Genomic DNA, 130,221 nt, shown 5'->3' with positions numbered 1-130,221 from the left:
CAGACCTGAGTGAAATGCCATCTCAAGACACCCCTGTTCTTCCTGGGAAGGATTTTGGTGTCTGCTTCAGCTTGTTCCTAGCACAAAACATCTCACTGTGCTGTTTTATCTCACAGAAACAGAATCACAGAGTGCTCTGGCTGGAAAGGGACCTTGAAAATCACCTTGTTCCCACCCCTCTGCCGTGGGCAGAGCCCTGCCATATAGGAACGGGTGAATTTATTGGAGGTGACACATTTGCAGCAGTATTTCTGCTACTTAGAGAAGTTCCCTCAGCCGCTTGGAGGAGTTCAATTGTGTGGAGCAACTTAGCAGGGACCTGCCAAATTCCCACCGAATGCCAGCACCTTGCACCCAGCCAGGTGAAACCGGGGAGATCTGGGAGCAGGTTTCTGTCACCTCCCGGCTGTCCCTGCCCGTGCTGCGGGAGGTGACAAAAGCCACCCGGTGCCTGCCGGAGCGGGTCCGGGCACGGGAGGATGGGCGCACCTGCAGCGCTCACCTGGGCACAGCCCTGACCTGGGCACAGCCCTGACCTGGGCACAGCCCTGGGGCACCTCCCGCTCTCTGCACGGCCCCAGGGACCCCATCTCCCACCCGGGCATCCCCACCATCCCCCGGAGCCGCCCGGCTGCCATCCGGGGACACTGTCGCCTGTCGCTGGGCTCCCCCAGGCTCTGGAGCTGTTATTTAAAGGACGAGCCTTTAGCAAAGCCAGCAGAGGCTGCACGCATTTTTGTGACGTAGCGTCAGGAGAAGGGCATGCAAATTCCAGGGCAGGATGGATGGCCCTTTCCTCCCAACAGCCAGCTTGGGAAAACTCCCAAAACTTCCCTTTGAGAACTGTCCCTCATCCCAGCACACCTGGAGACATCCAGAGGTGCAGCAGCGTAAATAGGAACAGCAGCAATGTCCTGACCCCCCTCCAAACATTCCCACCGCACTCCCTGAGCAGGATGTTCCTTTGGAGGATATTCCCCTGTCCCGCTGTCCCCAGGGTGGCACCGAGCAGAGGGATTACCGTGGTGTCCCGAAGAGCCCCTGTCCCCGCTGTGCCCCGAGCAGAAGGCGCTGCTGGCTGCTCACGCCGCTCCCATGGGGCTGGAGCTGCCTCTGCTCCCGATTCGGGAGATTCGGGAGCCGCCACTCCCTCTGGTCCCTCCTCCTGCCGAGCTGGAATGCACCTCAGGCTGCTGGGCTGCCCTGGCAGTGTTTCCTCGGCGCTGGGAAGAGCTGAGAGCTGTGACAAATGGCTTGGTTCCAGCTGATGGAGCCACCTGGCGTGGCTGGGACCGCTGTGAACCCCGGGGTGGGCGCTGTGGGCTCTGCACCTGCGCTGGGGCTGGTTTGGTGCAGGGGGATGCTGCTGGTGCCCTGGGGGACGAGTGGGACCAGCCCAGCTCATCCCACCAAACTGCACTGGGAAAGCTCCTTTTGGCTCTTCCTGCTGCCTCCTGGCACGGAATGAGCCTGAAAATGCAGAACCTCCCAGTCCCAGCGGTTCTTGGGGTCTCTGCTGGTCACAGTGACCCCTGGGATGGGTTACAGAGTCTCTTTTCCCAGCCCAGCGGTCAAAGAAGGAGTCAGGGCTCTTCTGTTCTTGGTCTCAAGGTTGTTTATTGTTTCTTATCTATAAAATTCTTTCTCCTGGCCTGCTGAGGTCTGTTCAGACAGAGGCACACTGGCCACCCTCAGGGTGGTGTTATAATTTTATACTAAAAACCACGTGTACATTATTTACCATAACTTCCCAATACCCATCACCTGTGTTAGACAGTGAGCTCCTACTCTAAACCAATCCAAAAGTGCCAACATCACAGCAGAAGATGGAGGCCAAGAAGAAGAAGGAGAAAGGCTGGACAGGCCCAGATTCCTCCATCTTGTCCCCTGAACCCCCATTCAAAAAACCCCAGAAAATCTGTTTTTCCACCCTGTGATGACTTCACTGTCATTCTACTTAAACTTTCATGGCTTGTAATCCTTCATATAAAGGTTGGTAATTGTTTTTTCCAAGGGCTCAATCAAAGGCACAGGGGTCTTGGGCTCTGTGCCAAGGTCTCTGAGCCCCCTGGGCAGGGGCTCGAGTCCTCCAGAGCAGCCAGAGGAATTTCTTGGGTTCTGACAAACAGTGACTTCAGGGGTGCTCTGACAAAAAAAAAAAGGAAAAAAAAGAAAAAGAAATCCATCCCCGAGGAGAGAAAGAGCTTGGATGGAGATTTCACATCTTGCCAGGCTTCCCCTCTTGCCAGCTGGTGATGCCTTTGGCCAGGAGCTGCCTGCTGCCTGCCCTGCAGGGATGGTGACAGGTCACAGGAGCTCTGGGTGTCGTTTTTGTCACCTCTGCCTCGGTGGCCACCTCTCCACTCCTTGCTGCAGGGCCCTGGTGCTGAGTGTGGGATCCTGCATCCCTCCTGCAGCCAGCACCTGCCAGGTCTGGCCCAGCCACGCTTGCTCAAATGCAGGCAAGGCTTTGGAAATCCTCGATGGCTCCACCTCTGCCTGGAGCTCTGGTGGCTGCTCTTTACCAAGGACCAGCTGCAGGCAGTGCCAGAAGCCCTCCCAGCTGCCTCACCCTCAAATAAGCAGTGGCTCAGAGAAGAATCTGATTTTTCCCCTGCAGGGAGAGGAGGAAAGGTGGAAGAACAGGATCAGGTATGCCCAGCTGAGAAAAAAGCCACTCCCTCTTCCTCCCAGCACCGACAGAGTTTGCCTTTCTTTGGGGGACAGGACATCAGAAAGGCTCCTGTGGCCACTCCTGGTCCTGGCATCGAGTTCAGGCTCACATCAGTGGGCAGCCCCCCAGGGTGAACCACTGCACAGCCTATTAAGGCATGAGAAAATCAGAAAAAATAAAAATCAGGATAAAAATTAAGAGTTCTGAGCCAAGCTCATTCCATAGGTTTGAACAGTTATTTCATTTCTCTCCAACAAGCACCCCCTGAAAGGCATGGGGAGAGGGGGGGTTTACTGCAAAGCAACCAGAGGGTGAACACTGGGCTGCTTCCCACCAGTGCTGCTGCCAGGACAGGGCTGGTGTGACCATGGTGGGAGCCCTGGCAGGGAGCATCCCCCACACACACGGGCAGAGAGGGACCTGAGACCCCCTGACATGTGCTGGGGAAAAAATTAAGCTTTTCTTAAATTTCCTTGCTCTTCAGCTTGCTGCTGGCTGGCCATGGGGGCACTGAGGTCTTGTGTTGGTTGCTGAGAATTTCAGACTTTCTGTGCTGACAGGCACTGACCCCCAAGAGAACACTGCATTGACCTGAGGCCATGGAAAAGCTTCCAAAATGGAATAATAGAATTCAATACTATCTGAATGAATGGTAGAACTCAATTCTTGCCATAATCTGGGATTGTGGGTGTGGAGTTTGAATAGAAGTGTGTGATATCACATGGTGGGAAACTCAGAGTTTTAGGGTTTAGAATACAGCAATATATATAAACAAAATTGAGGTTTTAGGGCAGAGGTTGGTCCCTCTTCCTCACCTCCTTCTTCACCTTCTTCTTCACCCTCTTCTCCATGGTTTGGGTGGTTTTGTGTAATTGGATAAGAAAATCCACATTGCAGGCCATGGGTGGTTGGTTATTGGGTTAAAAGTAAAAATAATTCAGGTGTCATTTCTTAATTAGACAGTTTATCCTTAAAAGGCCTTGTAGAGAGAGAGATAGGGCTCCATTTTGGTTTGTTGGAGGGAAGTGCTGTAGAACTCATGGTTTGTGAGACTGTAACTGAGATAAGAACTAACAAACATCTGAGTCCCAATAAGAAATACCATCTCACACATTTAATCCTGACCCTGGCAAAGAGAAGTTGAGACTTGGCAGTCTTGGAGCACTCCCTGTCCATGGGATGATGCTCTCCAAAGGAAACGGGACAGCCTGGGCAGCAGAGGGTGCTGTGAAAGTGCTGGTGAGGCAGAGGAGCTCCTGCCCAGCCCCTCATGGAACGTGGGGAGGTTTGGTGTGTGGAGAAACCCCAAACCCTCCAAACCATGGTTATCCACCTCTCCTTGAGCATGGGGTGGTTGTGTGGCCTGGCCATGGCCACCTGGGGCTCTGTGGGGATGGAGCTCTCTCCTGGGAGAGGATGGGAATCACTTTCAGCTGATTATAAATGTTTTTGTTGTTCCTTCTGTTGCAGAGCAGGTGGGATGTTCCTTTCTGTGTGTGCCATCAGTGCTGTTGAGTTTAATTTAGAGAGAAACTTGGGCTCAGGTTTCCCTGCTTTGTCAGTAACAGAATGTAAAATCTGCTGGTGAAAACCCAATCTGAAAGCCCCAGGCCACCCCTGCCTCTGGTTTGCTTTTGATGCCTTGAGAAGGCTGGCCTGGAACAGAGACCAGACAGGGTTAAAGAATAAAGCAGGGATTTATTAAAAGGCCTCCATGGATCCACCTTGGGCAGCACAAGAGCCCAGCCAGGGCTGCACCAAAAATGGTCACAAAAATGGATGCCTGGTTATGGGGTCTCTCACTTTGATCAGTTCTGCTCCATTTGCATCTTGCAGTTCATTGTCCCATTCCAGCTTTAGCCCATGCAGTCCCATCCTTGTTTTTCTCTCTCCAGCCCACGTTGTTTGTGCTCTTGGGGCTGAGATTTGGATCATTTGTCCTTGGTCCCCAGCTGGAGCAGGAATTGTTTTGTCTCCCTGCTCTGTGCACAGAGCTCACCATCCCTTAATGTGAAGCTCAGACCCACACACTAAAGCAGCACAGAATGTGAAAAATAGAAAAGCTGAAACCTGAGGCATCACTTTGCTCCTTTGTCACCAGAGGGCCAAGCAGGGCTCTGTGCTGAGCTCCTTTCCTACCTGATCTTTTTACTCCTCCTGTCCCCTCCCTCCCTCTGGAGCTATTTTGCAAACCACCACAGCTCAGGGCTGGAAACACCTCGTGGGCTTCAAGGAGAGGCAAATTGTCCCTTGGCTGCTGGGCTGAGAGTGGCAGAGCAGGGAGGGGTGGCTGTGCCATTGCTGCTCCCAGCCCTGGACAAGGATCTGCCCAGGCTCCCTTCCCACCCCTGTGTCCCCTCAGTGCCCCTCAGCTCCTTTTAGCAGGGAAAACCTGGCCTGGCTCCAGCTGTGGATGTCCTGGCTGCTGGTGAGGAGCTCACAAGTGCCATTTGTGCTGAGAGGGATTTGTGCCAACAAAATTTGTGCTGCCCTGGCTGAGGGGAAAAGCAGAGGGCTTGATGTTTTCTGGATCTGTCAGTGGACATCTGGAGCTGGGGGATCCCAGCCTGGCCCCAGGGCTGCCCTGCTCACACTTTCAGGCTGTTTCCTTGAGGACAGCCAGGCTTTCTGTGCTGCTCCTGTGCCTCTGGGACCCCTTTGGGCAAGGGCAATCAGCCTTTGGCTCTGGTTGAGCCAACCCAGCCTCTCCTTGCACCTTGGCCTTGGCCTCCACCCACCATCTCTGGGCTCACCCCAGTGTGGGGGTGTCCCAGTAGTCCCTGGGAACCCAAATCTGGGCTCTGCATGGGGATGCAGCCTCCCCAGTGCCAAGCAGAGGGGATTATCCCCTCTCCCAGGCCTTGCATGTGCAACACATCTCCTGTGTCCTGGGTGCAGCCCGAGGGCCAGGTGTGGAGTCACCCTTCCCAAAAGTGGCCCAGCCTGCCCAGGAGGAGAGGAGAGGCTCAGGAGGTGGGGCAGGGGCTGGGGAAATAAGGGGAGAAGGCCTGGGGAGGGCTGTGAGCTCGGCTTGTCCAGAGAGGCACGGAGGGGAACGGGGATTCTGGGAGAGGAAGGACCTCTGAAGGACCAAGAAAGGCTCCTCAGGCTTCCTGCAAGCCCAGGAGGGAGATGAAGGTGAGCCTGGAGGCCAGAAACTGCTTGTGAGGATGTGGGGACCAAAGGCAGACCTGGCCTAGCCCCTGCTCCCTGTGGGCATTCCTACCCACACCCTGGTGGGGTCTGGCTTTGGGGCATTCTGGGGACAAGGAGAAGCTCTGTGCATCTCACAGCCTGTCCCTGCTCTGGTGGCAGCAGGGGACACTGGGGACAGGGTGAGCACTGCAGGCAACCACGGCCTGAAGGTGGTGAGCGGGGCTAGGGAGGGGTTTTGGGGAGCATCCCCCCATCATCACCCTTCAGGGTGGTGGGAAGGAGCAGGTGACCTCAGAGGGTCACTGGAATGATGTTAAAGGCCCAGGGTGCAGTAGCAGGGAAGCTGAGGGAGAAGACTGTCATCATTCCTGCTCATCTCTCCCATCATTCCTGCTCATCTCTCTCATCATTCCTGCTCATCTCTCTCATCCTTCCTTCTCATCTCTCCCATCATTCCTGCTCATCTCTCTCATCATTTCTGCTGGCTCCTCATTTTCTTCCTAGGTCAGCTTGAAGATTAAGCCCACTTTGCTCTCTGGCACTTCTCAGCAGGGTTTTTGCTCTCTTTCCTTAAAGGAATGCCCAGCTTTGCCTCATCATGTCCGTGCCTGGTGCTGCCTGAAGGGTCAGCCAGGGCAGGGAACTCCTCACCCAGCATTTTGTCACCCCTCTGTAGCTGTTACCAGACCCCCTCCTTCCTCCAGGACCTGGGCTGGGTGTGGGGAACAGCACCCTAAGGCCCCATAATTAAATAGAGCTCTTGCAAAGTGCCTCATCCTGCTCTTTATGCCAGCATTCAAACCCAGGAAAAAGCCCAAACAATGATTCTGCTGGTGAAAACAACAACAAATGTGTGTCTGTCCAAGGCAGAGGTGCTTTCAACTGACAGAGGGAATATTTTGCTCAAACCACCCCAAACCAGGGTGAGCAGGAGGCTGGGGTGGAGATGGAGACCCAAAGGTCCCTTCCCACCACCACTGCTCTCCTGGCAGGAGGAGAGGTGGAGGGGCTGGAAAATCTGCTGAAAGGGGCCCATGGACTCGTGGGGGGCTGATTGTCCCCCTGCCACAGGAGATTTGCTGTGCACCCTTTGGATTTCCCCTTTTGGGATGCCCACACTGACAAAATCCAGCCAGTGTCACATGCAAGTGGCATTTGTTCCTCCTCTCCTGAGATTTGTCCCCTTCTTTTCAACCCAGCCCTGGTGCTGACATGCAGAGCTGACACTTTACCAACAGGCACCTACACCTGGAAATCCAGGATGAGCAGCCTGCCTGGCACCCCCAGAGCAGGGACAAAGAATCTGGAACCCCTCTGCCAAGGAATGGCCAAAAATGCTGTCCCAGCTGGACAGGACACCACAGGACCTGTGTGTTCCCTGTGATGGGGACACATCCCAAAACTTTGGGATGTGGTTTTTGGGGGGCAGTGTCTGAAACCCTGGGCTGTGTGGCTGGGGAGGGACAGGCAGGTGTTGGTGGACAAGCCCCAGCCCCTCTGGGTGTCTTTATAAGCCAAGGACTGGTTCCCTCAGTGCCACCAACCCCACTGACTGCACGGAGCACACAAAGCAGAGGGTCAGGTTGGTGTTCTCCTATTATCCTGTTCTCCTATTATCCTGTTCTCCTGTTCCCCTGTTCTCCTGATCTCCTGTTCTCCTATCCTCCTTCTGTTCTCCTGTTCCCCTGATCTCCTATCCTCCTGTTCTCCTATTATCCTGCTCTCCTGTTCTCCTATTATCCTGTTCTCCTGCTCTCCTGTTCTCCTGTTCTCCTGTTCCCCTGTTCTCCTGTTCTCCTATCCTCCTGTTCTCCTGTTCTCCTGTTCCCCTGTTCTCCTGTTCTCCTATCCTCCTGTTCTCCTGTTCTCTTGTTCTCTTGTTCTCCTGCTCTCCTGTTCTCCTGTTCTCCTATCCTCCTGTTCTCCTGTTCCCCTGTTCTCCTGTCCTCCTATCCTCCTGTTCTTCTGCTCTCCCGTTCTCCTATCCTCCTGTTCTCCTGTTCTCCTATTCTCCTGTTCCCCTGTTCTCCTGTTCCCCTGTTCTCCTATCCTCCTATCCTCCTGTTCCCCTGTTCTCCTATCCTCCTATCCTCCTGTTCCCCTGTTCTCCTGTCCTCCTATCCTCCTGTTCCCCTGTTCTCCTGTCCTCCTATCCTCCTGTTCCCCTGTTCTCCTATCCTCCTATCCTCCTGTTCTCCTGTTCTCCTGTTCCCCTGTTCTCCTGTTCCCCTGTTCTCCTATCCTCCTGATCTCCTGTTCTCCTGTTCCCCTGTTCTCCTGTCCTCCTATCCTCCTGTTCTCCTGCTCTCCTATTCTTCTGTTCTCCTTCTAGCCCAAGCTATTGCTGAAAGGAAGGATCCCAGCTGAATTGAGAGGCCATTTATTATAACTTATAACTAATAACTTAGTTATTGCCACTCCAGCTGTGCATTTGATGCATGGAGAACTTGGTGGTTAGACATTTTCCTGGGTTTTCATCCTTTTTGGCTCTGTGAAAGGGATGGGGAAGGGGCTGGGTTGCTTTACCCAGGCTGGTGCCTGGGGAGCAGCAGCTTTGAGGATGAGCTCTGCTCTCCCCCATCCTGGCTGTCCATGCCCAGGGACTCGTCCTTCCCTCTCTGCCACATCTTGGGATACCAAGAGGAGTTGCTTCTGTCACTGTATTTCCATTTTAAGATATTGATGAAATCAATACCTTACCTTTGAAAGCTGCTTCTACCTCTGAGCAGAATAAAACTGCTAAAGAATAGAGAGTGTATAACGTTTATATTGCAGGTATAAGACAGAATGCTTGAGGTTTTTTGTCTAGATGGATTTTCATCCTTCCCAACTGACTTAGAAAATACTTTCTTTTTCCTGTAGAGCTGGCTGGATGTGTAGATATCTCATTTTCCAGACTAAACATCAGTAAAAACGTGAAGGCTGTTGCTGGCCATGGAGCAGGGGAAGGTCCCCTTGCAGGTGGTGAAGGGCAGATCTAAGGGAGATGGAGAATTGTGGGGGTCCCAGTTGTGGGTTCCTCTGGGTCTGGATTGAAGGCACTTCAGACAGTAGTTCATGTTCAGACTCAGGTGTTTATTATTTCTTATCAGTAAAACAGTCTCACTGCTGTGAGTTGGGCATCAAGGCACAAAATGGCAACAATCTCTTGTTCCAAGGCCTTTTAAGACTAAACTGTCCAACTAAGAGCTGACACCTGGATTATTTTCCCTTTTAACCCAATAACTGATCCCAAAGAACTGCAATGGGGACTTTTCTGCCCAATTACAAAATGCCACCCAAACCCATGGAGAAGGAGGAAGAAGCAGCATGAAGAAGAAACCCAGGGTGACACCCTGTGCCCTCCATCTTGCTGCCATCCACAGCACACTAAAAATCCCAAACCTCAATTTCTTACCAATTCTTCAATTTCTTATTTCTGACTCTCTATAATCTATTTCACACTTTTGTGGGTTCCAGTCTATCTTGAAGTCTGGGAAACTTTCTCCATGGATGAGGGTCCAAGTCAGTGCTTCCCTGGGGGTCAGGGCACCCCAGAGCAGACAGAGAAATATTCTTGGTGTCCTGGGTTTCCACAGACCATGGGGACAGAATCAGGCAGGGATTTGAAACCTCTCTGGACAGCCCCAAGGGAAAGAAGCTCTTTCCTAAGTGACCAGCTCAACCAGGGGGTGCAATTGGTGTGAAACTCCTGTGGGTTTAGCAACAAGAAAACAGCACTGAGGATCACATTGTTCTACCTGGCATCTCCTGATTCCTGAGCAGGCCTGGCTTCTCCATCCCCTGTAAGCCCCACTGCTCACTGAAATGGTTATTTCAGCAATTGCCCAGGCTCTCATGTCCCCTGCAATGTGTCTGTGGGCAACTAAGCTGGGTGAGGAGCTGGCCACTGCAGCTCCTGCCTTCCTGCTCTCCTTTCCATCTTCATTCCACACTCAGGTTGGGGGCTACAGGACTGAAAGCCCCAAAAAGAGGTGATTTGCACTGAGTCCAGCCTGCAGCTGTGGTGTTTGGCAGCTGGGCAGGACAAAGGGAGATCAGGTTTAGTGATGTGGTTTGCCTAGGGGATCAAAGAGCCATCCAACCTCTCCTTCCCTCAGCCATCACAGCAGTTTAACCCCAGGACATCCCTTCTCACCTGCATGTGGAGATGGAGGCACGGAGGTGCTGGTGGTGGGCTTGGGCTGGCACTTTGTGTTTGAGGGAGAGGGAGTTTTTGCTGTGGCCCACACGGAGCTCTGCAGTTTTCCTGAGCAGCCCAGGAAAGCTTTGTGTGCAATAAGGCTGCTGGGAAAACACCCTCTGGGAGGCAGAGAGCCATCTTTAGCTCCTGCAGCAGGATCAGCAGGGAATTGGGCTTTGCTGGATGTGCACTTGAGTCTGGAATGCCTTGGGCTGGGCACTCCAGCAGCACCTGGCAAGGAGCTGTAAAGCATCCATGGCAGGGATGGAGCTCTGGCATGACCCCTCCTGTCTGGGGGAGCATTCTTCCCCTGAAATGCTTTTCCAGAAAGCTCCAGGATTTCCCTGAGGGCACCCTGATGCTTTTCCCAGGCAGGGGGTGGTGGGAGGCTGCTTGTCCCACACCTACAGCTGGACTAGATGAGAATGGCCACCAAGAGGGGCTTGGGGAGGGCTCCAAACTGCACAAGGGGTTGCAGACACCTGCTCCCTGTGGCAGCATCAGGCTTTGGCTGTTCCAAAGGGTTCCTGTGGCCCTGGAGCACCCACAGCCCTGCTCATCCAGCCCCGTTATCCCCAGGTGCTGCAGGTGGGTGAGATGTGGCTGCTGCTGGTGGCCCTGTGCCTGGCCCAGGGGCTGGAAGATGCCACCCCAGATGCTGAATTGTTCCACAACCCCGAGAGGTCCATGAACATTGTAAGTGCTGGGGGAGCACCTCACTTCTCCATGGTCATTCCCAAAGTCCTTCCTGAGGCACCAGCTGGGCTCACCCCTTCCCTGCATCTGCACCTGGCCTCTCTGGGGGGTTTGGGGCATCAAAAACCTCCCATATTCGCATTGCTGGCACTCACTCCATGCCCCCAGCTTGAGCTCGGCCTCTCCCTGCTCTCCCTGTGATTCCTTCAGGCGCCGGTGACACTGGGGACACCACATGGGTGGCAGCAGTGGGTGAAGCTGAGGCAGGCCCAGGGCTCTGGGTCACCCTCTGCCCTCACCCCCCTGTCCCTGCAGAGCCAGAAGATCCTTTTCCATGGCTATCCCAGCGAGGAGTACGAGGTGATGACAGAGGATGGCTACTTCCTGAGCCTCAACAGGATTCCCCACGGCAAGGGGGGCGCCAGGCTCTCAGGTGGGCTCAGCCTCGCCCAGGGGGGCACCAGCTGTGACCCTGGCCCTCCTGACAACAAGAGGAATGGTTTGGGCAGATGGGAGACGGATGAGGAGTTTCTTCCTGGCTGCCTTCAGGGGCTCAGCATTGTGTTGTGGCCCAGCAGAGCCCCCAAAGTGGCTCTTTCCCTGCAGCAAAACCCTGCTCCAAGGTCCAGGCTCAGGGCTTGGGGTGGAAAAAGCTCCCCAAACACAAAAAAGCACCAGCATATCCAGGGAAATAATGGGAGAAGGGAACTTTTAATGTGCAGCTTGCATGAAACTGTACCAAGATGTTACAGTGGTGTTTTATTTCCATATGGGAAAGGTGTCTTTGAAATAGGGGTCTCCTCAAGCCAGGTCTCATAAGCTCTTGGAGATCTATTTCACACCCAAGATAGCTCAGCTACCTCAGAAGGCATAAAATCAGCAGGATGGCTTCTGTGGCAGTGTTGGAAACAAAAAAGTTGTAATAAAAGGCAAAATCACAAAACTCTTTACAGAGAAAAACCGAGCCAGGTGCAAGGGACCTTGCTCCTGGTGAAACACCTCACAAAAGCCATTTGTTTCTTTGTTCTCTTCTTTTTCTAGTGAGTTGCTCAGGTGGGACTTTTTGGCTCCTGCCCAATTAGCTGTCCTTAAGTTTGAGGTGAAGCCCCCCAGATCCTATGAGCTGTCTTTTCACCTAATTGAGGAGAGAAACTTCTGGGCTTCTTTCCTTTTTGAGGGGACAAAGGACAGTTTCGTCACTCCATCAACAAGGGGCCACATTCCTATACCTCTTCTTCTGCCAACCACCTCCCATCTCCTCCTTCAGGACCCAGGACCCCTGTGCTGATAATGCATGGGTTTTGTCTGGATGGTGGTGACTGGGTGGACAATTTCCCCGAGAACAGCCTGGCCTTCATCCTGGCGGACGCGGGACACGACGTCTGGATCGGGAACAACCGCGGCAGCAGCTGGTCCCGCCGGCACCGCAGCCTCTCCGTGGCTTCTGAGGAGTTCTGGGACTTCAGGTCAGGGGGCCACTGTGGTGGTGTTCACAGGGGTCCCAGGACGAGGGAAGAGATGAGAATCTCGACTCCATGTTTCAGAAGGCTTGATTTATTATTTTATGATATTTATTATATTAGAACTATACTAAAAGAATAGAAGAAAGGATTTCCTGATGAAAGGCTTGCAAGGAATGGAATGATAATAAAATCTTGTGACTGACCAGAGAGTCCCAGACAGCTGGATTGTGATTGGCCATTAATTAGAAACAACCACATGAGACCAATCCCAGATGCACCTGTTGCATTCCACAGCAGCAGATAACCATTGTTTGCATTTTGTTTCCGAGGCCTCTCGGCTTTTCAGGAGAAAAGATCCTAACGAAAGGCTTTCTCATAAACTATGTCTGTGACAGGCCACCAAGGGCAGATGGGCTGCAGGGCTGCCAGCACTGAGCCCCTGCTGTCCCTGGGAGGCTGGGAGGTGGCAATCTCCTCCAGGCTCTCCCTTTGCCACGCAGCTTCCACGAGATGGCCATGTACGACCTGCCGGCCATGGTGGGCTTCATCCTGATGCAAACGGAGCAGGAGCAGCTGTTCTACGTTGGCCACGCTCAGGGCAGCTCCCTGGGTGAGTGATATCAATGTCCATCCCAAACTGGACGCTGCTGGGAGCTGCTGTCCCCTCCTGCCTTCCCAGCCTTCTCCATGGGAGGGGTTTGCCACGTCCTGCCCGTCCATCCCAGGCTGTGCTGGCATCCAGGAGCGTTTTTTGTTCAAAAAACCCCTCAAACACAGGGTCTGGGGTGAGCTGGGGTTTGTGTTGTGCTCTCATGCTGCTTTTCAGGTTTCATAGCGTTTTCCAGCTTGCCACATCTGGCCAAGAAAATCAAACTCTTCTTTGCCCTGGCTCCTGTGTACACCTTCCGCCACGTCCGGAGCCCTGTGTTAAAGTTGGTCTTCCTACCAGACCGGCTGCTCAAGGTACAGGAGGTGTTTCTGGGTGGTTACTGCCAAAATCCAGGGATTTCTGGCAATTCCTGCCCTGTGTTAAAGCTAGCCTTCCTGTCAGACCTGCTGCTCAAGGTACAGGAGGTGTTTCTGGGTGGTTACTGCCAAAATCCAGGGATTTCTGTCAATTCCTGTCCCCTGCATTACCACTGTGTGCTGCTCCTGCACCTGCAGTGGGTGTTGGAGTTCCTAGCACCATTCCTGACATTCCCTCGTGCTCCTGCAGGACATGTTTGGAACCAGAGAGCTGGTTCTGGTGCCAAGGAAGGACAAGCTGCTCCTGGCTGACAAGTGCAGCAATCCACCGGAAGCTGAAGTGTGTGCCAACAGCATCTTCGTGGTTGGAGGCTTCGACAGCAACAACTTGAACATGGTGGGTGCACCAGGCTCTCAGTCCAGGTCACAGCCCTCTCTGGTTTTCCTAGACACCTGGAGATAGCTAATGGGGCACAACAGTGAGTATAAACCCCCAAAATAAGGTGTGAGAGGCACTGGTTATTTGGAGATTCCCTGCAGTGGTGTGAGGGGGTCAAACCTAACGGAGTCTTCGGTAAGAGAAAATCACTTGTGGTCCCATCTCTTAGGAAAGGAAACTCCTGCCTCATTTTGGGCTGGCACACAACAAGTTTACAGAAGAAAATAACCAAAGAATGACTGGACCAGTTGTGTTTTTCCATTTTAGGTGTATTTCCATTGGTTAAGTGGCTTACCTTTGAAAGCTGCTTCTACCTCTGAGCAGAATAAAACTGCTAAAGAATAAAGAGTGTATAACAATTATATTGCACTTATAAGACAGAATGCTTGAGGTTTTTTGTCTAGATGGATTTTCATCCTTCCCAACTGACTTAGAAAATACTTTCTTTTTCCTGTAGAGCCGACTGGACGTGTACCTATCTCATTTTCCAGACTACACATCAGTAAAAAATCTCCTGCACTGGGGACAGGTAGAGATTCTGATTTTATAACTGTTTTAACTTTCTTTTAATCTGTGAATGTGGTATTTTCAAATGCTGCTGGAAACAGGTAAAGGAGGTGGAATCAAAGAGATAAAACGGGGCTGATCCAGAGTATTACCTGGATTAACCCTTTGCCTTCTGCCTTCCAGACTGCAAAAACCGCCGAGTTCAAGCAGTTTGACTACGGGCTGAGAAACATAGAGAAGTACAACCAGGTGAAGGGGCTGGCTGGGATGGGGTTGGGGGAGCACACCCCACTCACCAGAGCCCCAAGTAACAGGAGTGCTTTCCCCCTTGCCAGCTGAGGCCTCCCTTTTACGAGATCGAGGCCATGCGGGTGCCGGTGGCCGTGTGGAGCGGGGGACATGACTCTGTGACCCCCCGTAGGGAGACCCAGCGCTTGCTCTCCCGCCTCACCCACGTCGTGCACCACGAGCACTTCCCCGACTGGAACCACTTCGACCACCACTGGGGCCTGAACGCCCCCCAGCGCATGTACCAGCGGATGGTGGCCATGATGGAGGAGAATCCATGAACCCATCCATGCATCCGTCCATGGATCCATCCATCAATCCATCCATCAATCAGTTCATGGATCCATCCATGAATTCATCCATGAATCCATCCATCAATCCATCTATGAATCCAGCCATCAGTCAATCCATCCATTAAACCATCCATGAATCCATTGATGAACCCACCCATGAATCCATCCATGGATCCATCCATGAATTCATCCATCCATCAATCCATCCACAGATCCATCTATAAATCCATCCACGGATCCATCCACAGATCCATCCATCAATCCATTGATGAACCCATCCATTAATCCATCCATTAACCCATCCATGAATCCATCCATCAGTCCATCCATTAACCCATCCATCCATGAATCCATCCATCAGTCCATCCATTAATCCATCCATCCATGAATTCATCCATGAATCCATCCATGAATCCATCCATAATCCATCAATCCATCCATAATCCATCAATCCATCCAACCATCAATCCATCCATCAATCCATCAATGAACCCACCCAGCCACAAATCCATCCATGAATCCACCCATAAATGCCTCCATGAATCCATCCATGAACCCATCCATGAATCCCTCCACGAATTCATCCATGAATCCATCCATCAATCCCTCCATCCACGAATCCATGAATCCATGAATCTATCCATGAATCTATCCATGAATCCATGAGTCCGTCCATCCATCCATCCATCCATCCATCCATCCATCCATCCATCCATCCATCCATCCATCCATCCATCCATCCCTGTGCTGCCCCAGGATGGAGGAGCTGCCTGTTCCCCTGTGACTTGGGTTTGTGTGAGAGATGCTCTGCTTAAAAATGTCCCCTGTCCCCCTGTCCCACACTGATTTAAGGCTTTTTAATGCACTGCTGTGATTTCTGCCCGCCCCCTGTGTCTGTAGAGATTATTGCAATAAAGTCTTGCAGCCCTTGGCTTGCAGGAGATCTGCTGTGTTGGGGTTTTCTTTCCAGCTTTTGCAGGCTCACAGCAATCCAGGAGTGAAATTTTACTCCAGGAATTGAGCATGTGCTGTGGTTTGTGGGCTCAGGCACAGGAGGGGAGGGAAGTGACCTTGTGAGAGCCACTGGTGGAAAGAGGCCACATCTGGCCCAGGGGGCTCTGAGATGGGCACAGCTGGCAAAGGGCAGAGGAGCAGGAGATTCTCCTCACCAGATCCTCCTCACTGTGCAGAGTGGAGTTCAAACCTGGTGATTTGCTGGTGATGAAATGTGCAAGGAGAGGCTGAGCCCTTTCTCACCTCACAAATCCACCCAGCTATCCCTTCTCCAGTCACATGGTTTCTTGCCAAGCTTTTCTTGCTCGTCCTGTTTAGCTCCTTACTGTTGAAATTAAAAAGAAAGTCATGACTAGAGGAGTAAATTTCAGCAACTCTGTTTACCCTGGAGAGGTTAACTTGTTGCTGACTCTCTGGAATCAAAGCTACTATATTTTTTCCCTACACTGGTGCTGCATTAAACAAGGCAGGAATTTGTAGTGCTGACTGAGTTTCAGGTTCTGGGGACATGTGGCAAAGCTGAGCATCTCACTTTCTGTGTTCCACCTTATCAGCAGGACTACTCAGAGAAAACCCCTGCAACCCCCAAAGCCATTCATCTGCCAGCTTGTAGGAGCAGAGCAGCCCAGCACCAGGATGGATGAGCCCTCTGCAGGTGCCTCTCACCTTGCCAGGGCTGGGAATGGCACAGTACTGCCAGAGGTTGGAGAAATTTCATCTGCATCAACAGCGCATCCTTGGTGTGGCCCAGTGACCAGGACTGAGCTATTTCTACCTTGTCAGCAGCTCCAGGACTCTGGAGAAAAACCTTGGTGTGAAAACCTGACCAGGTGGATGATGAGAAACAGCACCTCAAGGTTTTCCAAGGAGCAGGCACCAGCATCTCCCCACCTCCCTGCTGACTGCCCAGCCAGCAGAGCCACCCATCAGCTGTGGTGGGCATGTGTAGGAATGTGGTTTTTGTTGATGGAGTGACAAAACTATCTTTTGTCTCTTCAAAAAGGAAAGAAGCTTAGAAGTTTCTGTTTTCGTTTAGGTGAATAAGCTGCTTCACACGCTTAGGGGACTTCACCTCAAACTTAAGGATAGCTAAATGGACAGAAGCTAAAAAGTCTTGTTTGGGCAATTTACTAGAAAAAGAAGTGAACAAAGAAACTAATTGTTTTTGTAAGGTGTTTTATTAGGAGCAAGAACCTCTAGCACCTGGCTCGGTTTTTCTCTGTTTGTTATTTTGCCTTTTATTAAACCTTTTTGTTTCCAACACTTCAACAGAAGCCATCCTGCTGATTTTTATGCCTCCAAAGGTAGCTGAGCTACCTTAGGTGTGTTATAGACCTCCAAGAGCTTATGAGACCTGGTTCAAAGAGGCTACTATAACAGGCATGCTCGTTATAGCAGCCCCATCTATTTATTACATGGGATTCACTTATCCTGTTTATTGCATATTATTTATGACAGACCCACCTCTGTGTTGCATGTACTGGCCAGCAGCTGTTTGTGGGGTTGTGCAGGATTCTGCCTGCAAGTCCCTGCACGTGGCAGAAGACACCCACAGCAGAAGGTTTTAGGACCTCCAATCCAAAGAAAATAAAAATGCTGACGGTCTGGACGGATTAAACCTCAGTGGGATTAATTTGCAACCTCTGCATCCCCCGCCTTTTAATAGAGAGATAAATATGTTTAAAGGATAAAGCACTGCTCTCTAACCCAAACTGACGTCAGCTGAGCAGCTTGTGGGGCTGCAAAGCTGGGCTCAGGGCATCCATCCTCCTAAGGAGGCATCTGGTGGTGCCACCAGCACCAGCACCAGCCTCACCGGGGTCTCTGCACAACACCGAGCCCACCAGGGCTCTGCAGAGATATTCCAACCCCTGACCTGCATCTGGAGAGGAAAAGGAGAAGGATTGAAGCCAATCTGTCAATGGATTGCCTAATAACAGGTTGGCAGAGGTGAGGAGTTGGCACACGGGGCTGGAGGCTGCTGCCAGCGATTTGCAACACAATGCTGAGGCTGATGGGGGTGGGTCACACCTGCGTTTGGGGCTGCACCTTCACAACACCTCCCAGCACCTTTTCCAGGTGAAATAAAGCCAGGCTCCTGTTATTCCACCCACAAAACTCTGAGGACCTGGAGCCCTGACCACTGTTTTAAATTTCTTGCCAACCCTTTCACAAAAGAATCAGCCTGCTCACGGAATCAGAGGAGCTGAGCAGCCAAGAGCCAGCAGGTCTGGCTGTCCCTGGTGCCACATCAAACCTGGCTTGCTGCCCCAGGAGCCCACGAGCCTGGTGGCAAAAGGCTCTTTGTTTGTTTATTTATTTAGCTTTTAATTTGGGGACGTGTTTGCCTGCCAGCCAAGGGACAAAGGTGCTGGCTCAGCAGGCTGGGGAGTCTGGCATGGCACAGCCTTTCCCACCAGGACAGCAGGGAATGACCGGGGACATGGGATGACAGGGGACAATGGAATGACAAGGGACAATGGAATGTCCTCATGGAATGACAGGGGACATGGGATAACAGGGGACAATGGAATGAAAGGGGACATGGAATGTCCTCATGGGATGACAGGGAACAATGGAATGAAAGGGGACATGGAATGTCCTCATGGGATGACAGGGGACAATGGAATGTCCTCATGGAATGACAGGGGACAATGGAATGACAGGGGACAATGGAATGTCCTCTCCCTGTGCAGGATGGCGATGGCCTCAGGGCAGTGCCAATGTCCCCTGAGGTCCCTGGTGCCTTCCCAGTGCTCCCAGCAGGTGACAACTGGCCAGACTGGGCAGCAGGGCAGGAGCAGGGTGGCAGCCCACGGTGGCAGTGGCATGGGACCTGTCCCAGGAGCAGTGGTGGGGACAGGTCCTGGTCCCCTCCAGCTGGGATGAGACCATGGGGGTGCCAGGCACTGCTGGAAAACAGCACACAGGAAAACCCTGTCTGGGAATTTGGGAATTTTGGTGTGTCCCAGCTGGGAGCAGGGGCAGGGAATGCTGTGTCACCCCTCTGTACCCTCCTGACCCCAGGGGACAATCTGGGGGTTCTTCACTCATTTATTTCTGCACCTTCTGGGTCCTGCCATGTGCCACGAGTCTCATCTGCAAATGTCTCCCGCTGCTGGCAGCTGATTTATTTTCATTTCAGGCAGGATTTGGGTCACAGCTTTGTTTCAGGGTTTTGAAAGGGAAAGAAAATATTTAGGCACAGAGAAAAGAAACAAAGCAATCAAGGAAAAACCCTTTTGTCCCCATGGCAAAATACCAAGTGAAGCCACATTTTAATTCTTTTTTTTGGCTTTGGGCAAATTGTTTCTGCAGAACCGGCAAGAGACCTTAAAAAAAAAAAAGATGTGTTTAAACAGGATTAACTTAAGCAAGAATTTGCACTACAGAAAGATGCTTAGAGAATCTCCTAAAGGCAGAAAAGCAAACAATATCCAAATCCAATAATCTGATCACCCGATAAAATTTACGAGCAATTTTCTTAGCAGAGAGAAGAGTATTTACTGGAAATGGATGGACTTGAGCAAACTGAGTAAACAGATTAGGTGAAGAGCATTACCTAAAAAGACCATTTTACAGAAAGCTTCTTGGAATGAGGCGGAAGCTACGGACTTAGGAAAAAAAGGGGTGAAAAAAGAACTAAAGAATGAATTATTTACTGCAACCCACGTGGCTGTGTGATACTCCAGGAAACTGTAAGGAATGCAAGCTTCTTTTCCTAAATAAATGCCATTAAATTTTCATTTTGCTCGCTGGCTTTGCCCTCCAGAGGAGAAAGGCTTAGGACAGGACGATGAGGGAGGCAGCAGGGGCACAAACACATCGGGGCTCAGAGTCAGCCTGGGATGGTTCCCTCAAGGCCACTGCAGGGGACAGCAAGGCCAGCACAAGGACACCCAGCAGCAGCAAGGGAGCTCTGTCCTTCACTTTTGCCAAGCAAATTATAGCCAGGAATTCTGTTCTATAGTAATACTCCAGCAATAGAAATATTATATTATATTGTATTATGTATATTATATTATATTATATCATATTTCCATTATATTATATATTATATATTATGTGATTGAGTATAATTTATTGTATTATATAATAGATATGACAATATTAGAATATGATATATATTAATGTATAAAATATACTATATTTAATATGATAATATATCATATAATAATATATTTTATCTTTATATATAATATATAATATGTATTATATACGTTATATAATATATAATATATGTTAATAGATGTACTATATATTATATTATAATTTTATATATAAATTGTATTAAATTATATATTATTTTGAATCATCATATAATAATATATACTATATATAATACAATATATTATATTTTTAATATAATATAGTAGAATAGAATAGAATATATAAATTATATATGATATTATAATTTATTATATAATATATAATACAATATTAGAATATTATATATTAATAGATGTACTGTATATTATATTCTAATAGATATTAGATACTATTATAATATATTATTATATATTGTATTATTATATTATATATTATCTATAATACAATGTATTGTAATATTTTATATAAATTATAATAATATTATATTATATTATATTATATTATATTATATTATATATCTCACAGCAACACTTGGGATTGCTGCTCTCCCCAAATTTATTTCCTGGCCTCCCCCAAGCCTCTGACTGGTTTACTCTGTTTTTCAGGGTGATGCAGATCTTCCAGGGAATTTTAAAGGAAGCATGACAGACTGAAAATCTGACTGTGCTCCAGTGCACGATTTTGAGCAGTTTCTCTATGAAATATTGCTTTGCCTCACAGCTGGATCTTCCCTCCCTGAAAGAAGCTGATTCTTCTTTATAGAGAGTTTCTGATGGGCCTTGGGATTTTGGCTGACAGAAGCAGCCAAATTTTTTATTGCTGTGAAATGACTGCACTTCCTTCAGGCTAAATAAAATAACCATCAGTGCATCACAGCACCTCTGAGATCACTGCTCAGTCTTATTACCCAAACCTCTCAGATAAACCCTAATACAAGCATTTTGTGAAAGCCCTAAGCCCCTTTTTATTTGGATTTTACACATTCACCACCAGAATCACACACTGGGCTGTCTGACTGGAAATTTCTCTTCAGGATTTATTCATTTCTCACCTCAGTCACTGAAAGGAAAAAAATAATGCCAAACCCAGTCACATTAAAAATGTGATTAATTACAATTTTTATTGAATTCAAAACCTGTAGGACTGTTTTTTCTCTAGAGAGATGTCCTTCCAGTACCTGAAGGGAGAAAGATGGAAAGAAACTATTTACAAGGGATGGAGGGAAAGGACCCAGGGAATGGCTTCCCAGTGCCAGAGGGCAGGGCTGGATGGGATATTGGGAATGAGGAATTGTTCCCTGGCAGGGTGGGCAGGCCCTGGCACAGGGTGCCCAGAACTGCCCGTGGCAGTGCCCAAGGCCAGGCTGGACACTGGGGCTTGGAGCAGCCTGGGACAGTGGAAGGTGTCCCTGGGGCTTTAAGGTCCCTTCCCACCCAAAACATTCTGGGATCCTAATTCTGGTGTTTTTCACCACAAATCTGTTGGATCTCTTTCTGATCCGCCTTGATGTTTTTAGGCGTGACAAGTGGCAGACCTGAGACAGCAACAATGAGCTTTGTGTCACTGATGAAGGCACCAAAAAAATCCCCAAAAACTAAAAAAAACCCAAACAAAACAAAACCAATGAAAAAAAAAAAAAACTGCCAAAACCAAACCAAACAAAAAAAGAAGGGGAAAAGAAGAAGGGAAAAAAAGAAGGGAAAAATGAAGGGAAAAGAAGAAGGGAAAATAAGGGAAAAGAAGAAGGGAAAAGAAGGAAAAAGAAGAATGGAAAAGAAGAAGGGAAAAGAAGAAGGGAAAAGAAGAAGGGAAAAGATGGCAAAAGAAGGAAAGGCAATGCAGTGCCAGCCAGGAATGGCATGAAGGCTCCTCTCCCCATCCTGTCACTGCTCCAGTTAAGAGCAGAACATTTTAATCAACTATATTCAGGTGGTCCAAACAGAGATTAAAAAAATTTCAAAAGATTCAATAAGATTCAAAAAAATTCAAAAGATTCCGAAGAAATTTCAAAATCCCCTAGAGCCAGCACTAAAATAAAAATCATAACAAGTAGAACCAGCATCTTTAGGGGTGCTTCTTCATGATGTCCAGCACTTCCCGGTACAGAATGTCGGTGGCGTCGAGGCCCAGCACGAAATCCATGTGGTTCCAGTGGGGGATGAGCTTGTGGTGCACCAGGTTCCTGACCTGGGGCAGCAGCAGGGCCGTGTCCCGTGGGTCAGCCAGGCAGTCCTGGCCCGCGTTCCAGATGGCCGTGGGCACCTCCATGTCCTGCACGTCGTAGAACGGGGCCCCGGTCTGAGGAGCAGAGGGGAAAGGGCTTCAGAAAGTGGAGATGGAGGAGGGACTTTGCAAAGAGGAGAGGGAAAAGGGGCTTCACAAGGAGCAGGAGGTAAAGGGTTTTGATAAGGAGGAGATGGAGAAGGGGATTCACAAAGAGGAGATGGAAAAGGGGCTGCACAAGGAGCAGATGGAAAAGGGGCTTCACAAGGAGCAGATGGAAAAGGGGCTTGACAAGGAGGAGATGGATGGAAACGTGGTTTGACAAGGAGGAGATGGAAAAGGGGCTTGATAAACAGGACATGGAAAAGGGGCTTCAAAAAGAGCAGAGGGAAAAGGGGCTTGAAAAATTGGAGATGGAGGAGGGGCTTCACAAAGAGGAAATGAAAAAGGGGCTGCACAAAGAAGGAGACAGGTGGAAAAGGGGCTGCACAAAGAGGAGAGGGAAAAGGGGCTGCACAAAGTGGAGAGGGAAAAGGGGCTTCAGAAAGAGGAGATGGAAAAGGGGCTTGACAAGGAGCAGACGGAAAAGGGGCTTCAGAGAGGAAAGGGAAAAGGGGCTTCAGAAAGATGAGATGGATGGAAAAATGGCTTCACAAGGAGGAGATGGAAAAGGGGCTTCAGAAGGAGGAGATGGAAAAGGGGCTTCACAAGGAGCAGGAGGTAAAGGGTTTTGATAAGGAGGAGATGGAGAAGGGGATTCACAAAGAGGAGATGAAAAAGGGGCTTCACGAGGAGCAGATGGAAAAGGGACTTGACAAGGAGGAGATGGATGGAAACGTGGTTTGACAAGGAGGAGATGGAAAAGGGGCTTGATAAACAGGACATGGAAAAGGGGCTTCAAAAAGAGCAGAGGGAAAAGGGGCTTGAAAAATTGGAGATGGAGGAGGGGCTTCACAAAGAGGAGATAGATGGAAAAATGGCTTCACAATGAGGAGATGGAAAAGGGGCTTCAAAAGGAGGAGACAGAGGGAAAAGGGACTGCACAAAGAAGGAGAGGGAAAAGGGATTCACAAAGTGGAGAGGGAAAAGGGGCTTCAGAAAGATGAGATGGTTGAAAAAGTGGCTTCACGAGGAGCAGATGGAAAAGGGGCTTCACAAGGAGAAGAGGGAAAAGGGGCTTCACAAGGAGGGGATGGAAAAGGAGCTTTACAAGGAGTGGATGGAAAAAGGGGCCTCATTAAGAGGAGAGGGAAAAGGGGCTTCACAAAGTGGAGATAGATGAAAAAGTGGCTTCAGGAAGAGCAGAGGGAAAAGGAGATTCACAAGGAGGAGATGGAAGAGGGGCTTCAGAAGGAGGAGATGGAAAAGGGGCTTCACAAAGTGGAGAGGGAAAAGGGGCTTCACAAGGAGAAAATGTATGGAAGATGGAAAAGTGGCTTTACAAGGAGAAGATAGATGGAAAATTGGAGGAGGAGAGAGAAAAGGGGCTTCACAAGGAGCAGAAGAAAAGGGGTTTGACAAGGAGGAGATGGAAAAGGAGCTTCACAAGGAGAAGGTAGATGGAAATGTGGCTTCACAAAGTGGAGAGGGAAATGTGGCTTCAGAAGGGAGAGATTGAAAAGGGGCTTCACCAAGAGGAGAGGGAAAAGGGGTTTCACAAAGAGGAGATGGAGAAGGGGCTTGACAAGGAGGAGAGAGATGGAAAAGGAGCTTCACAAAGAGGAGATGTTGCTGGACTGCAACAAATTGTGAACTGTTGCTACTCTTTGGGAATGGAGGGAAATGAAGACTGGAACTCCTTTCTTCTAGAAAGGAGAGGAACTTCAGTAGAGATGCAGCATAGCGTTATGTGCTATGATTTAGCGAGGCAGTTTAAATAAAACTAATTAGAGAATTTGTTCTGCCGGGCTAGAAATTCTAGTTCTGATTCTACAGATGCTTTGGATAAGGAGGCAGAACTTTGGCTGCCCTGATTTAGTGCTGTTGGACCATCCTGACCTCCACAGGTCCCTCCCAGCCAGCCCTGCTGGGCTTTGTGGGGACACTTCACCAGCACATCCTTCAGTGACAGCAGGGAGGTGTTTGGAAGCAAGTTTTTGAAATTAAAACGTTTCTGGAGGGTTTGTTTCAGCTCCACACCCTGAGGACTTGCCATGAGGTGATTTGCCAGCAGCATCTCTTGTTACCTGCAGTGTAATTAATCCAGTTAACAAGCACGCTGCTTTCTGAATGATTCATTTTGTTTAAGGAAGAAAGAAGCTTCTTTTTTTTTTTTTTTTTTTTTTTTTTTTTTTTTTTTTTTTTTCTTTCTGTTCCAAGGCTTAACCAGTATTTCAGAGAAGAAATTTTTCCTATTATTCAGCCTGGTGTAACTTGAGATCATTTCCCCATAGTGGAAAGTCTAATTTAAAGCATTTTATTCCATCTAAAAGATATTTGCAAAGTAAAGTTGAGAATGGAAAATGCTGTTGTTCCAAGCAGAGATCCTGACTCCCACTTTGTGGAGAGAGGAATACATTAAGGGGAGACACAGCAGGCATGGATGGGAAGAGAACAAGGGAAGGGAAGCACAGGGAGCACCTCACCTGTCTGTAGTGAAGGCTGTTGTACATGTGCCCCCCATCAAAAGCTCTCAGTGCCCCACCGTGGACTCCCTGCAGCAAATTCAGACATGCAGTGCTCTGAGTGAAATCACAGCTCTCTGGGGCTGCACTCAACCCTCAAAAGTCAACCTTCAAAAGTTAGCTTTCATCACTGAACCAGCAGGACTTTTCAAGTGTGTGTCACAGGTCTGGCCCTAGGCCCAGCACAAGTAATTATTGCTGTGAATTTGGACAAACGGACAGAGATTATGTTTCTAATGTTTGTGGATAACACCAGGATGGGAAGAAATTAAAATGGTCTGGAAAATGGGTTTAGAATGCTAAATACTCCATTTGGGCTGGAGGGTTGGCCTGAAATGGCACAATCAAAGATGGAAGGAGCCTCTGAACATCTCTTGTCTAACTGGAACAGGACCAGCAGCAATACAAGGTCAGGGTGGCTTGATCCCTCCACTGGGCAGCAGCCCTTCAGAAAATGGGGTGTGTGTTCTTGCTGCAAACCCCACAAAGTCCTTCTGGGGTCCCTGAGCAGGAATTCCACTCAGGGAAGAAGCTGTGCCCTGAGTGCAGCCCATGGCACACAGCTCAGAGAAGGTAAACAGGCAATCTACCAAAAAATGTGCAAATTTTCAGCTTGGGGAAGAGAAAAGGAATGCAGCAAAGCACAACTGCAGTGTCAAAGGGCTCTGGTGGTGACTGTTCTCATGCCCACGAGGGGAAGAAGGAGAAATAATCATCTTTATCAGTAATAAGCTTAGTTGGCTGCTGTCCAGATGCACCTCTGCCACTAGTCTGAGCACTGATGGCACTTGGGCTGCAGGGCTGGAGCTGGTTTGAAGCAAGAGCCCTGGAATGTGCCTGCTGTGGCTGCAGGGTCCTCACTCCACGTGTTCCTCCTGACAGATCCCCCACTCTGGCTCCAGAACCCGCCGCGCGTTTTACGGAGGGGTGGAAACAAAACCCACCCCAGACCTGGCCAAGGTGTGCCCTGCAGCAAGCAGCACTGCAGGCTGCCCACAGGGGAGCAGGGACACGCTGTGGGGCACGGGAGGGATGCTGGGGAGGTTCACCTGCAGCCAGTGGATGATGTTCTGCACCGAGGAGCCCGCCGGGGTGTGCCCCATGTACACATCGAACCGGCTCTGCAAGGACACCAGCACATCTCACATTTCACAGCTGCCTTCCCTTGGCCCTGCAAAACAGGGCATTGCCAGGGCTTTGGCCTTCAGGAGGACCCTCTGCAGGTCCATTCCCACGTACCATGTTTGTGTTCTTCCAGTTAAACCCAAAAATTGTGGCCAGGATGTGCTTGCAGACCTTGGAGCAGGAACAGAACCTGGAGAGGACCACTTCCCCCAGGGCAGTGTGGGGCAGGAACTCCCTGGTGCCAAACAGCTCCTGTAAAATCCCAGATGTGCTCATCAAATAGGAAGTCTGGTCATACTTTTCCCCAAAGCACTACTTTACAACTTCTATTTTATCCCCCCATTAAGTTGGATCATAGTGAAGCCTCCCTTGCACCCCATTAAATGCTTCAGCTCCTTGTTTCTTATGGGCATGATCTCCTACATTCATTAATGCCCTTGTGTTAAATGCTAGGGTTCAATTCACAGCCTCTGCATCAGTTTTATTCACCAACATTTTGGATCTAATTCTGCCAGAACATTTTGGGGAGTGAATTCAGGACAGGACTGAAAGGTTCTGCAGTGAGATGTGTTTTTCTTCATAATAAAACAGAGTGCAGAGCTCACCCCTCTGTAAATGACTTGAAACAGTCCATAGATAATTTCACAATCCCTATGAAAAACAGTTTTGGCTGTGCAGAACATAGTGCAGACCAACCTTAAGCCCAGAGTCAGAAAAGACTGAGAGTTTCCTAAATGGGCTCCGAGAAAATATCACCGTGGTCACAGGTGAAAGAGCAAAGAACACCTTGATTTTCTGAGCCAGCTCAGGCATTGTGGAAAAGGCTATAAAACCTGGTGGGGGAAAAAAAAGTAGGGACAAAAAAAAAAGGTTTAGCCTTTCAAGGCACTCATGCACATAGTTTAATTTCAGAGAGTAATTTTACAGATCTGAGAGGGGATGTTGACTTCTCGTGCTGTCATCAGCAGGACCCACTCACCTATGGTGGTGCCTTGGGAATGGCCAATATAATAAAGCTGTTTCTGTCCTGTTTTCTGCTCAATAAAGCTGATCATGGCTGGCAGGTCGTATTTAGCCATCTCATCGAAGCTGCAGAAGGAAGAGGAGATGTTTTGCTGAGAGGGGCAGCATCTGCATGTGCACAGCCACCACCAGCAAACCACAAAACCAGCAGGGCGGGCAGGGCCAGCCCACAAACTTCTTCATCCTGCTGAGTTTTCACTCAAAATGAGTTGGATGAGCTTCACTCCAGCCTGGTTCACTCACCCCCAGCTGGGGCAGCGTGACCCTGACAGAATTCAGCTGTTTCTGAGACCCTCACACCCACCCATTTACCTGAAAGCCCAGAATTCATCCTGTGTGGTGGTCAGGACCTGGTGCCTCCTGGACCAGGTGTTCCCTCTGCTGTTTCCTATCCAGACATCGTAGCCAGCATCTGCCAGGATGAAGCCCAGGCTGCTGTTGGCCAAGTTGGTGAGCCAGATGCTGCCTTCTGCAAGGAGACCATGCTGCAGAAGTGCCACGGGCCTCACACCTGCAAGACAGGCAGCACCATGACTCTCTTTATTTTTAATGCTCTTTGTTGCCTTTGGAGACTGTTTATGAAGTGTTATCCCCATGGCAGCCAAAATCTCTGTCAGTGCTAGTCGAAATTTCATTTAAAAAGCAGTTTTACCAAGCTGCACCATTATCTTGGACTTTATGCCCAGAATCTCTGGCAGAACTTGGGCTGCCCAGGGAGCTCTGTGGGCAAACATGGAGGAGCCTGGGGATGTGACAGGAAAAATGCAATTTTCATGGATCTAACCCCTCCTCACAGGACAAGAGGATCCCCAGGGAGAACCAAACCAGTCTGCTGATCCATCAAATGGCTGCAGGAGCACATTTTGGGAGCCAGGCTCTGGAGAGAGCCCAAGGTGTGCCACCAGGGATTGCAGCCTGACATTCAGTGCTCAGGGGTCCAGGAGGGCTGAGGAAACATCCCTGGCAAGGGATCAGCCTTCCTGACAAATTCTGATCTATCAAAACTGCTGCTAAGCCACAGGGAACCTTGAAAACCCTCTAGCACAAGCCCTGCTATCCCAGTGAATGCTCAAGGCATGTGTGGGTGCTCTGGATGGCATCAGTTTTACCTTGGCACCCAGAATTTCCCCTGCCATGAGGAATTCTGTTCAGCTGGAGGATGTAGCCATCTTCTGTCACCACGTCATACTCCTCGCTGGGATACCCCCAGAAGGAGACCATTTCACTCTGCAACAAGAAGAAAGCCAATAATTGTTGCAGTAAGGTAGAAAAATCACAGGGAAAGGCTCCATAAAATCAAGGCTGCTCTCCTGGAATCAGTGGCTGGCCTGGTCAAAGCCAGCACTGTGCAAGTTCCCATGTGAAAGCAATCCTGGTGTGAGCAATTAGTTGACATAACAATTAGTTAATATTATTCCTGGGTAAAAAACAAATTGCACCTTTAAAAACTGTTTTTACACTGTTAGATAGAAAAATGAAAACTATCAGTCAAAAACCTCCCTGCATGTACACACTGAGAGTTTGGGTGACCAGTCAATACAGAATAACAACTTGTTAATTACCAATAAATGTAATTGGCAAGAAAGCTACTGACCAATTGGAGTCACACATGAGGTCTGTAAAACTGTATAAAAAGGAGTTATGTGAATAAAGAACGGCCTTTTTTCCACCATGAAGAAAACTGATGTATTCCCATCAATAATAACATTTTCAAGGCTCCTGCGAGGAAATCCCTGAATGTGATATTTCACTGTAATTATTTAATGGAGGCTGTTTCCTGGACACTTCCCACCTCCTCTCCAATGCCATCATACTTACAATGTTCATCCTTGCCTCTGGGTTCTTGGGAAATGGGGAATTCAAGAAGCATTCCCCAGCTGCCATCCCGTGGAGCACGGAGAGCAGAGCCAGAGCCAGCCACATCCTCGCTGTGCCTGGAACAGCACACCCACACACTCAGTGCCAGGGACAGCAGGGCAGGGAAACAGCCCAGGTGGGACTCAGCCTCGGTCTGCTGGCCTGGATGACCATTAAAAGCATTAATGCCCATGGGGTGGCTCAGGGAACACATCTCAGCAGGGATAATTCCAGGGAGGTGGGGAAGACTTTCAGGAATTCCTGTAAGAGGTGAGGCAACAACCCTTGTGGGGCTGTACACACCACTGGGAACTGCAAGAGGTTAAAATGACAGAATCACAGAATGATTTGGGCTCATTCCAGCCCCCTGAGGTTGCTCAAACCTCAATAAAATTGAGCCATTCCAGTACACAGAGGATGAAGGGTGTTGCTTGTCCTGTCAGTGACCATGCAGTGCCACTGCTCCAGTCTCCCTTCCAGCAAAGGGACAGCTCTGTCCCATCACCCTGCTGTTTGCATCAGCTGCTGACACCCCAAACCTCCCCAGGAGGGAGAGGGAGGATGAATAAATCCCAGCACTGCCTTCCCTCCCTAAATAGAAACAAAATCATGAGAAGAAAACCTCTAACCACTTGCCCTTCTCCTTGATCATGGTGTAAAAGACAAGAATTGATTGCATTTAATTCAGAGAAGGACATTTTGGAGTGCAAATCTGTATGCAAAATGGGGAGAGATGTATCTTCCAGCAGATCTAGACACCCCTTAGTGATAGTGGCTTTAACACAGCTTAAAAAGCCCCTCACTCACTCAACATGCTGGAGACTGCAGCTGCCACAGGAGGTGGGGAACAGCAGGCTTTGCACACAGTTATGGGCAGGAGGCATCACTGACAGGCACTGAAAGCTCTGGCCAGGATTGCTCCCTCCAACAACCATAACGTTGGACACCACAAGAAAAACTGGGCTGGAGCAGCCTCTAGAGCCGAGGCAGCAAATGAGATTTTGGTGCCCTGTTCTGGGGGCTGGAGGTGCCATGAGTGGCAAGTGCTGTTCACAGGCAAGTTTAGAATGCTTTTCCCTGGCCAGGGGACCTGTCCACTGTCCTTTTGCCTGTCCCCTCACCTGTCCAGGGGACCTGTCCACTGTCCTTTTGCCTGTCCACTCACCTGTCCAGGGGACCTGTCCACTGTCCTTTTGCCTGTCCACTCACCTGTCCAGGGGACCTGTCCACTGTCCTTTTGCCTGTCCACTCACCTGTCCAGGCTCTAGCCATGCTTTCCCCACACTCACCTGTCCAGAAGTGAAGGCAGGCAGCCCAGCTGAGAGGTGGCACAGCTCCTGCAGAAGGTGACAGGGACGTGCCAGCCCCTGGAGAAGATGGGCAGTGCAGGGAAGAGATGCCCAGCCTGGAGGAGATGGAGAGGTGGCAGTGCCAGAGGATGGCTTCTGTCCCCTGGCTGGTGCACGGAGCACTGCTCTGCACCCCTCTGGAGACAGCCCTATTTGAACTGGCTGCAGGGTGGGGTGGCAAGTGTAAACACCCTGGGATGCAGGGCATAGACACCATTAGGTAACAGCACAGTTCAGAAAGTGCAGTTCCCCAGAATTTGTTTGTGGAGGCCGGTCAAATATTGTTTAGGCAGAGTTTGGAGGTGATTTCCATTGAGTGGTTTAATTGGTGTTGCTGAAGAAAGTTTCCAGCATCCCATTTCAGTGGTGGTTTTATTTATTTGTTACAAGAGACATAATTAGGTAATTGATTTCCCGTAGCTGTGGTGTAGAAATGATGATGCTTCTTGTTATACAAAGGTGCCACATGTGAGATGGAGATTAAATCCCAGGCAACAGACTGAAAATATCTGTACTGGGTCAGGCTGGGATGGAGTTCCCTTTGCTCACAGCACAGGGATGGGACCCAGCCCAGTTGCCATAGCAACACTCCATACCTTGTCTATCCCGACCCAGTTTTCCACTTTTGCTCTTCCAGTTGCCTCCACCTGCCCCACTTTGGGCTGGGGGATGGAGCTGTGCCAGCCCACCACAACATCCCTGTTCCTCACACCCTTGCAGGGAGGTATGAGGAGCACCTGAGTGCCTTGTCCTGCCAACAGGGAGAGTTCTCCCTCTCCATGCCCCGTGCCAGGGCTGAGGCTGCCTCCTGCCCTTCTTTCCTAGATTGTTTTGCTGTGGGAATCACGGTGAAAGGTCACTAGGGAAAGGTGTCCTCTGTCTATCAGCCTGGAACGGGCCTGGGAGGTGTCCAACCAGGTTTGTCAGTTTGTCCCACTTCTATAAACACACACTAGAACAGGGGTTTGTAATTTACAGGTTTGGAGGGGAAGGGTGACTTTGGTTTTGGGGTACTGAAGCTGAGTAAGGCACCTCTGGCTTTCACCTCCTGAGGAAATAGAACATGGAAATCTACACTCCAGGGAAAGGGCAGAGCAGCTCTGGCCACACTCATCTGGAGGCACAGGAAGGGGCAAGACAAAGGCTGCACCCCAGAGTCCTGCAGCACATGGAGAGCAGGACATTGCCATGGGTATTATAAGATGCTCCAGCCTCCCGAGAGTCATGGGCAGCTCCTGCTGAAGCACCACCACTGCAGAGACTGGAGGGGATTGATGGCTCAGGTTTTAACTTTTGTATTTTTCAGATTCTGTGCTGCTTTAGTGTGCAGTTCTGAGCTTCACATTGAGGGATGGTGAGATCTCTGCACAGAGCAGGAGGGAGACAAAACAATTCCTTCTCTAGCTGGGGACCAAGGACAAATGATCCAAATCTCAGGCCCAGGAGCACAAACACCGTGGGCTGGAGAGAGAAAAACAAGCAGGGTGGGACTGCATGGGCTAAAGCTGGAATGGGACAATGAACTGCAAGATGCAAATGGAGCAGAACTGATCACAGTGACAGACCCTGTGCCCAGGTGTCCATTTTGTGACCATTTTGGTTCATCCTGGGTGCAGCCCTGGCTGAGCTCTTGTGCTGCCCAAGGTGGATCCATGGAGGAGATCCTTTTAATAAATCCCTGCTTTATTCTTTAACTCTGTTCTAGCTCAGCCTTCTCAAGGCATAAGGACCAAGGGGAGTCCCTTGAACTTCACTGCATGGCCAGACCCAGCAAACTCAGCTCCATCCCCCTCCTGCTGCAGGTCACTGACAGCTCCTCAGCCTCTGTGGAGGTCACCATCCTCACACCCCTCTCACCAGGCACCCCACACTGGACACAGCACCCAGATGTCACCTCCCCTGGCAGGGCTGACACCAGCCAGGCGCCCCTTGCCCTCTCCTGTGGCCCAGGCTGGGGCTCTCCATCCTTGCAGGGAGGGCACACTGCTGGCTCATGCCCAGGGTGGTGCCTGCCACCCTGCCCAGGTCCTTTCCAGTAAGGCTGTTGTGCCACAGCTCCTAATCTGTGTCCTCATCCAGGGCCACCTGCCACCAGCACATACCTCAGGTGGGTGTTTAGCCCGAAAGCTGGAACGTGTCGCACATCCCAGGGTTCTCACCCAGCTCCTGCAGCCCTCTCTTGCACCACTCCTGCTTCCCTTGCTGCCAGTCCCACCTGCTCATCAGCTGAGCACTGAGCTTTTTCCACTGCAGTGGAAACTTCAGCACTACCCATCATGCTCGAGTCTCACAGGTTGGATGCTCAGTTATACAATATTTTTTTTATTTTTCTTTAAAAAAGTGCCAAACTGAGCACATGTCCTTCTCCATGACAGCCTCACAACACATAGGGAGGGGAGACAGGAGCTCCCACCTCTCTTCAGGAAGGGCCTATTAAACAACACTGTCACCCTGATTTTTAAAGATTTTTTTAAGCCTTCTGATGTTTACATTTTTGTAATGAACTTTCTCACACACTATATGTAAATAACTTATTATTTTGCATTCTTTTATGGAAGAGAAAAAATTCAATAAACTGTTAGTTTGTCCAGTGTCATTGGAGAGGTGGCGCTTTCACCCTCCAATCCACTGTCACTTTTAGAAATCTATAAATGTTAGAGTCAGCAATAAAAAAGTCTCCTTTACCTTTGTGAAAAATGCGTATTTTATGATTGGCTTTTCACAAATATTAAAATTAATATTATATGTGCTGTGTTAGAAAGTAATGCTGCATTAATTCTCTTAAGTACTGTGTTAAATATAGTTTTAGGTTACTAAAAAATGTTAAAATAGAAACAATGCTATGTAGGATACTTTTTTAAAGAAAGGACTCACAACGAGATAGCAGCCACAGGACACCTGAATCTTTCAGAGAAAAAGAATTTATTGCTCCAATATCAGGAGAAACGAACTTCTTCCCGCCTCGAAGGTGCTGTCAGGATTCAGAGGAAGAAGCTGACACTGCCCAGACAGAATCCTGTGTTTGAATGGAATTTATGCATCATGGATGAGGTGTATGAATATGCAACAGGCTGTTGCTTTTAAGGGTTAATCCTCTGTTAACGTGGGTCCTTTTTTGGGCTTATTTTGCCCAGAAAAAGGTACCCGGACGTCCGTAACTCTTTGTTTTTATTGTCTCATATTGTCCTAATTCAAATTGTCCAAATTATCATTACTCTAATTGTATTACTATTTTTATAACCATTTTATTACTATCAAATTTTAAAAAAATTTCAAAACAAGTGATTGGCGTTTTTCAACACCTTGAAAAGAGCAGCGTGTCCGCTGTGTCGTGTCACAACACCTGCCCTGAGGTCAGCTCGGAGCTCCCTTTGGAGAGGAGCATCACCAGCCCCTGCCCGCGCCTCGGGCACACGCAGCCCTGCAGCGCTTCACCCTCTCTGCTTATCTGATAAACGCCTCTGCCAAAAGTGTCGCCTGCTGGTGTCCCCCATACCACAGCGATCCTATCACAAGTTTTCTGGAACATCTCCTCCCACCCACGCAGCTGGGGAAGGGGAGCGACCCGGATCCTCCCCAGAGCTGCCCACTCTCGGGGCTCTGGGGACGGGAGCTTGTTTTCCTGCGGCAGGCACTGCACGCAGTGTCACCACGCAGTGTCACCACGCAGTGTCACCACCCCCAGCACTGTTTGCTCCGGGCACAGCACCCCGCTTTCCTCACTGCCAGGTGTTGGGGGCGATCCAGCAGCACCTTCTGGAATATGTCACCCCCTCCCAGTTCCTGCTGGGTGGCACCTCCAGGTGGGCAGGGTTGGTCACACACAGGGGTGTGTGACACGGGTGTGTGCGTGACACAGGTGTGTGTGTGACAAGGGGAAGTGTGACACGGGGGTGTCTGTGTGTGTGTATAGGTGTGTGTGACACGGGAGCGTGTTTGTGTGTACAGGTGTGTGTGTGTATAGGTGTGTGTGACACGGGACCGTGTGTGTGCGTACAGGTGTGCACATACAGGTGTGTGTGTGTGTGTGTGTGTACAGGTGTGCACATACAGGTGTGTGCCCAGCCCAGCTGTGCCTGTACAGAGGTGTCAGTCCAGATGTGTGCCCAGCACAGCTGTGCCCGTACAGAGGTGTGTGCCCAGCAGAGGCCTGCCTGCAGCTTCCCGCGCGCACAGGTGCCGTACGTGGGCGTGGCCTCTCCCCGCCCATGGGCGTGGCTCGCATAGGAGGCGGGCAGTGACGCATAGGCCACGCCCACCGCGGGGCGTGTCCTGGGGCGTGTCACTGCCCGTGTCCGGGGCGTGTCTGTGTCACGGTCCGTGTCCGGGGCGTGCCCGTGTCGGTGTCCGGGGCGTGCCGGTGCCGCTGTCACTGTCCGTGTCCGGGCCGTGCCGTTGCCGGTGCCGGTGCCGGTGCGGCGGCCATGGCGCGGGTGCTGGTGGTGGGCGCGGGGCTGACGGGCGCGGCGGGCGCGGCGCTGCTGCGCGGGGCCCCTCGGGGACAGGTGGCCGTGTGGGACAAGGCGCGGGGCGCAGGTGGGTCCGGCGGGCCGGGGCCGTGGGAGGGAAGCCCGGGCCTGGCGTGTGTCATGTGTGGCGTGTGTGTGTGTCGTGGTGTCGTGCGTGTCGTGGCGTGTCGCGGCGGTCTGTGACCCACTGTCGCGCAGGGGGCCGCATGAGCACGACCCGCGCCGACCGCGGCAGCGCCGACCTGGGCGCGCAGTTCGTCACCTGCGAGCCGGAGCTGGCGGGGCCGCGGCTCAGGTGAGACCCGCCCCATCCCTCCTTCATCCCATCCTCATCCCGCCCCATCCATCCCATCCCCATCCCTCCCTCATCCCGCCTCCATCCCGCCCCCAGCCCGCCCCCAGCCCGCCCGTCCCGCGGTGTCGGAGGGTTTGGTGGCCCGTGGGGACACGCAGGGACCCCGCTGCTGGTGCACAGGTGCTTTAAGCCCCACCACACCCAGAGGCCCGCAGCCGCTCGCTCGCTGCCCTGCCTGCGGGATTTAGGGCAGGAGTGGAGGGGTGACCGCCGGGAAACTTGGCGTGGGTCGGGATGAAAGGTGCAGGGGTACTTCGGGGAAGGGGACGGAGGTGTGGCAGCGCTGTGAAAATGCAGAAATTTGCCTGGAAAGCAGCGAAAAGGCAGGTGAGTTTCAGGCACCTGGAATATTCCTGCGCTCCGCAGGGGCTGTGGAGTTCGGGCTGCTGTTCAGAGGTTTAGGGAACCGCTGTGTATTCCTCTGCCTCCGGGTCAAGCCGCTGATAGTTCCATCACAGGTAGCTTTGCTGTCAGGTAAAAGGCCAGACCCAATGCAATTAGCAAGGTAGTTTGTCCTTTTATTGCTGCATTTATGCTTAACCTGCCTTGAAATGCAGCCTGTTAAAATTCAGGCTGGTCTTAACTCGCTCCGTTTCCCACAATCAAAGTTTTCATGTGTATTTCCGTGCATTCATCTGTATTTCCTTGTGGATTTCTCCCTTTCTAGCTTCTACGAGGAGCTTGTCACCCACGGCATCCTGAAGCCACTGACGGCTCCCGTGGAAGGACTGGTGGTGAGAGAAGGCTCCCGCAATTTCGTGGCACCCCAGGGCATCTCCTCGGTTGTCAAGTATTATTTGGAGCAGTCAGGTAATGCCTTTGGGTGCCTTTGTGTGAAGGAAAAGCTTTTAATGGCTGTGTTTTTGGCGGTGCCTTTGGAATTTACATCTCTGATGAGGATGTTTATGTTCCCGGTTGGTTTGTGCGTGTCTGGAAGTCGCTCGGGTGGATAAACGTGTCTGTGAGCTCGGTGAATTTCCGAGTCCTGCAGTTATAAAAGTCTTTTATACAAATAGAACATCTGCTGTGCAACTGGGGGCAGAGAGGTGAGCTACACCCTGTGTTTTGGGAAAAGGATGTGAGCCTGCTGGGTGGAGCAGGAAAATGAGTTTAAACTTTCTAACTAACTACCTTAGATGTCATGTGCCACAACCACGTGTACAGTTCAGTGACTTATTTAACCCTGTCCAGAAAAGTTAGAGCATGAGAGCAGCCAAACTTTGGTTCCTCTGTGCAATTGTTTTAATTTTTCTTTTTAATCAGCTGATTTTTAAAAACCCTGCTCTTGTAAATAATTAGCTACAATTGCAGTGGGAAGCCATTCCCCCTTGTCCCCCTTGTAATAACTCTCTCTCTGTGCATTTTCCCCGTGGAATTCCCTGTTATAAGATATTTAGCTGCTGCTTTTTCCCCATCCAGGTGCAGATGTGTCCTATGAGCAGCATGTAACTCACATTTCCCTGCGGGATGGCAGGTGGGAAGTCTCCAGGAAAGCTGGGCCCCCGGAGCAGTTTGATGTGGTAATTCTCACCATGCCTGTCCCACAGATTCTCCAGCTGCAGGGTGACATTGTGAACAGTAAGTTCAGCCCTCAGGATGGCAGGTGTCGAATTTAAAATAGCATTTGAGCACCTTGTGAAGGAAAAAATAACACTCAGCGGTCTGAGTTGCTTAATTATTCCATCAGGACAGGCTGGAGATTGATAAGAGGTGGGTAATTTTGAGGTCATACATGTAACACTTTGACAGCATAAAATATCTAAATGGATGAATCAGTTTTGAATCTGATCTTTAATTTTTTTGCTGACTTCTAAAGCAGGGCTTGTCTTTGTGCAGCTTGCAAATAATTACTGAATTGGACAAGTTTTCTTGAGCATTTCTGTAAAGAGAAGTATCTTCATTGCAACCTCTGATTTTAGGCTTGGTGCCTAAGTAGATAAATATTCTGTAAGAACAGGATTTCTCTGTTTCATGAGGTCTCTCATTTACCCTGGAAAATAATGGTGAGTCTGGCCCAGGTGAGGTGGTCTGGTTAATAGTGAAAGAAATAAAAATAAATGAAGAAATAGCATAGAAAATTACAAATAAAAAATAGCAGAGAGGAAAAGTAGAGGGAGTGTTTTTTTTCAGAGCCTTCCCAAGGTTCAGCTAGTCTGCACCTCAAGGCCTTGCCCAGCTCGTACTGATGTCTTTGCAAATTGTTTTTCTTGGGGTAATTAAATAATTTCTTGTCCAGAAAGCAGGCAGCTCCCCTTCAGAAGGTGTAATTAAGGTGGACAGCTCATTTCACTTGCTCTTGGGAGAGCTGGAGCTGCCAGATGCTTCCCACAACATCCTCTCTTCATATTCTCTCTAACTGCAGGGTTGACTTTTATCTGAGGGAATCCAGCAAGTTTTGTCTTCTCCTCCCCTTCTTCCTGTTTCTCTTCCCCTGTCTGCCTGTTCCCTGGGTGAGACCAGTTTCCAGATGTCCATCCAGCTGTTAATTCTGCATCTCAGGCTGCAGGACTGACTGACATCTCTGACTCCCCCTGCCCCAGAGCTCCTTGGCTTTGGAGCCACGGGCATCTTTACCCCTGGTTCTTTATGCTAAGAACTGAGTGGGGGGAAGAGCAGATGAGGAGGGTGTTTCAGAGCCTGAGCAGGGTGCAGTTTCAGCTCTGTTTTGGCTTGCAGAGGCTCGGGTGCATCGCTGTGTGTAAATCTCAGGGATGTTTTGGTTGTGTGTCAGAGAGCCGAGTTTTGCTGGCAGAGGAGGGAGCTTTCCCTGGATTCACCTCACCTGGCATTTAAGATGCAATTTCCTGACAGCTGCTGGAAGGAATAGGTGTTCTCTCCTCTCCACACTGTCACTTTGTAGTCGTTTTTATGCTCTGCTCTCCCAAATCCAGGGGCAAAGATGGGATTCTAGCAGGAGCCATGTTTGTGCACTCCCTCCCGGTAGCGATTCCAGCTGCTCCTGGAAGGGGAGGTTCCTGCTGCCTTTGGAACCTTCCCTGTGGCTGTCACAGGGGGTGACAGGGCTCTGTGGCTGCCCTGGGATGGAGCAGGAGATGTGCAGAGCTGGAGGAAGGGGAGGGCTTCCCCCTGTGGGGCCAGCTAAGGGTCACGTGTGGCCACTCGCGGCTTAAAGGTGTCGGGAAAATGAATCCACAAACACCAGAGGTTTCTGTCCAAAAAGGACACAGAGGAGTCCTTTGACTTTATTCCAATAAAGGGAGAGGCCGTGGGGCATTGCCCTGGGATCTCTCAGATTTTTGGAGGACTCAGCCTCCCTTTTTATCCCAATTTCCCAGCCATGTTTCCCTCTGAAAGGGTTCACAGTCCAGATTGTGAGCCTGGATCTGGACACTGAGAGTGTAAAGGTGTAGGAAATGCAGCTGAATGAGAGACTGATTACCTAGTGCAAAACTGAAACTCAAAAAAACCCAAAAAAGTTAATGTTACAACTGAACTCTCTGCTGGAGTATGTCTGTAATAATAACTGAAGAAAACCACCAAACTGGCAATCTGAATTTAAAAAAATCCAAACCAAACACATGAGTACTTAAGAAACAAAAAGGCAGGATCCTGAAGAGACACGTGTCTTGTAAATGATCATATAAAAAGATAGTAAAACACATGAAAGCTGGCTGTAAATACTACAATACCTTAATAATAATAATTCTTATCATAAAAATCTGAGAATTCACATAATATAATCAATTTATCAACAGGAAGTGTTTGAAGGGATTAAGACAAGCTTTTTAAAGTATTCATATAACATTAACAACAAACATTATTTATCAGTATTACTTATAAAAACCAAAAATAACAAAGGTTACAAACTCAATACCAACAATTCCTAAAACTCTGAACCCCATTGGCTGAGGTACTTGAGAGGCACAGACTTCCCAGAATGCCTGATACCAAAGATTTCCCTCTAATGTATAACCCTCCCTTTTCATTTTTAATTCTTATGGAATTTAGGGTTTTTTCTTCCCCCTTGTTTCTTTCATCTTTCAATGTCTAATTTCATTTATCAGCACACCTAAAGTTTATTTGTAAAAGCAAATATCTTTTTCCATTCATCAATCAGTGGAATCCTTCCCATTGTTTCTCTTATCTCCCAGTGCTGGTTTTATCTACCAGCAGACCCACAGCTTGTTTGGAAAGACAAATCTGCCATTCCTCTCAAAGGGAAGGGGGCAGGATTTGGGAATATTCCCTGCTGCTCTGGAAGGCCCTTATTGTATAGAAGGAGGACTCTGGAGCTAAATAAAAAGATGTGCCTGGGCAGTGTTAATCCCAGTGGCTGGTGTGGTTTGGGGTGAGGAGTGTTAAAGGAATGAGTTTTGGATGTTCCTGCTGCTCTGGTGTCACATCCCTGCTTTGGCAGCTCCTTCAGCAGGGGCATTTATGGGTTTCAAGCTCTGCCATTTATGGGTTTAAAGCTCTGCCATTTATGGGTTTATGGGTTTAAAGCTCTCCCACATCCCCCCTGGTCTCCCTTTCCTTGCCCCATCTGAGGCTGCTCCCTTTTTGGGCCAGTTTTGCCAGGGCTTGAAGTGCTTGGCTGGGGGCCTGTGCCGGGACTTTCTTGAGCCACTTGGGTTAATTTGGCTCCCAGCTGGAATCCAGATGAATTTTTAAATGGGTTGTGGTGAGGCATTGCTGGCATTAATGTGTGGATAAAGGCTGCAGGAGAGGAGAAGGGGCAAAGGAGCAGCTGGGTGGGGCAGGGGATGCTTTGATCCATTAGTGAGGGTTGGAATTAGCTTTTGACATTTGAGCCTGAATTGGAGAGTTCAAATGACTTGCCAGAGCTGGGAGTTTACCCCTCTGGAATTCACCATTTTCCTGTTTGAGGGAGGAGGTCTTTTGCCCCACACATGTTTTTTTGAAAACAATTTTCACTTATTTACACCATATTCAGAAAATTAATATTTTGAAACAACCCCTCAAATTTCACATTGCTGTTTGAATACTTAAATTCAGTAGAATAAACTAGACAGGATAGTTTTTGTGTCCTTTAACCTCTTAGATGAGCCTGAACATGATGTCATTGTGGAGCCTTAGGAGGCAGAATTAAGTGGCCTTTGGCAACCTAAAATTACCATTTTATATGGGCTGTGTGAGAAATGAATATTCCAGATTTACTTCTCTTGTGAGGGAAAAGATTAATGGAGAAGTTAGTGTGTAATTTAAAAAAAATAGATATAAAATAAATAAAAATAAATAGTGTGTGTATATATATATATATATATATATAAAATTCACCTTAATTTTCAACCTTTATTCATTCTTTCTACAATCATCACACCCAAATAGATGCTAATTATGTAGTTGCATATTTAGTTGCATAATTATTTGCATATTTAGCAGCAGCAGAGCCAGAATTACTTCCAGCATGACTTCCAGTAGCTGCTGGATAAAGGGTTAACTCCTTGCAACATGTTTGGAACAACAATAGGTGGCAGCAATCAAATGATGTTTGGGACATTCAGCTTGAATAGCAAAATTAAATTCACTGCTCTGATTTGGGCTTTACGTGTTCTGGTAGTAAATATTGGGGTTGTGCAGCAGATAAAAGGGAAATGAATAAATGTTTCTGAGGTTTGTAATGTCAGTTCAAGGAAAGGAATAAATTTATTTAAAAGTAGGATCTTGGCAAATGAAAGGACAAGATTTTGCTAATTGTTCATTGTCCAGCAGTATTTCAAAGGTGCTGGACTGTTACACAGGCTGCTGATGTTAGAAAAATCCTGGATTTATAGCCCAGATCCCATATGATCACTGAGCAATGTGGTTCTTTCTGTGCATTTTCATATCAGCTGGAGAAGCCTTCTTATCAGTTCTGTTTTTCAGTTTAAGGCATTTGGCAACATGGCAATTTAGGGTAGCAGTGATTTGCAGCAGGTTTTGGTTTGTATTTTTTATTTGTGTGTTCAGAATGTTTTCATTATGTTGCTTTCCTTGGAATTTCAATTTACAGTTCTGCATGTTTAAGCTGCTAATAAAACAGGATGGCTTGGCTTTTGTTTCGAGCCTGACCTATTTTTTTTTTTCCCTTTTCCATCTGTGTGAATGTCCCACATGTTTTAAATAATACAAGCTGATGAGAAGATACAAGTGAAACAGGGCTGCATTTGCGTGGGAAGGCTTTATAATGTGAGTTAGGAAAGCACAAAACCCTGATAATTTTTCACGAGTCACAAGTCCTTGCTGAGTGAATGTGTTTATTTTTGGATAGCACCACGATAAATTCGGAATTCTGTGGTTCCAGTTCCAAGCAATCCGAGCAGGGCTTATCCAGCTTGCAGCTCTCATTACCTAACAGATCTGAAATGTCCACTGTAAACATGTACACTGATTTGTAAGTTGCTTATCAGGGAGCTGAGGCCTCAATGTGGAAATATTTGGGCTTTTTTGGAAACATATTTGGAGGAGTTCTTGGTTGTGCTCCTTTTAAAACCTGGCTGGGGAGCCCCCAGTGCTGCCTGAGGTTGTGCCAGGGGAAGGGTCAGTGGTGAATTTGGGGGATCCCTGGCATGGGAGTGTCAGAGATGTTGTTGGGGCTGCAGCAGGACGTGGAGCATCCATCCCTGAGCAGGAAACCCTCCTGTCCTGCTGGGGTTTGGGGCAGGATTCACCCCTGGCACTCAGGGCCAGGCTGCCCATCCCTGTGTCCCTCTGCTGCTGCCAGCTCTGCCCCAAACCTGGCCCAGCAGCGTTTTGGACCCTCCTGAGAGGAGACCTCACCAGTCCAGCAGGGAGATGGAGATTTCTGTCCTGAAATCCCTGAATGGTTTGGGTGGGAAGGGACCTTAAAGCCCATCCAGTGCCACCCCTGCCATGGCAGGGCCACCTTCCACTGTCCCAGGCTGCTCCAGCCTGGCCTTGGGCACTGCCAGGGATGCAGGGGCAGCCCCAGCTGCTCTGGGCACCCTGTGCCAGGGCCTGCCCACCCTGCCAGGGAACAATTCCTCATTCCCAATATCCCCATCTAACCCTACTTTCTTCCAGTTTGAAGCCATTCCCCCTTGGCCAGGCCCTTGTAACGAGTCTCCATCTTTTTTTTGTCAGCTCCTTCAGGCCCTGCAAGGCCTCAATTTGATCACCCCAGAGCTTCTCCTCTCCAGGTGAACAATCCCAGCTCTCCCAGCAGAGCTGCTCCATCCCTCAGACCATCTCCATGGCCCTCCTTTTGGGAGGTTGTTGCATTTTGGTTTTGGGAGCTGGTTTTTGTTGTTATTGTCCATTGCATGTCAAGGATTTGGATTTGGATTTTGTCAAGGGTTTTGCCCTTGGGATGGTCTGACAGGTATGAGGGAGGCAGGAAGGAGAAGGTGGCACTGCACATGTGGGGAGTGTCTGAGGAGGAGCAGGTGCCACCAGAAGCTCTGTGTCAGCCCTCAAAGCAGGGCACAGCTCCTCTGTGCTCACTGCAGCTCGAGTATGGCCTCTCTGAGGGAGTACTTCTAAAAATAAAGGCTGCCAGAGCTGGAATTGCACATCAGGAGGAAAAAAAATAAAAAAAATCAAAGTAGGCCGTGTGTATTCTTCAGTGTGTGTTTGGCTTAGTCTGTTTTTAGGTGGTTTTTTTAATATCTACAGTGATTATAATGTTATAATGGCCTTGTCCTGCAGTTATTGAGCATATTGGAAACCTGGTCTGCTTTTAGGTGTTTTTTTTTTAATATTTACAGTGATTATATTGGGCATCTTTTGCAGTTATGGAGCACATTGGAAACCTGGTCTTCTTTTAGGTGTTTTTTTAAATATCTACAGTGATTATAATGGACTTACCTTGCAGTTATGGAGCACATTGGAAACCTGGTCTTCTTTAAGGTGTTTTTTTAAATATTTCCAATGATTATAAAGGGCTTGTCCTGCAGTTGTGGAGCACATTGGAAACCTGTCCAATACGCTGATGCCAGTGGCCCTCTCCATCTGGGGAGTGTGGGGATTAAACCCCACGTGTGTGAGCAGAGAGGAGTCCTGGAAAGGAGAGTGAAATTCAATCTGTGTTAGATAAAGGGCTGCTTTGCATTTTGGTGTTGTCAGCTGAGGCTGCCTGCCTTTTGGGTGGAGAGCTGAAACTCTTTATTTGACAGATGTCAGGGTAAAACAGAAGGAAAACCAGATGCAATTTGCTGGAAGAGCAAAATATGCATCTTCTTCTCTCCAGGCTTGGTTCCCCCTCCAGGGCTGCCCATCCTTTGGCCAGACCAGGGTGCCAGCACTTCAAAAAGTCACCCTGCAGAGAAAGTGAGTCCTGCTCTGTCACAGCATCACCTTGCAGTGCCTGGGGACGTGGCAGAAGCATTTCCTCCAGCAGTGCCTGCCCCAGCTCCAGCTGCAGCAGCACAGCTGGCTGTGGCACCTCAGACTCGCTCCCCCCACCCCTTTCTCCCCCCAAAAAAAGGGTGGGGGAGTTATTTTAAGCAGCCTCAGTGGTGTGATCCTCAGTTCACCATGTGGCCCACAGACTTGCTGGCACATCCTGCTCTTCCAGCAAGGGCAGGGAGCAGCTCAGGGGCTGGGAGAGTGGTTGAGCCCTCTCAGTGAATGCTGGTGATTCTGTGGTTGGAGTCCTAAGCTCAGCTTTCCTGTGCAGTCCCAGGAAGGATTTCAGAGCACCTGCACGTTAAACTGGCAGCAGATTGTGCTAATTTAGCTGGGCTGGTTTGGAAAAAAAATTGGGGTTTTTTTTGTGTCCTGACACTTTCAAGTCTGCCTGACGTGGCTGTTTGTAATTCCTTAAACCTGAATGTGCTTCTCCTGCCACTGCAGCCTGGGCTGGCTTGGCAGGGTCCAGCAGCACGAGGGCTCTTGGTCACAGATTTATCTGATGCTTTTTTAGCTCTTTTGTGTCATTCCAGTACCCAAAATAGAGAATGGGACCCACGGCCACATGGAATGTGCACAAGGATCAGCCATGTGCACAAAGTGGGGTTTAATTTTCTGGATAATAAAGGTGATGGTATTTGAGCACAGGACATACTTGGAACAGAACAAATAAATGCTCTGAAGTTTGTTTATCCCAACAATAAACACAGATACCTCTCAGTTTTTTCCCAGTCTTTGGTTCTCTCCAGGGGTTAGGTTCAGATGGAGAAATCTTTCCAAAGCTGCTTTTTGCCATGAGCCTGAAAGGAAGGGGGCTGGGGGGAAAAAAAAGTTGCTTGCCAAAAAATGAGACCAAACTGAGCAATTCTGAAACTTCTCTATTTGTGTCTTGTGGGACATGTGTTTAATGAGCTGCTGGTTTCTGGGTTGTAGGAGGCTGGGATGTGCTGTAAGATCTCATTCTTCAGGAAGTCCAGTTAGGGCATTTTTACCAGCCTTGAATTTTCAGATCCTGAATCTAAAATGGTTTTGATGGTTGGTTTTGGGATGTATGATAATGTTATGTGTCACCAAGGACTTTGAATAAAGTCCTTTTTATTTTTTCTTTTTTTTTTTTTTTTTTTTTTTTTTTTTTTTTTTTTTTTTTTTTGTTTGAAGTTTTTCACTAGGGTTTTTTTTTGCTTTTGGAAAAATATATTTGGGAAAGCTCTCCCTCCTTTCCTGTTACCAAACCTTCTGGGCACACTTGAGAGACAGAAATGTGCAAAGGTGACCACAGGCTGATTTGGACTTTACAGCCTTGTTTTTGATGTGAAATCTGCCACTCAGACTGTGGCCTTTATAGAGCTGAAACCCCTTGAAAAGTCTGGTGCAGGTTTGCAAGCAGTCCTTGCATTTAATTGCTTGCTTTGGGATTTATTTATTTTTTAGTGCTGCAATTGAGTAGACAGACAAAAGCCTTCACTGGACAATGTTTTTAAATGTATTCTCATAGCTTAGGCAGTGCCTCTGGACTGGATGGGGTTTTGTGGATTTCTAGAGGATTTTTTAATAGTTGCTGGCCACTCCCATCACTGTAATTGAGACCATTCTTTACAAAGATTATCTTTACCTCCCACGGACATGTCTGTGAACTTTTCAGTTATTTTTGCAGTCCACATCTGGATTAAAGCAGAGGAAAAATACTAATTTTAAACCTAATGAGGTTTTGGCTGCATTGAGTCAAACCTAAATTTTGTGTGGAGCCTGCTGTCAGCTTTCCCCACTTGGCTTTGTAATTTCCAGGAATGTTGGTGTGCTCTTGGATTAAAGAAGCCTTAGGAGTAACTCACCCTCAGACACCTTTTGTAGAAATCAAAAATGATTTCCTGAGCCATCAGGTGAGATGTTGCAGATGGTTTTGGGTTTACCTGTGCTGCCTTGGAAGCCTGAGTTCACTACTGATGGCCTTGCTGTTCCTCAGGGTTTCAGTTCCCTCCTCTCCCCACCTTGCCAGGGATGCTCAAAGCACTGTAACTATTTTAAAAAATTATTTAAAACCAAACTCTGTTCAAGGGCTGGTGTAAGTTAGGAAATGGTGTGATTGGTCACCTTTATTGACTCAGCTGATGAAGCACCTCGTGTTGTAGCAGTGGACTCTGCTACCATAAATTATTTCAAGTTTAAAGAACATTACTGAAATGGATTAAAGCTATCTCTTCACTTGATTTATTCCACAGAACAAGGGACATGCAGATCAGGCTTTCCAGAGTCAGCACCAGGAGCCTCCAATTCTATTCCCAAATTAATCCTTCAGGAATACAGCTCTGCCAGGATGTGAGACTCTGCACAGGCACAGAGGATGGGTGTGCACCTCTCCTTAAAGAAGGATTTACTGCTCCCTTCCCAGTGCATTTATACTTTAGGGAGAATGGGCTGGATGCCTATGGAAATCCAGGAAAATAAATTTTATTCAGGGAACTGTCTGCAGGTTTCAGAGTCTCACAGGCTGTGGAGTGACTGCAGAACAACAAGGTGGTGTCTGGGTTTGAAAAGCACAAAAGAAATAGATTTGCTCTCTGTTTCCATGTCCATTTCTCTCTGGCACAGTAGGAGGCGTGTTTAGGATCACTGATGAGAGACCTTTTCATATATTCTGATTTAAGCCATGCTGCTTGCAACACCAGCATTCACATTTTCTAATGGGAATTATGCTCTAAACCAACTTAAAAGCAGGGAAAAATTATTAACTCTGAAACGACCACTTGGTTTCAAGTGGCTGAACTGCAGCTAGGACTTGTGCCCAGCTCCTTGGAAAAGATGCATCTTTTTCCCTAAGACAGAATTTAACAAAACCTGAGTTTTCTAGTGGAAGAAAATCCCACAAATTTCTTAGTGAAACAAGGAAATTTGCCTCAAAAATGGGGTTTCTGTGCAGATGATCATAGAATGGTTTGGGAGGGACCTTAATGCTCATCTCATTCCATGGGCAGGGACTCCTTTATCCTCTATCCCAGGTTTCTCCAAGCCCTGCCCTGCCTGGCTTTGGACACTCATTGTGAGAATTAAATAATGACATTTTTTCTGTCTTGTTACCTCTTTACAAGATGCTGGCCCTTTGCAGACATTTTGTGAGGCATCAGATGGTAAATGACACCTTTAGATGTCAGTGTGAGTCTGTTTGCCTCATGCTGGTGCTGCAGGATCCTGGCCCTGTCAGCATCTGCACACTTGGAAAGAGGTGAAATATAATGTAATGTAATATAATGTAATATAATAATATAATATAACATAATATAATATAATATAATAGATATAATTTTCTTATAGATTATACACATAATTATTAATTATATAATATATTATATAATTATATAATATATATTATATAGATAATATTATATATTATAATATATTCAATATACAGAAATATAATAAATATAATAATATAAATAAAAATATATAGAAATAAATAGAAATATATGAATTTATATAATATATATAATTATTACATAATTACATATATATTATATAATATACATATAATATATATTATATAATAATATAATATATATTATATAATAATATAATATAATTACATATTATATAATATATTATATATATTATATAATATTATATATAATATAATATTATATATAATATAATATAATATAATATATATAATATTATATAATATATTATCTAGGATGTATCTATTATATATATTATTTTATTATTACTTTAATATAATAAATATATATTTATATATAATATATATAACTAATAAATTATATATCTGTGCTGCTATCAGAATTCTTCCAGGAAGGCGTCCTAGTCTCAATTTGTGTTTTGCTTAAAATCCTGGGAGAGGCCATGGTTATGGCAGGCTTTTTAAACTTATATAATACTATAAATAGAAATATATAAGTTTATATACTATATATAAATAATTTATATAGTAAATTTATATATATATATATATAAATTTAGTAAATAAATTTATGTAATATATAATTATTACACAATTATAAATAATGTAATATATATAATAATATATATTATGCAATATTATTATTATATAATATATTATCTAGGATGTACCTATTATATATATAATTTTATTACTATTTTAATTTAATTCATATATAAATATATATTTTAATAATATATATATAACTAATAAATGACATATCTGGTGCTATCAGAATGCTTCCAGCAAGGCATCCCAGTCTCTATTTGTATTCTGCTTAAAATCCTGGGGGAGGCCATGGTTATGGCAGGCTTTTTAAGCTTATATAATACTATAAATAGAAATATATAAGTTTATATATTATATATAAATAATTATATATATATATTTATTAAATGAATTTATGTAATATATAATTATTGCACAATTATAAATAATGTAATATATGTAATAATATATATTATGCAATATTATTATATAATGATATATTATATAATATATTATCTAGGATGTACCTATTATATATATAATTTTATTACTCTTTTAATTTAATTCATTTATAAATATATATTTTTATATACTATATATAACCAATAAATGACATATCTGTGGTGCTATCAGAATGCTTCCAGCAAGGCATCCCAGTCTCTATTTGTATTCTGCTTAAAATCCTGGGGGAGGCCATGGTTATGGCAGGCTTTTTAAGCTTATATAATACTATAAATAGAAATATATAAATTTATATACTGTATATAAATAATTTATATAGTAAATTTATATGGTAAATTTATATATATATATATAAATTTAGTAAATAAATTTATGTAATATATAATTATTACACAATTATAAATAATGTAATATATATAATAATAATATATATTATTCAATATTATAATTATATAATGATATATAATATATTATCTAGGATGTATCTATTATATATATTATTTTATTATTACTTTAATATAATAAATATATAAATATATATTTATATATAATATATATAACTAATAAATTATATATCTGTGCTGCTATCAGAATTCTTCCAAGAAGGCGTCCTAGTCTCAATTTGTATTTTGCTTAAAATCCTGGGGGAGGCCATGGTTATGGCAGGCTTTTTAAGCTTATATAATACTATAAATAGAAATATATAAGTTTATATACTATGTATAAATAATTTATATAGTAAATTTATATATATATATATAAATTTACTAAATAAATTTATGTAATATATAATTATTACGCAATTATAAATAATGTAATATATATAATAATATATATTATACAATATTCTAATTATATAATGATATATAATATATTATCTAGGATGTATCTATTATATATGTTATTTTATTATTACTTTAATAAATATATAAATATATATTTATATATAATATATATAACTAATAAATTATATATCTGTGCTGCTATCAGAATTCTTCCAGGAAGGCATCCTAGTCTCAATTTGTGTTTTGCTTAAAATCCTGGGAGAGGCCATGGTTATGGCAGGCTTTTTAAACTTATATAATACTATAAATAGAAATATATAAGTTTATATACTATGTATAAATAATTTATATAGTAAATTTATATAGTAAATTTATATATATATATATAAATTTACTAAATAAATTTATGTAATATATAATTATTACACAATTATAAATAATGTAATATATATAATAATATATATTATGCAATATTATTATTATATAATGATATATTATATAATATATTATCTAGGATGTACCTATTATATATATAATTTTATTACTATTTTAATTTAATTCATATATAAATATATATTTTTATAATATATATATAACTAATAAATGACATATCTGGTGCTATCAGAATGCTTCCAGCAAGGTATCCCAGTCTCTATTTGTATTCTGCTTAAAATCCTGGGAGAGGCCATGGTTATGGCAGGCTTTTTAAGCTTATATAATACTATAAATAGAAATATATAAATTTATATACTGTATATAAATAATTTATATAGTAAATTTATATATATATATATATATAAATTTACTAAATTAATTTATATAATATATAATTATTACACAATTATAAATAATGTAATATATATAATAATATATATTATGCAATATTATTATTATATAATGATATATAATATATTATCTAGGATGTACCTATTATATATATAATTTTATTACTATTTTAATTTAATTCATATATAAATATATATTTTTATAATATATATATAACTAATAAATGACATATCTGGTGCTATCAGAATGCTTCCAGCAAGGCATCCCAGTCTCTATTTGTATTCTGCTTAAAATCCTGGGGGAGGCCGTGGTCGTGGCAGGCTTTTTAAACTTCACTCCTCCAAGTTTTTCCCCCTTGGTTCAGAATTCCGTGTGATTTTCCCAGCTCTGCCCTGCCTGTTGGTGACAGTCACGATGCCTTTGCTGCTTCAGGCCTGGAAACCCCAGCAGGTGTTTGGGAAATAAATGTAACACATCAGTTCTTTTTGGTTTTTTAAACCCTCAGGAGGTGGTAGAATTCCTCAGTAATCCCATGGGGAAGTGGTCTGACAGTTCCTTGGGAGCGGTTTGAGGCTTGTTTGGGAAAAAGTTTGGTTTTCATGTCTTGGAAGTGCTCAAAAAAGTGTCATAGTTTTGGATCCTAAGTGGGATTTCCAGGTGGTTTTGCTGGCCTGAACTGGGGTTACATCAGTGCTGATTTTGAGGGGTTTGGCTTTGTGTTTTGTAAGCCTGCATCAATCTTCTGCCAGTGGAACTGTGCTGCTGATCTGTGTGTGTTTACAGGCAATGAGAGGCATTCTTACTTGATGTATTTTAAATTAGAATTTGTTCTTTTCTCTTTCTTTTCTGTCATGTTTCCTTCAGCCATAAATCCTATCTCCCCACTTCTTTTTTTTTTTTGGTGTGCTATCTCTTGTATTTTATTGTAAAGTCAAATATCAAGGTACTCAGTATTAATAACAATTTGTGGGGGTTTAAGGTTCAATTTTAAGTCAGTACCTGTGTGGTTTTTTTTTTTATCTTAATGGGATTTTCAAGACAAGTAAGTCTGGACAGTGTTTTATGACAGTATTTCTGCTTTGTTTTGGTTTTGGTTTTTTTTCTCCCTTTGTCACATTTAGCTATTAGAGTCAATAGTCACCACCAACAAAGGCATAAGCAATTTTCCAAGAAACAGTTCCTTGCAGCAGGAGGAGGGCAGAGTTTGGCTTTAGAACACAGCATTTGGTTTGATGCACTAATAGCAAGGATTTTTTAATTCCATCTGGTATCTTTTTTCAGCCTCTGGTAGGTTGCAGCTGATCTGTCAATAACTTTCAAGGAATCATATTTTTATTTTCCCCCTCTCCACTGTGTGTCACATTTTGAGCATTAGGATTTGTTAGCCGTGCCTTCCCTTCTCACCAGCTAAAAAAAGGAGAGTGAAGATCCAGGTTTTTTGAGTTGTGCACTTGATTGTGTGTCTAATTTATGAAAGTTGGCAAAATCCTGGCAGAGGAGGGGCCAGTTGCAATCAGGTACAGCTTGTTTAATTTATCTGTGCTTCCAGAATACGTGCATGCTCTGCATGCTTGGCTGCGTGTCTAAATCCTTTGGAGAGTCGTGACAGGAGAGACAGGACTCAAAATGAAAGAATGTGTGATAAAACAAAAGAAATAAACCAGACAAGACACCCACAACATGTGATCCACTCGAAGCCACACAAAGCTGATTGTGGGTGAGGCATTACAAATGTACACAGCTTTAATTTAATTTAGTTTTTATTATTTTAGCCATCTCTGGTAGTGATTATGCCTTAGGTAGATCTGAAAAGCAGGCGAGGAAGCTGCTTGAAAAACAAGCAAAAATCCCTATTACTAATGGAAATTTAGTCATTTAACAACATTTAGCTGTCAGAACTCTGGAGTGGGGCTGTGGTTTGCACAACAGAGCAGCCTCAGCTTGGGGGGAAGTTTATCTTCCCTTTATCAGTGAGCCTGGGGTTCAGTGCTGATCACACAGATGAGGGTTTGATGAGGACTCCTAAATAACCTGGCCCTTCACACTTGCTGGCTTGCTTTCCCAATATTCCTTTTTTTTTCCATCATTCCACAACTGCAGCATTGGAAGGTGTTGCTTTTGGGTTTGCCCTTTTCCTTCAGAGCAACCTGACCAGCAGCTGAGATGCCAAAAGATGGGAGGAAAAAGGGTAACACACTTTATATGTGTCCAAAATACCTAGTGCAGACCCAGGGAGAAAAGCTGCTCATTGCATAACCCAGAATGGGAAATTAAATATTATACAGAGAAAAAAAAAAAAAAAGTTCTGGCACTTCCCCTTTGCTGTGTTTTTGGTCAGCAAAAGAAGTCCTGGCAGGAGGGAGAAATGAGGTGGTTTGTCTTTGCTCCCCAGGTCCCTGGGTCAGCCTCCCTGTGTCACCAAGGCAGGTGTTTGGCCAGAAAATAAGGAATGGGAAAGAAGAACATGGGGTCAGTTATTTCTGTGGCAAATTTTGCAAAATGTCCCAAAGAATGAACAGAATGGCTTGTTAAATTTCATAGCTGAGAGCCACACAGGGCATCACTGGAGTGTTAAATGTGAGGACAAACCACAGAGCTTTCTAACCAGCTCTGGAATATATCTGTTATTAAGGTTTTTTTCCAGAACAGTGGATTAGTGATTTTTTGTTTGTTTGTTTCCTCCCCATCATCATGAGATGATCTGGGAATCATTGAAGTTTCAGACACTAAAACATCCCAGGTACCAGGTGACACCAATTCCCAACCGTTTCAAGGGACAACACAAGAGGAAAAGCCAAATCACAGAATTCTTCTTAAAATCGAGACTCTTGTGCACTCACCCTGTGGAATGAATAAAGAAATGAGTGTGGTTTTTATCAGTTTCTCATCAAACCTTTCTGTAAATGCATTTGCATTCCCTCAGCCCTGCACTGGGGCCGACCTGAGCAGGCAGCAAAAGGGGAGAGAGATGAAATTTTCCTTCTGAGAGCATATGGTTTTATTTAGAATGTGTTTCACAACTGTGACGTGCAGAGACAGGGTTTACTTGTGCTCCACACTCCCACTCACCCACTCTGCAAGGAAAACTGCACTCAGGATTTTAATAAAAACAGGAAGAGTGCATGGATGGAGGTGGAGATTTATTCCATCAAAGTGGGGCTAAGCATGGCTTCACTAAACCAAAGAAAATGAACTTTTCTTTTTATTTACCTTTTTAAAAAAATATTTTTAATAAAATAACTTTTATTTTTAATTTTAATTTCCATTAACTTTGATGTCTTTACACCCCCTGAGCATGCTGCTTTGCATGGTAGCAGGTGATTTCTGGGTGTAGAATAATGCTGTGTTTTCATCAGAAAATCCACTGGTGATGACATGGGAATGCTTGGAGAGGAAGAGTGACAGAAATTAGTCCAAACACAGATATTGCAGAAAAATCTGTCCTTGGATAAAGTTATAGCTGTTTTGTTTTTTCTGCCCCGTGGTGTTTAACTCCAAATGCTGATAAGCTGGGTCTGATCACCAAGTGCTGCATCTCTTGCTACTGCTAAAAACATCTTTTTAAAAAAGTGATGGTTTAAAAGCTTTTTGTTCATGTTCCCCTTTCAGCCTCCTTTAACATTTATGCACGTGACAGAGCTGGTATAAAAAGGGAAGTACAAGTATTTCAAATATAGATGTTGATCCTAAACCTGGTGACTTTTGTGTGGTGACAATTTCAGTGTTGGGTCGTGGTGGAGGCACAGGGTTTGTCCTGTACCTGTGTCCTTCCAGAGTATTCCAGTTTGGAAATTCAGCTATTTCCAGATTTATTCAATGCAAAAGTGAATTTCCTCAGCTATGACAATCTCTAGTTTTTCTGCAAATTTCTTTTTTATTTCCACTGAGTGCAGGAAAAGGCAGAGTCTTACCCTGGGCTGCAGATGATGTGGAGCAGGGTGGTGATCTGCAGCTGAGGAAATTCCCCAGGGAAGCCACTGGAGCTGCAGTCACATTCCAGACAGGGAATTTTTGCCACTTCCTGTGCAATATGGACTCTGTTTCTCCATGAGGACAAAATCCTTTGTTCTGCTGAGTCACACTCCAGAAGGACAGACAGCTACACAAGAGTTGACACGCTCTCTTTCTACTTCCACTTCTCACTTTGTACTTCTCCCTTGTTCTCACTCCTGCCTTTTTTTTTTTGCTTCTGCCTTTTTTTGGTGTTGCCCTGGGTTTTTTTTGGTTAGTTCTGGGTTTTTTGGGCTGTGGTGCAGCTTTTCTGGGCTGTGCTCCTGTGGCTCTGTGGTTGCAGGGCTCACGTTTGCTGTCCCACGCCTGCAGGTTCTGCTCCTTCACCTTGGGAAAGAGGGAAGTGGAAGACAAGGCTCAGCTTTCCCAGCATCTCCCAGGGGCATGAGTAAGACTAAATTGTTCTTTTTGAGGTGCCTCCTGCCCTTGTTTGGTTGCCCTGAAATGCAGCTGACATGGGGACACACTATTATTACTATTAATAATACTATAATATAATAATATAATCCTATAATACTATATAATACTATAATACTATATAATACATATAATACTATAATATAATAATACTATTATTACTATTAATAATACTATAATATAATACCATAATACTATAATACTATACAATACTATAATACTATATAATACATATAATACTATAATATAATAATACTATTAATAATACTATTATAATTATTACTATTATTATATTAATTATCAATTAATTGTTCTTTAAAGTTTTAAAATTAAATAAATAAAAAATAAATCAAAATAAACATAACAACAACAATAATGATAATAATGATAATAATAATATATACTATGAATAATAATATACTATAAATAATAATATACTATAAATAATAATACTATAAAGTAATAGTAATAGTATTATTAATAATACTATTAATAATAGTAATAATAATAATAATTGGATTGTATTAACTTATAAAAAGCTACAAGAATGTAAAATTTGGTGGGTGATTGGTTGATGATTTGTGATCGTGGTTTGCAGAATGAATAAAAGAATGAGTGTGATTTGCAGATTGCAAATTATTCCCAAAGGAGATTTTAATGGGGTCTTAACAGGGCTTTATCAATTTCTTTTTGGGACTTCTGGCACCTCACCTTCTTTTGTTACAGTGGCTGCTTGCAGCTTTATAATCTTATGGTTTTAGCTCTAGGAAAATCTATACTTGGAGAGGGTTTATTTCCCCTATCAACATTTTTAGTGGGGTTTAATTAGAATTATTGCTCACAAAACTCATGGGCTAAGCTGATTGAAGCTCTCTGAATCAAAAGACAAGGGTTAGGTTGGACTGCAATAAAAAAGCAAAGTTTTGTTCCTTTTGAGCCTCTTTTTTATCTCATTGTCATTTAGAGCACATCCTCCACCAGAAGAGTGCACTGCAAGGTTTAGCTGCAATTGGGGCATTTGATTTACACAAAAATTAATTTTAAATTGAGTGCCTGCAATTGTTTCAGATGAAATTGGTCCTGGGTTTGGGTAATTATCTCATGAGAAATTTGGTAAATGAAAAAAAAAAAACTCCAGTACAATTCAGGAACTATCCATGCAAATTTAAAAAAAAAAGTCCCCACATGAAGAAGAGGAAATAAAATATGGAATCCCTGAATTCCTGAATTCAGGAATTGATGGAAGAAGTGAGAAGCAGTCAGCAGAAAAAAAGGCTGGGTATTAAAATTGATGGAAAATTTGAGCAGCAGAAAAAACCCAGAAGGATTTGCCAGTGTGTGCTGGATATTTTCATGGATATGCAGCAATGCCTTCTCAGAACCCTGATGAAGTGGGGGTAAAAGAATCCTGGAAAAGTGTATTAAAAAAATAAATTAAATTTACTTTAAAAACTGTGCTGCAAAGAAAGGGGACCCTGGATCTGGCAGTTTGTGCAGCTCATCCTGCTCACAGTTAATTGCCAAATTTCCACTGACCCTTTTATCATAAGTAGATTTTGCCTCAGTTGTTTCTTCCCCCATAATGAGGTTTGAAGGGTGCAATTGCCTCTTTATCCTAGAAAGCCAAAAGAATGAGGGAAATGAGTTTTGCAGAGCTGCTGGGAGTAGTAAGGGGATAAATAAATTCGGCTGAAGGTGGGGACAAGAGAAAAATGTTGATTTTTTTTTTTCCCCAAGTAACTAAATTAAAGTCCAGAGGCTGTGGCCTCCAAAACCTGAATGCCACCTGTGTCACAGCTCTGCAGGATTTCAGCCAGCTGGAAGGAAAAAAAGAAACAAAAAGTTGTGGATGATGTCTGTGTAGTAAAAAGGTTTTAGCAAAGAGGAAGATGCATGTATCAGCTTTGCAGAAGAGAAGGATAATTACTGTTACCCATCTTTTTTTCCTTTTTATTTCCCCCCCTAACTGTTACTTGATTAACATAATGAAGTTACAGAGGGAGCAATTGCTCTCAATGAGTCCTTGGTTTGCCAATTATTACAGCTTCTGCTTCATTCTTGATAAAGGCAGGGGAGGTTGGTAAGCCTCAAAGTGCAGGATCTGCTGAACTAATAGAGAGGATGACTCCAAAAAAAATGTTGATTTTTTTTCTCCCCCCCACCTAGGAAAACAGATAGCTAAATTAAAGTCCAGAGGCTGTGGCCTCCAAAACCTGAATGTCACCTGTGTCACAGCTCTGCAGGATTTCAGCCAGCTGGAAGGAAAAAGAAAGAAAAAGTGGTGGATGCCTGTGTAGCACAAAGTTTTAGCAAAGAGGAAGATGATGGATGTATCAGCTTTGCAGAAGAGAAGGATAATTACTGTTAACCATATTTTTTTCCTTTTTATTTCCCCCCCCTAACTGTTACTTGATTAACAGAATGAAGTTACAGAGGGAGCAGTTGCTCTCAGTGAGTCCTTGGTTTGCCAATTACAGCTTCTGCTTCATTCTTGATAAAGATTGGTGAGCCTCAAAGTGTTGCTGTTTCCTCAGTGCAGGATCTGCTGAACTAATAGAGAGGATGACTCCAAAAAAAGTTGCTTTTTTTCCCCCCTAGGAAAGCAAGTAGCTAAATTAAAGTCCAGAGGCTGTGGCCTCCAAAACCTGAATGCCACCTGTGTCACAGCTCTGCAGGATTTCAGCCAGCTGGAAGGAAAAAGAAAGAAAAAGTGGTGGATGCCTGTGTAGTAAAAAGGTTTTAGCAAAGAGGAAGATGATGCATGTATCAGCTTTGCAGAAGAGAAGGATAATTACTGTTAACCATCTTTTTTTCCTTTTTATTTCCCCCCCTAACTGTTACTTGATTAACAGAATGAAGTTACAGAGGGAGCAGTTGCTCTCAATGAGTCCTTGGTTTTCCAATTACAGCTTCTGCTTCATTCTTGATAAAGGTTGGTGAGCCTCAAAATGTTTCTGTTTTCTCAGAGCAGGATCTGCTGAACTAATAGAGGGATTGACTCCTCTCAGCAGCATTGCCAGGCTTCTACCCTGAAATGATCAAAGGCACAGCCACACAGTTATTTAAGATACCTTCACGTCTGAGAAGATTTAGCACTTTTATTTCTTGGCACAGTTTTAAACCTTCCCTAAAAAGACACTTCAGAGTAAATAAATTAAACAAAACAAAACAAAAAAAAGCTAATTTAGTAGGCCTGACAAAGCTGGTACAAAAGATGACACAGCTGTGAACTGATTTGAAAAATCCCTTTAAAAACAAAGTGTGCACTGAGTAATTTGGAATATTTACTAGGATGAGCCAGTCCCTTCTGTGTGAAAACTCCTAATGTGTCAGACTTTAAAAAACTTTTGTTTTGGTTTTCCACATTGGTAAGGCAAGAACTCCCCATGCATTTCTTAATCAAGGTTCCCAGTGCAGGGAGCTGTTCATCCCTGGCTGTTCCCCCCTTCCCAGGGTTATTTTGATTTTGGCAAAATCACAGAACCAAGAGATGGTTTGGGGTGGAAAGGATCTTAAAGACCATCCAGGAGTGGGATTCTTGGCCTTGGCTGGTGTTTGCCTTCACAGCACAGCACTGGCAGAACCTTCCAGGATTTAATCAGAATTTTAACCCTCTCATTGACTGGGTCCTCTACAGAAAAAAGGTTTCTTGTTTTTCCAGCATGAACCTGGAATTGGAGACCTTTCAACCCAAAGTGAAATTCTCAGAACCTGAGGGACTGAGATTTTATTTTTTATTTATTTTTTTTTGCTTTTACAATAGCTACTGTTCAGTGAAATGCCTGTGCCAAGATACTGCCAGGAGCACTTATCTGTCCTCAACAGCAAACAAAAAGTGGAGGCGGAAGAGTGAAATAAAAAAAAAAAAATTATATATATTGTTCAGTCAAGATAGATTAATAGTGGTGCACACAAGCCACACTTCCTTGTGGGTTATATCAGTTCTTTGTATTTTTGTACAGTCTAAAAATGGCTTTCCTTGCCTTTTTATTCTTTTTTTTTTTCCGTTTGGGGAAACTGGATTGAGTGCTCCCTTTCTGTGGGAACAGTTGGTACCAAAAATGCTTCATTTTGCTGTGTAAAAATGTTCATTTCAGGGCAGTGCAAATGCTGTGCTTTGTCTGAGTTTTAGCACTTGGTGAGGATTTTTTTCAAAGGTGGTGGTGGAGAGCAGGGATCTCTAAGGGAGCATTTAGTACCTTTTATTTAGGTAATAAAAGAAGAGATGTGGACCTCTGGAAAGAGCAGCCATGGGAATTGAAGAAAATTAGGGAGAATAAATTCAGCTTTGTGTAAATTCAGTGTTTTTAATGCAGAGGGCTGCAAAGCACAGACACAGGATGAGGTTCTTGCTGGAGGAGTTAATTTGGGTGTGTGTTGACCTCTCAGATGGGCACAGATTTCCCCCAAAATTCTGCATTTTCTCTGCCTTTTTCCAGCAGTGTAGGAAGTAAAGTACTGTTCAAACAAAAAAGTAATATTAGCTCCCAAATCAAAACACAAAGTTTTAAAAAATATCATTTTTAGCATGCTCCATATATTGGGATTGGCAGAATACAATTTAGCAAAGAGCAAAGTAAAAATCAGTGCTGCACAGGTGTGGTTATGTGTCAAATGGCCAGCCCTAAATTTTAGCATGCTTTTACAAATTAATTGTTCATTACCACCCTGGTTTTGTACTCCAAAACCTCTCAGTGCAGTTTACAGTGTGAGCTGTGCATTCATTGCAGGGCACCTAAAACATCTCCTAAAAGCTAATTAATGAGTTGTAAATCTTTATGCTGAACAAAACCCAAAAACTGCCAGGTAGGAAATTTCTTTTGTGGGGCCAGTCCTTAGTTTCCCTTTAAATACTCTGAATATTTTACTAGATTCATTGCAGTGGAATGGAAACCTGCTGAGTTGTCATCAATACATTTATTTTTAAAAAAAAAGGAATCCTGGTAATTCAGACACTTCTAATGAGGGCTCATATCTCTGGTTCTATTTTTGGGAGGCATTTTGGCTGGCTGGAAGTGAGTGTGCAGAATTATCATGATCATGCCAGCTCACCCCTGGCACTGGGCTTGGTGTCAGCACTTTCACTCACTCGGGCTGCAGGCCTGAGTCACCGATTGCTTTAGGATTAGAAACCTTCTGCAGATTTTCTAGTTTTTTGGGGTTTTTTTTTAATTTTAATTTTTTTTTGGTGGGTTTTGGTGGGCTTTTTTTGTGTGTGTATGTGTGTTTGGTTTTTTTGTTTGTTTTGTTTTCTTATTTTTGGCATTTTTTGTCTCGTTTTCTTTTTTTCTGTGGTTTTTGAAATTTTGTTTTTTTGGGTTTTTTTGGTTTTTTCCCAGTTTATTCGGGACTCCCACTGCCCAAAATATCTTCTGCAAAGTTTCCTCTGATTTTAATCAGCATTGTGTTATTTTTCATAATTTTGGGGGAATAACAAGGGCAAATCCTGTCTGCTCTTTGCTAAATTTTGTTCTGCTAATCCCAATATATGGAGCATGCTAGAAATGATCTTTTTCAAAACTCTGTGTTTTGATTTGGGAACTAATATTACTTTATTGTTTGAACAGCAGAAGGATCAGTATCAGATTGATTCATGCAGCCTTTAAATAAAGGCTTGTTGGGGCAAGTAATGGGAACTTTGAGATGCCTCACTGTTCCCTCCATCAGGTGTGCACAACTTGATATTAGCCTGAAAGCAGCAGCAATGTTATCTGGGAGGAAAGGCCTTAAACTTCATTTTCAGTTGTATTTGTATTTATAAAATAATAATAATAATAATAATAATAATAATAATAATAATAATAATAATAATAATAATAATAATAATAATAATAATAATAATAATAATAATAATAATAATAAATTATTAAATATATAAACAAATAAAATAGAAAATAAAATAATAAATACTATAATAATATATATGAATATATAATATATAATATAATATAATATAATATATTGTTATTATATATAATAATATTATATATAATATATAATTATATATTGAAAATATAATACATAATTATATACTGAATATAATATATAATTATATACTGAATATATAATAATATATATGAATTATAAATATTTGTAACAATCATTACAATTAATAGTTATTGATAATATTAATTATTATTAATTAATAGTATAATTGATAAATATTACTGTTTTAGATTATAATTGATAATAATTGATTATAGGTATTTATAAGAGTAATAAATTAGTATTTATCCTTAAAATAATCATAATAATACAGTAATATTAGTAGTACTGTTATTATTATCATCATTATTATCATATTAATTCTTAATTAATTGCTCTTGAAAAATTTAAAATTAAATAAATAAACTATAAATTAAATAATAAATATAATAATAGCAACGACAATAATGATGGTGAAAATTATGATGATGATGATGATAATAATAATAATAATAATAATACCACCACCACCAAACTTTTTGACTGGCCTGACAGTGTGGAAGAGGCACTAGAGCCACTTGGCCACCTCCACTCTGGCTCTGTTTTCAGGAAGCTTTTTTGAAAATTCTGTGATTTCTAATTCAGCATGAACACAGCCCAGAGCCTTAAATCCACTGCAGGGACCATGGAAGTTTGGTAAATGCAACTTTTTAATGCAAGTTTTTAATTTAACTTAAATGCAAGTTTTTTTAAATCAAAACTTCACCACGGAGCAATCCGTGCAAAGCAAAAAAAATTTCAGTTTTTCTGGCTGAAATAAGAAAAAATAAATATGCAGAATTTGAGCAGCAGTAGGGCTTTTATTTTCATTTTCTTTTTCTGAGGTGCTCCTTGCACTGCCTTTCTCTTACTGGATAACCCCAAATTTAAAACCCTGTGTGTTTTGGGGGTGATTTGCATAAATTGGTGGTGTTTTAGTTTCTGTTGGTTGTGTTGGGGGAAGTTTGCAGTCCCTGGGAACCCCAGGCTGAGCGAGCAGGGGCTGGGAACTGTTTGGTGACTGCGTGAGGCCGGGCTCTGTCGTGCAGAAAAAGACCTGGAACCTCCTAAACTGCAGCTTGGGATTATTATTCCAGTGCACCAAGCTCTGAAGGCTCGGCAGTAATGAGCCCATCATGTGTGGTTTTGCTTTATTAAAGATGGATGTGACTCTGTGAACTTTGGAGGAGCGCGCAGGCGCACGCCAGGCAAGGCTTTGCTGTGCTATCACAGCCTGGCCTCCTTGTGCTGTTGGTTGTTTTGTGCTATTTATTGTTTGTCTGGCTGTGAGTTTTGCTCTTTCTGTGTGTTTAGTTCTTTCATGTTCCTTTTAGAGGAGCTCCCACTCAGGAGCACAGACATCAGGGCTTTGCAAGAATGGCTGTCTGTCCCTGCAGGGCTGTCTTCCAGAAAAGCTGGGAGGAATTAGACATGCAGCTCCTGTGGAATGAAAATTGGCCTCTTGATATTTAATAAACAGGGATTTGCTTATCATATAAAAAGTAGGAGAGTGCTCATTGTTTTCATTTGTACTCCTAAGTTGCTTGAGATTTGGAATTGTTATTTTTTTCAATACAGTTTTTATCTAGGCTGTGAAAAGTCCTATTAAGATGTTCATTAATGTTTCTTTTCTGGAGCCTCATTGGATAAACACGAGCAAATGTTTAGTTTTGTCTGTTTTTACAAGTGACTTTGATCATTTCACCATTCCTGCAGTTTTCCACTGAGCTAACTTTGTATCAGTCAAATTTCTTTCTAATTACAGAACTCTTCTCAAGGAAACACACGAGACCTTCTTTTGTCTGTTGATTGTGTGGAAAATTGGAGAGAGAATAGGGCACTCAGGGGGAAAAAATAAAAGGCAAAAAGGCATTCTTGGGCCAGGTAGGTTTATTATTTGTATTTATCATAAAAATCTAACCAAACTTTTTGAGTGGCCTGATATTTATATATATATATAATATATATATATATATATAATATTTTATTTATATATATATATAAAAATATATAATATATAATAGATAATATATAATAGATAATATTATATATATATAAAAATATAAAATATAATATATAATATTATATATATAAGAAGAGCCACTTGGCCACCTCCACTCTGGCAAATCCACAAAAATTCAAAGTGATGGGAAGCAAGCTGGGAGCAGTTCAGTGCTGAGAGCCCATGACAAAGTTACTTTTTCAGTTCTGTTCCCATTTTACACACCAGAATTCATCAGTGGGATGGGGATATTTGGTGTGTTCCTAAATACATGATGTCACCAAACCTAATGGGAATAAATATGTATTTCACTGCCAGGCTTTGGGGGGGAACTGATGAATGGAAAAGGAAAATCTCGTGGCTGGCTGAAGAGCTGGCCCTCCTTAGCCATTCCAAACTAGTAGAATTACTGCATTTTCTCAGTAAATCTTAATTGTTTGATCCTTGTTCTGTGCCTCTTGCTGTGTCATCTGATGAATGCCATGAATTAAATATAGTACATTCATTTAAACCACCCACAAATAGTCCTTCCTCCCTATCTCAGCCCAGCCAGCTTTAAAAATAAGTGCTATGTGCTTTTATTTACCACATCCTGCACCGCATGACACTTCCAAGGATGGAACCAAGGAGAGCACACAGCAGTGCTGTTCCATGATTGGAAATTAGATTACAGATTAGAAAGCCCAGAGGGACCACTCTGACCAGATAAAACAGTGCCCTGGAGGCCACAGGACTGTTTTAATTGGGGCCAATCTAGAAAGAAACATCCAATCTTGGCATAAACACTTCCAGTGATGGATGAGCCAAAGGATGCTTGGTACATTTGAGCGGGGATCGCTCTGCTTTGTGATTTTTCAGCTTTTTGGGAAGGGCAAGGGGTCTCTTCCATGCCTTGCCTTTGATAGATTTCTCTCTCCCTTTAAATCCTGCCTTGAGAGAAGCCTGGATTTAGCTGGCCTTGCTGGGCTTGCAGTGAAAAGTGCTCCAGTGAGTGTTTGCTTCCCAGATTTCTGCAATCCCTGTGGGATTCAGTTGTTCCTTGGCCTCCTCTGCGTGGGCGGGACAGGGCTCAGCCCATGAGCTTTTCATCTGCAGCGCTGCTTCCCAAAACTGTGTCCCCAGCAGGGCTCCTTGCACTGCCTTCCTCTCACTGGATTTAAAGATTTATTTACTGGAGAAACCTGGATTTAAATCATATAAGGTGTATTTCTAGGTCTGCTTTTCCTGTGGTATTATCCCTGCTGTCCTGATGGTTTTTTGGGGAGGAAACCAAGAAGTTGGTCTTATTCTTTCAAAAAGAAATTGGTAATGTGGTCATTTGAGGAAATGAAGGGGACACTGTGCCTGTGATGTACCCTGGAAATAAAACCACAAAGAAAATGCAATTTATGTGAAGAACCTTCATCCTCTTCCTCCCAGCAGGCTCCTGGCACAGCCAGGGCAGAAGCCCCCTTTCCCTCCCTCCTCCCCTGCACTTTGGTTTGTTTTGTTTGGGTTTGTTTATTTTTTTAATCCAGAGTTTAAAAGTCACCTTAAATTCTGAGCTGCTTTGACCATATCTGGAAAATTAAATATTTTTTTAAATTAAAAATATTAAAAATTAAATATTTTCTATGCTGGTGAGAGGAGTTGGAAGACATGGGGAAGTCAGGGGGCAAACATGCTCAGTGACACTGAGGATGTGGCCAGGATCCCTGGCTGGCCCTGCAGGATCTTCCCACAGTTTCCCCAGGGACAGGCAAGTTCTTCTGCAATTAACATAATTGAGTGGGAAAGCAAGAATCCTGCTTGCCTCGGGGTAAGGAACTGTGGGATTAAACCTAGACACATGCAGGGGAGGCTCTGTGCTCTGGGAACATTCCTGCTTGGGATAGGTGCCCTCAGTGTGAATAAATACGTGTTTGTGTTTATATCCCAATGCTCAGTGTGCTTTACACACACATTCTGCATTGCTCTGATAGAAGGGTACTGAGGAGCTTTTTATATTTATCACACTCTCTCAATCTTGACCCATTTTACCAGCATATAACAAATTCTTGTCATAATCCCTCATTTCTCTCCTTTTTATTTATTTTTTTTCCTAATAAGCAGGTGATTCTCTGATTTACTTTGGGCAAAACTTGGGCTCTGAAGCTGTGGGCAAAACTGGAGGGAAGGCAGCAGAAGGAGGGGAGGCTCTGTGCTCTGGGAACATTCCTGCTTGGAATAGGTGCCCTCAGTGTGTTTTACACACAGATTCTGAATTTCTGGGGTACTGAGGTGCTTTTTACATTTATCAGACTCTCTCAGTCTTGACCCATTTTGTCAGCATATAACAAATTTTTGTCATAATTCATCATTTTTCCCCTTTTGTTACAATATTTTTTCCCTGATGAGCAGGTGATTCTCTGATTTACTTTGGGCAAAACTTGGGCTCTGAAGCTGTGGGCAAAACTGCCTTGGGTGAGGCCAGGATATTTTAATGAAAATCATAAAATATTCCTGACATGGGATCTTAATTCTTCATGATCTCTTTGAGCCAAAGCTGAATTAAACCTCGGACCTTGAAGTCTGGTTTAAAATCCCTTTTTAACTTTGCAGCCAGCAGTGATTCCATGGCATGGCAGGAGGTGTGTGCACCTTGGAGCTGCTGTTCCAGGGATGCCATGCCAGGAAAAAGGAAGGGAGGGATGGCAGGGAAGCCCCCCATGGGCAGGCCAGTGGGTGCCTGCTGTTCTCTGCAGAGCTCATTTGTTGTGGAAGCAGCTCTGCTGTTGTGGCGCCTGCTTTCATTAAGGCTCTGACAGTATTTCCATAATAAACCATATTTTAAAAGGGTTTATTACTCAACTGTAAAATCTGCTGCAGGCTGGGACTTGGACTAGGAAAGCTTCATTCTTTAAGTGTTTTCTGAACTTGAAAAGCTTTTTTTTTTTTTTTAAAGAAGTGTGGCTGCAAAGAAATCTTTCTTTGATCATATAGATGAAATCTTTATTTATAAAAAGAAGAGTTTGCAGTCCTATAAACAATTGAAGTGGCTGATGTCGACTGCATTGCTTGGGGTATTTTTAACCATGAAATATCCATTATGGTCATTCTGCAATTTGAATACTGATGTATCTTATTGTGTGTGTGTGTGATGAAAAGTAAAAAGCCCCACTTAGGGCTGGGGCTTTAGTGCTTGATGGATTTCAAACAGCAGAGGAGAGAATTGCTGCCTGTTCATAACCTTCCTGTAAATCCCAACAAGTGTAGGAAGGGACAGTGTGATAATGCCAAGCAAAACTGCAACTTCTCCACATGTTTAGGATGCACTTGTCCTGCTGTGCTCTGTTTGCAGCCAAAGGCCAGAGTCAGAATAACATCTTTGAATGAGGGAAGTGCATTATGGATGAACTGACAGAGCAGACCAGGACATGATTTTTGGAAAGAACTTTTTTTTCCAGATAAGTGGACAGGATTTCTTTGTTGTGTTATGTGGGTGGGGTTTTTTTGGTTTTTTTTTTTTTTTTTTTTGGTTGGTTGGTTGGTTGTTTTGGTTTTGTTGGTGATTTTGTTGTTTTTTTTGTGGGGTTTTTTTTTGGGGCCTGTTTTTTTTTTCTGGTTAGTCAGGTGAGAAAATGCCTGCAGATTTTCTCACCTGACTAACCAGCAAGTGTCCTGCAGAAGGGACTGAGCTGTAATTGGTTTTCCCTTCTGCTCTGGTTCTTCAGAGGTTTCTGTAGGACCAGAACCTGTGCCAGTAGGATTTCACCAGAATGCTCTGAGACACAACAAGGTTTTCCTGGTGTTTTCATTCCTCCAGAAGAAGTTTCCTCTTTTGGGCTGGCTGTTTAGGTTGAAAAGCTCTGCTGTTACTTACTATGAATGTGATAGCATTTAGCTGCTTATTCTGGATTATATTGAGGCATACACAACTTGATCCAGGGAAGAGACCTAATTCCCTGGAAGCCTGGACCACTCACTTAATGGGTTTCTGTTGCCTTTGTGACAATCCTGAGTTCCACAGAATGAAGGGATTTGTCAAAAATAAGTAGTTTCCAATCCTAGTGATTGAGACTGGGGTTGCAAGAGGTTTTTTTTTTTCCTGGCAGTTTTTGTCAGAGAGCTTTGATTGTATCATGCAGCTATTCAAAACTAGAAATGCTGTTTTTACAGCTATCATGATAGTATTTTTCATGTGGTTACAGTGGTATCAGTTTTATTCTGCAGCATCTGGGGGATTTGGTTTTGGTTTGATTTTTGTTGGGGTTTCTTTAATCCAGAGTTAAAGAGTCACCTGAAATACTGAGCTGCTTTGACCATGTCTGGAATATTAAATTAAATATTTTCTATGCTAGTGAGAGAAGTTGAAGGGAATGAAAAAGTCAGAAGGCAAAGATGCTCACTGCTCCCAGTGCTCCCAGTATTCCCAGTGCTGCCAGTGTTCCCAGTGTTCCCAGTGCTGCCAGTGTTCCCAGTGCTGCCAGTGCTGCCAGTGCTCCCAATGCTCCCAGTGCTTCCAATGCTCTCATTGCTCCCAGTGCTCTCTTTGCTCCCAATGCTCCCAGTGTTCCCAGTGCTCCCAGTGCCCCCAGTGCTGCCAATGCTCCCAGTGTTCCCAGTGCTCCCAGTGTTCCCAGTGCTCTCTTTGCTCCCAGTGCTCCCAGTGCCCCCAGTGCTCCCAGTGCCCCCAGTGCTCCCAGTGTTCCCAGTGCTCCCAGTGCCCCCAGTGCTCCCAGTGTTCCCAGTGCTCCCAGTGCCCCCAGTGTTCCCAGTGCTCCCAGTGTTCCCAGTGCTCTCTTTGCTCCCAATGTTCCCAGTGCTCCCAGTGCTTCCAATGCTCTCATTGCTCCCAGTGCTCTCTTTGCTCCCAGTGTTCCCAATGTTCCCAGTGCCCCCAGTGCTCCCCGTGCTCCCAGTGCTCCCAGTGCTCCCAGTGCCCCCAGTGCTGCCAATGCTCCCAGTGTTCCCAGTGCTCCCAGTGTTCCCAGTGCTCTCTTTGCTCCCAATGTTCCCAATGCTCCCAGTGCTCTCTTTGCTCCCAGTGCCCCCAGTGCTCCCAGTGTTCCCAGTGCTCCCAGTGCCCCCAGTGTTCCCAGTGCTCCCAGTGTTCCCAGTGCTCTCTTTGCTCCCAATGTTCCCAGTGCTCCCAGTGCTTCCAATGCTCTCATTGCTCCCAGTGCTCTCTTTGCTCCCAGTGTTCCCAATGTTCCCAGTGCCCCCAGTGCTCCCCGTGCTCCCAGTGCTCCCAGTGCTCCCAGTGCCCCCAGCGCTGCCAATGCTCCCAGTGTTCCCAATGTTCCCAATGTTCCCAGTGCCCCCAGTACTCTCTTTGCTCCCAGTGCTCTCTTTGCTCCCAGTGCCTCCTGTCCAGGCTGTCCTGCCTGCAGCTCTCTGTGCTTGGCTCAGCCCCTGCCCAGCCCGTCAGGGCTGTGATGTGTCTGTGTTATATTATATATATTATATATATGCATCATTAAATATTGTATATATACATCAGGGATGGATCTCTGTGTTTCCTGCTCCAGGCTGTGCTGCAGGAAAACCAGAATTGCTGGCAGGGGTGGGGGAGTCACTGGGCTGCCTTAGACTGGGGAAGTTGTGTTTGGGTCTTGGCTCACATCCAGGCTGGGGAAGGAGAGAGGGTGCTCCCCCCAAGCCTGCAGGGTAAAGAACAACTTCCTAATATCTAATCTAAACCTAATATCTACTTTTAACCTTGCCTTCTTCACTTGAGGCCATTCCCCCTTGTCCTGTCCCTCCATTGCCATGGGAGAAGTGCTTTCCCAGCTCTCTTGGAGCCCCTCTGGGCTGCTGATATGACAGGAGAGACTTGGCAGGGGTCTCACAAATTGTTTAAAGTTTGGAAATTGTTCAGTCAGTGTCTTTTCCCTGCCCTCCACAGGCCATCCCTTCCTTCCCATTCTGAGTGGAGCCTGGTCTCTCAGATGACAATAAATCACATTTGGGTTCCCCTCTGGCCCTTCAGCAGAGAAATTCATTCAGGGTTTGCAGAAACCCTCAAAGATGGAACACCAAGTAGTGAACCACCTGCTTTTGAGGACTTTCCAGTTTTGTTGCCTCTTGAAGTGTTTTTCTGGGGCTGGCTGACCCTCTTGGAGTTGGGAATTCTCTGTCTATAGAGAAGTGCTGAGCCTCCTTAATTACCCCATCTCCCAGACATCTTTTTTCCCCCAGCTCCTTTTTAAGGTCAGAATTTGTCATTTCAGGCTGAAATTTAAGCTCTGCTCCTCCTTGCTACTCCAGCTTCCTGCATGGAAGGTACAGATCCTGCAGGGCTGCCCACTCAGGCAGACTTTGGGCCATTAGCAACTTTCCATTGCCATTTGCTTAATTGTGCACTTTTTAAAACTTCTTACCCATCTCTGCAGGAACCCACTAAAAACACCCACTGGCAGCTCCTCACCCATTTCACAGGATCAAGGAATCAGAGGATGGTTTGGGTTGGAAGGCACCTTAAAAATCATCCCCCTCCAACCCCCTGCCATGGGGCAGGGACACTTTCCACCAGACCTGATTGCTCTGTTCAAGCTGGCCTTGAAAATTTCTGGATTTATTGTATTTTTAGTGTATTTTAGCATGTCTCAGCTCCTGGTGGGCCTGAATAATTTTTCAGTTGGGTTGTGTGTTGTCTCAGCTTTTTCTGAAAAGGTGGAATGAGCTCTGAGCTTGCTCGGGGCAGGTGGTGGTGCTGAGCATTCAGTTACAGAACACAGGAATTTTTTAAGTTATTATAGGGACTTTCAGCTATTCTGCTTTTGATGGAGAGATCTGCTATGGTTCTGCTGTTCAGAAGAGTAAATAAAACCCACAGAGCATATTTGGGAGGAGAACAGCAGCTCTCTGGATGCTTCTCTTCAGCAGTGGCAGTGGAAATCTTTAAAGAGACTTTCAGACGTTCCGCACCGGCCAAGGCAACTGGAATTCTGAAAGTGTGTAACCCAAAATAAAAACTCCCTGCCAGTTCAGTAAAAGGAGCCATCCCATTGTTCCTTCTGAGTTCAGGGAGACAGAACATCTGGCAGAAGTGTCTGTTCATCTCAGTTTTTATGTGAGCCTTCCTTCTGGCCTGCCCCTCTCTGGAAACCTCCGTTCTGTGTTTCCCTCCTTTACTTTGGGTTTCCCTTGATTCATCCTTCACTTGCTTTTTAAGTACTGTTCCCTAAAACTTTGACACTTTTCCCTCAACTTCTTTTGTTTGTAAATCTGTTACCTCTACTGTATTTTCTGTTGTCTTTTCCTCCTGTCCTGTTGCCTTGCATTTAATGTTATTTTTCCTCTGTACAAACTGCCTTGCTTTTCTCATCTGCCCTTTTGCTTCTTTCCCTGCTCCTTTATCCAGTCCCAGTTTTTTCCCCTTTTCCCTCCTGCCTATCCCTTTGTATCCACTTCAGATTCTTCTTCTGCTGGAACACAGCAGAAATTATGTTTTTCCCCTCTCCCTTGCCCTTTTAGTTACTGAAATATGCACATAAGAATTCAAATGGGCTTCTAAAAATAGCAAAAGGATAAAACTGTTTGTTTCAGCTTTTCAGTCTTTGCTTTATTAGAACTTCTGGCAGGAAAGGCTCAGAAAGTCTAGAACTAATTCAGCTGCAGGGAACAAAAAAAAAAAAAGGCAAAAAAAAGGCAGCAAAATAAAACCTAGAAAGAAATATGGCCACAACTTATTTGATTTAAAACCACCCAGAATAAAACAAAAGCCCCAAATTTCATGTGTGCTCTGTGTATGGACAGTGTCAGTGTGGCATGTGTAATCCCAAGTGGCATTTTATGTCCTTGATTTCTGTCTCTTGATTTCTGTGAGGAGCTTTGTTGTGTTTTTCACAGTTCTGGTAGCTCAGATGAAACCCAGCAGAGCTTGGTGTGGGTTTAGAAAAGGAGAGGTTTGTCAGGGCCATTTTTAGAGGAGATGAGAGTCATGTAAAGGGTGAAAGATCTGATGGATGCGAATTCCTTCCTGCAGGAAATGTCTGTCCAGGCTGGCACTTGTGGAGCCCTGGCATTTTCCATTGTCCAAAAGCTTCTTCTTCCCCAGCAAGAGGATTTGCTTTGTAAGACTGCTTAAAGAATTCTCAGATGGAAGTAAATGGATTTGATTTTTTTTAAATTATTATCCTGTACACAATATTATGAATGTTAAACTTGAAATTCCATCCAAATTTTGATCTGTAGATGTTTGTGAGGTGATTATAAAGATCCCCAGCCCTGTGGTGCTCCAGTGTTATGTAGCTTTATCTCAGGATGAGGATTCCTGAGATTGTGTGTCCCAGATTCTCCTGGACTAATTATTACAGTGCAGAAACCTCCTAAAAATAAACTTTCTCATTAGCTACTAGGTTTTATAACAACTTTTCTCTTCAGAAAAGTTGTATTTTCCTCTTGGAAGAATAAACTTTATGGCTTTATTTCCTTCCCCATAACCCCCTGAAGTACTGGTAAGGCAAAAAGGCACCAAAAAAAAAAGTGTTTGGAGTGAATAAAAGGCTGAGACAGGGAGCTTTTGGATATGATTATATATAAAGATTATATATGTATATAAAATATATAAAAAATATATTTTATATAAATATGTATATTTATATAAAAATATATATGATTATATATATCTTTATATATAATCATATATATATATGATATGATTATATATATATATCATATATCATATGATATTATATATATTATACATCATTATATATCATATATATATATGATTATATATAAAGATAATCACAAAAAGCTTCTAGTGCCAGGTAGTGGAGTTCTGTGTTTGTATATATATTATATATATAAAACCATATATATTTACATATATAAATATATATATTATATATATAAAGATTATATATAATATAAATATATATTTATATATTTATATATATTTATATAAAAATATATAAAGATTATATATATCTTTATATATAATCATATTTATATATATATGATTATATATAAAGATAATCACAAAAAGCTTCTAGTGCCAGGTAGTGGAGTTCTGTGTTTTTGTGTGTGTGTATATATACATATATATATATATATAAATGTTCTGTGTTTGTATATATATATAATATATATAAATATATGTATTTATATAAAATATATATAAAGATAATCACAAAAGCTTCTAGTGCCAGGTAGTGGAGTTCTGTGTTTGCACAGGCAGAATTGTGGTGGATTGTATGAAGCAAATATTTGTTTTCTCTGGTGATGAGGAGGGAAATGAGTGTCTTTGCCTTGTGTCACCTCTCTGCCTTATCCCCTGCTTTCTTCCCTTTAAACCTACTGCACCTCCCTCCTGCTTGTCTTCCAGGTGTTGACAAACCAAGCTCAGTTCTCTTGGCTGTGTCTTAGCAGGATGAGAATTTACCCTCTGAAATCATTTGTATGCCTTTAGAAGCTTGAAAGCCTCATTGGGAGTTTAAATTACATTTAAATGGATTCAGTGTTTCAGCTCGTGATGAGATTTCTCCCAACAGCAGAAAATCACAGACTTCCTCCAAATATAATTTAGGGGTTTTTTTTATATTGCAAATATTTGTGTGTGATTTGTCATTAATTTCCTAGCACCACTGGCATGTCCCTGTGCCAGTGCCTTTCCTCCTTTCTCACTGGTGACTTTGTCATCCTGATCTTTTTGCACGTTCCACAGCAGGTGGAATGAGCAGGGGGATTTGATATTTTGTGAGTTTTCAGCTCACCCATCCAAGGGAGAGCACAGAGCTTTATCAGATGGGAAAAATCATCTTTTTGCTGCAGCTCTGCTCTCCTGGGGGGCTTCAGGAATAGAATCATAAGTTTGGAAGGGACCTTAAAACTCATCCCATCCCAGCCCTGCCATGGCAGGGACACCTTCCACTGTCCCAGGCTGCTCCAGCCTGGCCTTGGGCACTGCCAGGGATGCAGGGGCAGCCCCAGCTGCTCTGGGCACCCTGTGCCAGGCCTGCCCACCCTGCCAGGGAACAATTCCTCATTCCCAAGATCCCACCTAACCCTACTTTCTTCCAGTTTGGAGCCATTCCCCCTTGGCCAGGCCCTTGTAATGAGTCTCCATCTTTTTTGTTGGCTGCTCCAAGCACTGAAAGGTCAAAATTTGGTCACCCCAAAGCTTCTCCTCTCCAGGCTGAAGAATCCCAGCTCTCAGCCTTTCACACTAAGACTGCCTTCAGACCCCTTTTCTCTTTGGGATTTGTTCTCTGCTGCAGTTTTTGTTTTTCCTTCTGTGCTTTCATACTGCTCTGTGCTTTCCTGTGGTGGAAGCAGGATAGATTGGGCAGCTGATAAGGTATTTCCTGTCAGGAATCACCTCCATAAGGGGATCATTCTTTGCAGATTTAATAAAAGAAAACCATACTAAATTCTGGTTTTGTTTGTACCATCGTGGCTTGCATCTCTTGGAGAAGTCAGGTGTCCAACTTATTTCAAGTTACTGCAAATTTACTAATCAGGTTTTTATTCAAGCACAGCACATTATAAACCATCAAACACTTTTCTGATGCATCTATCTGAAGAGACAATAAATGTCTCACTGTTCTCTGTCATAACCAAAAAAAACCATTCAAGACTTGTCTTACTCCTAATTTGTTATTTTTTTTTTGTCTAAACCAGATCCAAAGGGAGGATCTGGGGAATCTATAAATATAGGAATAAATAATATTTTATATTTATATATAAATATATGAATAATAGGAATCTGAACAGGAAGAGGATGGTCTGAGATTTGCCCCAGTACTTCAAGGTTTTGCAAAATCCCCATCAGCATGCACTGAGGTTCTGCTCAGGAGGGGGTGGAAATGAGCAGAGCTGGTGGAGGACCCATCTGAGGATGGTAAAATACAGAGGCAACTCCAGGCCAAACCCCTGGAAGGAGGAGAAGCAGCCTGGAAGCATTTAAGCTAAATTGTGTGACAGATAGAAACTCACAGTCATTAATAATATCAAAAAAGGGAGGCTGTTTATGATGAATTGAGAAAACAAAGCTTAATGCTGAGAATGAGCAGTAGGATAGACATCCAGAAATTCCCTACAGATGTGCAAGGTCATTTAGCTCCCCAGCAAGCATTTTTCTTAACTAAGTAAGGCAGCAGACAGACCCTTCAGTATTTAACAGAGTCTTTCCTTAGCAGTAAAAGCCACATGGGAAGCACAGCTGGACTGGCAGGGAGGAGGGGATGGCAGCAAAACCCTTCTTGGCTGTGCCTTCCTCTTCAGCTCTGCCTTTTTGGGAGGAGGGGGACTGCTAATTCCCACAGCATCAGGAGGAAGAGCATCATAATTCAGATTCAACAGGAGAAAAGCTGTGCCTTGGGGAGGTGACCATGGTGGCTCCTGTGCAGGTTCCTGCTCTTTGTGATCCCCTGGAGTGGCTGCAGCTCTGCATTCCAGAGGCTCCAGAGGTGATGGGGTGGCTCAGGGGCCTGTGGCTCCTCAGCCTGGAGGAGACAGCTCTGTGTCAGGAGTGTGGAGCTCTCCCCAGCACTGGAAAGCCCAGGAAGGCTGCTTGGAGTGACTCAGAACATTCCCAAAATCAGAGGTCCAAGTAGAGGTAATACTGAAACTTATTAGTCCAGCCTGAATGGGGGGGAAAAATCCCCTACAAGTCACCCCAAGGGGGTTCTTTTCAAAGTTGAATGCAATTTCTTTGACTTTTTATGTGCACAGCTCTACCCTGTACTCCTTCCTTCTGCATCCTCCTGGTAATGAACCAGATGCACTTTAAAAAGAGAAGAAAATATGTTAATATCTCCTCTTAAGTGGAAATTTCCAGAGGCCAGCTGAATCCTTCCTCAATAATTAATGCCTGAAAGCATTTTCCTCCAGTTCTGATTTAAATGGAAATAGCTTTGGTGTCTGATATTGTAGAGCTGCACTGCACTGCCTGGTATTGCTTTTTACAGGGCTTGATGTGAGCTGGGCAACAAGGAAGGGTTTCCAGGAGTCTGCCTTTACTGGCACCTTGTGGGAGAATCCCAATTGCTGTGTCCCAGCCCTACAGGCCATTAGGGTCTTGCTGCAGCCCAGAAACCACAAACATCAGGCAGATCTAATTCAATTTATTTATGTGTTTCTTCTGCCCGAGTCACAGCACGGAGCAATAATCCAACCTCTTGCTTCGTTGCCTTGAAAAGCCTTTCATGCAATTTCAGCAACTGGTGGAATATTTAAAGAAAAGAAATCCTCCTGGCTTTATTATTCAGCTCAATGCTGTGTGTACAGTAGGTGAAGAAGTTATTTGCTAAATGTTTTATGATGGTGATTATGTAAGTAATGAGCTTTGTACGTTTTGGCACCAGAGAGTACCAGAACTGTGTGGAGTACTTTGGAACTTGATGTAGGAAGGAAGCTTAATTTGCAAATTAATCCAGTTTCATCTTCCTGCTGTGCCCTGTCATTACAGAGGACTTAGAGGAGCTTCCTTCCTACATCAAGTCACAGAGTAACTTCTGCAAATTAATTTGCAGATTAATCTGGGGGAAATGTGACAATGAGCTTTATTTTTTATAGCCAGGCTTTTCCAAGTCTCTTACCTCAGAGGTAAGATCTTACATCTATGTAGAGATCCCCGAATAAATCAGATTTTCTTAAAGATGTCTTTGGTTTCTGTCAACATCAGTGCCAGCCACAGGAGCTAGTTGGGCTCTGTGAGAATAACACAGTAAAAATGTGGTTTTGTATGGAAACTGGATTTGCAGTCCTGCTAATCTGCCATGTGTATCATCTGCATCTCCCTCTGAATGCTTACAAAGCAGGAACTGGAGTGTACACGTGCATTTTATGTTTTATTTGAGCTTTATTGACTAATTTCTCAGGGTTCTTTCTAAGTGAATCTAAATTTCCAGGCATGCCCAAAATCTCCTGGAAAATTCTGGGCTCCTTAATTCCTTGCTGGAAGGAGTTACTCTCTACTGGAGGCTGCACAGCCAAACCAAACTGGAAGAAATTTCCCAGCTGAAATGTGGGTATTTTGAACCATGACAGGACTGGCTTCCTTTCCCCAGGCAGGTTGTGCTGTAACCACAGGAAGGGTTTGGGTGCTGAGAAATTATTGTTATTGTCTCACTCAGTTATTGTCTTCTCCTTTAGTTCTACTTGCTTGTAAATGTCATATCCTGTTCTTCCCGGGGTGGAAGCTTAGCAGAGGTTCACATTTTGAAGTGTCATTAATTTTGGATCAAAACCATGGATGCAATAACCCACAGGGAGCTGCATTTCCATGCTGTGGTGTGTGGGCATTGCACGACCAGATTTTGGGTTGAGAGTCAGCCTCTGCCCTAGCTGCTCATCCCTCCAAGTAACCAGTTATTGGAAAATTGAAAAACTGTTTTCTTTATGAATACAAACATGAGGAAATGTGAATATGATGACAGCATTTGCATTAAACCCACCTGAGAGTGAGCATGCTGGCTGGAGAGAGCAGTGTGGAGCTGTGCGTAATGCAGGGTAAAAATATGGAACTGAGGATGGAGGATAGTGGTTTGCCAAATTTAAAAATTTAGTTGTCTGTTAAAAGTAACAAAAATTATTATTGCTTTGGAGAACAGAGCTGGTTTTTGGGTTTTTTTGGAAAAAAAGTATGAGTTGAGCATTGAAGTGTTTGGCAAAGATGCCACAGAGCTTCTCCCCTGGTTCCTCATCCCTCCTCTCTTCTTTTTAATTTTTTAAATTTTTTTTGCCCTTCCTCCAGGAGACAGGAGTGGGTGGCTCTCAGCCCCTGTGCCAGCTTTGCCCCCTGTTCTAGGAAAGGTGCAATTCCATTCCTCTGTTGGTTCAGAACTTGAACTCGTGTGGTTGTGCAGATGAATGGAAATGTTTCTAGTGAAAATGCAAGGTTTTAGTTTAATACTGAGTGAGATACTGAGGACAAGGAGCAATGGCCATAAACTTAAACACAGGGTGTTCCACCTCAACAGGAGGCAGAATTTGTTTCCATGAGGGTGGCAGAGCTGCCTGGCAAGGGTGTGGAGTCTCCTCTCTGGATTCATCCCAAGCCCACCTGGAGGTGCTGCTCCTGTCTTGGCTGGGGGTTGGACTGGATCATCTCCAGAGGTCCCTTCAGCCCCAACTCTCCTGTGATTCTGTGAATTCCCAATCATCTCATCAAGAGCAGCTGATGGACAGTTATCCAAGCTTAGTTCTCAAAATCAGAAACTTCATAAAAAAACTCAGTTGTGCTGCCTTTTTCTCCCCCAACATCTCTTTTCTTCTTCATCATCTACATTTCTACATGTGCCTTTCCTTCATGTGCCACAGACTTGAGATAACAAAGCTTTGTGCCAAGTGAGCCAGGGCTGCTGTGATTTGAAGTAATTATTTAGGTCCTTGTTCTTGCAAACACACATATAGAGGTGAGCAGGGTTATTCCAGCATTGGGAAGAATATCACAGCAATAACTGCATTTAGTGACCATTTCAGTGCAGACACAGCCATGGCTGGTTTTAACTGTTACTCTGCCTTTTTAAAAATAAAAAAAAAAAAACCAAAACCAACCCAACAAACTTCTGAGCTGTTTGATAAGGAAGCTGGATTAAAAGTGGAGCCTTTCTCATAACCTCTGCTCCCTCCCACGCAGAGCAGCAGCGGGAACGGGCTGCGGCCAGCGCGGTGGCACGGGGCCAGTGGCATGGCCACTGCTGAGAGCCTGGCCTGCAGGGCCTGTCCTTTCTCCCCATGCAGCTGGAGAGCTCAGGGCAGCAGCTCCTGCCTCTGGAGAGCAGTGGGAGAGGTCCCTGCTGGGCAAGCAGAGGTGCCCATCCAAGCAGGCTGTGGTGTGTGAGTGAATGTTGTGATAACGCCAGCCCAAGCCACCTCCTGAGCAGAGCTGTGACAATGAACTGTCCCTGCAGATACCATCTGAGCTGCCCATTGTGCTGGGTGAATCTCTGGAGATCCCTCAGCCTGATACCTGAGCTGAAAATAGCTTTGTAGCCGTTTAACCACAGTTTCCTTTTCAGCTTTCAGAGCAGTGGTGGGCACTGGGCACTCACAGATGCCCTGCCACCAGCAGAGTCTGGGTCATGTGTGGGGATTTGCTGCAAGTAGAATCTTAAGCAAAGCAGGCTAAGGAAGCCACAAAACCTCTTGGGGCACAGGGTCAGTGGTGGGGTTATTGAGGGCATAGCTGTGAGAGAGGCAGGTGGTCACTGAAATCAAGTGGGAGGAAAAATGAAGAAGGTGGAGGAAGCTGCAGGGTGGCTGGGCAGTGACAAAGTCACAAAGTTCAAGCCAGGCTCTAATGCTATTCCCATCAAAATGGAATTATTAGAATAAGAAGTTTAGAGTGAAAGAAATTAAGGTGAAAAAGAGCCATCTTCTCCTGAAGTACAAAGTCCAGCATCCTCATATTTTGCAGTTTTTATAGCACTTTCATTCCTTCAAAGTACTGCCAAAGGGGTTTTTTTTTCCTTACTGCTTTGGTGGCTGGTCATGTCTATTAGCTCTAGATTTAGTCACCTTGGCAATACCTTAATAAGGGATTTTGAGCATTCTAGGCAGTGGCTGCTGTGCACTAAAGCAGAAGATAGTTCTGGCTGTTTGTTACCCTTTCTTGGAGCTGCTGATTGTCAGGATGCAAAATCCCCCCTGCCACTCAGCAAGGCTGGCTGGTGAAACAAAGTGAGGGTTTTCCCTCTCATCCCTGGAAGCCTTTAAAGCAGGATCTTGGTTTCTTTGCCCAAGTTTGCCCCCACACCCTTGGGGTCATGCAAGATCTGGCTCCAGGCGTCCCAGCTGAGCTCTGATGTCATGTGGTGACTTCATGGGGACATGAGTCCCCACAAGCTTTTACCAGTGCTGAATTAGCAATAGTGAAACTTTCCAAAACAAGTCTTGTTTTAAATACTTCTCACATGGCAGCATCTGGTGTTCCCTGCAGTCCTGACATGGTTTCAGCCCCCTGAGTCCTGCACTGAGCCATGGTGGCTCTTGCCCATCTCTGCCTGCACAAAGGTGCAGCAGGGAGCCCAGCCCTTGCTGGATTCTCTGACAATGGCCAGGAGCTGGTGGTGAGGGATGCAGCTGTGCCCTCCTGCAGTGCCTCTCTGCAAAGCAGGGTGTCTTCCCACTGCCAGAGGGCAGGGCTGGATGGGATATTGGGAATTAGGAATTGTTCCCTGGCAGGCTGGGCAGGCCCTGGCACAGCTGGGGCTGCCCCTGGATCCCTGGCAGTGCCCAAGGCCAGGCTGGATGGAGCTTGGAGCATCCTAGCACAGTGGAAGGTGTCCCTGCCCGTGGCAGAGATGATTTTTAAGGTCCCTTCCAACCCAAACCAGTCTGTGATTCCGTGATGTTGCAACCTCCTCCTGCACTTTCTGGCAGAAAGAGCAAAAAGCCCGGGGTGAAACCTTGATCACCCCAGTCAGTTCCAGGCTGTTGGAGCAGCTGGGTTTATTTTTGCCTCCCTGGCTCTGTGTGGGAGGCTGGGCTCCCTCCTTCATGGCATGGTGCCCGTGCTCCCAGCCTGCCAGCTCCAGCCTTGGCCCTGATGGCATCTCTGGGTCCTCTCCTTCCCACAACACCAGTGAGGCAGCGAGGTGACATTAAAGCCCTGGAACAGCAGATAAAAGGCCCTGGCTGTATTTATTGAGTGCTACAGATAAGTAATCCACTCTGCTGTCAGTGTCTGCAGAAACAGCAAATAAAGTATACATGGCCCTTGCTTTGATGTGATGAAATCTCCAGAGGACACTCACTTCAGTGGTGCTCACAGTGCAGCTGGAGCTGAGTCTTGCAGTGGAAAATACAAGATTTTCATGTCTTCATGCATTGCTTTAAAAATATCACTATGGCTCTATGCTGGGCAATTCTATGTTCTAAAAGCTTGGGTTGTTTTGTTATTTTGGTTTTTTATTTTTTTTTTCCCCAAAATGTTATTAAAATCATCGTAACCGTTTTTGTTGGAAGGGGAAAAGTTAATAGTTATTTTGTGGTTTCATACCCAGCGTTAAAACAACAGTCTGGTTTTCATTTAAACCAATCAAAGTATGGAAATTCAAAATGAAGGTTCTCTCCATGTCCTTAGATCAACTTGTTGGCCTTGCTGAAATGCATAATGGATGGAGCAGGGGAAAAACCTCAATCCTACAGCTCTTAGCTTTGTTTTTGCACATAGCTCAGCTTTTTTTGTTGCTGGATTTCAAATTTGACGTCACTTTCTTGCCTGGCTTCTCAAGCTATAGAAACTTCCTCCATTTGGTAAATATGCAGCTGCTTAGAACCCAGTGAACCACAGACTTTTTTTTTTTTTTTGAAGAACCTAAGCAGTAGTGAAGGAAATTAGTTGGCAAACACATGTTGGTAATTGAATTAATGCACTTTCAAATTTTCAAATTTTGGGGTATGAAGCTGACTGTTGGGGATGATGGGTTTTAGTCAGTTCTGGTTTATGGTGTGGTCAGAAAGAGACCAGAGGCACAGCTGGGGCACAGGAAACCCCAGGCAGCCCCAGGGGAGCAGCCCTGGGATGGGGTGCTGGGGGATCCCCCTGCTGAGGGATGCCCTGATGTGGCCCCAGTGACCTGGGACAGCTGCCCTGAGCCTGGCCAGGGCTCCAGGGCCCTCCTGCTTCCAGCCTGCAGGTTCCCTCCCAGCTCTGGCTTAGCCTGGGGGTCTGGAGGAACCTTTTTTCTCAGAAAGGGGTGCTCAGGCCTTGGCAGGGGCTGCCCAGGGAGCTTTGCAGTGCCCAGCCCTGCAGGTGTCCCAGCAAGGGCTGCAGGTGGCACTCAGTGCTCTGGGCTGGGGACAAGGTGGGCACTGGGCACAGCTGGCACTCCATGGGCTGGCAGGGATTTTCCAGCCTCAGGGATCTTGTGTGAGCTCCTCTGGGGTTCACATGTCACCAGGTGAGCAGCCTGTCACTGTCCCCAAACACCTGCAGGCGCTGGGCACTGCAGCCTGTCCTCAGCCTGTTTCTCCTCCTTTCCTCTCCCCAGGTTTTGTGCCTTGGTCAGTGTTTCTTTCTGCTCTCCCCATTTCTCTGTTCCCCAGCATATTCGTGGGGAAAATGTGAAAAAAACTCCCCAAGTTTTTTCAGGTTTTTTTTTCCCCTTGGGGACATTTCAGGGTGGGTTTCTGGTGGGATTTGAGGCGGAATCTGACTTGTGATCCTCTGATATGCTGGGCATTAGGTCAGGCTGATGGGGGAGACCCACCAGGAGCCCCTCAGCTGGGAGAGCTGGCAGGACACAGTGCTGTGCCATGAGTTTGGTCAGCCTGCCCCATTGTGGGGTGAGCTGTTCCTTTCTTCATGCAGCATCAGCTGAGCTGTTGTCTCTGCTGTGTGCTGCTCCTGCTCACAGAAGCCTTGGACATCCATCCAGTCACAGGAGGAGAGAGACATGGGACTGAGCTCCACAATTAGCCAAGCTGGTGGATTTCCCTGTGGCATGAAATTAAATAGTATTTGAATGCTCACCGTGGGGCTAATGCTACTTTGTGCAGCTTTTTATGAAGATTACAAAATTGCAGCAAAAAGCAGATCTTGCTGTAATTAGAAGATAGAAGAGTTAATCATGGGGAGGAATTAGGATTCATGCTTGCTCTGAAATTTTCCAAACTGCTTTAAAATTCCTTCAGCTGAAGGAGCTGAACTTCATTCTGATGCTTTTGCAGGCTGAAGTGTGGTTTTCTTCATTCATTTGAATTGCAGCACAGAAGTCACAGGGCTCTTCTCCCCAGAGGTTCAAGAGGCTCTGAGTTCATTTTTTTGATATGTGAAATCATTTTGGTGCTTGTCGAGCCATATGACCATTTACTTGATGTCCTTGAGGGAACCCAAGCATTTTATTGCTATTTATTCACCCTTGGAGAGAAGATTTGAAACAAAAAGTCACCAAAATCATGGAAATTTCAAGTTAGAAGGGAGAGCTGGGTGATGAACCCCCAGCAGCTGGGGGAGGGTCGTGTGTGAAGGACACACTCCACATAATGCACCATTAAAACTTCATGAAGAGGTGTCCCAGAAAAAAAAAAAATACCACAAAGCACAGGGCTTAATATTAAATTCTTAGTTTTAGCAGTCTGGTCATTTTCAGGAAGGAATAATCAGCTTAACCGCAGCATTCCCATATTTAATGTTCTGAGCGGAGAGGGATTGTCTGATTTCCTTTTCCCCTTTTTTTATTTATTTTTTTTTTCTCTCTCTCTTTTCACAGTAATTAATGAAAGTCAAAAGCAGCAACTGGAATCTGTGAGCTACTCATCCCGTTATGCCCTGGGACTGTTCTATGAGGCTGGCACAGGGATTGGTGTCCCCTGGGCTGCTCGCTACGTCGCCGATAATCCCTGCGTGCGCTTCATCTCCATCGATAACAAGAAGCGCAATATAGGTCAGTGCTCCCATTATTCCCCTTAAACACAGCCACAATGGAGGGTGCAGAGCATGAGAAATGCTGTTTAATTGAGTGTTGCTGCTCTGAACAGAGGGAGTGTTTAACTCCAGTGTTTAACTCCCGGCCGCGGCGGATGGCGTTTCATGTCGCCTTTGGCCTGTAATGAAGCGCACAATGAGAGCGGGCTGGCCCTCAGAAAATCAGCCCCCAGCACATGGTTTATGTTACTGCCTTTATGAGACCAGTGGCAGGGGATTGGAGACATCAAAATGTTGCTATTCCAAGAAAGAGCTGGGGTTCCTTTGTTTGAACAGTGATCCGTGCACTCGCCGCTTTGTCTCCTGTCACCCATTACTCTGCAGCTCCTGCTCTCTCCTCAAGGCTTTGGAAGCAAGGATGACTTGGGTAATGGGAGCTGCTCAGCCCAGTTCAGTCAGCCAGGCTGCTTCTGTGACCAGGGAGAGTCCCTGAAATGGCTGCATGTGCTTGGTAGGGCTTGGAGAATATTCCCCCAAGACAGACCCTTCTCCTGTCTTTCTGGAGGATGGCAGCTGAGGAAGTGTGTGTTTTATTTATTAAATGTGTTTCACCTACCAGGAGTGGGCTGGCATAGAATAGCTCAAGAAAAAACACCTGCAGACCAGTCAGAGTCACAGAATCCAGCATGGTTTGGCTTGTGAGGGACCTCAAAGACACAAAGTTCCACCCCCTGCCATGGGCAGGGACACCTTCCACCATCCAGCCTGGCCTTGGGCACTGCCAGGGATGCAGGGGCAGCCCCAGCTGCTCTGGGCACCCTGTGCCAGGGCCTGCCCACCCTGCCAGGGAACAATTCCTCATTCCCAATATCCCATCCAGCCCTGCCCTCTGGCACTGGGAAGCCATTCCCTGTGGCCTGGCACTCCATTCCCTGTCCCAAGTCCCTCCCCAGCTCTCCTGAAGCCCCTTTTAGGCCCTGGAAGGGGTTCTGAGAACTCTCCAGAGCTTTCCCTTCTCCAGGCAGAACACTCCCAGCTCACTCAGCCTCCTCCTTATAGGAGAGATTCTCCATTCCTCTGTGCAAGCACACATTTGTTGTTTGCCCTAAGAATTTAGCCTGTTGGTCTGAAAAGAGTGAAAACAAAACAGAAGAATGGCTGGACTGGCCAAAATAAGGATGCAGCCACCCTGATGTGCTTTCTCCAGCAGAGACTTAGGTGAATATGTGAAAAAAGAGCCTAAGGAAAGCCAAATACAGAGTGATATTTTTTCCTCTGGCATTGTCTCCTTGTTACTGACAGCATTCAGCTGGAGATTTTCTTGCATCTGAGATTCTGTTGCCATTGTTGTGTTCAATGAAAAATACCTGATAATTAATAGGACCTTCTGATATTGTCCTTCCCAGTGTCAAGGAGGAATTCACCCATACTTTCCCCACCTCTCTGCACATGTGGTCTCAAAGCCCCAGCACCAAGAACAGCAAATATGGAACTGTGATGGAATTATCAAACAGCTTTGCTGTCTCCAGATGCAATTGAACCAAGAACAAAGCACATTATTTGGGGCATATTGTTAACAAATATGTAGAAAGTACCAGAACATCAGTGTTGACACATACCTTTCTCACTGAAAATTTCCTTTGAATTGTGGGAGAGTTCTGTTTATATGAGCAAATTTTTCCAAGAAGAACAAATTGTGTGTGTGTGTGTGTCTCTTCCTAGGAGACAGGCTTTAGACAGCACAGGCAAGGGAGGTTGAGTGTGAAATTTATTTACATGTGAAGTCCTGCAACCAAAACACATGAATAAAAAGTTCCTTTATGCTTGTTTTAGAACATATGCAAGTATTTTGCATCTGCATTTTTCTTCCTGTGCTTCCTCTGCCCTGCAGAAGATTTCAGTGGGAGGCACAGGAGCACCTCGCTGTCCCTTTTAACTCCACTCCACTCATCATTTTCCCACTTTTTTTGTTCTTCAACCTTGATTATTTGGACTCATCTGAAGAAGAGGATGGTGACAACCAAAAAGTAAACATTCAGAGAAAGCAGAATTGCTGGGTGAGGCAGCTGAGATCTTCCAGGGCAGCCATCATTCCCTAAAAGCCGTCACTTTCTCCAGTTGTTTCTTCACCTGATGTACCCACAATAAATGGAGGCTTATCTCACCCTCACTGGCACCTCAAATAATAGCTTTTTCATAAACAGCCTTGAACAGTAGAGATCCAGAGAAAATTATTTTCTTGTAGTTGTCCCCTGCAGAAGGTTTGGAGCTGGATGATCCTCAATCCATTTTATGATTCTATGATCCCGTGAGCTTTCTGCTGAGGGACTCAGAGAACATCTCCCTGAAGCAGCTAGTCCAGCCCTCCAAGGCCAGCAGCAAAGGCTGTTGGAAGCCCAGACTGTCCTTGTCACTTGTCTGAGATGTGGCAGTCCCTGCCTCGACTCAGTAAAGCAGAGCCATCCGACTCGTGGGCGTTGCACCAGTGAAACCCAAACCGGCCTCGCTGTTGTAATCACACAGCAGGGTGGGTTTGATAAAGCAATTTCCCTGGTGCCACCAATTCCTGGTGTAACCAGGAGCCTCCAGGAGGGAAGGCTTTTCCCAGCAGCTGAGGATCCCAGCTGCTGTGGGCAGAATCCCATGCCTGCTGCAGAGGTGATGTTACGTAAGGGAGAGCCCACCAGAAGCGTGTGCTGAATTCCCCGTGTGCCGTGCATGAATATTAAACACTTTGTGGGATTGGCTGCCTCAAACACCCCATCCATATTTATACCAGGTCGGGGGGGACACTGGGAATTCTCCAGCATCAATTATTTCTGGAATACTGCAGTCTTTGCATCTCTCTGCATTCCAGGAGGACTAAAGATAGATGACACATCAAAGGGGAAGTGGTTCCTTTCTTTTGCTCCAGGATTGTGGGGTTATGTAATTCAAAGGGAAGATCTGCCTTGCAGGTTTTTTGGCATTGTATAATTCCTGAGTAGCCTCTTCAATTTTGAAATGGAGGTTCCATTCCTTCCTGAAATAAGAATTTTCAGGGAGATGAAGGAGTTAAAGAACTGTTTAAGTTTTTGCCTTGTTACACAGCCAGTTGTGTTGTAATCCTCTGCCAGCCCTGCCTGCCTCTTAGAAAAATAATCAGAAACTGTTGGTAAGGCTAATGAAATGCTGGGTTTCTGAATATGAATAAGTTAGTGCCATTCTTTCCATGACTCCTCCCAAATGTGCCTTCTCAGGGAGTAGATTTTATTCCAGGGAGAACATGGGACCTTAGGAACCACGGGAATTTCTGAGGATAATGGGGAAGCTCACTGGCCCTCCTCCCAAACAGCAGCGTGGCATTTTGAAAGTGACCCTCCACCTCTCTTGATCTCCAGGTGTAGTAAAGTTGATCACTGCTTTTTTTGAACTTTTGGGTAGGGTTTATGAGGCCTGCACATTGATTTCTTTTTTGGCAGGGTGTGAAGCCTCCCAGGGAGCAGGGATGCAGTTCCAGCCTATCTGGAGGTGTCCAGCTTCTCTGCTGCCCTCCATGCTGCCCCAGCAGCATTCTCTTCTTCCAGGGTTTGTTTGGTATGGCAAAAACCCTTCCCCTCCTGCTACCCAGGACCAGAATGGGGTTCAGATGGAAAAACACATCTCCCCAGGAAGCTTACAAATCCCTGAGGGTCAGGAAACAAATGCATCGTGGTTTTTATTGGGACCCGTTACAGCTCCAGGTTTTGGGCAGCAATGTGAGAAAAACACTCAATGCTGTTCCCCTAAAATGAGGAGAACGCTCCTGTGGGAGATGTGGGCCTATCACATCCATGGACAGTTTTCTGCTGGAGACCAGGGTGTGGCCCTTGGATGACCCCTGAGCACTCCAACAATCGTTTTGGAAAGCTGGAATGTGTCATCTTCCCAGAGGGGAGCCTGAGGATCTGGTTTCTTCAGTGGCAGAGCAGAGATAAGGAATTTATCAAGCTTGGTGCCTAACAGCCAGAATGGTCAGCAAGTGTTCAAGCACCTCTTTCCTTGTGGATTCCTGGGTCAGAATACACTGGTTTGCTGAAAAGAAAATCTTCTTCTAGGAATGTGCTAGTCCAAACAAAGGTCTAACCAGGAGAGGCTTCCCAAGGAGGGAGTTGCTGGGTAAGGGAGTGAGGGGGAATCACTTGACTGAACAGCCAGCTCAGCTGAAATGCAGCATAACCCCATGGGGTGTCCCTGCTCCATCCTCAGGGCTCATTGGGGCACCCAAAAATCCCCTCATCCAGGCAAATTCCCTGGCTCCTGGTTGTTAGGCCACATCTGTAAGGTGACAAGCCAACATGCCAAGGGGGCAGGAGTCACCTGCTGCAGAGAACCTGCAGCCAGCCCCAAATATAACAAAGCCTGGCCCTTTCCAAGTCCGCTGGGATCAACATCAGCACTTGAGCTATGATTTCATAGATGAGAACAAATTTTTGTGATAGGACAAAGGGTGATGGATTTAAACTGAGGGAGGGTCGATTTAGATGAGATAAAAAACCCATTTTTTTTACAGTGAGGCCCTGGCAGCTGTGGCTGCCCCAGGATCCCTGGAAGTGTCCAAGGCCAGGCTGTTGCAGAGATTGTCCTCCTTGACTTGTGTGTTATTCCATGTGCTTTTTTCCCATCTGGAAGAACAGAGTGGTACCACAGGCATTTTTGTTCTTACTGACTCCCAGGCCAGAGGCACAATTGTGGCCAGAGCATGTGTGGAAGGCAGGTATGAATGAGCAATGCTTCAAAAGCACCTCTCCCCTTCCTTTCTTTCTTCCAGAGTCTCCTGAAATTGGGCCCTCAGTCGTGGTGCACACCACTGTGGCCTTTGGCAGTGAGCACCTGGACTCAGACCCTGAGGAGGTGCAGCAGATCATTCTCAGCCACCTGCAGAGGATTGTGCCCTCCCTGCCTAAACCAAGCAGCATCAAGTGCCAGAGATGGAGATACTCCCAGGTACTCAGCTGGGAGGACCTGCTGGGGCTGCATTTTCCATCCTCAGGGAGCAAGAGGAGAGGGGATGGTTGCTCAGTATCCATAACAAATTCCTCCAGGCAGCCATGAGCAGCATCCAGGGCTGGCCAGCACAGCCAGGTCATTTTTAGCTATTTTCTAACATCCTTGGCCTGGCTCAGCAGTGAGTTGTGCAGCTCTCCTGGTAAGCAGGGGCAGGAGCAGTGTACAGGAAGGAAGTAAATCCCACGTAATTCGGTGGGATTTTCACTGGTATTTAAAAATCCTGACTCAATACATCTGTGTGCATCCAAAAGTACGTGGTATTATTAGCAAAATTCCCACCCTGCCACAGAAGAGCAGAGGTACAGACGTACTAATTGTTATTATTTGATTTGGCCCAGCTCAATTTAACAGAATGTTATATGAAAAGGATTTTAAAGTAAACTACCTAAGGGTAATAATAGCAAAATGTGCATATTTTGCAGGCTTCTTTTAAAAATCCAAGGAAATTGTTGGCGATTTCCTAAAGTATTGGAGTGTATCTCCATGTTTACCCAAAGCCTCTCAAGTTAATTTACATTGGTGAATTTTAACGTGGAGGTTCATACAAAATATTTACTTTTAAAGCAGTCCCCTAAAAATTTTTCCTTTTTTGAAATTGCTGTGGATGGCTGTTGTGGAGTCTGCTCATACCCCTTGATCTGCATCCAGTTTGGGAACCTGGTCTGGTTAGCACAAAGTTTATTTTTCTGCAAGTAAAGTATTGGTGGATTGCAAAAGCAACCTCAGCATGGGAATTAATACTTATATAAAACCTACCAAAATCGTGGTGTGTTCTTTAAGTTCCTCTTTATCAGTTCAGGGGGGGTTTTTTGGACAAAGAGGTGTCACTGCTAAGGTTCCCTGGTTGTGACATCTGACTTTTCTCCTGCCTTACCTGCTGAGAGCTGCTGGTGCTCACGAGAGCTGTGGGTGGGAGTGGGGGAGAAAAGTTGGATCCATGTGGCACTCACATTCTCTGAAAAAATCCCTTTGCCCAGGATTTTTCTCCTGGGAAGCTGAGAAGCCTCAAAGAAAAGGAAAGCAATTCTTATCTCATTTGCTTCTCCTGTGTTTTGCTCATGTAGAATGTATTTAAAATTTGTTTACCCAAAAATAATCACCGAATTAAATTCTAGTGTGAGTTCTTTTAACTCATTAGCCAAGCTGTGTTGGGACTCTAAAAAGAGTCACAAGTTTTCATTATTATCTTTATAACATTCAGTAAATTTCTGTATTCTTTAGTATAGTATAATATAATATTCTTTAATATAATATAGTATAATAAAGTAATAAATTAACCTTCTAAAAACATAAAATCAAATGCATCATTCCTGCCTTCATCAGGGCAGTCCCTGCAAATACAATAGATCCAGCTCTGGAAAGGGTTCCTAAACCCCATCCAACTCCTGCTTCTGTTGCTGCTGCCAGCCAGGGCTCTGAGTCCAGCAGCTGCTGGTGCCACAGGAGGAATTATCACCAGCCTGTAATTTGGTGGATGAATGTCAATATGTCTTAGGTTGCAGATAAGTCCGTGTAGGTCAGACCCGTTATCTCAATAAAGAGATCTCTAAAGCCACCCTATAAAATAATCACTGCCTAAATGAAATATCTGGGGCAGAGCTCCCTCTTTCTCCTAAAGCTCTCTTTACTTTCAATTATAATAAGCTGTTGCCACAGAGGCCAAGGGAACTGATAAGATGGGTGCCTGTTTCCCCTGACTCTTTTAGTTGGGATTTATCCTACTCGTTAATTAAATCCGGCTGTAACATCCTTCACATGGCCAAACACAATCCTGGGATTAAAATGCAGACATTACAATTATCCATGGCAGATGAGGGATTAGGACTTCCAAAATTCTACTGACACTACTTAGCAGCACAGCTGCAGCTCTGGATCCCCTTGCTCTAATTATGGTGAAGGCACCATTAGCATTCAGAGCCAGCAGCTTCCCAACCCTCCGTGTGTCTTTGACACTTTGTCACTTTGTCACTTTGTCACTTTATATGGAATTACTGAGGCTGGAAAACACCTCCAAGATCTTTGACCAAATACCAGGAGGGGTAGGAGCTGTTTGGTACAACCAGCACCAAATAAACACTGGGTAGTCAAAGAGAAAGGACACTCAAAGAAGACTTTTTCTGCCAAGTCTTTCTGCATTGTTTGCACTCAGTTCGACCTGTGAGAAAAATTCAGGAATAAATTAAGTACTGACTTAAAACTGGTCTGAGGGAGAAGCTCTCTCTGGATTTGCCATGCCTGGATAGAGTCCTCTGTTAAGCTGAATAAAGTGTAAGGGGTTACAATTGGTTATTTTAGCTAATTTCCTCCTTTGGAGAGATGGTAACACCCAGTAGCAGAAAATGCAGCCAGCAACATAAATGTGGGTGCTTTGCAGCTCATCCACACTTGGCAGTGGCAGAGAATGTCTCAGCAGTGGCCAGCTGAGGGTACATCAAAATCAGTGGAAAAATCCCCTGGATTTAGCAAGATTCCTTGGAAGCTGACAGTCCCACAAGGGGATACAGCAATGGTTTACTGGGTGGAAATCCATGGAATCATCAAAAGAAAATTGTAAGAGTCTCATGCTTTAGTAGGGTGGACAGCAGCAGCAATTTCTGCATGCAAAGGGTGCTCAGGCCTTGGCAGGGGCTGCCCAGGGAGCTTTGCAGTGCCCAGCCCTGCAGGTGTCCCAGCAAGGGCTGGAGGTGGCACTCAGTGCTCTGGGCTGGGCACAAGGTGGGCACTGGGCACAGCTGGCACTCCATGGGCTGGCAGGGATTGTCCAGCCTCAGGGATTATGGAATTTTGTGATCCAGAGACAGGAGGTTGAACCTGTCTGGGATTTTGCAAGCCCCACTTTGCTGATGTGAGATCACCCTCACACCTTTTTGGATTTCAGACGAGTCATATCTACTGAGAATAAAACACAACGAGCTGTACAGTTTCTAAATTTCCACTCACAATCAAGTTTCACTCTATTCACCTCCCAGAAGTAAGTATTTTACTGTGGTGCCTTGATGGTTAATGTTTGGATTTACCTTTGGGAGTGGGAGGCCAGGCTGGACAGGGCTTGGAGCAGCCTGGGATAGTGGAAGGTGTCCCTGTCCATGGCAGAGATGATTTTTAAGGTCCCTTCCAACCCAAACCATCCTGTGGTTCTGTGATGTGCATCTCAGGAGCACAGATCTTTCTGGTGTGAAATTCAGGTCAATGAAATACTTTCTCTCCCCACTCCCTTTATGTTTCTCATTCTCAGGTTACCAGAGCTGTGCCCAATTGTCCAGGACAGATGATTCTTCACACTCAGCCTCTCCTGATCTGTGGGGGTGATGGATTCACTCGTTCCAACTTTGATGGCTGCATTGAGTCTGCCATGAGCCTTGCAGAGGCTGTGAAGCCTCATTTAGAGCAATTTCAAACTCAGGCTGCTAAAATTCCTCTAGATTTGTTATGAATTTTTGCTGTGATGGATCAAATTTGAGTTTAACATCAACATCATCTTGCAAGAAACAAAGAAAGGAAGATGTATCAGCACCCTGGAATAATTACTGGGATGGAATTAAATTGAATTTTCCAGGATCTGTGCTCAGAGTGGTTACTTTGATTAAAATAAGACTTTCCCTGGCTGTAGGCAGAGGCACAGAGCTCCAGCACTCTTGCCAGGTCTCCTGGTACTTTTACAGCCCATGAAAATTATGTCAAGGAGAGGAGCCTGACTTGAAGCAGCACAAAAATCCATGAAGCTGGAGAGTTTATTCCTTGGTAACTCCTTATTTTCTCCTTGTCCTAGTGACAGGACACAGGGGAATGGCTTCCCAGTGCCAGAGGGCAGGGCTGGATGGGACATTGGGAATGAGGAATTGTTCCCTGGCAGGGTGGGCAGGCCCTGGCACAGGGTGCCCAGAGCAGCTGGGGCTGCCCCTGCATCCCTGGCAGTGCCCAAGGCCAGGCTGGAGCAGCCTGGGACAGTGGAAGGTGTTCCTGCCATGGCAGGGGTGGCACTGGATTGGTTCAGAAATTCCTCAGAAATTAAGCAAGAAATAATTTATTTATTTTAAATGGCATTTTAACTTGCCCTTCCTCTTCTATCACGTGTCACATGTCTAGTACCTCTCTACCACAGCACTGAAAATAACAAAATATAGCAGACAGGATTTAAACCATTAGAGGAGCACAATTCAGCCTCTGTTTTTCTTATTTCACCCAAATCTGACATCCTGTATCGCACCAGCTGACCACAGTGATTTACTGCTGCCTTTGGCCATTTCTTGTGGAGTATTTTAAGTGACACTAAGAATTTAAGACTTGTTAATTTAAAAAGTAGGCAGAAAACTGAATGTGAGGCATGTTTGGCTCAGTGGTTGCTCTCTGAAGGGCTGTGATGCTCTTTCAGGGGCTTTGTGTCAGCATCAGCCTCTGACACCAGCAGTGCCAGACCAGTGCAGATGTCTCTGACTCCTCCTTTCAGCAATCTCTCAGCTTTGGTCACCCTGATGCCTTGAAGTGCCCAAATCACAGATTCAGAGATGTTTTTGAGTCATGAGATTTTTCAATTTGGAGCTTTTTCAAATCCTGGTGAGTCTCAAATTGCTCCTTCCTCAGATCCCAGGATCAATGGGGTGGGAAAATCCCTCCCAGCCCGTGGAGCCCCCCCTTGTCCCCAGCCCAGAGCCCTGAGTGCCACCTCCAGCCCTTGCTGGGACACCTGCAGGGCTGGGCACTGCAAAGCTCCCTGGGCAGCCCCTGCCAAGGCCTGAGCACCCTTTGCATGCAGGAATTCCTCCTGAAAATATCATGCCAGTCTACCAATTCTGCAGCATCCCTCCAGGTTAAGATGATTTAGGTAAAAACTGCTTGGTTTTTGTTTTTTTTTTTTTTTTAAGGTGGAGAGGAAAAGCTGTTGGATGTGTTCCTCTGGGGAGCAGGAATGCTGGGAGCAGGGAGATGTGGAATTCCCACACAGGGTGATGTCTCAAAGAGCCCACTGTGTCCAGAAGGGTGGCAACAGAAGAGACTTGTCTGCTTGATTTCCTGGGATTTGCCCTGATTTTTGACTAACTGGCAGATCCATCCATTCCAGCCTCTCTCTGCTTGTTCCCAGACAAGGGGCATGGCTGTGTCTGCTCTCATCTGTGCCACAAGCACAGCCTGAATTGGAGCTGGAGCCTCCCAGCTCCCAGACCACGATGTTCTTGTGTTCCTCATCACAAGGAAAGCCAGGGCCATGGGTTCTCAAAGCCCTCCAGCTCCCAGCTGTGGTAATTTCCACCCAGGGAACATCCCCTGGTAGGGCTGGCCTGTGGCACCCTGTGCAGCCACTGCTCTTACTCTGGGACCAGGGAATGTGGGAACAGGACTGCAATGGATGGATCTGCCATCAAAAGTCACATCCATGCAGGGAAAATCCCAGGAAATCAACCAGACAAGTCTCTTCTGTCTCCAGAGACCTGGGCTGTGATTTTGCACAAGCATATGAAAATAATTTAAGAGATTAATTTAGTTTTGGAGACTTGGGGGTTTTTGTGTTGGTTCTTTTTTTTTTTTAATTATTTTTAAAAGTCAGCTGCAGGTGGGAGGTGCTGCCCAGCTGAAAGCACCCCTGTGACCACATTTCCTCTTGCTGGAGGGGCAGCCTTGTGCTGGTGCAGCCCCAGACTGAAAGCAGAGGTCTCTGCTGCTGCAGTGGCACCAGCGTGGGGTGTGACCTCCTCCTTGAGACAGTGCAAGGAAGAGGAACCTGACCCTGTCTGTGCCACCCTGACTGTGTCTGGGTCACCATCCCCAGCCTGGCACCAGGGGCTCTGTGGCTGCCTGGGCCAGGGCAGCGTTTGCTGGGCTGCAAATGCCAGAGTGAGCAGCTCCAAGGGGATGGGGACAGGGCACAGGGAGGCTGGGACAGGGCACAGGGAGGCTGGGACAGGGCACAGAGAGCTGTGCTGGACCCAGGAGCCCAGCTGCTCCCAGGGGAGGACCATGGCACTCTCTGAGCACCTTGAGCCCCTGTGCAGAGATTTCCCCGGAGCCAGAGCCGGTTTTGCCTCTAATCCATCCCCTGGCTCAGCTGTGCTGGCCCTAAGCCGCTTTGTGAGGCAGAGCTGGAGCCCTGAAATCCCAGAGCCTTCTGCTGCTGCTGTGCCCTGATCACTGCAGCTCCTCCCTGGCATCCTCCTGGGCATTTGTGCTTCATTCCCACTCTCGGGTGGCACCTCCAGGATCAGCCCCATGGGGCACGGAGCAGCCCCTTTGCCAAGGAGGAGGAGGAAGAGGAGGAGGAGGAGGGAGAGTGACTGGCTTCATTTTCAAGAAGATCCAAGCAAACTTTCTCCCCTGGAGGTAAATAAATGGAAACAGGGGGAGAGTTATCGCTTGTTGGAATCCAGCATGCAAGGAGCTCTCAGAACTTTGTAAGGCCAAGCTTGGAATTAAACACAGGATTTTACCTGAGACCTCAGAAAAGGCTTCCAAACTTAGGTGCTAGAAGTGAAAATGTGTATTTATAGTTTAAAGCAAAGACACCTTAAGTTAAAAAGAAGAAAGTTTAGAGTTTTAGAGTTTTAGAGATATAAAAATAAAAGTAGTTACAAGGGTAAACAAGGAATTTAGAATGCAGTACTGTAGGTTTGTGTGTCATAACATGATTGGCTAAGAAAGCTTACACTGTAACATGAATCCATAAGATGAAATATTTAAAGATAAAGTAAAAAACATAAATATCCTTGTTTTATTAGTCAATAAATCCTTAAAAAGTCTTGTAACTAAGGGTCTTATGACTTTCTAAACCATACAATAAAGATGTGAGCCAAACTCACCCTTCTTACCTATATAAAAGACAAATAAAATAAACCACATCATCAAAACCAGTTCACAAGTCCCATCTCTAACTCATTCAAGAATCCCCATAATGGCTCAACCCCAGTGAAGAAATTTCATGTTGGGTAAAGGGGTGCAGGACAATGGCTGTCATCTTGGAGGGTGTGGTGATGAAACCCCTGGAGACCCCTGGAAAGGCTTCTCATCCTTTCCCAATTTTCATCCCATGGAAAACCCAGCCGGGTGTGTGTGTCTGTCACCCTCATCCCCGAACATCTGGGGAGGGTTTTTAGTACTGAGGGCTTGCATGGGCTGAGCACTGGCTCAACCCCAGTGGAGAAATTTCATGTAAAGGGGTGCAGGACAGGTGGCTGTCATCTTGGAGGCTGTGGTGATGAAACCCCTGGAGACCCTTGGAGAACCTCATGCTTCTCTTCCTTTCCTAGTTTTCATCCCAATTTCCATCCCAGCCGTGTGTGTGTGGCTGTCACCCTCATCCCCAAACATCTGGGGAAGGGTTTTTAGTACTGAGGGCTCTCATGGGTTGAACATTGGCTCAACCCCAGTGGAGAAATTTTGTGTTGGGTAAAGGGGGTGCAGGGCAGGGTGCTGTCAACTTGGGGGCTGTGGTGATGAAACCCCTGGAGACCCTTGGAAAGGCTTCTCATCCTTTCCCAGTTTTCATTCCAATTTTCACCCCAGCTGGGGGTGTGTGGCTGTCCCTCATCCCCGAACATCTGGGGAAGGGTTTTTAATGCTGAGGACTTGCATGGGTTGAGCACTGGCTCAACCCCAGTGGAGAAATTTCATGTGCAGGGCAGGGTGCTGTCATCTTGGGGGTTGTGGTGATGAAATCCCTGGAGACCCTTGGAGAACCTCATGCTTCTCATCCTTTCCCAGTTTTCATCCCAATTTCCATCCCAGCCGGGTGTGTGTGGCTGTCACCCTCATCCCCAAACATCTGGGGAAGGGTTTTTAGTACTGAGGGCTCTCATGGGTTGAACATTGGCTCAACCCCAGTGGAGAAATTTTGTGTTGGGTAAAGGGGGTGCAGGGCAGGGTGCTGTCAACTTGGGGGTTGTGGTGATGAAACCCCTGGAGACCCTTGGAAAGGCTTCTCATCCTTTCCCAGTTTTCATCCCAATTTTCACCCCAGCTGGGTGTGTGTGGCTGTCCCTCATCCCCAAACATCTGGGGAAGGGTTTTTAATGCTGAGGACTTGCATGGGTTGAGCACTGGCTCAACCCCAGTGGAGAAATTTCATGTGCAGGGCAGGTCGCTGTCATTTTGGGGGCTGTGGTGACGAAACCCCTGGAGACCCTTGGAAAGGCTTCTGGTCCTTTCCCAATTTTCACCCCACGGATGTGTGTGTCTGTCACCCTCATCCCTGAACACCTGGGGAAGGGTTTTCAGTGTCGAGGGCTCGCATGGGTTGAGCACTGGAGAAATTTTGTGTTGAATAAAGGGGTGCAGGGCAGGGTGCTGTGGTCTTGGGGGTTGTGGTGATGAAACCCCTAGAGACCCTTGGAAAGGCTTCTGGTCCTTTCCCAATTTTCACCCCACGGATGTGTGTGTCTGTCACCCTCACCCCCGAACATCTGGGGAAGGGTTTTCAGTGCCGAGGGCTCTCACCCATGCCCATGCGAGCCGTGCTGTGGGAAAACGAGCCCGTTCCGCTGTGCCCCTGCCGCCCGGTCACGGGGCCGCTGCGGTCAACCACAGCTCAGCGTGACATTATCTGCCGTGCTCAGGGCTGCAGCCCAGCCCAGCGGCACCTCCTCCCTCACCTGTGCCGGGCCCGACATCCTTCCTTTCTCAGCGCTATCAGCCGCTCGCATCTCCCCCGTGCCGCGGGCTGCGCGCCCAGGGCTCCCTGCAGGGATGCGAGCGCCCCGGGCGAGGGTTTCACCGTCCTTTTTCAGACCAGATCTGGGGGAAAATGGTTTTTAAAAACAAAACAAAACGTGGTGGGCAGTCAGAGCTGGATACTGGATATAGGTCAGCCTCTGTCCCGGCAGCTGGTTCCCGAGCCAGAGCGCAGGGAAAGGGGATGAGCTGGCGGGAGAGGAGGGGATGGGCCACTCTGCTTTGCTGTCGGATTATGTTCTTTTCTGACCCAGAGATGGGGTAACTGAGAGGCGTTTATTCTTTTATTCTTTATTCTATTATTCTATTAAACTTTTCATTCTATTTTTAGTCTTATGAGAAGAGCGAGATGATACAGATGTTATAATTCACACCATCACAATCAGAAACTGTTTCTTAATTACAATACACTATAAGTGTTTCTTTATATTTTACAATACACTATAAATGTTTCTTATCTTTCTATCAGCTTTAGCTACACTATGCTGAAAATACCTTAAAACTAATAATCTAAAATTACCCCTCGTAAATCTTACCTCAATGTGTCTTTCTTAATTCCATTTCTCTAAAGTATCTAGTCTTATTTAGAAAACTACCTTTTGAAACTTGTTTCTAGTTCTACTCCTCTCTTACCAATATCTTGTTCTATAGCATTTCCAAGTCAGCATTTCTTATCTCAAAGTTTACATGCGAATACACACTGTATGAGCCTTCTGTTAAGGTTTTAAAATTTTCTATAAATCCATTCCCCACACTTTGCCACCTTCTCCAGCGCAGAAAATCCCGGCTCAGCACCTCGAGTTTAGCCAGGCACGGCCGCCGCTCCCGTTTGCAGCAAACCATTCACACATTCCCCGGCACGGGCGGGCTGGAGCCTCGGGAACACGCCGGGACAAAGGGATTTTTGTTCTCCAGCTGCTCCCAGATGTGATGCTGCAATAGCGCGGCTGTTGCTCTGTCCAGGGAGAGCTGGAGCGAGTCTGGTCCAAATCAGATCATCAGCACCCCTCATTCCAGTCATTTGGGGTTTGCTGCCTCCCTCAGCGCACCTGGGTAGTGCAAATCCCACTTTCCTTTGATTTAAAAGGCAGTCCTGGGGGCCAGCTTGGGAATGCAAGCTGCAAGCACAGCAGGACGGGAGCAAGTGTAAATAATCCCTGTTACACATCACAGCTCCAGCCCTTGCCAAGGGACTCGCCAAAGGATTTTTGAGCAGCTCTGGGTTGGGGAGAAACCCGGGTTTCTGCCCCAAATGTGGTTGGAGATGGTTCCTGGCTGTTTCTGCAGAGCTCATCTCAATTCCACCCCCTGCACTGTGTGCTGGAAGTGGGAAGTGAAGCAGCAAATGAAAGGGACCCATCTGCACATGGTCCTGGTCCTGGACTGAGCCTTTCTCAACCTCCTGCTCTGGGTGGATTTCCTTTAGGTGTCCTGGGCTTTTCCCTTAGAACTTAACTCACAGGTAGGATTGATGCTGAGCGAGCAGCTCAGCTCCAGAGAGAGGAGTTTGGTCGGGCAGGGAGAATTTCAGGAACAGTTCATGCCCCAGCCACATGGTCAGGAGATCCTTGGCCAAGAAGGGGACATAATTTGAAGGAGTGTATTTTTCTTTGCTCAAATCTGCCTAAAAATAGGTGAATTTTCCTTTTGTGGAACTTGTCTTCTTCTCTCCATCTTGTCTGCAAGTATTATTTTTTAATTTGGCCAGTAAGAGAACGATCTTTTTTTGTATGGATAATTAAAAAAATATATAGATATTTTGCTTCTCATTTTCCCTGGAGGTCATAAGTGGAGATGAAAATCCCGAGCCATATTTGCTGCTGCAGTGTACACACAGAGGGCTTCATGTGGGGGTGCTCAGCCTGGCCTGGGTCCAGGTAGTCATTTTGAGAGGAATAAGACATCCAACTCCTAAACTAGTGAGAAAAACAGAGCTGGGACACTGTGAGGCAGATTTTCTGCCTGCATCTGTAAGCACAGGGTGCTAAAGAAATCCCTGCTTCCAGGGAGCGGCCAGAGGGTTAATTTTGGCTCCCTCTGCCTCACTTTATTCTTTGAATAATGAAATTAGTTGTTCCAGAGTCTTTTGAAGGGCTGAGCTGAGCCTTCTTGCAGAACAATACACGCTGTGTTCTCGATGTGAGTGCCCTTATGGTGAACTTTGAGCTACACATCTGCTATAAAGAAGTAACTCTTATTCCCACTTGGCCACGGCTGGGGAAGGATTCCAGCTCCATCCACGCCTCGGCACAGCTCTGTTTGCTCCATGCAGGCCTGGCCTGGGAGCAGAGGAGTAGGAACCATTTGGAAAGCTCGTTAGAACGCCCCGGCACGTTCGGCGCTTTCCTCGGGCGAGGAGAGCTGGAGATGAGCCCTGCAGGAGCTGAGCACGCGACAAAGCTCCAGCCCATGGCCAGCAAAGCTCCTTAAACCTGGCATCAACGTCCCAGCTGGGCCAGGAGGCTGCACCAGCAACTCCCTCGGGGTCCTTTTGGGCGGTGTTTAGAGAATCCCAGAATCCCCGAGCTTGGAAAAGCCCTCCCTGCCCATGGAATCCCAATGCCCACCTTGTCCCAAGCCCAGAGCCACCTCCAGCCCTTCCTTGGACACCTCCAGGGACTGGGGACTCCAAAGCTCACTGGGCAGCCCCTGCCAAGGCCTGAAATTGAATTCCAAAATGGAATGATGGAACTGGGATTATGGGTGTGGAGTTTGAATAGAAGTGGAATACCAAATGGTGGGAAACTTAAGAGTTTAAGGTTTTAGAATACAGTAATATATATGAACAAGATGGAGGTTTCAGGGCAGAGGCTGATCCTTCTTCTTCACCTTCCTCTCCATGGGTTTGGGTGGTTTTGTGTAATTGGATAAAAAAGTCCACGTTGCAGGCCATGGGTGGTTGGTTATTGGGTTAAAAGTAAAAATAATTCAGGTATCATTTCTTAATTGGACAGTTTATCCTTAAAAGGCCTTGGAGAGAGAGAGATGGAGCTCCGTTTTTAGTTTGTCAAAGTGAAGTGCTGTAGAACTCAGGGTTTGTGAGACTGTAACTGAGATAAGAACTAATTCACCCTTTGCATGCAGAAATTGCTGCTGCTGTCCAAGCTAAGCCTCCCCTGGCCCAGCTTGAGGCCCTTTGCCCTTGTCCTGTCCCTGTTCCCTGGCAGCACAGCCCGGCCCCCCCTGGCTGTCCCCTCCTGGCAGGGAGTTGTGCAGAGCCACAAGGGCCCCCTGAGCCTCCTTTGCTCCAGGCTCAGACCCTGCCCAGCTCCATCCACTGCTTCATCTTTATAGCAAAGCTGGTCCTGCAGCCTCCACTTTTCCTGCTCCCTTTGTTATCCCTGCTGCTGGGGCTGAGGGATGCCCAGGATGGACAGCGAGGGTGGGCAGGCCCTGGCACAGGGTGCCCAGAGAAGCTGTGGCACCCTGGATCTCTGGAAATGTCCAAGGACAGGGCTTGGAGCAGCCTGGGATAGTGGAAGGTGTCCCTGCCCATGGCAGAGGTTGGAGTGAGACAGGCCCTTTATTTTGGTAAACCAGAAAAAGCAGGGCAAAGGTGTAGGAAGGAGACTGAAATGGTGAGAGCTCAAGGTGTGGTGGCATCTCCCTGGAGACCCTGGTTCTCAAATGGACATGACATTTGTTAGTTATTGCAGGCAGCACTGATGGTATCAGTGAAAACCACCAGTGGCAAAATAAGTGGCAAGCTGTGGGTGTCACAGTGTCACCTTTAGCATCACCAGGTGTCTGTGTGGGATGATTCATGCAGTCACAGTGGCTTGGTCACACGAGGTGTTAGATCAGATGGTTTCTCACACCATCACATGGAGTTCAACAAAAGACAAAAAGACAAAAGAAATGAAAAAATGAAAAAATGAACAAATGAAAAAAGACAAATTCTGTTGCTTCTTCTTCCTTTGCTTTTAGGGTTGCTGTTGGCTGTGGGTCAGGATTGTCTCATTTGAAATTATTTTCCCCTCATCATCTCAGCTCCTCTTCTTCATGCTGGTGCCACCTCCATCCCACATCAACATCCCTCTACACCTGCAGTGGGAGGTGCTGTGCCCAAAAACGAGGTCTTCTCTCCAAAACCAGCCCTTGACCACAGGCTTCTTATCCAAGCCCCTAAATTTGAACTTGTTGAGTGGAAGTCATGGTGAAGATCACAGAAACACAGATTTGGGGCAGTTCAGTCCTCCGGAATCAGGGACTGTTTTATTTCCCTCACATGTTGCAAGAGGAGCAGCTTGGGTTCATCCCAGGATGCTGAGGAAGGGTAAAACCAGGATTTCATGCAGTGCTTGATTCATTCCTATGTCTTTTTCCTAATGGGACTGACTGCAGCTTGAAGCAGCAGGACTTGACAGGCCTTTTGTCCCTGCCCTGAGGAGCCCATGGAACTCAGTAATTCCCTCTTCACCACACGGCCAGGAAACTGCTTCATAATCTTCTTTTCCAAAGCAATATAGGCCAAGCATCCTGATCCTTTCCTTTTCAGCCTGGATCATGGTGGAGATGCTGGACATGGCTGCAGGATCCTGTAATCCCCTGGGATGTCCAGGAGCATGCACCCTGTGCTCTGCAAGAATCAGACCCATGCCTGTGGCATTCACATTTTCTGGAAAAATCCCTTTGCCCAGGATTTTCCTCCTGGGAAGCTGAGAAGTCTCAGAAAAATAGGAAAACAAATTTTTGTCTCATTTGCTTCTCCTGTGTTGTGCTCATGTGGAATGTGTTTGGAGATTGTTTACCCACAGGTGATTGTTCCATTGCATTCTGCTGTGAGTTGTTTTGACTCTTTGGCCAATTGGGGCCAAGCTGTGTTGGGGACTCTGGAGAGAGTCACAAGTTTTCATTATTGTCTTTTTAACCTTCTATATCTTTTCTGTATTCTTTAGTATGGTTTAGTATAGTATTCTTTAATATAATATGTATCATAAAATGATAAATTAGCCTTCTGAGAACATGGAGTAAGATTCATCATTCCTTCCTGCCACAGAGCACCCCACAAATACATCACATACCCAAATCAGAATCCTCTGCTGCAGTACCTGCCCAGAGACCTGCCTTTGAAGGGCAGGACCTGAAGGAGAAAAAAAACAGGCTCTGGAATTTTGGAAATGAATTTGTGATGCCTGGTAATGGTTAAGAGCTCTGCATCATCAGTAGTTGAAGCCCACTTGTCCCTTCCCAGTGAAGAACTGAGATTGTTTTGCTGAGGCTCAATCAATGCCAGCCACCCAGTCTGAAACAAGGACTCACTGGAATAAAACCTGCCTCAAACTGGGGGAGGGGGGAAAAAAAAGAGTGTGGAGGTCTCGTTTTGAAGTCACCTGCTCAGAAACTCTTTGGGTTCAAAGGGTGCAAAACTTGAGCAGCATCACCCGACCTTCTCCGCTGATGTTTGAGCAAAGCAACCAAATGGGGTCTTTTCCCCTGGTGGCAAAACCACTGGAGATGATGGCTGCTGTGGAAAAGCAGAGTTATTGCCCAACACGGAAACGTTTCCTGATCTGTTTACTAATATTTGGTGCTCCTTTCTGGATGGTGTTCAAACCCAAATCCAACCGCCCGCGTCAGCAACTTCCTGCCCTCCTCCCCACCCTCGGCCCCTGCACCCGGGGGAGCAGCAGGGATGGGAAGAGCTGGTGAGAGGCCAGGAGGGAATTGGGCTGTTGTTTTCATCTGGCAGGAGCTGTCCCAGGGACGCTGGCGCCAGGAGGGGCTCAGGGACAGCCCAGAGGCGTTTGTGGCCTGCCATGGTCCCTGGCCATGGCAGGAGGGCAGGGACAGGCCCAGCCTGCCCAGCCCCTCGGGCAACCCAGGGCCGTGCCAGGCCGGTTCCTAATGGCAAATAAATGGGATCTCACAATTGTGTCTTTATGATGGGGATGTTTACAGCTGTCCCAGGCTGTGGGGGAGGGATGGGAGCTCCAGAAAGGTCAGCGCGGCTCGTGGGGCTGCTGTAACCCTGCAGCTACAGCAGGCCTGGGCTGCCTGCTGGGCCAGCCATCCCCACACAGCCTCAGCAGCATTCCACCTGCCTCCTGCTCTTTGCTGAGGGCAGGAGCTATGCTAAAAACAGGGCTTTTTGCCTTTTACTTTCTCTGCAGGTTCGTCTATGTTTGAGGTTTCAGTGTTTTCCTATCTGGCTATAAAGCAGTGGGATCTGGGGTTTGACTTCCCTGCTCTGCTTGGATCATAAAATTACAGATGAAGAGAATGGTTTGGGTTGAAGGGAACTTAGAGACCATCCAGTTCCTCCCCCTGCCATGGGCAGGGACACCTTCCACTATCCCAGGCTGCTCCAAGCCTCAGTGTCCAACCTGGCCTTGGGCACTGCCAGGGATCCAGGGGCAGGCACAGCTGCTCTGGGCACCCTGTGCCAGAGGCTGCCCACCCTGCCCGGGAACAATTCCTTCCCAATATCCCATCCATCCCTGCCCTCTGGAAGTGGGAAGCCATTCCCTGTGTCCTGTCCCTCCAGTCCATGATGCAGGGTCCCTCTCCAGCCTCCCTGTGTCCCTTCATGCCCTGGAAGGAGCTATGAGGTCTCCCCACACCCTTCTCACAGCCCCAGCTCTCCCCGCCTGGCTCCACAGGGGAGGTGCTTCAGTTCCCTCAGCAGCTTGGTGCCTTCTCTGGACCTGCTCCAACAGTTCCACATCCTTCTTGGAGCACCAGAACGGTGCACAGGAACTTCCCTGCCCATTCATGCTCCTCAAGGGAGCTGCTGGCTCTGAAAACCCACCCTGAGCACTGCTCAGGAGGGCAGGCACCCTTCTCAAAAGTCCACTTCAGCTCAAGTCCACACCACTGGGCAGATCCATCCTAATCCAACCTGCAAGATGAGCAAAGAGCAGCATTTTGCCAGGGACACTCATTGCTCCACAGGTATCAATTCTTCCAGGGCAGCTCCCAGTTTCAGTGGCTTCAGGTCTCTGTTTAATAACTTAAAGCTCACTGTGTTCATCTCATTTTCTTATTTATTTGTGGCAGAAATCAGCATTGAGTCCCCACAGAAATTGTTTACTTTGCTGTTGTCAATAGAAACTAAAGGTCAAACAATCAGAGCTGAGCCCGTGGTTCTAACTCAGTATCTGTTTATATTTTTTGCTGATGAGTATTAATAAAAATATTTGCTTGGCCAAGGAGGCGTCACAGCTAAAACAAAGGTGGCCATGTAGTTGAGAAGTGGCGAAAATAAACTAAGCCTCCACTCAGCTGAAAGCACAGGCTGAGGGAGAATTCACAATTGCAGTCACCTCCTAAATCCATTTACACTGATCAAGGTGGGTATTTTCTCCTACAGCTGCATCCCAGCCAGGCTGAGGCACCACAGTCCTCACAATGGTATCTGCTGATCCCTCCAGCTACTTGGGCAGCTCTTTACACCTTTAAAAACACATCTGTGCAGGGTCCATTGTAGCTTTTAAAGGAGAGAAGGGCAAAGGAATACACCTGGGGACTTGAGAGTAGCCATATCTGGCACAACAAACAATTTTCTCTGGCCTACACACTTTCCATTTGCAAGAGTTTTGGATATATGGCTTAAGCAAGGCTTGGGGGTTTTTCTCTTTTGTTCTTGTGTGTCAGATTCTAGTTTCCTTGGGGAAGAAATTGAGGGAGGGGAGGAAAAAATCATCTCTTGAGTCAAAAGAGGGTTGTACTTTTTAGATGCTTGAGCCCTCTCACTCCACCTGGTTCCATCTCTGCCAGCCATGCCCAGGCCCCCAAGCAGTCTGCACCAAAGCCTTTCCTTCCTTGTGGGAGTTGGATTAGAAAAGACAGGCTCTGGGATTTTGGAAATGAATTTGTGATGCCTGGGTAATGGTTAGGAGTTCTGTGTCATCCATAATTGAAGCCCACTTGTCCCTTCCCAGTGAAGAACTGAGATTATTTTGCTGAGTCCCAATCAATACCAGCCACCCAGTCTGAAACAAGGACTCACTGGAATGAAACCTGTCTCAAACTGGGGGAGGGGAAAAAAAAAAAAGAGCGTGGAGGTCTCATTTTGAAGTCACCTGCCCAGAAACTCTTTGGGTTCAAAGGGTGCAAAACTTGAGCAGCATCACCCGATCTGCTCCGTTACCGCGGGGCTGTGAGTAATTCCGAAACCCTCACCTCTGAGGTGGAGCCAAGTGACACAAAGTGAATCACCCACAAGCCCAGGACCCTTTTCTGCTGGCAAAAGAAGCTGAGAACACGTTGCAAGTGGCACAGGTTTCTCTGCTTATTCAGCATTTTGGCTGACTTGGCTTTTATCCTGCCAATACTGCTGTGTGGCTGGATCCTGAGGCAGCCTGTAAGTAGTTCTTTTACTCAGAAACCTGGTGGCACAGGTGTTCTGAAACAGAATGGTTTGGGGGAGTTGAATTTTTCCATCCCTCAGTCTCTGAACTCTGGGCTTCATCATCAGGTGCTCAGCTTGAATGAGGATGTAAAGCAGAAATCACTTGCTCATCAAATCCGTCCTCAGGAGGGAAGGTCTCTTTGATTTCCTGTGCAAGGAGAGCGTGACAATGTCTGCATTGTTGCAAATCCCCTGAGGCCAGTACCCAGCCTTGAACTCTGCCCAAAAACCCGGGGAGAGGTGTAGGAACAAGGAAAACATGAAAACAGAGAAATTTCACCTGGAGGCTCTTGCAGGTTCTTTTGCTGCTCAGGGGTTTTATGAAGTGGGTCACTTTGGAAGCCACCAGCACCCTGCTCATTCATTAACTCATTCATCACCCTTTTAAACTCACAGAAACTCCTTACATCCCCAAAACCAGGGGGCTCTGCAGGGGAAAGGTGTGTCCTGAGAGCAGCACCCTTCTCCTGCCCAACCTGAGGCTGTCTCCAGCTGAATTTGGTGCCATCTGCTACACTCCAATTTCTTACAGCAGGACCGTCATAGGCAACTTGGCTTAAATAGCTCCTCCTACAGAACCCATTCCAGTTCTTCCATCCGTCCCCAAGCTTTCCCAGCTCTGTTACCTCCCTTCTAGCTGGGGAGACTAAAACTGCTCCCAGGGTGTGGTGGATTTGTGCTGCAGCATTGTGGTGTTCTCCCTTCCTTTGCTGGTGATTCCTCACAGCATTTTGGCTTTTTTTGGGTGCTCCTGAGCAATGGGCTAGATCTTTCCAGAGACCATCTCTCTTTGATGGTTTGAAAGACAGGTGTCTGCTATGGAAGGCAGGAGCCTCCCTTGAAATGGAAAATGTAAACCCCCTCCCTCCAAATTATTATAATTTTGAAATTAAGGGGCTCTCAGGCAAAGATATGGGACTAACAGTTCTTTTACTAGGAAAATTAAAAATACAAATAAAATAGTACAAAAAGATAAACAGAGTCATACCATGCCCTGTCCCCCTGTGTGCCAGGGTGGTGGCACAGCCCCATCCCATGGGGGCTCAGCCCTCCTGCAGTGCCAGCTGTGGCTCTGCTGGAGCAGGGATCCTGCACAAGGGGGGAGTTTTCCTCTGCAGCTCCAGGGCTGCTGCAGATGGGCCTGGGCTCCCTCTGGCCATGCAGGGCAGCAGAAGCTGCTCCTCTGGCAATGCACTGGGCAAAGGCTGCTGGGCTGTCCCAAACCTCAGATTGGACCCAGGTAGGAATGCTTGGCTCCTCCCCTGGGCGGAGCATCTCCCCATGGGATGATGGAATTGGATCAGCCATGCAGGGACACTCACTGGCCATGGAGAGGAGATAATTAATAATTAATGGCCCAGGAACAGAAGATAATTAATAATTAATGGCCCAGGAACAGCAGAGATCTCCTGGAGGGAGGATTGGTTGTGGGAGAGATAAAGAAAACTGCCCAATGAACGGAAGAGAACTGCCCTCTGGCAGTGGGAAGCCATCCCCCTTGTCACTCCATCACTTCTAAAGGATCTCTCTCCATGTTTCTTGCAGCTCTTTCAGGTCACAGTTTGGTGACCCCAGAGCTTCTCCTCTCCAGGTGAGCAGCCCCAGCTGTGCCAGCCTTTCCTCCCAGCAGAGCTGCTCCATCCCTCTGCCCATCCTGGTGCCTGCCCTGGGCTCTCTGCAGCAGCTCCAGGTCCCTCCTGTGCTGGCCCCAGGGCTGGGGCAGCTCTGCAGGTGGGGTCTCACCTGAGCCCAGGGCACAGGGGCAGAATCCCCCCCTCCCCTGCTGCCCACGCTGGGGCTCAGCCCAGGGCACGGGGGGGTTCTGGCTCCCAGCTCTGCCCCCAGCACCCCCAGGGCCTTCCCCAGGGCTGCTCCAGCTGCTCATCCCCAGCCTGGATCCATCCCAGGGGTTGCCCTGACCCAGGGGCAGCACCAGCACTTGAGACCTCATGAAACATCCCCTGTTTTAACCCCAAGGTTTCCCCTGGCAGGTCAGTGTTACTCCAAAGGAAAAGACTCACTCAGAAATCAGTAATTTTACTTCCACTGGGCCATTATTCTGACATTCCACCGGCTGAGAGTTGCTCAGCAGGGCTGGGGGTGCTCTGCAGGCTGTGGTTGGGGCTGAGAGGAGCAGAACCTCCCCTCCTCCTCCTCCCTGTAAAAAACCCCTCATGAGACTGATAATCAAAATCGAGGTCATGATGCAGGTGTGTCTGAGAAACCCTCTCAAGTGATGGGGTGGGGAAAAGCAGCAGTCAGGGCTTGCTAGATCAGCAAGCTCTGCCCTTGCCTGCAAGGTGAGCAGGCCACAGAGAGGAATCAGGTCTGTAGCACAGCTTTGAGCAGAAAACTGCTCCACTTTTAGGCGAGAAAAATGACTCTGCAAAACTCAACCAACGAGCAATGGAAACTAAACTTCAGCTTTTTTTGGGTTCCCAGACTTCATAAAATGTATCTGGGCGGGTGGTGGTTTGTGAGAATGAAGAAATGCTTCCCATCAGCTTCTGCTTGTCATGGAGGGTTTTCAATATCAGTTATTGAAACACACCCTAAAGGGCAGGTGCAGCTTGCCCAGGAGCCTGGGGGGTTGGAGGAGATCTGCACCCAGGTGTTCCTCTGCCCCTGCAGAAGCTGATGCCATTTTGTAGCCTGGCACCATCAGCCAAGGGAGGATTTTTATAATTTATAGATGAGTCCTAGAGCTTGGACCACCAGTTTGCTCTGCAGCCTGTACCTGTTTCCTTCAGCTGGGTTTTCTTCAGCTCATGCTAAAGAGGACTCTGACTCTAAATCAATGGATTTGTGGCCATGGAATCTTCCTGACTGGATTTTTTTATCTTCCCTGTACTGTTTTTATCCTGTGCTCAGAGGCTTTCACAGGATGAGGACAGGCAGGTGGGACAGTGTCTACACTCATTCTCTATTATGTCATTTTTGATTAAAAGCAATTTGTTTTGGGTGTTTCCAGAGTAGAAACCAGACCTACCTTGACTTATAATGGGATAATACTCAACAATTCACCAACCCAGATAAGCAGTGTGATAAATAAAATATCATGATAAATAAAAAACCCCATGATAAATAAAATATCATTAAATTAAAAAATAATGAAATAAAAAATATAATGATAAATGAAATATAATGGTAAATAAAATATTATAAAAAGGAAATTAATGGATATTTTGAGAGATGGCAAAGGTTGGCAACCCTCAGATCACAGGATCAAGACAACCTCAGTGTGTGCCATAAATCTTCATCCCTGGCTGGAACTGGGCCTGATTTTGGAAAACAAGTGTCCTTCCCCAGGGGTACATCTGGATTTATTCTTCTATCAAACACTTTTAATTTAAAAAAAAAAAAACCAAAACTGAGCCTTTTTTTCTGTCTTACAGGATCTGTGAATGCCCCATACGGCCAATAAATGGAAATTCTTCCTGACCATAAACACCACCTGTAATTTTTGCTTCTTGCAGCTGTGACCAGATGCTGGCACTCTGTGTGCCCCTGGAGATCAGGAAATCAGGCACTCTCCTCTTCCCAGCCTCTCCAAGAACCTCAGCACCCTGACTCACCCTGAAGGGGAGGAAGGGAAAAAAAGGAATGGGAAGAACGCAAAGCAACTGCTCCGAGTATTTTCTTTCTCCTGGATCCAGTGAAAGGGAAAGAGAACTTTGAGAGTGAAGACAATAGAGATCTGATAGTGATGCTGAAATGTTATTTCTCCTTGGATTTTTCTGGAGTCAGTGGTTTTGGTTCAAGCCACTGTAGAGAGGAGCTCTGAAAGCCAAACAACTGAAGGTAGAAATAAAGGCCAAGGGTGAAGGTTTCTTTGGAAACCAAAGAAATCTCTCTAGGTTTCAGCTCTCAAAAAAATAAATCTCTCTAGATTTCAGCCCTCAAAACTTTGCCAGAGCTCAGAGCACAAGAGGCAGGTGGTTTTTTGCAAGGCTGTGCCCACAAATAGCCCAAACACACACACCTCCCTGAAAGTAAAGAAGAGTGAAAGATCATCTCGTCCTAAACCCCTGCTGTGAACAGGAACCCCTTCCAATAAACCATCCAGCCTGGCCTTGGGCACTGCCAGGGATCCAGGGGCAGCCACAGCTTCTCTGGGCACCCTGTGCCAGGGCCTCAGCACCCCCACAGGGAAGGATTTGTTTCTAATTTCAACTCTAAACCTCCTCTCTTTCAGTGTGAAGCTGTTCCCCCTTGTTCTATTGCTACACATTCTTGTAAATAGTTGTGTGGTCTCTGCTCCAGAGAGCCCAAACCATGAGCTGCTGATCCTTCAGGTGTGACTTGGGTTGGCACAAACCCCTGGTGCAGGCAGGCTACTCTGCCATCAGCTCCAAGAAAATTCCCAAGCATCACCACTCTGCTGCCAGGGAATTTAGGATCAAGGAGTCCAAATCTAGAAAGAAAATGAAGGTTGGAGCTCAGATCCTTTGCTGAGTTAGAGCTGATATCACCATAATTGTGGTTTTTGCATGCAGGGGGCTGCAAGGGAAGGAAGCAGTGAGAGACATGAAGGGGGACAGGCAGAGCTGGAGCACCACTGATGCCTTGGGAAGGCTGGATAGAGCTGAAGAATAAAGCAGGGATTTATTAAAAGGATCTCCTCCATGGATCCACCTTGGGCAGCACAAGAGCCCAGCCAGGGCTGCACCCAAGATGAACCAAAATGGTCCCAAAATGGACACCTGGTCACAGGGTCTGTCACTGGGATCAGTTCTGCTCCATTTGCATCTTGGAGTTCATTGCCCAATTCCAGCTTTAGGTTATGGGGTCTCATCTTGCTTGTTTTTCTCTCCTCAGCCCACGGTGTTTGTGCTCTTGGGCCTGAGATTTGTGTGGTGGTGTTCACAGGGGTCCCAGGATGAGGAAAGAGATGAGAATCTTGACTCCATGTTTCAGAAGGCTGATTTATTATTTTATGATAGATATGATATTAAAAGTAAATGATATACTAAAACTACACTAAAAGAATAGAAGAAAGGATTTCATTAGAAGGCTTGAAAGGAATAGATAACAAAAGCTCATGACTCTCAGAGAGTCTGAGCCAGCTGACTGTGATTGACCATTAATTAGAAACAACCAATCCAAGATCCACCTGTTGCATTCCACAGCAGCAGATAATTATTGTTTTTCTTTTCCTCTGAGGCTTCTCAGCTTCTCAGGAGAAAAAATCCTAGCAAAAGGATTTTTCAGAAAATATGTCCATGACAATTTGGATCATTTGTCCTTGGTCCCCAGCTGGAGCAGGAATTGTTTTGTCTCCCTGCTCTGTGCACAGAGCTCACCATCCCTTAATGTGAAGCCCAGACCCACACATTAAAGCAGCACAGAGTCTGAAATATATAAAAGCTAAAACCTGAGGCATCACCCCCAGGGTTTGTAGTGAGGGTGAGGGTCCTGCTGGGCACTCCCCATCAGCAGCACCATCCCCAGCAAAGCCCCCAGCTCTGTGCCAGCAGGCAAAACAGGCACTACCCCACCCCTCCCTATCCCATGGACCTGAATCATCCTTCCCTGAGCATTCCAAGGGGAGCTGCTGTGCTGCCAGCCCTTGGATCTGGGGAATCCAGGTGGCACAGCCAGATCCAGGGGAGTGGTGCCAGCTGCAGGCTGTGCCCAGGGCTGTCAGCACCACCTCCAGACGTGGAGAGCTCCAGGAAAGCTCCTGAGCCTCAGCCAAGCAGGATGGGCTCCAGGCTCCTCATCCATAACCCTCCAACGCTGGGAAAGGTAGCTCACCCTCCCTGAGCCAAAAATGGAAAGGATTAGCACATTTTTCATCTCCCAGAGGGAACAGGAGACTGTTTTACCTCTGGAAAACGGGTTGTAGTCACTGACTGCTTCCTAGGGGATCACGTTGCCCAGAAATCCTTGCAAGTGGTTTTTGGGAGGGATCCCCATCCGAGCACTCCATGAATAATTCCCCAAATGCAGAGAGCCAGCACAGCAATCCTACCCCCAGCACTTTCAGGAGGTGACATTTTGCCAGGAAATTCAGTGCTGGGGAAGCTGATAACTTGTCCTGGGCTCTCCACAGCTCCCAAAAGAGGAGCTGGCCCTGGAGAAGCAGCTGGCACAGGGCACCACAGCAGCAGCCCCTGATGCCAAGGGGGCTCTCCAGAGCTCATTCCCTTAATCCTCCTTCAGCCATGCCTTTGTGCCACCCTGGGATCACAGCTGAGGGTGAGGTTGGGAGCCTGGGCAAAGTTCAGTGACAAAATGACTTTTGCCATTCCAGCAGCACACCCAGGAATGGGACAGGCAGTGAATATTTAATATTTTTCCCTTTTCCAAAGCTTCCTCTCTGACCACAGCCTTTTTTTTTTTTTTTTTTTTTTGTGGTTTGGGTTTTTTTTTTTTAATATCAGCTGTTTCAAAGCCCAACACTGAAGAATTCCCTCCCAGTTTAAAAGCTACCCCTGAGTGCAGACAGAAAGCTGAAATTTGGCAGGAAAACTGGGATAAATTCCTTGAAACAGCTTCTTTTTGAAAGATTTGGGAGTTCAAAGTTCCACATCAAGGTCTCACAGCACATTTTGCACCTATTCTGTTTTAAGAGCCCCATAAACGACCTGCCCAGGGAGATTTCTCAGCACATTGCCTGTGCTTCACCCTTTGGGCAGAGAGAGCCAGGTTTGCCCAATTTCCCTGGAAAGCACTGTGGCCATGCACTAGAACCTGCAGCAAGGAGGTTTCCAGGGACATTTTAAGTATCATGTCCACAGCAACACCAACAGGAGTGGGTGCAAGCTCCTAAATCCCCATGAATGGGAAAATCCTCAAAAATGGAGCTCTAACCAACAGTTAAAGCAAAGGAGGGAAGGTCTGGGGTCTTTTCTGCCTTGGCTTGGGGTTGGTTTTATGCTGGGTTTTAGACTTGCCTGTAGGCCTTGAGTAATCAAAAATAGAACTGTAAATTCATCATCTGCTTTGTTCTGTGCAAGTAATTCTCTATTCACAGCTCACCCTCATCCTGCAGAGCAACTCACATGCTCTGGTTTGTTACGCCAGCATAGTCTAATTCCAGAGATCACAAAAATAATATTCCAAGTCTAATCCCAAAGAAAGGATTACCAGGGATCAAATCCATTATTTCACAATAAATCCCTTTTATGTCTTTTTTTTTTCCCATCAATGATCAAAGCAAGTGGATTTCAGCTCTAAAATGCTGCTGCTGCACAGCAGAAGAGATCCTTGCTCAAGGCACAAGGCTTAACATTTACTTGCTTTTTTTTTTTCCTCCTCCTTTTTTTTTTTTTTTTTTTTTTGCACAGTATCAAAGGAGATTTATTTTTTCCCCCTTGCCAAAAATAAAGTCTGGTCTAGATTCTCAGCTGCAGCTGAGAGCACTGGGAAAGAAAGTAGCTACAGCCCATTTTTGCATCTTCCTAATCTTGTAGGACAGTTTCTAATCTTCTCAAATTGTCAGCAGCCCATCAGAGCTGTTTCTTCCTTTGAGAGTCCAAGATGAAGAGAGAAGCTCTGGCTGTAGTGAGGGGAGATTTAGGGACCACCAAAGGGTTTTTTCCCCCTCTGAGCACAAGGGCAGGCTTAGCTCACCAGTTGCAGTGATTTTGGCGTTGCTGTTGGCCCAGTTTGCAGTGTGAAGCTCCAAAGTGACACAGGAGCCTTCAGCACCCCACTGCCCAGGGCTGGGACACTGCAGCACCCTCAGCCTCCTGTTTTCCATAGAGCACAGCCAGAGCCAGCAGCCCCAGCATTGCAGAGCTGCTTTCCTGGCTGCTGTGGGCACCTGCTCCCCCTGCACCACATCCCATGGAAGACAAAACCAATCCAAGCCTGTGTCAGCCTCCACCACGCGCCATGTGTGAACAGCACAAACTGGGCAAAGTTCTTGCAACCCTGGCTGCTGAGAATTTCAGACTTTCTGTGCTGACCGGCACTGACCCCCAAGAGAACACTGCATTTGACCTGAGGCCATGGAGAAGGCTTCCAAAATTGAATTATAGAATTCAATTCTATCTGAATGAGTGGTAGAACTCAATTCTTGCCATAATCTGGGATTGTGGAGTTTGAATAGAAGTGTGTGATACCACATGGTGGGAAACTTAAAGTCTAAAGTTTTACAATATAGTAATATATATAAACAAGATGGAGGTTTTAGGGCAGAGGCTGGTTGATCCTTATTCTTCACCTTCTTCTCCATGGGTTTGGGTGGTTTTGTGTAATTGGATAAAAAAGTCCACATTGCAGGCCATGGGTGGTTGGTTATTGGGTCAAAAGTAAAAATAATTCAGGTTTCATTTCTTAATTGGACAGTTTATCCTTAAAAGGCCTTGTAGAGAGAGATGGAGCTCCATTTTTAGTTTGTTAGAGTGAAGTGCTGTAGAACTCAGGGTTTGTGAGGCTGTAACTGAGATAAGAACTAATAAACATCTGAGTCCCAACAAGAAATACCATCTCACACATTTAATCCTGACCCTGGCAGAAAAAAGAAGCAAAGAATCTGCACCTCCTCAGGGCTGGGAAGTCATGGCTGCTCCACTAACTGGGCCATATTTTCAGTCCTAATCTCAGACTGTTGGAATTAGCTCTGCTAAAGCCAACAGGATGATGCAGGTCAGATCAATTTTGATGAAAAATTCAATTCTGGTTGTGCCATATGTGGCACTATAAAAAGGACTGAGCTGTACATATGGCTGGAGAAACAAACAGCACAAATGCCCCCACACTGTGATGCCCTTTAGTCTTTCAGCACTTTCTACAGGGGCCACGATGAGAGGAGGGAAAGTGCCATCACTTGTCCTTGTAAAAAATCACCAGCCTTCAAATGTCCCTCTCCACCACCCTCCAAAGGACCAGGAATCATCTCCTCATGGAGCCTGCTTGGAACACTGGGAGTATTTGAGGAGGTGGAGCTGGTCGGGCATGAAAATTTCCACCAAAATTTCGGTCGGGCACGAAAATTTCCACCAAAAATTATAGAAACATTAAGGTTGGAAAAGAGCTTTATGATTGTCCAGGTCAACCATCAACCCAGAACCAGCAGCATTACAAAAAACCAGATTTCCCCAGCATTTCCTAAAAAAAAAATTAAATCTGCCTTGTTTCCCTAGGGATGCATCAAGTCCAGGGCTGGGACTTGAGGACACAACCTAAGAAGAAGAATGCTGCCTGTGCTGGAGATTCATCCCTTTTCCCAGGAATGTGGGCAAATTTCTGCCCATCTCTGGGGGGCAGAAATGAAGCAAAGCCTGCTGATTAATGCATCAGTCCTGCAAAGTCCAGCAGAATGGAAAACTTCCCACTCCACCCTTTGTAGTCACAGGATCCAGACCTCTCAAGACAAAAAAGCAAAATGGGAGGAGGAGGAGGAAGGTCTCAATAAAGAGGAGATGGGGTGAAGGTTGTGCCATCATCCCTTGGAGCAGTGATTCCAAAGTGGGATGCACGAGATGATCCAAAGTGCAGCAGGAGGAAATACCTGGATGGCAGTAGCATGTGATGTAATTTATAAACACACACACAGCTGAGGTGCATGCTTAAAAATGGTTTTTGCACAGAGGGGAGCATAAGAAAAAGAAGTTTGGAGACCACTGACCTGGAGGAATAGCCAGTCCCAGCTGGAATTTCAGCCCAAAACTCAGCTGGGGGAGGTTTTGGTGCCTGTCATAGGCTGCTTCCAGGGAGAAACAGCGCATCCCAAAATTCCCTTCCAGCCTCTCATGGAATAACCACCAGCGCTGCAACACGCTGCAAAAGCCTCTGAGAAGTTGCCATCAACTCATGACAAAAAAACAACGATAAAAAAAGCCCTCAGTGGATTGACCAGTGTTCAAAAATACATCCAAAGGATGCTCTTGCACGTCAGCCTGCTCTGGCACGCTCCTTCTGCACAGGCTTCCAGATGGTCCATCTTTTTAGCCCTTCCTTTTTTTTAAGAGGACAGCCTGAGGCACAGCAGGACCATCTCACTGCTTTATTTGAGAGCAGGGAAAAATGAAAGTTCTCCCAGCAAAAAAGAGAAATTATTTTTTTCTAAAAATAATTACAAGACAAATAATTCTCAGATTTCCTTTTATTCTTGTTATTCTTCCCCACGCAAGGCCACGGTTTTCAGAGAGGCCGGCTCAGCAGAGATTTCAAGGAGCCTCTTGGTGGTTGATAGTCCCTGTATTGCAGTCACTGATTCACAGATTAATTTATTTTTCGAGTCTAAGTCATGCACTCCACACTGGACAACTTCAAGTGCAGCCAAAGAAAGCCTATACACTATAGATCTATTTATTAGACAGCTTTCAAGGTTTTCCAAAAGGAACATGTAAAAATGATTTCACACCCTCTTTCAGTTAAAAAGAAAAAAAAAAAGAAATTAATTTCTCAGGGTCTGCTGTGGAACCAATCGAGTTCAGGAGGCAAACCTTAATTCTTGATAATTATGTACTATTTAAGTGGGATACTATAGCAGGTGGAGGAAAAGCCAGCCTTGCATCCCCAGGAGCTTCAGGGCTGTGAATTGGACAAGTTGCTTTTCCTGCCACCATGTCCTGAAAAACAGGAGGGGAAAATCATCAAGAACAGGAATCCAAGTGCTTCTTACCATTTCACTCTTTCCTCTTTCCAAGGCCTGCTTGGTGGGAAATCAGCAGAGGGGAGAAAGGACCCCCTACCCCCAGTGATGCCACCAGGTCCTGGCTGTCACCTTGGTGCGACTCTCTCATGTGCTATGGCTCCCTCCAAACATGTGCAGCTTCAGCACACACCCAACAAATCCTACACCCCCTACATTAAAGAACCTGTTGGTTTGGGAGCCCAGATTGAGGCCTGACCCTCCCTTGTGCCTCCTGGCCCTCCGCTGGGAGCTCATCCTTGGGAGATGCCAAGGGGACCAACCCAAGTCAACCAGAAAAACAAAGCCACTCAGCCTCCAAAAAAACCCCTGGATGGGAGTCAAACAACACAAGTTTTGAGGATTATTTTAGACTAAATTCTTCCTCAGGACATGATCTCTGAGGGTGAAAGCTCGGCCCCACCGAGGCCAAGAGCAAAACTCCTGCAGACCTCAGCAGGACCTGGCTCCCACCCAAAGCAAACTTTTCAAGTCTCAGTCAAGCTCCTCAGCTGCAGACGTTCATTTCTATTATTTCTGCAGCCTTTTTGTCTCACCAGAAGGATCCTTCTGCAGTGGCCATCCAAAAGCCGTTGACAAGACAGAAGAAATTTAATTTGCAGCTGAAAAAGAAGCCTATAAATTTCTTTTTTGTTTTCCCCAATTAAAATCAGTGTGTCTGTGGTGGTGTCAGTCTGGCTGGTGCAGGAGTCTGACAGCCCTCAAACCCTTTGGGGACTGGGATTGTGCCCTGTTCTATTCCTGCACAGCCCCTACAGGACCCTGAGCCTTCCAGGGACCACGGTAAAAGCAATTATTATAAACACAAGCATTTTGATTTCAGCCCTGTTGCCTCTCCCTGTGCCAGCATTGTTTGTCATTCCCAGCAGAGCCAGGGCATTTTCTCCTCCCAGGGAAGAGCACTGTGACAATGATGCTGGGAGTGCTCGCTGCTTTGACTTTTGGGGCCACGGTAACGAGTAAAACATGGAGCCTCCACTTTACAACAAGTTCTGCCACTCCTGATGGTTTGTTTTAAAGCTCCTTTAAAGGAAACCAGAAGTTGCAGCAGTCTCCATTCTTGCTGTCAGAAGGAAACATCCACGTGGCCACTGGGGATGGCTCAAAAACACGGCTCTGAGCGTGCCAAGGAGCTGGAAAACAAAGATCAGCCCATGCTGGATGAGTTTTGTCCTTGGAGATCATCACCCTGGGGCTGGCAGGGATGAGGACCCATCTCATGCCAGCTCTGTGGCCTGTGACCTCATGGGCAGAGGTGACCACAGACAGACACCTCCTTCAACCAAGAAATCAATGCCAACCACCACAGCCAACCTCTCTTCCCTCTGCTCCCAGGGTTAAAATGCCAACAAGTTTTGTCACAAGAGGAATTCCCCACCCTAAACGCCACAGGTTCAGACCCCAACCTTTTATCAGAAGCCCAAAGTTTTCCACATGTGCTGGCACTTGTGGAACGGTTCTTAGCAGCCAGAAACACAACAGGCTTTGGGAGGAAAGAAAATAAAGCAGGTTTTGCTTCCACCTTCATCTCCTCTCTGCAGTCTCTGACAGTTTTTGTGCAATGGGAGCAGGGCCGCGCCCTCCTCGTTCCTATGGATGCCAGGTTGGTGACTTGCCACCTTCTTGGAGCCCACAAACCTCGGGCTTGCTCCAAGGAAGGAAGTCAGGCTCCATCAGAGGCAACTGCAGTGAACTTGCTCAAACATGCACCTTTCCAGGGCTCTCTGCTCCCACAGCCCAGAGGACATTGCAACACCATCCTGAGAGCCTGGTGTGCCAAAGCAGAGCTGGTGTCCAGGTTAGATCCAGGCCCCTGCAGGAAAATGGGAATTTTAGACCCTGGGAAAGGCAGGGCTGCAAGAACAGGTGGAATTTCCTAAGATTGTCCCACAGGACACTGGGGAATCTTGAGCTTTCATGTCGTTTTCTTCACTCACATTTTTCAAGGAAAGGCTGGGAGAGCTGGGATTGTTCAGCCTGGAGAAGAGAAGCTTTGGAGTGACCAAACTGTGGCCTTGCAGTGCCTGAAGGAGCTACAGGAAACATGGAGAGAGACTCTGTAGAAGGGATGGAGGGACAGGACACAGGGAATGGCTTCCCAGTGCCAGAGGGCAGGGCTGGATGGGATATTGGGAATGAGGAATTGTTCCCTGGCAGGGTGGGCAGGCCCTGGTACAGGGTGCCCAGAGCAGCTGGGGCTGCCCCTGCATCCCTGGCAGTGCCCAAGGCCAGGCTGGAGCAGCCTGGGACAGTGGAAGGTGTCCCTGCCATGGCAGGGGTGGGAATGGATGGGGTTTAAGGTCCCTTCCAACCCAAACCATCCTGGGATTCTTTGATTGTAAAAACTACAGGAACCACATCCAGTTGTTGCCAAGCCCTTTGGGTCCTCCAAGAGAAATGTGAGCAGGAGACAGCAGGGCAAGCTTGAAGACAGAGCTCCCATAGACATAAATAAGTTTCTGCAGGATGGCCTGGATGCACAAGCTTAATTCTTGTTTTGGAGTGGTTCTCACAGCAGTTTGGCTCATTAAATAAAATCTTTGCATTCAAACACACATCAGGGAAGGTGCCTTTTGCTGGATGTGTTGGTTATCTTGGCTTTCCCAGCTCTAGAATCACAGAATATCCTGAGCTGGAGGGGATTCACAGGGATCATTGATCCCACTCCTGATCCCAACAATCCCACCCTGGGCATCCCTGGAGCAGTGTCCAAGCTCTCCTGGAGCTCTGGCAGCCTCGGGGCTGTGCTCATTCCCTGGGGATCCTGGGCAGTGCCCAGCACTCTCTGGGGAAGAACCTTGCCCTGAAATCCACCCCAAACCTCCCCTGGCAGAGCTCCAGCCATTTCCTGGGTCCTGTCCCTGATTGCTGAGAACTGAGGAACCTCTGGGAATAATCTACTGCAAGCTGCTTTGCCAGAGAGAGAATTTCACAGGCAAGTGACTTCCCCAGCAGCCTCGAAGAACCAGCTGAGAGAGTCATGCAGGATTTCTCCTTCCTCCCTCTCTCCTCACCTCAGATCAACCCCGTGCAAGGAGTCTTCAGCTCTGCAGTCATCTGTGAGTCACTCGTGGCACCTACACACGTGTAGCCACCTGAAGCAAGCTCCAGCAGAGGCAGGCTCTGTGCTGCAGGGAGGACACCGTGTTCCCTGGGCTGGGAACATCTCCCTGCCTTGGCAGCTGCTGCTCCTCCTGCCACGGACACCAGAGAGCTCTGAGGAATGAACCAGCCTCAAACTGCCACCAACAAAAGGAAAAGCAGTTAGGGGGGAAGGTAAAAATTAGCAAGTGTATCAAATAAATAGAAATCAAGGAGTCATTGAGGCTGGAAAATCCCTGCCAGCCCATGGAGTGCCAGCTGTGCCCAGTGCCCACCTTGTGCCCAGCCCAGAGCACTGAGTGCCACCTGCAGCCCTTGCTGGGACACCTGCAGGGCTGGGCACTGCAAAGCTCCCTGGGCAGCCCCTGCCAAGGCCTGAGCACCCTTTGCATGCAGAAATTGCTGCTGCTGTCCAAGCTGAGCCTCCCCTGGCCCAGCTTGAGGCCCTTGGCCCTTGTCCTGTCCCTGTTCCCTGGCAGCACAGCCCGACCCCCCCTGGCTGTCCCCTCCTGGCAGGGAGTTGTGCAGAGCCACAAGGGCCCCCTGAGCCTCCTTTGCTCCAGGCTCAGCCCCTGCCCAGCTCCCTCAGATGCTCCTCATCACACCTGTGCTCCAATCCCTCCAGCTTCAGCAGGGCTGGGTGGGATATTGGGAATGAGGAATTGTTCCCTGGCAGGGTGGGCAGGCCCTGGCACAGGGTGCCCAGAGCAGCTGGGGCTGCCCCTGCATCCCTGGCAGTGCCCAAGGCCAGGCTGGATTTTGGGGCTGGGAGCAGCCTGGGACAGTGGAAGGTGTCCCTGCCATGGCAGGGGTGGAACTGGATGATCTTTAAGGTCCCTTCCATCCCAAACCATTCTGGGATTCCATGGTTCCATGTTAGCTCAGCTCAGAGGGATGTGTGTGCTCTACCAAACCCCAGATGCCCTGACAGGACCACAAACGAGCTTGAGAAACTACAACAAAGGGTAAATGGAAGGTAACATCAGCCAGAGTTGGGATTTCTCTGGAAGGAACAGATGTTTACTCACCAAAAAACCAAACCAACCAATCAACCAACCAAACAAAACCCCCCAAAAACACAACAACAACAGCAACAACAACAACAAAACCCAAAAAAGGTTATTTATGGGACACTCCTGAGGAGGATAAGAGCAGTTCACAAACCTCCAGAGAAGGCAGCAGACCAACCCATCTGCAAAAACAGTGCCCTGGAGACCTGTGAGGACTGAGAATGGCCCCAGGCTAGCAAACTCTCATACCACAACAACCCACTGAATTCTAGTAAGAAGTCCCTCCCTTCTGGAAATAATCTATGCTTTTCCTTAACAAATTTATGATTTCAGATATTTTGAGGATTTTTTTCTCAGCAAAAAGTTTATATGTATTAAAACTGAAGCTTTTCACAGAAGCCTACAGAAACAAGCCTGATGCTCGGAAGCCTTCTGGGATGACACTTAAATTCCCCCTATTATTCAGCCCCTGGATCTAAACCCAGATTTTCCACCTTCAGTTTAATACTTGATCTGGGATATCTTCTCTCTGGGATCTCTTCTTCCCAGACTCAGATCCCCTCTCTTGAAGCCTGTGGTTGCATTTAAATTATTTGGCTTGGCAAGGTGAAATGACCCGGTGGTAGAGACATTTCCCTTTGCAGGATTTTCACATTGTGAGGCCTCTGATCACCACAGGGAAAGTTCCCAAAACCTTTTGGCTCGTGATCCTACTTCCAGTTTCACTTCCAAGCTTGTGGCCCCACTTCACAATCCCTTAGGCTCTGCTGTCATCTGCAGAGTGCTGTCAATCCCACCAGGCTCTGGACCTTCTCCTTGGGAAACCACTTCCACCGAATTGTTTTGTCACTGCTCACCTGGAAGGCTTGGAGCACACTTTTCCTTGACCTACTGATGCCTCAGGTTTTAGCTTTTATATTCAGACTCTGTGCTGCTTTAGTGTGCAGTTCTGAGCTTCACATTAAGGGATGGTGAGCTCTGTGCACAGAGCAGGGAGACAAAACAATTCCTGCTCCAGCTGGGCACCAAGGACAAATGATCCAAATCTCAGCCCAAGAGCACAAACAACGTGGGCTGGAGAGAGAAAAACAAGGATGGGACTTCATAACCTAAAGCTGTAACTGGACAATGAACTCCAATATGCAAATGGAGCAGAACTGATCACAGTGACAGACCCTGTTCCTGGTTGTCCATTTTGTGACCATTTTGGTTCACCTGGGGTGCAGCCCTGGCTGGGCTCTTGTGCTGCCCAAGGTGGATCCATGGAGGAGATCCTTTTAATAAATCCCTGCTTCATTCTTTAGCTCTGTCCAGCCTCTGTTCTAGCTCAGCCTCCTCAAGGCATCACTAGTACCAATAATGAATTTCTTTTCAGGCAGCCCAGGTTATAAGTGGTGTTTCTGATCCCAGCCCTGCACCTTTGTGGTTTTTCGCGCTGTGGCATTTGCCCATCGTGCGTCACACGCGGCAATGCTGCACCCTGAGCATCTCAGCAAAGGTTTCACGAGCTCTCATTTCCACATTCTTCTGGCCAGGGCACAAATTCTGGTTTGTGGTTTCAGATGAGCTCTCCAGCATGTGACATGAGCCGGCAACACCCACACTGCTCTCCACGCAAAGTCCTGGTGCTGAACCATGGAAATCCCAGGATGGTTTGGCTTGGGAGGGAACTTAAACTCATCCAGTGCCACCCCTGCCATGGGCAGGGACACCTTCCACTGTCCCAGGCTGCTCCAAGCCCCAGTGTCCAGCCTGGCCTTGGGCACTGCCAGGGATGCAGGGGCAGCCCCAGCTACTCTGGGCACCCTGTGCCAGGGCCTGCCCACCCTCCACATCTGGGACAAATTACTGCAAATTTAGTCCAGCTGTGAAACACAGAAGGCAGTGCAGTCCATGTAACTCTCTCAGCAGTGCACACACTTCAACACCCTGCTAGATCACAATCTTACCCTGTATCTTTGTGGCCATCTCTTCTTTTGAGATTGCAACCAAGCAGAAAGAAAGAATTGCATGCTCTAAGTAATGCGTGTTTAATCTGGAAATCATTTTGCTCTTATGGCATGCAAGAAGTGTAACTATCCCAAAAATGAGCTGGGTCCACAGTGGAGCATCTGCTCTGCTCCCTGGGACAGGGAGGATTCAGTAGAAGGCCACAGTGTCACCTTGGAGCAGCTGGTGACAGCATCCTTCTCTCTCCATGTGCTGCCCAAGGCAAGAGCAGGTCTCCATGGGAAGATTCTCCCCAAGCTCAGCCTGGAGCTGAAGTTGTCCTGCCTGGTGGCTCTCTGGAGCTCCCACAGCACGCTCATCCTGCCTGGACAACAGCCATCCCTTCCTTCCCTAAATCCACAGGCAAACAACACCTTCCCCTACAACTCCTTCATCCAACCTGGCCAGGCAGCAGCAAATGTCAGCCTGGATGCCCCAGGATGGGCCTGGGCAACCTCCCCATCATCAGAGTCTGCTCCTGGCACAGAACCAGAGCAGCTGTGGCATTTTCCTCTACCCAGGCAGAAAGGGGGGACAAAGATCTCCTTGGTCTCTGCATGACCTGGGCCCTGTGCCCACCTTTCCTCCGTGGACTGCTCGAGCTCTCCAGGTCTGGGTCTGTCCTCTGGGTTCCACCACCAAGAGGTGGAAGTGGAGCCCCCTGACCCTGCAGGATGCACATTAAAAAATGCCTCCAAATTAGGGTCTCCCAAATGAGGGAGGCTTGTCTCAGCCTGCTCAAATGAAACTCCCCACATCCTGATGTCTGCACAGGCAAAGCTGGGGGGTTCTTTCACAGACTGCCAGGCACAGCCTGTACTTGCACCCTCCAAACCCTCACATGAATGATGGGCAAGGTTATTCCCTGAGAAAAACATTGAACTCATATTTTTTCTTTCATTTTTTTTCCTTTTTTGGGGGTTTTTCCTCCATAAGTGATCTTGAAAGGAGCCCTTGCCTGCCACAGGTACTTCCCCATGGTGTTTAGACAAACGAAACAAGTGAGTGCAAGAAACAAACCTGCATCAGAAACAAACCCTGTCATTGCTTCATATTTTTGGATCAAAAGGCTTTGTTTCCATTTCCCCCTCCAAAAAAAAAAAAGAAATAACCACCAGAAAGTTCCTGTGCCACACAGACCTGTTTTTCAGAGCCTGTTGGAGGAAGAGAGTGGGTCTGTTTTACTCAGCCTAGGAATTAACAGCACACTGTTACTACAGGTTTGCACACAGGGCTGAGGCTGCAAAATTCACCTTTTCTGCAAAAAAAAAAAAAAAAAAAAAAAAAGAAATATATATATATATAAGTAGAAGCTTAAGCTGAACATTGAGGTTGCAAAAGTTTCAGTTATGCAAGCACACATTTCCTGGGTGTGAACATCTGACAGGCAGTAAATGAGGTAGAGAAGGAAGTTAATAAATGAGCGCAACCAGCGCAGTTGGAAAGTAAGTGGATTTGAAACTTTCTAAATAAAATCAGTCATTCAAAGCTCCATGCTTGCAGCCAGCCCATGAGGCATCTCCACTCCACAGCTGTGCACAAATCCTTGCAGGCACCTCTGCAAGGCATGGCAAAGGGGGAAAAGGGCATTCACAGATTCCTTGGATTTTATGGAGGAGAAATTGGTGCTGCAGGGAGGATTTCTCTGAGTCCCTTTCAAAACACTGTAGCTGTTACCTGGAAATTTAAACCCCCAAACATTTACTCTTCCCTTGTAACAAAACTCTGGGCTGCTCCCTCATCCCCATTCCCACAGAGCCCCACACTGGACTGGCTCCAGTTTGCAGGTGCCTCTGTGGCACTGGGGGCACTAAAATGTTCCCAGGATCCAGATGTGGATCCCCATGATGAGCAGGGAGAATTATTTGAGCAACCTGACCTAGGGGTGACATCGCTGCCATTTAGACCTTAAATGTTCTTTAAGGTCTGAACTAGTCTGGGATCCCATGGCTCTGTGATTCCCCTCTGGGACCCCAGACCCCCTCCAGCATCACCCTCCTCCCACCACCTCCCCATCCCTTTTTGTCCTGTCAGCACTTCCCATGTGGGTCCCATGTCTGTCACAGGAGCCACATTCCATCCTTGGCACCTTTCCCTGGGTGCACATCACCCCAGCCTGTCTGCAAGAAATGGTGTCTCTTTTTGGGAGCATCTCAGTGGAATTCAGACCTGCAAGCTTCCTGGAGAGCAAGTCCAGTCTGCACCCTCACTGCCAAAACCAAACCAGAGGGATTTAGAGTTTAGATTTTACCCCCTTTAGATTGTAGCAAAAACTTTTGCTGGCTGCAAAAATTCCGCAGCCAGCCCATGATTTACTGTAAATTTTCTGAATATTTTGTGATTTTTTTTGTGTGTGCCTGTAGCTCTCCATGATTTCTCATCCCCTATCACCACCGTCTTTGAAAGGCAAACCCTTACTTTGCCCCAAATTCCCTCTGAGAGAAAATATTTCTCTCAGTGTGTTGCTTCAACACTGAAGCTCTGAGTGCTTCAATTTGGTCCCTGTTATCAAATCCAGTAAAAAAACATCTCCATGGCCAAATCCAAGCGAGAAAAAGTGACAACAAACCAACAGGAACTCCCCATCCAAAAACAACCACATGTCCATCATCAGTGGTTTGGTTGCTCCTGGGGACTCCCAGTTCAGCAGGGTCGTGCTCTGCCACTCCATGAGCTGGGTTTGATTTCACAAAGGGAGAACAGAGTCAAGCAGGAATTTTAATCTCTCAGTGGAATATGAACCACAAATTGAAGTACTGACTTGATTTGTTATTACCTGGGACTGGAAAAGAGGGATTTTTCCCTTGGCTGGGTTTCCAAGCAGAGGGGGATCTCCATCCTCAGGACTCACCTGCTGGAGATGCCAGGTTAGCATTAGGGGAGCCTCCCTGCTCAATCTTTTTTTCTTTTGAGTGAAAAAAACCATTTTTGATTGATGTGTTTGTTGATTGTTGTGCATAGTGAAGTTTATAAGGTACTATTATTAATATTATTATCATAATTAAAGTACATAAATTTATTTTGTGAAGTTTTTTAGTTAAGGTGTGAAATTTTATTGCTTAAATAAGTTGTTTAATCATGATCTGTTGTCTGCTTTAATTTGATTAGTTACATTTTTTTGTTGCTTTTGAAGTCGTTTGTGGATGGATTCTGAACAGTTATATTATATAAAAATATATAATATAATATAATATACATTTTATATAATATACATTTTATATAATATACATTTTATATAGCATATAAGTATATTATATATTCTATAATTATATAGAATATAATAATATAAATATATTATTATATTATTATATTATTATATTATTATATTAAAATAATAATATAAATATATTATATATTCTATAATTATATAGAATATATAATATATATTCTATATAATTATAGAATATATAATATATTTATATTATTATTTATACTGCCTCCATCCCTCTCCAAAAGCTCTTCAGCCTTCCTCAAAGCTGCCAGGAGCTCCTTGTCCAAAGCCAGAGGTGTTGTCTGGGCTGGTTTCCATTCCAGTGGTGACATGGGAGGGCATTCCAGTGTTTGCCCACCAGGCCTCTCCCCCATGGCGTCCCAAAGGAGATTTGTCTCACCCCAAAGGCCTCCAACACCTTCCTGGTCAATTTATCCCACAATGTTTGGGTTGGAAGGGACCTCAAAGCCCATCCAGTGTCACCCCTGCCATGGGCAGGGACACCTTCCACTGTCCCAGGCTGCTCCAAGCCCATCCAACCTGACCCTGTGTTGGAACCCAGGACATTCCTCTGGCTGCCCTGGGTGATTCAAGACCCTGGCAAGAAGCTCAGAGTCAAAAACATCCGTGCCTTCAATTTTAGTCCATAGAAAAAAATCACCAACTTTGTGTGAAGATTTAGAAGCCACGAGAGTTTGAGTGGAATGATAGTGAATTTGTCACAGGGTGAAAAAGTAGAATTTTGGGGTTTTAGAATGGGAGTTCAAGAGGCAAGATGGAGGACTCTAGGTGTGTCCTGTCCTTCTTCTCCTTCTTCTTGTCCTCCATCTTCTGCTGGGATGGTGACACTCTTTAATTGGTTTAGAGTAAAGACAGACTGTCTAACATAGGTGATGGGTATTGGGAAGTTATGGTAAATAAAATACAGGTAGTTCTTAGTATAAAAAGTTTACACCACCCCACAGGGAAGGGCTGTACCACAACCCGACCTGCTGGACAGATCTCAGCAGGTCAAAGAATGTCATAAATAAGAAAAAATAAACAACCTTAAAAAGTAAAACTGACAAATCTTTGGTCGCAGGGCTGAGAGAAAAAGACTTTCTGATACCCCAAAATTCATCTCAACCACAGGAACCTGAGAGCCTTGGGCACTGCCAGGGATGCAGGGGCAGCCCCAGCTGCTCTGGGCACCCTGTGCCAGGGCCTGCCCACCCTGCCAGGGAACAATTCCTCATTCCCAATGTCCCATCCAGCCCTGCCCTCTGGCACTGGGAGCCATTCCCTGGGTCCTGTCCCTCCATCCCTTGTCCAAAATCTCTCCCTCTCTTTCCTGTAGCTGCTTCAGCCCCTGCAAGGCCCCAGTTTGGTGACCCCAGAGCTTCTCCTCTCCAGGTGAGCAGCCCCAGCTGTGCCAGCCTTTCCTCCCAGCAGAGCTGCTCCATCCCTCTGCCCATCCTGGTGCCTGCCCTGGGCTCTCTCCTGGATCCCAGGCTCACCCAGCCCCAGCAGGGAACAATTCCTAATTCCCAATATCCCCAAGTAGTTTCTCCTGAGGTCTGACCCCACTGCCATCCAGCACTCCCTGTTTCCATTTCCATCTCCCGCAGGCTGTGGTTTCCACTCTGAAGGCAACTCAAACCCTCTTGTCTTCCCCTCCACACCAGGCCAGCTTCTCCTGCCAGCACAGCCTTCCTGCCCAGGCCTTGGAGCTTCCACTGGAACCTCCTTGAGCACTTCCCCATGAGCTGGGAGCAAAGAGCAGCAAATTCCTCCAGCAGTGCCCAGACTCACTTGGTGCCGAGCCCTCCTTTAATGGATTTCATTTGCACTGGGAGCCTTCCCGCGGTGGAATTACTGTCTAGAGCAGTTAGCAATTCCAAGAATATTTTATAATTCTGACAGCCTGCATCACCCTGGAGCCTGCCATGGTAAACATGCTCTCCCCTGTCCCTCTCCTGCAGATGGCAATTTAGGGGATGTTTCATGTTTGTTCTCGAGCCTGAGCCAAATTCCATTATTCCCTTTTCTTATTTTCCTGGAAGGACATTGACCTGCAGGCATTGGAGAGGGTTCTCTCCCTTCCATCTCCTCATTTCCAGTGGTTTGGTGACAGACACTATTTGCAAGAAGCAGAATCCTGAAGGCCAAGTGCCTTTCTAGGCAGGGCCTTGAATTCAGCAGCGGGACATCCCAGGAAAGCCATCCCTCCTGACCCCAGTAACACCACTGGAAAGCCATCCCTCCTGACCCCAGTAATGCCACTGGAAAGCCATCCCTCCTGACCCCAATAATCCCAGGAAAACCATCCCTCCTGACCCCAATAATGCCACTGGAAAGCCATCCCTCCTGACACAAATAATCCCAGGAAAGCCATCCTAGCTGGTCATAATAATCCCAGGAAAACCATCCCACCTGACCCCAATAATCCCAGGAAAGCCCTGGACCCCAATAACACCTCCTGACCCCAATAACACCATTGGAAAGCCATCCAACTTGACCCCAATAATCCCAGGAAAACCATCCCTCCTGACCCAACAAAACCATCCCTCCTGGTCCCAATAATCCCAGGAAAACCATCCCACCTGACCCCAATAATCCCAAGAAAGCCATCCCTCCTGACCCCAGTAACACCACTGGAAAGCCATCCCTCCTGACCCCAATAATCCCAGGAAAGTCATCCCTCCTGACCCAACAAAACCATCCCTCCTGACCCCAATAATCCCAGGAAAGCCATCCCTCCTGATCCCAATAACACCACTGGAAAGCCAACCAATTTGACCCAAATAATCCCAAGAAAGCCATCCCTCCTGACCCCAATAATCCCAGGAAAGCCTCCCTCCTGACCCCAATAAAGCCATCCCTCCTGACCCCAATAAAGCCATCCCTCCTGACCCCCATAATCCCAGGAAAGCACAGCCTTGCAGCACTGGCACCATGAAGCTCCACAGCTGGCATGGCAATGGGTAAAGTTGGATTTAAGAGCCCCCAGCAGGCTCTTCTGACCTAAATGATTCTCTGATTCTGAGCCCCATCCTCTCCTGCACTGGACACTTCACCAGATTATTCCTTTTTGTCCTCTCCCCTCATGGGGGATGTGCCAAAGCTCCTCAATAATTTAAAAACCATCTGGTTTCCTAGAGATTTAAGGGGTCACAGATCTGTGGCACTGGGTGAAAAAATATTTTTGGAGGTGACAGAGATTGTTTATGTAAAAAAAAAAAAAAGTTAGACTTTAATAAATTCTTACTCTTTCCAGGAAGAAAAATGTTTCACAAATTCTGACAGACATTGGTTTTCCGTGGCAGGACAAACCAGTGAAAATTCCTGCAAAATACAAATAGCACAACAAAGAGCTCATAATGAATGGCAATAAAGAGCAGTTTGAAGGCTGCAGAAGCAGCAGTGGTGGCTTCTGTGAGGTGATCAGCTCCAAGGGGTTTCATTTTCCTGCCTTTTTCCCCCCACACCCTGCAGTGCCTTGGCTGGAGCCCATCCAGAGCCATCCACAGCAGCTCCCAGGGACGCTTGGAAGAGCAGCATCCATTTTCACTCCCAAAAGAAACATCTGCTCCAAGAGCAGCCCTTCACCAGGCAGCACAGAGAGACCCCACATTCCTCCCCAAACCCCTTGCCTGACCATGCCTTTGGTCCCTGGGGATGCCTTGATTTCCCCACAGTGATTAACACCAGCCCCACGGCCCGGCCCTGGCCCGTGACGAACGAGGTGTGAGGATTTGTGGCTCCAGGAATAGCTGGGCTCTGCATCCAGCAGCCAGACAGGAGATCCTGCCTCTTCCAGGGGGGATTTGGGCCTCACTGAAGTGGCTCCAGGCAAGTTAAGTCATTGCTGAATGACTTCAGGTCGGCTGCTGGAGCAAAATGGGAAGAAAGTGTGGAAAGAATTGGATTTGGGGGGTGCAGGGGCATTAAATAAGTTGTACTCAGAAGGTGATCCCAAATTCAGAGGGAGAAGGACTCCTGCCAGGGCCAGCATTCACACACACACACACACAGCCTCCATGCTCCTCCACCACAGCCCCATCCAGCCTGTGCTTCCAGGCTGGGGAAGGAAATTGTCCTTAATCCATGTGGGCTGGGGGCCAGCAGGGGAGAGGCACTGATGGGCAGAGCAGATGCTGCTCCAGTGGCTCCAGAAGGGCAGGGGTGAGCAGGAGGGATCCAAGAGGGAAAGAGAGAGGCTCCAGAGGTGCCAGAGGGTGGGATTTGTCCTCCAGCCTCACCTCAGGAGGCACTTCCAGGAGAAAGCACCAAGGGTGCTCGTGCTCCCCAGGGATGGGGACACCCCTTGGTCCTGTGGATCCCTGCGAGCCCAGGGCCTCCTGCCCACAAAGCCCAAAGAGGAAGAGCAAGGAGCAATGGGAAAGCCTGGAATCTCCCACTCTTCCATGATGGAGCAAGTCATGGCTTTCATTGTGTGACCTACAGATGTGCATTCCTCAATTTTAGATCACACTGTGTGACCTACAGATGTGCATTCCCCAATTTCAGGTCCCACTTTGTGACCCACAGATGTGCATTCCCCAATTTTAGGCCCCACTGTGTGACCCACAATGTGCATTCCCCAATTTCAGGCCTCACTGAATACACAGATGTGTATTCCCCAATTTCAGATCCCACTTTGTGACCCCCAGATGTGCATTCCCCAATTTCAGGTCCCACTTTGTGACCCACAGATGTGCATTCCCCAATTTTAGGCCCCACTGTGTGACCCCCAGATGTGCATTCCCCAATTTTAGGTACAATCCACTGAGCTAAAAGAGGTGGGAAGCTCGAAACCCCCTTGTTTTTCTTTGCTTGATTTGTTTTGCTTTCTACAACCACCAAAATAATTTCATTTTTCTTTTAAAATCCATACCCAGACCTTGGCCTTGCTTAGGATGAACCCAGTGTGGGCTTTAGTGGAAGGTGTCCCTGCCCATGGCAAGGGGTGGACTGGGATGAGCTTTAAGGTCCCTTCCAACCCAAACCATTCCACGATTGTATGATTTTATGCTTAAAAAAAACCCCAAAAACTAACAAACATAACGAAAACCAAGTCATAAAAATGAAGATCAACCAAAAGGAGGATAAAGGTTACAGCTGCAGTGAGGAAAACCTTTGCAAGAGCTGTTTATTTTCCATGACAGAGCAGCACATTGCCAATCAAGCATTAATCACCACAGCAAGAGTTCATTTGAGGATTCTCCCCCAAGAGGAGGAGAATGGGTCAAAACCTCACTTTTGGGCTTTTTAGAGGTTCCTCACCACAAAGAGACAGCTTGAACCTCTTCACTGCAATGATATCATTTTAAAATACCCTGGGAAGTCATTTAGATGTGAACAAGCCATGGAAAATGTTAGCCTGCTGGAGGATTTGGGAGAAAGACAACTGAAAACAGAAGTGAGAAACGGGGAAATTTCAGACTGTGGCTGCAACACCCCAGCATCAAGGGATTTATTTTTTAAATATTATTATTATTATTATTATTACGAATTTTACAAGCCACAATCAATAAGGTTTGGCCATTTCATTTTCCCATATCCCCACGAAAGTGAGTTTGAGCTCTCAGGAAAGAAGAAAAGCAGCCATGCCACGACACACAGAGGAATTTCAGCAGGGGCACTGTGGACTTTGAGGAGCACCAACCCAACCACGCTCCTGCTGCCGGAGCTGCCCCCAAAGCAGCTGTTAAAACACCCTGGGAGATATCAAAGCAGCTCTAATGAACTTCCTGCTTCAGCCCCACTTCAAAGGGTTTCTGAGGGTTCTCAGAGCAGAGCTGGCACAGGGCAGTTTCTGGAGGAGGGCGTTTTCGGGGGCTCCTTCACCGCCGACGCCAAACGCGCCCGAGCTTCTCCAGTTGCTGGTTTTGTTTAAAAAGTGGGCAGAAAAAGGCTTCATGTACAAACCACTCCAACACAGGGCATCACCCATCACAGGGGAGGGAGCCAGCAAAACACCAAATCAGCCAAATCCCTCCCTAAAGGGTGATCCAGGCTGGTCCTTCCCAGTAACGTTACCTCGAAATTCCAACTCCATTCTACCTGTAAAGCCTAAAGCAATTTTGGACCAATTGGAGTCACAGAATCCCAGGATGGGGTGGGTTGGAATGCACCCTGAAGACCCAAAATTCCACCCCCTGCCATGGGCAGGGACAATTTCCAGTGTCCCAGGCTGCTCCAAGCCCCAGTGTCCAGCCTGGCCTTGGGCAGTGGCAGGGATCCAGGGGCAGCCACAATTCCTGGCAGTGCCTGTGCTCACCCAGGGCCACCTCCAGCTCTGGAATGATGCTGAGTTTTCACCCAATCTCATTTTTTTCTCCCCCCACCCCACTCTTCAATCTCTGAGTTTTGATCCAATCTTTTTTTTTTTCTTCCCCCAGTCTTGAGACATATGCTCCTGTGTTTATTTACCCATTTGTTTTGATCTATTTTTTTTTTTCCTGCTCCAAGAGACATTTTCCCACATATCCACGTCTGCCTCCACTCTGACACGCCAGGATCTCCATCACCATCCACTTAAACTGGGAGGAGAGCACTAATGGATTCCTCCTGTCCCTGCCTGAAGCTCTGCCCCATCCCACACCACTCAGACCTATACAAACCCTTGCCATGCTTTGTTTGAATCATTTGATTCCCAGAAAAAGAAGAAAAAAAAAAAAAAAGAAGTTGTCACGGCCAAAAATAGAACATTTTTCCACTCTGCAGAACAAGCAGCAACATTCCTGGGAATTCAGACAAATAGCATTGGTCAGGAGATGTCTCACAGACACCAGTGACATCCCAGAGCTGCTCTGGTGCCCTGTGAAGCAGGAAAGTGTTTGGGATCCCTCTGCCTCCCACTCTGGGGGGTGAAATCAGAGGTGAGGAGCCTCTTTCTGCTCGTGCTCCATGAGAAAGGGTGGCTGCTCTCCACACGGACTTCTAAATTTATTTGTTTTTTTTTTATTTTAAAGAGAAAATGCCTCCTGGCTAAACTGTGACGCTGTTTAGAGCAGAAGCCTTCACTAAGCACAATCAGCAACACTGATATTTTTACCAAGGTAAAAACAGCATTTTTGATTTCCTGTTAGAATATTTCATACAGTATTTCACCTGACTGTATGCAATACAAGTTACCCATAATAGTGATTCTATATGTAATAGTGAATAAAACTGTATATAATTATGAAACCATGTTCAATGGGTTTTGGAGGAAAAACTTTCATGGAAATTTTCAGGGAACTTAAAATACCCAATTTGATCATTGTAGGTCCCTTCCAACTGAAAATACTCAGTCCAGTCAGTCACAACTCACCCAACTTGAATTTCACTGGGAGCTGCTCTCAGTTTAATTGAATTTCTTTAGCAACATGAGCTTGGGTTACACCAAGGCAAACAGGGAGCTTTGTTTTCAGAGACACCTGCAGTGTTTTGGGAGCCTTTGGCCTCTTTTCTGTGAGGGAGAGGGAGGGCAAATCCCAAATTTCACCG

General features: G+C 46.2%; 3 protein-coding genes across 10 annotated transcripts; 2 read left to right on the top strand and 1 right to left on the bottom strand.

The window, feature by feature from the left end:
- Window positions 1-10,685: 10,685 nt before the first annotated feature.
- LOC129123042 (putative lysosomal acid lipase/cholesteryl ester hydrolase) lies at window positions 10,686-15,401 on the top strand. The gene is made up of 9 exons (XM_054637241.2): window positions 10,686-10,709; window positions 11,025-11,142; window positions 11,977-12,175; window positions 12,673-12,782; window positions 12,999-13,135; window positions 13,389-13,535; window positions 14,035-14,106; window positions 14,268-14,333; window positions 14,420-15,401. The coding sequence occupies exons 1-9, from the start codon at window positions 10,701-10,703 to the stop codon at window positions 14,651-14,653; spliced, it is 1,092 nt and encodes a 363-aa protein (XP_054493216.2). The 5' UTR covers window positions 10,686-10,700; the 3' UTR covers window positions 14,654-15,401.
- A 6,452-nt stretch (window positions 15,402-21,853) lies between these two features.
- Window positions 21,854-28,707, bottom strand: LOC129123033 (lipase member K-like). Its single transcript, XM_054637227.2, has 9 exons — window positions 28,603-28,707; window positions 27,894-28,011; window positions 27,097-27,295; window positions 26,741-26,850; window positions 26,458-26,594; window positions 25,876-26,013; window positions 25,686-25,757; window positions 24,598-24,666; window positions 21,854-22,087 (listed from the first exon to the last, which is right to left on the bottom strand). Exons 1-9 carry the CDS (start codon window positions 28,705-28,707, stop codon window positions 21,854-21,856), a joined length of 1,182 nt encoding a protein of 393 aa, XP_054493202.2.
- A 5,552-nt stretch (window positions 28,708-34,259) lies between these two features.
- RNLS (renalase, FAD dependent amine oxidase) lies at window positions 34,260-115,991 on the top strand. Of its 8 annotated transcripts, none has more exons than XM_077183441.1 (7): window positions 34,260-34,306; window positions 34,658-34,754; window positions 35,482-35,624; window positions 36,234-36,392; window positions 80,637-80,810; window positions 85,581-85,756; window positions 98,402-99,438. In XM_077183441.1, the coding sequence occupies exons 2-7, from the start codon at window positions 34,666-34,668 to the stop codon at window positions 98,777-98,779; spliced, it is 1,119 nt and encodes a 372-aa protein (XP_077039556.1). In that variant the 5' UTR covers window positions 34,260-34,306; window positions 34,658-34,665; the 3' UTR covers window positions 98,780-99,438. The 8 variants fall into 8 exon arrangements, with proteins under 8 accessions (XP_077039556.1, XP_077039557.1, XP_077039559.1 ...); XM_077183442.1 differs by lacking the exons at window positions 34,260-34,306; window positions 98,402-99,438 and adding exons at window positions 34,319-34,526; window positions 111,923-115,991; XM_077183444.1 differs by lacking the exons at window positions 34,260-34,306; window positions 98,402-99,438 and adding exons at window positions 34,319-34,526; window positions 106,223-107,067.
- Window positions 115,992-130,221: the final 14,230 nt, after the last annotated feature.

Source organism: Agelaius phoeniceus, chromosome 9, assembly GCF_051311805.1.
Source record: "Agelaius phoeniceus isolate bAgePho1 chromosome 9, bAgePho1.hap1, whole genome shotgun sequence".
NCBI classification, from domain to species: domain Eukaryota; kingdom Metazoa; phylum Chordata; class Aves; order Passeriformes; family Icteridae; genus Agelaius; species Agelaius phoeniceus.
The sequence above is the reverse complement of the archived record's forward strand: the minus strand, read 5'-3'. Positions and strand labels throughout refer to the sequence as shown.

Coding starts and splice junctions, on each gene's coding strand:
- RNLS (XM_077183439.1), top strand. CDS start 34,415: ATGGCGCGGGTGCTGGTGGTGGGCGCGGGGCTGACGGGCGCGGCGGGC. Junction 34,755..35,481: donor CTGGCGGGGCCGCGGCTCAG/GTGAGACCCGCC, acceptor CTCCCTTTCTAG/CTTCTACGAGGAGCTTGTCA. Junction 85,757..98,401: donor AGAGATGGAGATACTCCCAG/GTACTCAGCTGG, acceptor CTTTGCTTTTAG/GGTTGCTGTTGGCTGTGGGT.
- LOC129123042 (XM_054637241.2), top strand. Junction 12,783..12,998: donor CGCTCAGGGCAGCTCCCTGG/GTGAGTGATATC, acceptor GCTGCTTTTCAG/GTTTCATAGCGTTTTCCAGC. Junction 14,107..14,267: donor ATCTCCTGCACTGGGGACAG/GTAGAGATTCTG, acceptor TCTGCCTTCCAG/ACTGCAAAAACCGCCGAGTT.
- LOC129123033 (XM_054637227.2), bottom strand. CDS start 28,707: ATGTGGCTGGCTCTGGCTCTGCTCTCCGTGCTCCACGGGATGGCAGCT. Junction 27,296..27,893: donor GGGAAATTCTGGGTGCCAAG/GTAAAACTGATG, acceptor CCTGTCTTGCAG/GTGTGAGGCCCGTGGCACTT. Junction 24,667..25,685: donor ACATCATCCACTGGCTGCAG/GTGAACCTCCCC, acceptor AATTTGCTGCAG/GGAGTCCACGGTGGGGCACT.